Below are 136,515 nucleotides of genomic sequence, written 5' to 3'. Positions count from 1 at the left end.
GTTTCATCTTCTTTCCCCACCAGGGGCAGTGGTGACAGCATCTGTTCCACTGTTATTTTAGTGGCGCCTTTCGTGCTGTTATAGTTAAGGGTCTGTCAGCATTTCCATTACACACACACACTCGCATTTCTTGAGGAAAGGAATGGCCTAAATCACCCTCCAGAAAAGAAGACAAAACAACAACAACAAGAAGACTGAATGCATTTGGGTTGACAATGGTATGTGTGTCAGAAGAACTAATTTGTTTGCTTGATTTCGTGGTATGATTCAAGAAAAAGAAATAGAGATATAAGAGTCTCCAAGTAATCTATTTTGCATTTAGCAATGGCAAATAATGGTGAAAGTTAATTTGGATTGTTCTATAATCCCAGAGAAAGCAACAATGTTGAAAAGAAGGCAAAGGAACAAAACCTAAACAAGGAAATTGTTCCCTACCAACACCTTCTCTTAGGTAATTAATTTAGATGATAGGATACTACTTTTAAAGCATCTCAGACAAGATTCAATGAACAAACCAGCAATTGTGGGTGACCAACTCTAAATACATAGCAGGAGCTTCAGGTCTCTAAGCTGAGAGAGGTAATCACAGAGTCATGGAATGGTTTGGGTTGGAAGGGACTCTACAAGACCATCTCATTCCAACCCTCCTGCCATGGGCAGGGACACCTTCCCCTAGACTAGGTTTCTCAGGAGCTCTGTCCAGCCTGATCTTGAACACTTACAGGCTCTGGGCAATCTGTTCCAGTTCCTCACCACCCTCACAGCAAAGAACTTCTTCCTATTATTTAATCTAAACCTATAGCCTTTCAGTTTGACTCCATTCCCCCATATCCTGTCACTACAGGCTCTTGTAAAAAGTCCTTCTCCATCTTTCCTGTAGGCTCCATCCAGGTACTGGAAGGCCACAGTTAGGTCACCCCAAAACCTTCTCTTCTCCAGAATGAGCAAACCAAATTCTCTCAGCCTTTGCTCATAGGAGAGGTGCTCCATCACTCTAATCAATTTGGTGGCCTCCTCTGGACTTGCTCCAACAGATCCACATCTTTCTTGCACTGAGAACCCCAGAGCTGAACTCAGTACTCCAGTGGGGTCTCATCAGAGTGGAGTAAAGGGACAGAATGAGAACATGCTTTTTGCAGGCAGTAAAGAACACCAAGAGGTAAAGAACATCTCCCACTGCCAAGAGTGGTTTGAGAACCCATAGGTGGGTGTTCCCATCCTCTCTAATATGTGTGAGATATAAAGGGTAACACTCTCTGCAGTCTGCAAGACACAGGCTCATCCCACTGGTGCTTTGTGGGAGCTGTTGCCCACACATACATGTGACTCATGAGCATTCCTTTCTATCCACAATAGGAACAGAAAAAAAACAAGTGATGGGGCAATTAGAGAACAAGTCATCTTATTTCAGCAAAGAAAACCCTCTGGAAGTAAGAGGCATGAGGTTAAACTACTTAGGGCTTCTTCATGGACCCCACAGGTGATTTCTCTCCTCAAGCTATGCCAGACTTTCCACATGAGATTATTGTACATGTGCAGGTTTCCACCTAATCCAAGAGAACTTTGAGCTAGCAGAACTTATCTGAATTCTCAAATAAACCCCCTCTTCTTTGGCATGCTTCACTACTGCAGGCAGGTATGACTTCTGCAACAGAAGGTAGGAATTATGTTTTTCCAGAGATCTCTCCTTACGGAGATAAATTAACAGAAAATTTAGAAGGTCAACACAGGTCTTTCCTAGCACTAGAGTAGTCACTATAGGATTGATATAATCTGTAATGCCAGATGTGAGTCTCCCCCTAGTCCAACCACCACCCTATCATTGAGAGCACTTTCTGCAAATCTCTCCAGCATTTTGAAGTAATAGTGATGATTTGTCTTGCAAACTACACAGACAAAATAGATTTAGAGTTAACTGGGGATTTTCAGACTCACAGCATACTAGGAGAGTAAAAAACAACAGTTAAGCAATTAATTTGGCGGCAAGGCTCTGAAGCAACACAGATTTCTTTAATCACAATCATGGTAAGCACAGTCTAGTCTCTGTGATTCAAAATGGATTAATAACATGATGTTTCTTTTTCAAGTTACATTATCAAATACCTAGGTGTCCTTTGTCACATCACTTAACTGCTCTGCATTTCAGCATCCTCATCTGTGAAATGGAATAGGTAATTAAACACTCATGAATGCTTTGGGACTCTTTGGTGGAAAGAATTATTATGGTGTCTTATTACTATGAGACAACATGCAATTGTCTCAGGTCTCTGTAACAGCTGAGCCTAAACAGAAAAGGAAGAAAAATTTAAAAGCTCCACTGAGATCTTGTGCCCTATCCTCTACAAGAGGCAACTACTACTTCAGTCCATTTTCCATGCTGAAGAAATTGCTCTGAGGTTGATCACACTGTGAAAATATTATCATGTTGCAGGACTTTCAAAACTAGTCTGAGAAAGGATAAAAGAAATAACATGTCTCCCAGAAGTATTGCATCCATGGATGGTAGGAATTATTTAAGAGATGACTGAAAAGAAGAAACTCAAAAGAAGAGCACAAGATATAAAGCTCTCCCTTCAGAGAAAAAAAAAAAAAAAAAAAAAAAAAAAAAAAAAAAAAAAAAAAACCCTAAAAGCAGCAGAAACCCACTCCCCACTGTACAGACAATTTCCCAAAAGCTCACAGCAATGAAAAACATTTTATATTGCCCCAAATCATGCCAGCAGAGAGATCTGGGTGGCTACTGCCCACCTCACAGCACGGAACAAGCAAGCACCCAGTGGGTATCATTCTCCATTATCTCTCAAACCTTTGCCACCAGTGTACAGATAGAAGCGGCGGAAAAATGAAAAGTGTGTATATTGTAAGCGTTGGTTAAACAACCCCACAGTAATTCTTATTTGCTGGAGGTTTTAGAGAGCAGATGTAGGATTGGCAGGAGCTGGGAGCTGGCTATATTGTTCTAGCACATTTAGAGCCAACATGGAAAGAACACGGAAAGCTGCATTTTTTTGTGTGTATGCATGTAAATGTCTGTGTGTACGTGCATGTGTGTGTGTTTGCCTTTTGCCATCAGCTCATCTAAGGTTTCTTGGATTCACACTGACACATAACAAAAAAAAAAAAAAAAGCTAGGTTGGTTCTCTTCCAAAAGAAATATGACTTATATCAGCTGCTGCATGAGAGTCTCTCAATTGCCACTACTAAGCTCCTATTTTGCAGTAGCAAGTGGCCATGTGCTGTAACACACTGATTGCCTGCTTTGGTGGTATCGGTTGCTAGAATAAGGGCAAACAAATGGGGAACCAAATATAAAAAGCAGCCAGCAGCACTGAAGAAGCATTACAGCTGCCAGGCAATAACTTAGATAGTTACAGCTGCCATCACCTAGTTCACGCAAGCTTTTTAATATCTTTTGGCAGCGCTTGGTGTCACAGCACAAAAGGAAAGTTGGCACTTCCTAGCATACTTTGTTTGACATAACTGTGGGCAGAACCCAGCTGATACCTTCATCAATGTGTGTGTGTTTACTCTTAAGGTACATTTTAGCAGATCAAACATTGTTTTTCTCTTTCTGTTGCACACACCACGGTTAAATCATAGGTTGGGAACCACACCAGATAAATGGGAAAGAGCTCACTAAGCTGCAGCACACGGCCAGTCCCAGCAGCACCTCAGATAAGGAACACAAAAAACCCTAAAATAAAAGAAAAATACAGTACAGCAGGAGGGGCTGTGGAGGGAGGTTTAAAAAAAATAAATATACTGCTTTGCCAAAATGTTCTCCTGCCTCGCCAGTAGCAGCAGCAGCCTCAGAGCCAGGCCAGATTCTCTTCTCCATTTACCGTACTTATAAAAAACCCACAAGCACAAACACATAGACCATCACATACACATAATTAAAGCATCGACGTCCCTTACTGTGATTTACAATCCACACCAGCAGAAGTACACAGGCGCTCCCAGGATTTCATCAATGTCTCATCTGGTGCTCTTGGCAAACCCAACCTCTTCCTTAGACACAGCGCATGCTGCACCTCGTTCTCTCAGAAATGGGGATGCAGAGCTCTTCCCCTTATGTGAACTAGGGAAGACAAGCACTAAATGTGTCAGCACTGGGTGATTTGCTACTGTGGGACCTCATTTTGTAGGAGATTAATAAAAGACTAGCCTGCAGCATTGACTCTTGAGACTGCTTTCTATCATCACAAGCCTTCTATGTGGCCCACGAATTTGGGTTACAATATTGTACAAGGAACTAGACAGCCTCTGCATAATGATATTATTTTACAGCTCTTAAAAACAAATATACAGAGGAAGAAAATTCTGCGCCCAGGAGCTTCCATTGGCCATGAACAAAACAAGCCCATAAGCCTCTACCTGAAATCAGCCCAGGGTTCTAATAATGTATTGAGTTAGTTTATTTGTAATTCATCCCATTAAATAAATGCACTGATCTTTTTGGCCTCTGGCACCTGAACAGCATCAAAAAGCTGCAGTATTGAAATGAACAGCTTTACAAGAATTTTCAGGTGTAACATCACCATGAAGAGCAGCAATTAAGCAAACAGGAGGGGAAAAAAGGAGAGAGCAAGTATCAAATATCAATGTCTCAGTTTGAAAATTAGGAAACTAAGGCACATGGATGTGAGATGACTGGTCCAATCCTGACCTAGACAAGAGGGACAGAATGCTGATCATCCTGATTTCACATTCAACACTTCAGCCCCACAAGCCAATTGCACCCCTGAACAACAGTGTGAAATGGGCTTTCCTTCAGGAAGAAGTGGTGTCCTGTCCCAGTCTGTCTGCAGCTCCATGGATGCTGGGGGCTTTCTCTGAATCCAACCCCAGAAACACCAAAGGGACATAAGGAAATGCTGGCATGTTTTCCTAAGACTTAATATATAGTGGACATTCTTTGGGTAAGCCAGATATTGACAATTAAATGTAACAGTATGTCAAGAATTGCACGAATCTGAACTATTTATTTGAAGCTGATCTAGAGCAAACTGTTTTAAAAACAACATACAGGAGAAGTGAACTGACTGTGGCTAGGTATGGATAAAATGCATATGGTTGCCCATGGGAAGGACAAGAAGTTTTTCATTAGGACCTCAGGTGATCCTTTTGTGGTAGCAGAAAAGGAAAGCCGATCCATAAAACATGCACTTGTCTCCCCAGAATGGTCCAGGCTATGAATATATTTTGGAAGCTCCTAATATGCTGCATAAAGAAACAATCATTCATGTACACGCACATGAAAGGACAGTCCCAGATTTACAGCCACCCACCAAGGTAGAACAGGTGGCTGTAATGTAGTAAAAATGTATTGCAAGGAACTTGTCATGAATTTTAAAAACAAAGACGCCTACAGACACAATAAAATTGATGTGACATTCACTTAAAGCTAAAGCTTTCACCTATCTTAATAAAATGACAATGCAGGAGAATTCAGGGAAAGGGAGCATTCCCATCAGCCTTCACAGAACAAGGTGTTTCATTCCATTTGTGCAAATAATGTCATTGATCTCATCGATGGCATGGCTTACACCTGCTACGTGGGTAGGAAATCAGGACCAAAGACACCCAACAAAATCACCCTAGACAATTGCTGTAGAAAAGAAATGCCTCTAAGGTCCTGGCAAAGAAAAGCCAAGTCCTTTCCTTCCTCTACCACAGGATATTGCATCTTCTTTTCCTTGATTATTTTAAACATTTCAGGGGAGCTGACTCCAGCTGTTAGCCAAGAATTGCTTCCTCTTTTCCTTGATTGTGTTTTCAGTGGCAACACATGAATTTGGGAATACTGGAAATCTAAGCTGCTTCTCAACAGCTTGGGCACAATAAACTGACAGATTCCCCTGAGAACCCCAAAAAGTAAAGTGGAAAAAGAAAGAAAACCTGACCTAAATTTTGCAGACAGGGTATATTCATCTCTATTTAGATGCAGATCAACCAGTTAGCCAGTCTGATAGCAGGTTATCATATCTTTTAACTGGGGGAAAAAAACACAGTCAGATACCATGGGATAGAGAACAGAAAGAGACTGGGATAAAGAATGAGACAAGGGTAACCAATTATGATAAACTGGTTTCCTTGGTAACTATATTTATAACTCTAATGATGTTGCTATTCTTTCAGTAATGAACGGAAAGGTTTGGTACAAAGTTATATAATTCAGGCATACAAACCAGCATCTGTTCCATTGGTAAAGCTGAATCCATGCCTTAACACAAGACAATGAACATCAAAAGATTTGTACATGCTTTAAGTGGCTTCCAAATGTTTATAAACTTTCTCCTAAGGACAGGTGAGATCATAGTGCTCAGTCTCTATCCCCACATCTGGGCCTGGCTGTGTGTAATTACCTCATGATTTTTGTGCCTAGATTAACACTCCAGCTCGAGAGACAGCAGGCAAAGGAGGGAAAGAGGGAAAAAAATGAAAAAACCTTGGGAATGATATTTGAGGTTTTGAGCAGTTCAGTGCTTGTGACCTTTACCAAATGTTGCCATACTTGTATATGGCATCCTGACCGCTTCCAAGTATTATGTTGGTAAACAGCCCCTTCATATTGAAAATGTACTTGAATTTCCTCGACTGTCATCTGAACATGAGGTCTACTGATACATCTCACTGCCATTTTAACCATTTTGAGAAGTCTGTTGAAATTCCAGTATAAATTACACCTGTCCTATTAAGGGTCCCCACAAGGACTCACTTTAAAAAAGTAACAGGGGGCAGCACCTAAATGAAGGCTGTGGGCACCCTGTCATTATGAATCTGTGATCCTGAGGGCAGGTCAGGTACAGGAACTGGCTTTCTCTTCCACCTGTTCCCGGCTTTTCCCACAGTGATTTCCAGGGTTGGAGGACAAGCATAGTTGATGCTCAGTTTGCACTTGGAAAGAAATAATCCTCCTGATGAACTACAGTCTGAGATGGGGGCTGCCTGTGTGCCTGCATGTGTGAAATGCAAGCCTTCCTTGCCTGACTGAAAGCAGGCTTTTCAGTTGGTGCTCAGCACAGACTAATGGAAGCACTACAGCTCTAGCATTATAATGCTCACAAATTTTACCCTCTGCTGTCTCTTTAGGCCATTGCCCCAAAGGCTTTCATGTTCCTAAAGCTGTCATTTGAAACATTTGTGAATCAGGATGTGTGGACAATAGAAGAAGCTGGTAGAGCCAGGGAGTGCAGATGTGAAATAATTTAATCAACAGCAATTTTTCCATTTACTTCAATGGGCTTTGGATCACCCGCCTCATGAGTGGAACATGTATTGAGGAGGAAGCAACCCGAGCCAGATAAAGAGCCAAGATACCAAAGTAACAGAGTTCCACCAAACAAGAGAGTCCACAGCAGCTGCAGCTTGAGATGTATGATGTAAACATAGATCTAGACTCAGCTAGCAGAGTGGGAAAAGGACTGAAGAGAAAAAAGAAAATAAGCAAAGATTTAGCCATCAAAGAACAGAGCTATATGAGTTATTAAGATTTTTTTTTTGTGGTAGAGAATGTTACATAAAGTACGAGCAGTATTCAAAGAGCTTTACAGAATTTATCTGACAAGGAAATGAAGGCACAAAGAAACAAAGTGAAAACCTCAGAATACAGATTTTTTTGCCAAATCAGAAAGAAAAAAAAAAAAAAAAAAGCTGAAGCTTTTTATTCCCGATATGACATAAGTATCAGGCTATGATACTCATTGTAATAGTTATATCACACTGTGGTAAGAGATCATTGTGTGCTAGTTGACAATGCTTGCCCTAATTGGTGCCATTAAGTAATAAAATAATAATTGTACCTCAGATCATTGGCACTTCAGAAATGGCCATTTCCAAGCACAAACGGTGGTGTGTCCCTGTGCACAGTTCAGTGCTGAAATGGTTAACACCATGTATTATGTGTCAGTAATGAAAACTAGCACTCAAGCAAGGAAATTCAAAGCTAAGGCTGACACATCATCGTTAACGCAGCCCTTTGTGCTTAGCTACCACAGGAGTCTTGGAGCAGCACATGGTGTTGTACCCCACACAATATGTGCTACTACAATACCGCATTCACAACACAATGAATTGAGGTCAAGTGAGTGACCTTAAAAAGAGCTTTCTTTTATTTCTTTAAAGAAACACCCCATGATATGTAGGAGCCCATTAAACAAAGCTGCAAGAAGATACAGTAAACTTTAATTAGCAGTGAAGGCAATAACCTCACTTTATACTTCATAATTTCTCCCACCATGTTTTATTACATGGAACAGTCATTTTAGTACCTTTGTACCTAAGGCAGCATCCATGTGGTGTGGAAAGGGATGTGTTGTTGGATATTTATTGTAATGGGGCTTCATGTGGTTGGAGGTCAAAGTGTAGGACTTTCATTTGTACATCACTGCTCTACTATCTGCTCATGTCTCTGGGTAACCTGATGTTCAAACCTTTTGTAAGGCAATTGCTGAGGAGGTTGTTCTTATTGTTACAAGAACTTGGGGAAAGGATGCTGGGCCCTGGCTTCAGCACAAGCCCACTGTGTGACATAGGGGACTCCGCCAAAATTTTTTCTCACACTGATCTCAGAATCTTCCATTTTTAGGGGACTCAGGTGCAGCTCCTAGGGTCTGATCTCAGAAAGCCTGGAAATCAGTAGCTCCTATTGGCTTCTCAGGACCATTCTGTACCAAGTTTGGAAAAATCACAAATTCATCTCCTTGCAAATTACCTACAATTTTGAAATGTTGCCTTTATCCTCTCTGCCCAGCAAAACAACCACATCAAGCTGGAATTATATTTTCCTAGCAAGTTGCAGTCTGAAAGGGATACTGTTAAACTTTTCTTTGCTCTTTATATGTTAACTATTTATCTGATAATAGGGCACAATAACTGAACTCCTTGGGGAGATAAAGACACTTTCTGCAATTTAGTGGTAGAAAACTCAATGCTTCTGGACCAGACCCACAACAGTGCTTGGAAAGATATAACCCATCTGCATGGCAAAGATATAAGCCTCAAAACACCCAGAAGTCTTTTGGCACATCAATCAATTGCATTACATTTTGCCCAGTATCCACAATTTTGTTTCTATGCATGGCTAGAAAATGCTGTCTTGAAAAGTCCCCGTCACTCAATGGGGATCAAGTCCTTTTGCCCCAGCAGGCATCCACGCATTTCCATCTACCTCAGAAGATCAGCCTGCTCTTATAGTACCTTTGGAACATCTGCTGGAAGGGCCTTCCATATAAAACCATCTCAGTAGAACTCTCCATTTTCTGGAGGGCTACCAGAAAATGCTACACCAGGGCTACAGGAGGAAGGCACACCCAGCAGTAATAGCAGCATTGGATTCCTATTATATGTTTCACAGTCTTTGATATACAACCTTCCTTTCCTAAGTACATGTGCTAACTAATGTGCTAAGAGTTAGGCTATCCTCACATCCTTTTTCTAACCCCATTAATCCTGAATTTTACTACAAGAATTGTTTTAAGAAGAGACATGAAGTATCTTCTCCTCTCATCCTAGCTTGATGTGTAGGATCTAATCCTACCAGAAAAGAGCTGAAGGAATTAAGGCAGGAGCAAGGAACATGAATCCCGATGTTTTGGATGAATGTACAAACCAGTAAAGTATCAGACATATTACTGCTGTCACCTTGTTGGTTCTTGAGAGAAAAGCCAGACACTGAGCTAATCCTGGGTACAGGGTGACAGTGCCAATTAAAGAGTCTGTGCCTGGAGGGCAGCACCTTGCAATGGTCTCTCCCTGGGCAGCTCCAGAACTCCATCTAGATGTTCTAACAGACCTGCACACCTACCTTTAGGCTGCCAATCTCACTGTGGGCACTGCACCACTGAAGAAAGGTGTTGTGACACTTGCTACCGTGGCACTCAGTGTTGTGGGGCCAAAAGACTTGCCAGAACTAGTACAGAAAATGAAAATATTCTGGAGGGATAAAATATATCAACCCAAATGTCCCAGTGTCATAGCCGAGACTTAAATACTGGATGAAGCTTTTCTTCTTGGAGCTTATTCATTTTTCTTGTACACACAGTTGCAAACAAAATTCTGCTATTAAGGACAGGACAATCTTCTCTAATACAATCTTCTTTAACAAGCCAGCCTTTTGATGGACTAGTTCCTAGTCTGCTCAGCGCTTTCACAACAAAGAGAATAGCCTACTTAAGGACAAGGAGAGTTGGAAGCCATAATACCTAGAAGTTACTGGGAAGCTTAAGAAGCAGGTCTAGGAGCTGAAGCTGTTGTAATTCACTTGTTTATACAGATTTCAAGCTGACTGTGCCATTTGACATCCATTTCTGGGTTTAAGAAAAATATTCCACTTAAAGACAAAATGTCCATATTGCTGCTTCTTCAGAATATACATGTTTCATCTATTCAGAAGTAAAAGGTCTACCCATTTTCTTCTGTCTGAAAATGTCTGGTAACAGTAACATATGAAGTAACATACCAGTAATCAATGTCAAATAATGTACAATAAGGCCTGATTCTCTTTCCCCACCTTTATCCACGTTGTTTAGAATCCTATTCCAGGAAGGTATGACACAAAAAGGCTCATTTGCTGAGAGGGACTAAGGACATAAAAGGCAGACAGGTACATACACCCTTTATTTCAGTTTGCTGAGATGCTTTGCCCTGGCAGAAAAGAACTAATTTTGTCCACGTTCATAACAATCAGGCACAACTCTCTTGTGGGTCTGAAACTGCATTCACAGTAGGCTTGACCCTTAGGACAAGTTTAGAAGACTATGGCCCACATGAAATAACAGGATATGGATATACTCATGCACTACATGCTACCCATGATCATCTTTCCCAATAGCTTTATCAGCACCAGCTGAAGGCCACAATTATCAGAGCTAAAGCAGGGACATGTGGTTCTACAGGGGAGCACATCAGGAGCTTCAGCCAGGTGGTAGCTGTGCACAGAAACACACACAAGGCCTGCAGAATATCCAGAGGTATGATGTAGGTGGCTGGGAATGGGACACACAGGTTTCTGGATTTAGAGTGCTTCTGAAGATTGCTCTAAGCAGAGCTTACATACCTAATCCCCTCACAGGTCTGCCCTGGCATGGAAGCTTGGGTGATACCTTGTAATCACAGGTATCCGGATGCCTTCAAAATAAAATGTTTAGGACAATTTTATGATGTGTAAGGAAAGAAGAAAGACACATAATAATGTGTTCTCCATCACTCCAGTTGGTGTTACTTAGCACAAATACTGCTAACTAGCATACCACAAACTGTGATATATCTCCACCAGTGCTGCAGAGAATAATGCCTCCCAGGGCTCTGTAATTACTTAAATGAAAGGCACAGTCAGCATTCTAAAAAGGAGTCTTGAGGTTTGGGAAAAAACAAGAAACGTAACCTGTAGATGATAAATGTTTACATTTCTTACTTTTCATCTAAAAAGTTCATTTGTGGAACTCCTCAAATCTTTCTGCTGCCAGAAGAGTAAGGGAGGAGAAATTAAGGAAATAAATATGATGCCCCTTTCCTCTTTTTCATTCCTCCTGACAAAACACAGCTGAAACCCTCAGTCGTAATAATGGGCGAGATTATTAATAGTCTTTTTTTTCTGTTCTGGCAATGATAGAGCTGCAGTGCTGTTTGGTTCTACATGACAGGTGCTGCAATCAGCACCTAGAATAAAACTGGAGGATTTATACAATTTCTCTTAACACAGTCCTTCAAGAGGTGAGGCATCTTCACCTCCCTCTAGCTTAGAAAAACAGCACTCCTGAGCATCTGGAAGGCTACACACCACAATGAGTATGTCAGCAGCACGTAGACCTACCTTAGCAGCAGGAGAGAACAGAGGTGCTGCACACTCCCAGCAGCACATCCTCTGTGAATGCTGGGCTGGATGCTCAGATCCAGCACAGGCTTCTCAATTGCCTGCAAAAGTAGCTTTGTCTGAGCACATTACAGCAGCCTACCTACATGGTGACAAACACACAGGACACTGACACAGCTTTATGACACAGGAAAGAGCAAAATCTGGACAACCCAACAGAGAGACAAGAGGCGTGTTCATATGGAAGCAAAGGAGAAAACTCAGTAGAATTAACATAAGATGTGTTAGCACTTCTTTCATAGGTTAGGAAGAGGGGCAATAACAATTAATTTATCTGGCTAATTTTTCCCATTTTATGAAAGACACCACTGGGTGCCATGTGAAAGTCCTCTTGGGATAAAGCTTTTAAATCTGTGTTGTGTACCTAAATCTTTGTTGGAATCCCAGCAGGCCAGACCTTATTGTCATCTTGCTCTACAAAAAACCATAGAACTCTGCAAGATTTCCAAGAACACCAAATTCCACTATAAAATAATATCATCAATAACTCCCTTCCACACAACATCTTTATTCCTAGAAATTATCAAAATATACTTGTTTACATTCACCCTTGATGCAACACTACCAAATCTGTCTGCCACAAAATTATATCAGGTGTGATTTTGGCCCCAGGGCAACATTAAGAAAATTTCAGTACATTGAGCCTTAAATGCACCAAGAGGACAAACAACCAATCAGCTCCAGACATTCCAGGGATGCTTTCATCTCTGTGTTTTCCCTGGTTTTTTATAGAATTTTATTACGTATGAGTTACAAATGTGGGAAACATTAAAGTTGAGCCAACTACAAAATAAGCTAATATCTTGTGTTTTCTAAAAAATGCAAGCCTAATTAGAGTTTAGGTAATTAAAGCTTTCACAGTTATAAAAAATACAATACATTCATTTATGCAAATCTGCCACTGAGTTGATTTCGGTAAAATACCATGTAATGCGCATAACGTCACAATTTTGCTTACAATTGAAACGTCTGCAAAGCAAGTTCTCTTCCTAAATTTCAGGCACATGCACTGTAATTCTCTCACATTATGGATTTAAAACTCAGATTGCTTTGTCTTCATTTAAAAATGATTAGCAGTTTACATCGGATTTATGTGCTGGCATAGCCTTTGTATCATTGAACAACTACAAGCTGATTTACAAAAGCCCAGATACACTATGTGTATATCTATGTAACTACAAAGTAATATGTGATGGCAGGCATAACCAGCAGACATAATTTATAATTAAGTGATTAGCAATATAAGCCACTATTATTAATTAATGTGTAATGCTGACATTGTGCTTGGGGCTGTATAAACTACAAGTGTAAGGCAATCTCTGCCTTGGAGTGGCAAGAGGCTAAAATGACAGGCGACGTCTCCCAGTCCCACAGCTTCTGGATAGCTGGGAGAAGGCAGGACCCAGCAGGAGTCCTGAAGCCAGTTGGGCACATCTGGAGTGGCTCAGCCACACACAGGCCACTGCAGGCTGCCACAGCCACCAACACCTCTGAAATTACTGCAGTGCCAAAAGCTGAGTCCTTTTCTCTAGTCTGAAAGCAATCAAGAGCAACACCAAATGCATAAAGGCTCCCTAGCATTTATAACCCTGGAAAAAATGCAGTAAAAATCCAGAGAAAGGCAGACCTGGTGTCTTTGCCTATTGCTTGCTGGGGAGCAAGTGGGGAAAGTCTCTCTGGGACCTGCACTGATGACATTTTTCTCCACTCTCTCACTCAACAGAGTTGAGATTAGCTCTTGAAAGCAAAAACTTCCATGCTTCTTAAAAGGTCAAGAAGGATTCACAGCACATAAGGTCCCTCCAAAACCACAACAGTCAATTCTCATGAAAAGGCACCTAATGCACATCTGCACAGAAAAATAGAAGTGAGAAAGGTGGTTCAGAAACACGCTCTGAAAAGTGAGGTGCCACAACCAGAGAAATCAATCAGGATATGTAGGAGCACAAGAACAGTCACCAAATATTTGAGAGAAACACGATTTTCCAGTCAGAACTCATATTTGGGTTTGATTCTTTCTTTCAATTTAGATCGAGGTTTTAACAGAAGCAGCATATAAGACAGCTATTTCTAGTTCACAACACTCACAATATTACTCTGGAAGTAGTCACAATTCCTTTAATTCAGAAGGCCGAAAGATATGAAACTACTTGCCACAAATCAGTACAACTCCAACAATGGTAAGCAACCAGGAAGGAGTAAATATCCCTTTCCATGTAAAGAAGGGTTGAGAGAGAATTTAATACCTGCCCTACAAATTAGCCAGGGGAAGTTTGCAGTAACTAAAATTGAGGTTAACATTTTTGGGGGGTAATTAGACTTTGAAAAACAGGTCTAACAGATACTGTCATTAGTTTTGAAAATCCTCTGCTTCTTTCATGCTCAGCAATCTAAATGGGAAAAAGTCCAACTTGGAAGTGTCCTTCATCATTATTTACATAGAGCCTTACCTGCTCTTTTGTTGATAAATCGAAAAGCTGTATTTGCAGCAAAATAATGATAATATACAGCTGCATGGGCAGATTACGAAGAACCAAGCAACCGGACAATTATTTACTGTGCCACTATAAGACAGGCACTAACTTTCTTCACATCAACAAGTTTTAGAACTGTCACACAGCTTTTAATTGCCATTAATAAGGTAGAGATAAAGCCCTCTGGGTCTTAATCCCATCATCGTGGTGTCGCAAGTTAATGATATGTTAGCCAGTGCTTTGTATCACCAGCCTACAGAAGGGTCAGGGGGAACATTTCATCCTAGGCCATCAAGACTGTATTCCATGGGTAACCTCTAACCTGTTGGGGCTGTCAATCAATGAGCACTGTGCATGAGCACCATGCTCCTGGTAAATCTCCTTTCACACCTAAAGGTTTTGTCAGTCATCATCCATCATTAACAGCTCTTTCAGTTGCTACACCTAGACTTCAGTTGCCAGATCTCTTTAGGATAGCAGAGGGTGATGGGCTATTGATCTTATCTCAGAGAATTAGGGATCTACTCATGGGTTTGGCTAGCTGATGGCACTGTGGAAGGTAGAAGATTGTTTGGCTTGCTTTGAAGGACCTCAGAAGGTTACAAGGACATGAGAACTGTAAGAATCCTGTAAAATATTGAAGGGGCTATCAAGGAAACAGCTTCATATGAATTTAGCTAAAAGATGAACTGGGATCATAAAAGTCAGGTCATGGAAAGTAGCTGGGCCCCAGTAATGAGCAGGACCTCTAAAAGGTATTGTCACACAGATAATAGAGATCTGCATCCAACCTACGACAAGATTCATTGGCACTTTGATCAGATCTATGTCTCCTCTATAGACAAGGGCAAACAAAGAATCCAAAGGAAAGGCCATTTTCCCTAGCTTGCTATTGAAGTCTTTTTACAGGAAAAAATACTCTGGAGACCAGGGGCTCTGTTGAATAGTTTTACATAGGAAATAGGACTGGAAGAGTCCTCCCAGGTCATCCCCTGCTACGTCTGACACATCATATCTCATTGATATCACAACATCACAATCTCATTGATAAATTTCTCAAGTTTTTTCTTGAAACCAGGTAGTTTTCTTGCCCCTGTGACTCCTATTGGAAAGCAGCTCCAAAACTACGCATTATTAAAACCTTCATCTCTTTTCCAAAGAACATTTATTCAGTTGGCTCCTATCAATTGTTCCTATGGAATTCAATACACCCTTAATTTAACCAGTTCTCCCTCACCACTTACCCTGATAATATATTTATAGGAAGAAATATACCTCTACTCAGTTTTAGTTTTGCTAAACTAAAGACACAGTCCATTATCCCCCACTTCCTATCTCAATTTAATTTCCCTCCTTCTGGAGTCTGTCTTTTTTTGGATGTCCCCAGTGCCTTGTACAAAAGTAGTCAGGAATCCCACATGTTTCCTGGATATGCTTCCCCTGATGCAACATCCAGGAGAACATCTCAGGGAATACTTCCCTTCCCTGCTGTTGTAGAGCCGCAGCATTTGTCAATCATTGGGACATTCAGCAAAACACTTTTCTCTTACTTCCAACTGATGAGCCTCCTGCTCAGAGCAAAAAACATCTGCATGACCTTGTGGTTTATTAGTACTTCATTTTATCCGTTTTCTATTTCTCCTGTTGTCAGGGTCAGTCCTTCTCTGAACTGCCAAGGCCTCTCAGCTCTCTGTCTCTTTATAGACGTTGTATTTGCACAGATTTTCTGCTGTGACTACAAATAAAAATGTTCAAATAGGTCAAGATACTGATAATTAATAAACTTTGCTAGTTACTGTTCTTGTCACTTGGCAGTTCTTTGAGCTCAGTTTTAAGCAATCTTTCCTTAGCTGTTTCTTTACATGTATTGTGCCATATCTTCTCCAGCCCAAATTGTTTTCTTCTGTATACCACTGTATTAAACATTTTATAGAAATCTTGATGAACTAGAACTACTGTATTTCTCTTGATCACAACTCAGAGAAATCTATCATAGCAATGTAGCATAATTTATCTTCAGTAGGTATCTACTGCTATTTCATTTGTTAATTAATCTTTCTTCCAATAGATCTACACAAAGTTCAGTGTCCATGTATAGTAATGCCAAAAAAAGGTCAGCTGCCCCTAATCTCACTCTGCTAGATACAAAGAGCTTAAAAATTCAGTGACGTTACTTCATGTCATGCATTTGATGACATTATTTCATTTTTAATGGAAAAAAAAGATATAAGAACAGACCAGCCTTGGAATATGAGCCACTATATAGATCCATAACAATAAGATCATTTATAGAGATTTAAAAAATTGCCATCTTAAAATTATGACACTATTTATCTAGAATCAAAATAAGTTGAAATGTCCCACCAGCCTTTGATAGGTTTTGAAGCTTGTGGCAGGAGGTATCATTAGTCACTGTTGTTGAGCTAAAAAAACACAATTTAGCTGTATACAGCTACTTGCCATCGGGTGTGCAAGAAGCTATAGCAAAACTTACTGTGTTGTCCTAAATCCTCTTTAACTTTCCCTCAGCAAATCCCAGGTGGCAGCCCCTCTCTAGTTATGACCTTGTGTTCTGCAGGACAGTAACTTCAAAATTACAGACATGCACTGGGTGCATGCTGCTATGGGCAGTCTGCTATTTTCAGTCTGCTAGTCATGATGTTAATGGAAGCATAATAATATGGACAACTTGCTGAAAATGACATTCCTTTGTGAACTCCACTGTCTCACCAGGTCAATTTAATTATTCAGACAAGATTAACAAAGAGAGGAAAAAGTCCCATCACTAGACCCGAAACCATGTACCAACCACATCCTTCTGTCAGGAGAGAGGATGACTTTGACTAAGACAGAGCAGAGAGACTTACAGTGGGACTCTGAATGTCCTTCATGACATTGGGTAAGTCATTTGAGTGCTTTGTGCCTTAGTTTCCCCACCTGTAAAGTGTCCATCATGATAATACACACAATCACAGACTCATTCTGAGACTCTTAGATCCTTAGGTGGGAGTTGCTAGAAACTGTTATTCACTCAGTAAATATGTTAAGAAACAACAATTCTGATTTTCAGCTGAGTCAATAAGGCTGCCCCTCACATAAAGCTCTCAGCACAATTCCTGAATTCCCAAGGGTTCCCACAGTTCCTAAGGGTTTAAAGAGCCTGAGTTACAGCCTTGTTGAGGTAGCTTGGAAAAACAACAGCAATGTATACAAAACAGTGTTGACACACTTGTCACTGGAAGCCAGTAGATTTAGGTGAACATGAAGGTGACAGCAGACAGATACCCGAAACCTTGACAGAACTTAGTGATAGGAAAGGTTTCAGTAAAGATCTGGCATTTGCCTACAGGCCCAACACTGTGGAATGCAGAGTACCATTTCTATGACAGGCATTCACCTAACCCTCAGTACTGATTCACTCAAAGCCGCCTGAACAGCTTAAAACATTATCCTTACAGCTAAACAATTTCTTTATTAAATTTCTCAGTCCTGGGCTCATATGAAATCCAAAAGAAGTCACCAAAAACTTGGCATGTAACCTGCAGACGTGTGCAATATGTTTGGCTGTCTTCCTGCTAGGCGTGCATAACTCCTGTTGTCCAGTCTTCTCTAGAGAAAGAGGGCAAGAGGAAAGTTCACTGTTTCCTCAACAATTTGCAAGAATATCTGAATCAAAAAATGAAGTTTTGTCATTTGCATGGCAAAGAGAGCAGGGAAAGAGAGGAAGTATTGTTAGGTATTGGTAATGTAAAAACATAAGTATGCTGTTATTTATGTAATTAGTTATTGCTTTCATTATGGGTGCAGTCTTAATGGTTATAGTATTTATGTATAATTACCTTAATATTCACTGAAATTTCCAAGTAGCTCCCTAATTAACTGTCTCAAATATATAATTACATTGCATCTTTACGCAAGACTTGCCTAATTAATGTAGTTACACCACTTCTTTGTGAATGTGCATTATTAAATGCTCTTCGCATCATTCTTCTGACTTCTTGTAATTCACTCTTTACAAAAATTAAGACCTGAATTAGAAACCTTCATGAGCAACCAGCTCCAAAAGCAAGCGCCAGATGATCTTTTCTTAACAAAAAACAAATCTTACTAAGCCTCATTACCACTCCTTTTAACAAAAGCTTTCCATCTGGATCTGAAAGAAGTCCCAGGTACCATTGTCTTTTAAGAGGGCATAGAAAACATGTTATACATATATTTAAAGAGAAGAAGACTTTGCTGCCATCAAGGGTCCAAACTCCTGGACTTCCTAACTCATCCAACAAGCCCATCTAGCAAAGGGATTAGGTGACTGTTTGATAGCACCCCACTTGACAGTGTCAGGTGGCATTTTCAAATGTTACAAAAAGGTAACAAGAGATTTTGGGAGACTGCCATTATCCTCCAAAACTATGTGTGACACAGTTCAAATCAAGAAGTTTGAAACTCTTTTTCTCAGGTGTTCCACCTCTGTGCTTGGCACATGGCAAGCCACTCTGAATTGCCTTGCATGTCACAAGTTACCAGTGTCTCACATCTTGAGGGCTCTTCGCTTGAATTCAGCTCCCAGCTCCATGGGCAAAAGACTGAATGTCACCATCGACCAACAATGCATGTGAAGGGAAAGTTTCTGCTGTGAAGAATTTAATTGCATTTATAGATTGAATTCCTCTGATCCTCTGCATCCTGGGCAGCCCATGTAGCAACCAGAGGAGATGATTAAGAAGAAATTCTGAGATCTTTTTCTGTGGCAAGGTTTTTCTCAAGAGTCATTTATGCCCATATTCAGTTGAGGACATTACAAAGCTAGTGAAGTGACCAAGAGGTTAGGCCAGACACAGTTTCTCTAACCAGGAGTAGATGCAATGGGAAGTAGCAGAGCCATGGGTCAAAATCTGGATTTACTGCACACAGAGAATCTAGTTGGCAATAAGAACATGACAAGCCTTGCAATGTCCTGCAGTAGCAATAGGCTCGACCTTGTTCAGCTTGTTCAAAGGCAACACATTTTTCACAACCTGGGTCTTTTGAAGAACAATAGGGTATTCACCACATTTTTCAAGTATGTATGTACTAGTTAAAGTGTTACTTCAACAGTTGGGATTTGGAGAAATCTTCCCAAGTGTACTTGTAGACACAAGTGCTTCAGCAAGTGACATCCACCCGTAAAGTGAGTGAGGTGGGGGAAGAAATGTGCTTCAAGGACATTTACTCAGAAAATGTTCACTTGCAGAACTGAGGGGAAGGCTGACAGAACTATGACAAAGATAGTTGCTGTCAGTTCCAAATAACCTGGGTTTTACATTAGTTATCCCTTTCCAATGTGAAATTTGACTTGACACATATTCATGGCAATTAAATCTCAGAGGTAAACTGGCAAAACCTCTGGAGCTTAGGGCCCAGGCTCATATGTGCTTACCTTTGCAGAGTTTTCAGCAACAGGCTGTCAAATACAAGCATTACAGGTATGTAAAACTAAGCAGCTCACCCCATTTCAGCTCCAGGCACAGTCACTACATACTAGCACCAGGATATACCACATATAAACTATGCCATACAGGAAGAGAACTTGACTCTGATAAATCTGCTTCGATATAGATATAATCACTTTGGTAAGGAAAGAGTTGGCATGACTGAGCTTTACAAGGCAGGCTGATATTTTCAAATGTAGAAATACATAATTAGTAACCTTAATAGATAAGCTGACTTTCAGAAGTTAGAATAAGAGCTGCTGTGTGTATCTTCAGATATCCTGCCCTATGCCTGTATATTTTGGCCATTTAATAAGTAAATCTTGTTTTTCCATAGAAGTCTATAGTCCTAAACTACCTATATCAAACAAACCTGTGCCTAAACAGGTTCAAGCATTGAACAAATATTAAATACATCATTGCCGGCAAATCCTGGTTATTTAAAAAGAGCCTTTTGCTTTTCAGAATAGCAGATGCCAACTCATACCCTGAATGGATACAATAATTAAGCCCTTTGTAAAGCAGTATTTTAGATAGATGTTTAACGTATCAGTCGAACATGTTTCAGCCAGCGTGTGACATGCGCATGGAAAATGTGCTATCATTCCAGTGTGGGGTTTTTCCACTTGCCTTTTTTTTTTTTTCAGTTCTGTAGTACACAAAGAGTTACTGAAATAGCCAGCCATACAACATCTGGGAGAAAAAAAACACACACAGGAAAATGCAGCAGAAAGGCAAGATTCATGAAAACAGGAAACATTAAGAGGAGAGTGAAAATATGTCAAAACAAAGGAGGCAATAGACTATCAAAACGAATGAGTTCACCAATCGGCAGAAGTTCCTCAAGAGCCTTCAGAGACCAGCCAGGTGACGTCTGCCACTCCTGACACAACAGGACAGCAACCTTTTTAACCTCCATTTTGCACACATACGAAGAATGGTGGTCTGTCTATAGACATGCTCATTCCACACAAAGATCCATTTTCTAAGCCTGTGCCTCTGATAGGAAACAGTAGCATTTAAAGAGTACTGCTAAGAGCAGATTCAAATGGTCACAAGTGCCCAGCATAGGTGTTTAGACCTAGTTAAAGCACCATTTACAACATGCACATTGCAGAGGCCTTTTGCTTCCGAATGCATCTGTACCATTTTTACTAGTGTTGGCACAAATAGCCTTCTATTTGCCCAAAGTTTTGCCAGTGCTTCTTGCCTTCCAGGCACACAAGAGTACCAATTTGCATCCTTCATATTTCCTCCTGTTTCCATTCAGAACAGTTTAGTCACTCACTCAGATGCTATCGATAGTACTCTGTGCATTGGGAGAGTTTCACAACAGAATAAAAAGTGGTAAATACCCAAAGTGAGCAGCCCTCACTCAGACTGAGCACTGTTCACCCAAGCTCAGGCAATGTTTCATTGACAAATACAAGTGTAGAAATCAGGACATGGTGCAACATGAGGAGCTGTGAAAGCAGAGGCCGTTCTGGAAGAGATTACACAGACTCTAAAGCCTGTCAAAGGAAATCTCCCCCCGCCTTTCTGAGGGGACCCTTGGATAGAGGGAGCCTTTGTAAGACATCATCAGCTCTTGAATCTCTATAACTTTAGACAGAAAAGCAGACAGGTATCATCTGTACAAAGACAAGTTCCTTGTGTGGATTTTCTCAGTCTTCTTATCACAAAACTATCTAGGAGGATTTTGACTGAGGAGATGAGGTATCTCAATGCTTTGTAACAAACCAATTCCTAGCCTGTGAGAAATGAAGGATGTAAAAGCAATTTAAAAAACAAAAAAAGACCAGAAAAAACCCCACAAAAAACAGTTCAGTGTAGCCTCACCCACTGGCTTTCTTTATCACTTGCAACAGATATGTGGGCTCTACCCATTTCACAGTATTTCCCTCACACACAAAGGCCATTTAGATGGTAACTCCTGTTGACTTTCAAAAGAGAATAAGCACTTAAATGCAATTGTGCCTTCAAAAATCTCCCCCTAGTGACACAGCAGTAAAATTAAGCCTTAAGACTTGCAATAAAATGTGTTCACTGATGCCCTATGAAACATCCCAAATAAAAACCACACTTGATCATGGGAATGAAAGCAGTGCATGGAACAGAGCATTACTTTTGCTTTTCCAGCATAACTAACCCTCTGTCTTCACTGATAGGAAGGGGAAATGATCCTGGCACAGGATCTGCTCTGCCCAGGACAAGGAGCACCATCGTTTGGGCCTCACTTCCCCCCAGGGGCATGGTTCTCCTTCCCTTCAGGCACAGGGGGACGAGTGGGGAATCCTTGGGACCAAAGCCACAGTGAGCCATGGGCACTTTTGGGGAGGCTGAGGAGAGGCAAGGAGGACAAGATGGACACTGGCAGTTATGCAACAGAGGTTCTGGCCTAAGAATTTCATCAGCTTCTGTCCCAAAATTGCCATCTGAAGGGTTCACCATCTCCATGAACCTCTATCAAGACATGGTCTCTAAAAAGACTACAGGAGATAGATTCTTAAGCTGCCCCCCCAGGGGCAATGCAAGCCATTGTGAGATGACAGCCTTGGCAACAAGTATGTCTCCAGTTTATCTCCTTGGAAATTTTAAGCTTGAGCTCTCTCTCCAGCATTGCAACTACGCTGCCATTGCCATGGGTGTTTCATTTTACTTTGAAAAATGTTGAAGACTTTCACAATCTCCAATTTTGGCTTCAAAAGTACCCAAAAATCCTGTGTTGTACATTCAAGACATAAACATTGCAGAATAAAGTATCATTCCTGGGCATCTGTCAGTTTGCAGCAGATGTTGGGCCAAAAGATAAATGACTACAGACCCTGAAAGTTCATCATAATCCAGGACCATGTCATATTACATAAAGACCTGCCCCTCTCTAGCCACAGATCCCCACAATTATCAGGCAAACAAGGGATACCCCAACTGCCCCAGATGAAAGACCAATAGCAGCTGCCAAGGCTGCCCTACAAATGCACAGAGAGCAGCACACACACTTCAGGCCCAGCCATCAGGAGGGCGTGTGACCCCACTCCAGCCCCTGCGAGTGAGCAGTACTGTGGTACAGCACCATGCCCAGCAGGGCACTGGGAAGTGAATCCCTAACCACACATCTCATTTTTACAAAGTTAATGTTAACCATTACCTGAAAGACAACTCTTCCACAAAGTGCTATCAATCACAACAATGAATTCAGGAAACATACAGGGTGTTAGGGGGAAGAAAAAAAAAAAAAAAAAAAAAAAAAAAAAAGGAAAAAAAGCCTCTTAATTACATACAGTGCTGCATGACTTCACAGAGCAAAGCTTTTCTTTAAGATCTTAAGACCACCCACAAGCATAACACATGGCCTGGAACCTGAAGAGAATATCTGAACAGGGGTCTCAGCATAAGGATGGGAGGGGGGTAGTTTTGCTTGGGCATATGCAAATGTTTGCTTCTATGGGATCAAATAAAAATTAACTATTTGTTGTGTCTGGTTATCATTTGTCAGAGCTGGGAGCTGCTTGGTAAAATGGGGAGAAATAAACCTTTAAAACCTGTGACACAGGAGGATTATTTGTCTGTGCAAGGCTTTAGTCACGGGTTTTGGTGTTTTATGTATGGATGTTGTGCGGGAACAGGACAACAAGGGCTTTGTTCAACTTGATCATCTCATCAAACAAGGCTAAAAGAATAAAAGTTGGGATGCAAGACTAAATGGATATGATCTGAATGCATATTTGTGTTACATCTAATACAACTAGCATCATAGATGAACAAGATCAAATAAATGTTAAAACCTGACAAAGAGAAGAATAGATGGTGTGTGGAGCCATCTGTTTTGGAGGACACCCAAATCTGTCTGAATCAGGAAGGCCAAACTACCAGCTATTCTAAGATCCTCCATTCCAAGAGTGGCCTAATACGCAACTACACAATCAGCTTCTCTCACCATCACTTTGGCTGCAACTTTTTTGTGCAATTAAGTAATTTATTCCTTTCTTCATCCTCCTGATTCTAATGAATCCAAGCCACAAACAAGCCCCAGTTGCTCCTATTCAAGGAGTCTGATTGCATCTGGCAGTAATTGCTGAAAATCCTGAAGAGGAAACAGGGAAGGAAAGCATATTGTTTGTGGGGGTAATAGGTGAAGACCTGCCTCTCTTGACCTATAATACATTAGTGTCAGTGAACATTTGGCAGCCTTCAGATGATTAGCAATGAAGATGAATCAAGCAAAAAAAGAGGTAGAAATCTGCCTCATCTGAATCGCCAGAACTGCATAAATTTGCATGTTGATTAGCTGTTCTTTTGTCTGTGTTCCTAATTATTATGACACATTATGTCTTCATCATGCAAGATTCTGATCTGTCTTGTTCAAAATGCATGTAGAAAAAAGTGCTGTTTATTGATTCAACATGTAACTTTAATTTTTATGTTTGCTTTAATTAAATACATATTTGATTGCCTTTGACTGGTGTCTCTGATTTTTTTAACTCTTATTTACTCCATCCTGTTGACAAACAAACAGGTAACCTTTCTTTATTGTCAGATCACTTGCTGATTGAAAACCTCCCCGCCCCCACCCTTGTCTTCACTCACAACAACCTTTGCTTCCTTGTTTGAGCAAAGACTACCAAAAAAACTCCATAGGTGGTGAAGTGTGATATCTACAGCACTGAGCAGGATTGCAAGGACCTTAAAAGCGCTGCAATAGGAAAGAAGTGCACACACTACAGGGTCAAGGTAATTTTCTTATACCACGGATTCATTAGCAAGAAGCCCAGGAAAGTACCTCAGTCTGCAGACTTTCTGATTCCCAAGATTAGCTACAACGGGACAGACCCTGCACACATATTTTTCCACTGACTTTCACGGTAGCCAGCTTAAACTGCAGAGCTCCTGAGCCCAGAGAAATTGAAGTCCCCACCATTCCATTGGCTCTCCTACCTAGTTCCAATACGTCAGAACGTTTTACCTGTTTCTGGGAATTGGGAAACTTGAAATTAACATTTCTTCCTTCAAGCTTTGTTCAAGGGGTTAGAAGCAGCCAAATCTAATCAAAGCCAAATCAAAATATAATTTTATTCACTCAAAATAGTTTAATTTATATTTAATCTCTTTCATTTTATTTTTTTTTTAATAAACTGGAAGCAATTTTGAAAATTAGGTAACAAATGTAGTTGTGGAATCAAAGTATTTCATTGTAGAACATATTGGAATATTTAGAAATGCTGAAATGAAACAGGATTTTTGGCCTTTTTTTTACTTTTTTTCCCCAAATTGAAACAATTCCCTGCAAGCAGGAAAAAATTCATTACTCTCTTTGTTTGACAGAAAACTGCATGTTTTAACCAAGAAATCAGTTTCAGATCAAACATTTGACCCTCTCCTCTGCTGGCTAATATTAGTTTACCTTCATTACCTGTGTGCTTATTGTGAGCTCTGACCTGTTTGTAATGGGGCAAACAATACTTTGCCAGAATTTTTGTTTGTTAAATAAAAATAAACATAGTATTGTAATTTAGAAAACTAAATAGCTCACAGATCTTTTCAAATAATTCTTCAGATTTTGGATCAGATATGACGGCCACCAACATTGACTGACTTCCTCTAAATATAAACATTAGGTAATTTTTAAAAGAAAGTCCAAAATCTGCCTCTTGGAGAAAAATAGTGAACAACCTATTAAATTTGCTCTAATGGCAATCGGAAAATGCCAGTCAGTGTACAGATATTAATCAAACCTGTGCTGATAAAGATGCCTGAAGGTGAAAACCCTGCATATTCAAGCAATTGATTTAGCAGTTATTTTTTACCATCATACCCTTGCCAAACCAAATGAGATTTGAAACAACAGTGCCTGCCATTTTTCACTGTTAATGGCACAGGATTGGCTGCAAGTGTAATCAGTTGCTTGGTACCCACTAATCATCTTGAAACACAGGTAAATGTAAATCCACGTTTTAAAGGCTATAAGCACGTAATTAACACGTAGCTGCAGAAAAACTACTCAGACATAAAGACTTAAAGGTTTTGACAATGATCCATAAGGTAGGAAGGAAAAAGTCATTCCATATTCAGGCTCTTTGTGTTTATTTTTGTTCAGTGCCAAGTGCATTCAGTCCCAACCTGATGGTACACAGTAACCACCCCCACGGACCTCCATTCCAGGACCAACAGCCAGAAGAAACCAGGGAGCCAAAAGGAATCTTACCCATAGACACAAACAATCACAGGGAGCTCAAATGAGACAGCTAATAGACTTTCCCTTTGCTGTAATTCTCTTCTTGAGGCACTTTAGCAGCACTGATCTGCACAGTGGCACGACAGCTCTGGGCTTATCCAGCCTCCACAGCAACCAAGCAGAGCCAGAACAGCTCAGTGTGCTGCAAGCTGGGGCAAAGTGCAGCGGACCAGTGGGCATTCTTCTACATATGGCCAAAGTTATCTTCATTTTAAAATCCTGGAAAATGCTCTCACCCCTTTGATCCGAGGAAAAAGCATCTACCAGTGTGTTGACAGTATAGGGCTTTTGGGGGCAGCAACTACACCACAGAACTCATCCTTGTCCTGGATTTAACCCAGCAACGGTGTGTGGCTTCCTCATGCTGCCATCTGCCCCAGACTGATCCACAGCCCAACCTAGAAGGTCAAAGTCTTGAAAGAGAAGATGGGGAATTACTAACATGTTGGGAATTGACTGTCACCTAGCCTTGAGAAAAGGCTACCCTGTGGACATGTCTTCTTCCTCACCAATATCCAAGAGGGTCCTCAATTACCAGGAAATTTCCTATGGTTTCTAGCAAAAGGGCAGTTTGAACTAAACCTGCTAAAGGTGAATCTTTTAGTTCTGTCACAGTCTGTATAGAAGCCAGGACATGGAACAGGAGCTGTATAAGTGACATTGATGGATGACACCCTCCTGTTAGTGGAGAGAGGGCAGGCATCCATCCTCATCCTCCTTGACTTCAGCTTTTAGTATGAGATATTGCTGTCTCACCTGATGTGTGGCAGAAGTCCCGGGTAATGTACTAAAATTATTTTGAATCATTCCTTTTGGTACTCAACTCCTGGCCTATGAGGAAGTATTATCTCCAGCACTACACTCCTCTCTCCTGTGGACTACACAAAGCTGCTGAATGATATGGCACAGACTGAATTGCCAGAAATGGGCAGGTGAAATACAGCTATACCTAAATTTCTCTATATATAAACACATTGCTACCACCAACATGACAGTGAAAGAAAAACAGCTCGTTAAATCCAAGCAAAACAACGGTAATACAGACAGGAGACAGGAAAGATTCTCTAAGAGCTTGTCAATTGAGTGCACTATGCCTGGATGCATGGTGTATTTCCCCAGGTGATGTGTTGGTTTTGTAATTTAGGTGTGCTCTTGGATTTGCTACTGATGCTAAGTTTTCCCATGGCAGCCTTGCAAGAAACACTTCTTTTCCATTGGTTAGGAGGCTATGTGCCACCCTGGCAGGTGATGACCTTGTCTCTGTTATTCATGGCTATGTCACTTCTCAGCTGGACTGTAGTCATTTGAAATATGCAAACATGCAGCATTCATGCTTAGAAAACTTCATTTACTGCTGCAATGTATCTCTTCAGTGACAAAGGCATATCAACCTGGCATTGGGCCTGGCACCAGCTTCCTGTGGAATTCCTAATTGAGTTCATGGTCTTCATTCTTATCATCCTCATCACATCTAGCACTGCATGAAGCTGCGGTGAAGGAAACATTTGACAGATTAACTCCACTAGTCCTATGAGCTCTCTGCAGAAAGAATCACACACATCTGTCCAGAGCCCTCAGCTTGTAGATTGAGTACCTTCAGGGAATATAAACACTCACCAAACTTCCCCTCCATCACATGGCATATTTGACTTGCATATATAATAACATCAGAAACACAGAAACAAGATGCTTCGCTTGTTGGCAGAAACTTCTCTCTTGGCAGAAAGGTGGGAGAGGGAATCAGCGAGCAACTGATGAATGGGTACAAGGCTCACTGTATGGTGCAAGGAGCTGGCTGTTATGAGCATGACCCACATGAGCTCATTCCCCACCAGTACTACTGACCAACAACACTCTCTCCCTGTAAAATCTCCTTGTTGTGCTGCGAATAACTTTTCTACAATGCCTGTTCCCCATGAGAGACTCTCTCTCTGCAGGTAGCATCGGTCCCACCAGCCAAGCCAAAACTTGGTGCACATGTTACAGCTGGCTTGGCATGACCCAGGCATGTGCTAACCCTCACAGGGAAAGGTGGCCACTCAGGGGGAACGAGTGCGCAGGGCAGCACTCAGGTCAGGAGTCCCTGTTGGACCTGTCAAGCCTGGGATTTAGCTTGGATCTGACTGGAAAGAAACCAGATCTGTCTCACTCAAGTACATTCACTATTTCTACTTTTGTTGGAAATATTGTTCCAGTTCAAATAAGAAGTCTGCATTAATTCTATATTTTGCCAGTTCCTTGTTCCACGCTGAGATTTCTACCAATGTAGTGGTCAGTTAGATATATTTATTCTGCCAGTGTATTCAAACTTGTACAGTTCCTAATGTACACCAGAAGAGAGTATTTATACAGTACAAATGTACTTGTGTTGTAAGTAAGAAATCATTACCATGAAGCATCTTTCTATTGACTAAATTGCACTCAAACAATAGAGGTTGTTTTAATTTAATGATCCAAGACTGATTATGCATGCTTGCCCAAAGTCACTGCAGCTACCTGCTTGTGGTCTTCCTTGGGGAGAAGTTCCAGAGCATTTTCAACTATTCTTGTTAGAGTGACTTGCCCAAATTTCAAAATCAAAGGGGGTAGGGGGGGAAGATCAAAGGAGCTCTTCTCTCAAAGGTGAAGAGGCCTGTGTTGAAACTTTGGAAGACAGGAGTTGGCCAGAAAGTTTGCCAGATGTGATCTGCCCACTCAGCAGAAGACAACTCAGGGTCTGGGTTCTTCCTGACCTTCCCATAGGCCTGCATAAGGGCCTTACCTGGTTTTATCCACCGTTGTGCTGTCAGAATCCCGCCACCTCCTGCTCCACTCTTTTCCCAAAACCTCAAATAGAGCAAAGAGTGCATGGCTGTTTTGTCCTTCTTATACTCCTATTACTTTTTTTCCTGAGGTGAGACCTTCAAAAATCCACACCATAGTCCATGCCATGCCACCCCTGGCCCTGAGGCAGCTGGAGGGGCCCTTACCTCCATCGGGGGCCATGGCCCCACTGGGGTGGGGACAAGTCAACAGGCTCACCCAACCCCACCCTCCTTTTCTGAAGTTTTGGAAGGAAAGGGAAAAGCACAAACCTGAATCTGCTCAGGAGCTGATGAGAGCAATTGCCACAGGCAGCTGTGCAGGTGTTGCCTCTAGAGCCAGGGCAGTTAAACATTCTGAGGGAAAGAGTTACAGACAAAAACTTACATCAATAAGTGGTAGGCAAATTCCTTAAAAGTGAGGATTTGCAGGGCACTTCAGCTTCTCTGCTCTCATGGGCCCTGGGCAGCCCTGTAGGAAGGTCACCTCAGTGACCCACAGCCATGTCCCCAGGCAGGAAAGAGACAGTGACATGGCTTCTGCCATCAGCAGTGGTGAGAGAAACACTGCTTTGGGGTATGGATTATTGTTCCTCATATTCCTTTGTTTGCCATTGTAATCTCGGCAGTCATTCTCCTTGATAAACAAACAAGTGAAAAGATGCAATGAGGTGTAAGAATAGATTTGCACAGGGCAGACAACTGAACATTTAATTTATTTACCTCTCCTAACAGATACCTGGGGTGACATTTATTAATAAACGGCATTATCAGGTGTCTGATATGTAGCTCACAGAAATTAATTACCCAGCCCATGGTAAAACCATAACAAGCCTGCAGTGCTGTAACATTTGTGCTAATTGAAAATGAGATAAGTGCTGTGGGTGCAATTTGCATTCAATGCAGTGTATTAATTATCTTCAGTTCTCTTCATGATAAATGTACCTGACTGAACCACTCTGCTAATTTACTGGGTAATAGAGTCATAAGTGGATTCCCTTAGGTGACCAACTACAGGCATTGGGCTCTTTGGAACATCAAGGCCTTCCCCTTTCCTGAGCACTTATATGGGTTAGCAACCATGGATCATTTTCTTGCAGGCTGGGCTGGAAGTACATGGCACCAAACATTTCTTGTGATCACAGGGCCATTCAGTACAAAATCACGAAACAACACCCCTCACCCCGAAACTTCTGCCCTGAAGAGGAGGCAGCTTGCCTCTGTCAACAGCACACCGTGGTCTCTGATGGCAGCTCCATAAGAAAAGGATTTTCCCACCCTTGTCCTCACTCCCCCCCTCCTCATTTCACAGTCAGGTTATCATGGGATTTAATTACATTTTGTGTGAAATATAAATTAATTGACTCTTGTAATACCCATAATGATCAGGAAAATTCAGATTTAAAGATACTGTGTAGTTCCAGTAGATTAAGGCACTAATTGTTTCGCTCTCACCAACTATGATTTATGTGGGGATCAGGTTACAAAACCAATATGTGCTCAAGTTAAAGCTCTGTGGTACCATACAATTAGGGCTAAAGCTTTTTGTAAATGGGCCCAATAATGCAAAAAAGCTCTTTGCTAATCCTGGTCTTTTAATTCAGAGGTCACGCATTGTCTAAGGCAACCGCTTATACAGTACACAACCACCGTCCTTTATTCACCCTCCCCGTGTAGCTTGGGTATCTGAATTTGCCACTAACCTTGGACGTACTGTTACTAATTTCAGGGTAGGTGATGGCAATGCAAGAAGATCAGGGCCAGCGCTTTGCTGCGCTGCCCCCGGAGCAGCCTGGGCACGTTGTGACTGAGAGGTGATATCTGCCTCCCCCAGCTCCCCTTCCGTGCTCAGGCTGCGGGTGGGGTCAGCTCTTGGGCTCTGCTGTCAGGCAGGCAGACGTCCGGGGCAGCAGACGGATGGAGGTGACAGTCACTCTCGCAGCTGAAGGGGGCAGGAGGTGGTGCAGGCAAGGAGAAGGGGCAGCAAGCGAGGAGGGGGCACAGGCCCTGCTCCCCTTCAACCCGCCTACCCCACAGCCAGCAGCACTTTGTTGTCTTCATGCAGACGAGTGCTTTTCCATCATTTTGTCCTTGTCCCTGGGGTGCTAAAATTCAGCTTAGTTTTCCCTGCTGAGCATTACTAGGACAGCTCTCCACCACTATCCGTCAAGGGCTGGATACCCGTGTAGTGAACGTGTGCTCACGGGGCAGGAGGTGGCATGGGACGAGCACGTGGTCAGTGTGCCAGAGGAATTAAAAGGTGAGAAAGATCAATTCAGTGCCAGAAGAATCTGTTTGCTTTTTCAAAAGATTATCTAAGTATGAGCAAAAGAACTGGAGGGAAGCCAAAGGCAAGTTCACATGTTCCTGTTTCAGACAGAGAAAGCACTCTCAGCTCTTACTCTGTCCATTTCTAAACACAAAAACAAACACAAGTTACTTCCCCAAAACATTTTGTGTGGCTGCCCAAATACTCCTTCCTTCTTGAGTTTAGTCAATTTAATATGAAAGGAGCACTGTAACATTTTGAAACTATTTTTAAGGTGCTGATATTATCTACGCCAGAGACCTTAGCAGTGACATCTAGAAAGGAGGCATCAATTATATCTCCTCATCCCTTTCTCATTCTTTAGTAAGGAATTCTTTGGAAAGATACAGTCAAAGAAATATTATTTCTTAGAAAACTCTGTGTGTTAGGTTAGCAGTATCACTTGGTTCAAATGATAGCCCAAAACCAGATTTCTTATTTTTCCCATCAGTGGGTAGAGAAAAGGAAAACCTGGTGGAGTACTGGTTCTCTCAATCCAAAGCTTTCATATTTATCTCACTACAAGGACAAGGGATGAAGAGGGATCTTGTAAGGGTGGAGAACTGGGGTAGTCCCCAACCCAGAGCAAGGGCAGGGTTATCCCACTGTCAGCAGCGCTGTCTGACATCACTGACTTGTGGAAACAAGCAGGCATAGGACAACAGTAGTTGCAGCCACCCTTGTTTACCATCCACTCCTTATTATCACCCAGGTCCAAGCTAAATTCTTCTCAGCTGTAACTCCTCATGTGGATTATACATTCTTTTTCTGGAGAGGAGAAAAATGCTCAGAGGGGAATGAGAACCACAGCAAATCTGCACTGCCCAAGGACCCCCAACACAGATGTCTGAGCTGGCATCCCTTCGTAAAATGTGCTGCAACACCTGCCTCTCTCAGCACCAAGCAGCCCACCTGCATCTTTACCTCCATGGAGTCCACTAGCAGCATCAGCAGTGTCACAGCCCCTCCTGGGGCGAGCAGGATGGCTGCTGTGCTATGCTGGAGGGTGTCAGCATCCTCACCCCTTGGGCAAACAGGACACAGCAGAGTGCAGGCACACGGCTTGCCCAGGGGTGCTCAGAAGGCTGCACCATGGCTCAGGCAATGCCCTGCCCTGCTTCGTCCTTGTTTTGTTCTCAGCATGCCAGGCCTCACTGCCTTTGCACAGGTGCAGTGGATAAAACACTTTCCTGCTCTTTCAGGCAAGCCAGCACTGCACAAAATAGGACATGAGATGCAATCAAAATCATGGCAGGGAAAACATGAACAAAAGAAGTCTTAACTTTTAGTGTGAAGCACACATTTGCTAAATAGAATCCTAATGGCATTATTGTAGCTAAAAACAGAGACTTGAAAATGCTGTATACATGATTATGTTCATTATCTACCAACTGCAAGAATGCTGTACTAAAACTAACTCAAAACACCTCAGGTAAGGTAATTGCTACTAATGGATTTGAAGTGTGCAAAATTGAGCATTATTACATAGACATCACATTCTCAACTTGGTGAAGCCGTTGGATATTGCAGCTACCAGCTCACTCATCTCTCGATCAGGGAGAGATTTGAGGAAAAGGGCAAGCTCTCTTTCATTCGGCACTGGAAGGAAAATTCAACAACCTGATATTGCAGCAGCCTGTTTTTACCTCTGTGGTTAAGAGGGGGTCAGTGCTTGCTTTCTGAATCAAGGCTTCAGAAAAACATCTACAAAAATTTGCTCCAGGATTCAATATCTTAGGAAAGACCTGAAAGTAGATTTTGCATTTATAAACTTCTGCAACTTGTAGGTCAAAATAAAAGAATGGAAGAGGAGCCTGAAAAATCATGAGGGGATCCGTAAGTCCTGTGTCACATTCTGACGCAAATTAAGGGCTGGGTCTTCCAGCTATTCCAAGATATCCCAAGCCACTATAAAGCCTTCCTACCTAAAGAGAGAAAACAATTTTAATTGATTCCCTCCTACGCTGGGATATGTTAGTGGGTCAATCACAGCAAATCTAAACTTCAGCAGAGTCCAGGTGTGTTTGAAACAAGATATTTGATTTATCTGCTGGAAATGTTAGATATAATAATATAATTAATACATTTAGTTTGTTTGATATCTTGGCTTTCAGGGAGGGTAGGATTAATTTTTTAAATTAGTGACTCTGCATAAAAATCCATGATTCCAATTTAACTGTTTGTAGCTACGTCAGTAGTCCCCAGGTTATCCTCAAAATGAGCCTCCCAGGAGTTTTGCTCTCTTTCATGAAAACAAAAATTGAACTCTACCACAGCAGATGCTTTTCTAATCTTTGAGAAGTTAAGTTACTCTCTTATAAATTATTTTATAATTTTATAATAATTTATAAACAATTTAATAATTATATGTGAATTGATGTTTGGACAAAATTATGTAAACCGTTGTAATTTCAGTTAATATGTAGAAAAAATATGTGGCCAGGACCTAGTAAGTTTCAATTCCTTCTGATTATGTTGAAGAAAAGAAATTAAAAAGGCCATGTATGTTGAAGATTAAAGCAGTCTCTATCCGAGTACAGACAGCACAAAGAAATTTGAACTCACAGCTGCAACCGAAGGCAATGGGAGCTGTGCTTTGAACAGATAACAAACTAAGTCCTCTGAAAAATCAGACCGTGCATCTCAGATGGGGAACTTAAAATTAGTGAATACTTTTGTACTTAATCTCTTTCTGCCTCAGTTCTTCATCATGAAATGGGGATAATACTACCACCCAATGCCTCACTGCAGTGCAGTGAAAATAAGTTCATTAATGTTTATGAAACATTCAGTTACCATAGTGATGAGTTCTATAGAAAAGCCCATGTGGAAATTAATATTTCTGTCTTCAGAGCAGGGTTTGAATAGAACACATTTAGTAAGGCCTGGGGCCACACAATGGGAGAAAAGTAAACAGTAAATAACTTGCCATTGAAAGATAAAAACAATAATCAAATCAAAATGGCCTGTTAAACAAAATATTTTTTTAAGAAAAAAATTATTTCTATAAAGTAAAATTTTATTTTACAAATTATTACCAGTTTCGTGGTAAAAAATCCAAATTGTTTTGCTTTTAAATTTTATCGCTCTAGTTTTCTGCTTTTGTCTTCCTAGCCTGGGATAGAGAGTTTTTTAAAGGAGATAATTTAACCACTGTCTTCTACTTTTCACAGCTCAAAACTTTTACCAATTTGCTTTGACAAAATATCTGAAAAATTAGTGACATTGGTGGCCTCAAGATTGCCAAGATGGGTTCTTGAACAGTCCTGACCCATTCAATCCAGGAATTCTTCTCACTAAGTCAGTCTGCAAAATGGGGGCTATTTGGTTTATATTTTGAACCATAAACCCAGGTACTTGGTTTGAGTTGGTTGCTGACATATCAGGTGCTGATTGGGATTGTGATACTATCATGGCAGTCAACTATCAACAACTATCTCTGAATTTGAGTCATCAATGTCTTGGTGATAAGTGTATCACAAACAAGTACAAACTGACTCTATATAACCTGTACAGATAAATATGGAGATGAGAAAATACCCCATTTTAAGAAAGAGAGTTGGCTCTGTCAAGTGAGTTTTATCAAGCAACTGCCCCCATGGCCAATGGCAAGTTCCTATGAGAGGTGCTGGGCAACCCACAGGAAGCACAGATCAGGGCTAAGTTTGTCCAGGAGTACATTTCATACTATTTCATGAGCTGCTTTTGAAACTAGATCCCCGTTTTTCCCTTCAAGCTGTTTTGCAGTCAAAGGCATTGTCTTTCCTTAATAGGAGCACATTTGCCAAAAAGCAAAGAAGAAAAACTGAATACCTTTCATTGAAATCAATTATTCAAGTCTTTCTCCCACTTGTGTGCTTTAGTCATTGCCTCCTCACACAGTTCTGCCATTGTGTCCAATAGAATTGCAGATTGCTTTGGGTCAGAAGGGGCCTTTGAAGGTCATCTGATCCAACAGCAATACGCAGGGACCTCTTCAGCCAGACCAGGTTACTCAGAGCCCCATCCAATGGCATCTGGAATGTTTCCCGGGATGGGACACCCACCACTTCTCCAGGCAATGTGTTCCACCACTCTCGTAAAAAAGTCTTCTTCCAGCTAATCTGAAGCTTAGTTTAAAACGTCTACCCCTTGATCTATCACTACCTGTCTTTTCAGAAAGTTTGTCCCCAGTTCTCTTGTAGCCCCTTTAGGTACTGTTAGGTGATATAAATTCTCCCCAGAGCCTTCTCTTCTCCAGGCTGAACCCAACTCTCTCAGCCTGTCTGCACAGCAGAGGTGTTCCAGCACCGTGAAAATTTTCAGGACCCTCCTCTGGACCTCCTCCAAGAGTTCCATGTTTTTCCTGTGCTGAATATAGTGGTAGAGCCTTCTGCAACAGCTTTATTTTCATTTAGCAACAATGCTTTTTTCTCAAAAATGAAGTTTCAAAATGTTGTAGAGCAACAAGATCGAGGCAGGGATAATAAACTGCTGCAATTATTTATTGTGCTCATTTATTGAATTTGATACCAAGCAGGGTTGCTCACCTGCTTTTTTTCTTTCTTATGAGTAACACTGTTGTCCTGTTAATTACCAGTTATTTTAAAGCTATGATTAATGGGTTTTAAATATATAATAATAGAATTAATAGAATATATTTCTCATGTTCCTACGTAGGAAGCAAAGGAACCTGTTCACTCATGCAGAACTTCCACAAAGCCAAAACTCCAAAGTGTGGCTGCAACTGCTCTGAAACCCTTATTGTCCTTAGCTGTGCTGGGAGGTGCTTCTGCCCCCTTCATTAGCACAGGGTGACTCCCCTACCACACAGGACTTGCTGTGGAGCTGAGCCTGGGAGGCAGTGCTCCAGGCAAAAGGCAGAATTTTTAATAAAGCACGGCATCAAATGGGCTTCTGCAAACCACAGTCACAAAATCCTCCTAAAACCAGGACATTAATGAGATTTTAAAAACAATAAATAAATATTTAAAACCCAATAAATTTTAACAACAGTTCAAGCAGATCTAGTTAAAGCTGTTCAAGTAAACAAAGGCAAGACGGGTATAATCTTTTACATTTCAAAGCGAAGTCTGAAACTAATTGGACTTTGCAGGGAACTCTATCTACAAGAAAGTTATGTCACAGTTCTTTATCATAGAGATGCAATTCTCAGGGAGCGCTAGTGCTGAAAAAGAGCCAAGAGAAGGCACTCAGGGCAGTGAGTACTGATTTTATTTCAGAATGCCTGTGTTTCTATGTGGCACCTCAAACTGGGGATGCCGCAGCATCTCTGGTGCTGCGTGTTTGCTGGGACGTGCAGGGGGAGAAAGAGCTGCTGTGCCTGGAGCCTCCAGTATCCTGTTACACTTCACAGGCAAGGACCAAACCAGCCCACTGTTATGAACTTGGACATAACACTGTTATGACTGTTATGTCCCTCTGCGACAGAGAATCATGCTCTCCTTTTTCATATACTTTAGGGAGCTACACCGGGATTACAGAAGCTTTCAGGTTTCCTTTAGGAAAAGCTCTTTTAAACCAAGGTAGCCTAATTATGAGACCTGAGTCTGCTACACAGAGCTCTCCTACCAGAAATGATGTGAGGGCCAATTGCCAGGACTAAACATTTACTGCATCAACAGGTGTTACATGTTATGCATCAATGGGGTGTACATCACCGAAACATAAAGACCCAGCAAGCCAACAGCACAGCTATCAACCAAAACAACACAGCTATAAAATCCTAATTAGCCTCATACACGTGTTATGGACATTTTTATTTATTGACATGGTCAAATTAACAGGCAGCAGCATTTATTTTTAATGATAGCCTTGAAATCAGCCCAGGAAGAAAGTTACCATTAATGTTCAGAATACTGCATGCCATCTACATTTTTTCAGATGAAGGTATATTTTAAAATAATAACTAAATATTGTCACCCTAATTAAGTTACCTTGAGCAGGCGAGAGAAATCCAGTTGTCAGTCAATGCAAATCTTGTTTGCCCTATTCTCAAGCTGTACAGGAAAACTACCCAGCAGGAGAAACTCAGCAAGCTCCATGGTTTTAAGTGTGCACTTAATTTAGTTGAATGATAAGCTGTGTCTGTAAAGATTTGTGTTGGTCATCACGGAGTGGAAGATTCCTGTGAAGCAGACAAGATGTAATTACCAGGAAATATCAGTGCTAGCTTGGCCACACAACGGTTACAAAGCAGGAGGGAATATCTTGGTGGATTTATTATTACAGTGGGGAATTTTGACAGTCACCCTTATCGCTCTTTGAGGCAGGTAAAGAGAAAGGAACTGGGCAGCAGCACAGTTATCAGCTGAGTTGGAGAAAACACACAGAGCAAGGGAGAATGAAGAGCATTTCACAAGGTATTTTAAACAGGTTTACATCTGGATGAAGATATTAGGAGTTTTTGGAAATTAGGTATTTGTGGAAATCAAATCACTGCTTTTCATTTAAAATTTACTCGCTAGAAGTAAATTTTAATTTACACAAACCAGACTGCTCACTTTAAAACTTCTGATTTACCCACCTTAAAAAAGAATATTCCATAAATTGCAAAGAAAGACTGGGAAATGATCTGTGTGTAATAGCTGAACCAAGCAATTTGCATATTTTCATGAATTACTGTAATGTGCTCTGCTTTTTGGTAATTTCACTTGTATACAAAGGATCACCGTTGCAAAAAGTACCAACATCTCCTGTTCAAAAGTGATTTAGGAGTCTAATTTCATAGTCCAAATTGCTGAGACACTTAAAAATCAGAAGTTGAAATAATTGTTCTCTTCATTGCACTAGAAAGTTTTGCACTAAAACCTGCTCAGTGGCTTAGATATGGGCTGAAAATTGCAGGAAGAAGAAAGCACTATTAGAGGCTCCTTGGTTCTTTTGACTTGGCATTCACACACGTGCATGCAGACAAACCCGTCTCAATCTATTTAAATTTAAAAAAAAGAAAAATCCAAGACCAAAACAAAATAACTAGAAAAAATTAATTTTCACCGAAAGATTCTGGGGTTTTTTCAGGGAAGAAAAGGTCTGTAAGATTACCTAAGAAAAAGTTTCCACAGCAATTTTATTTAAAAAAAAAAATAGTAGTGATAAACAACCCACAGTGAAGGTGGGAGAAGGATCCAATTTCTGCCCACAAGGGAGAAGAGTGAGGGCATGGTGGACATCTCAGGCAGCAAGAGCAGGCACAGAACAGGCCACAGGCACCGAGGGCAGGCGCCTGTGTCTCCTGGCCAGTCTCAGCCTCTCAGTGATCTCTGAGAGGGGCTGAATTATTAAGGAGCACCCCCATCCCGGCCAAGTCAGGATACATTTTTATAGCCTTTCTTCAAGTGATAGAAATATGGGGGGGAAAGGCAAAAAAGAAAATAGGGGATGGGGGAAAGGGAGACATTTTCCAGTATTTGTCATTATTATAGGTTATATATACAGGAAGAAAGTTAATTAAGCTTTAAAAAATCCATCACACATCAATGGGTGCATTTTAATGAGTACAAAAAGTTGAGATGTTTACTGCCAATTAAAGTGGTTTTTAAATAAGCATTAATTAACACGGAAATTCAGAAGAAAGTTATACCTTGTCAAAGAAAGGCCAGTGCAGTCTATGCCCACTTCTGCTCCCATTCATACTCAGATAGTAATTACTACCAACCCTATATTTTCCATAATAATGAGGAGAGGCTGTCATGGCTGTCAAACAAAAACAAAACAAAACAAAAAAAAAAGGTGCTGCACAAAAATACCCTCAATCTGAAGTAAACTTTTTTTTAGTGCCAAAGCCACAGGAGACGGCAGTGTGGAGCAAGGCAGCGAGGGGGGCAGTCAGGCAGCCACTCCAGGGGCAGCTGCACACACGTGGCTCCTTCCCAGGAAGCAGAGACTTTGGAGCATAGGAGGAAGCCTCCCCAGCTGGTCCAGCTGAAGAAAGACTGAAGGAAAGAACAAGCAGTTGTTTTATCCCTACCATTGTAACTCGTGGAGGAGCTGATTCCCCTGTGAAAGCCAGAGGAGTTGGCTTTTTCCACAAACAAGTGCCAACAGACCCACTCCATGCTTCCCAAGGTCAGGTCAAAGCAACCACTGCATAGAAGTTCAGTTTGCATGTGCACTTCCAGCTGGAGCCACGGGTGACATGGAAAATAGTATGACAGTCAATTCTGTCACTTTTCCATTCTTAAAGGATTTCTTAGTAATTGGCAGGAGTTTCAACTCTACTTCAGCTAGTGTCAAATCCTGAGCAGAGAGCAAAGGAAGTGAATTCTCCCACTGTTAGTCAGGTGAACATTTAAATACATTAGGAAAATCTTCCCTCCCTCAAATGCATCTTAGGTACCAAGTAAGATTTTCAAACTGCCTTACTGAGAATGGCTTCTCTCCTCACTTCCCCAGCTGCACAGAGATAAAAACCCCACTGCCTTTTCAGCCAACAGAAGAAGCAGGTCCCATTCACAGTAGCCTAACAAATTTTGGAGAAGTCTTTAGTGTAGTGTTTTTAAAGTTAGTTTAAAAACACACACACAAAAATAAAAAAACCCCACCCAAAAAAACCCAACAAAACACAGAAAAGAAGTCTGTAGATATGCACAGACTCTTGTTCCTGACCCTTGGCATGTCACTCACTCAGTGTGCAGCCTCTTTGTCGAGGACATAACTTGTGTCTATCGGGGAGTATCTGAGAGTCTTTTCCCTACTCCATGTCCACAGGCAATATCTGCAGAGAAATAAAAAAGGAGAGCATTAAAGGCCATGGAAGTTTTGTTGAATTTACCTAGACAGGGCCTTCAGATCTTGCACTAATCTTTCTAACATATCTGATGGCACTACAGAGGAATATTTTATTGCTAGGAATAGTTGAGCGATTACTTCAGAGAAAGGACGGACGTAACACAAAAGAGTTTCCAAGTGCCGACAGGAAGGAGTGTTGCTCATGCAAAATTCCACATTAGGTGTTACAAAAATAATAAAAAAAAACCGGCCCTTGTGAAGTCTGAACTCCCTGACACTGATATATGGACAGGGGAACAGAGGAGGAAAAAGACAGGGAGAGAAAGCAAATACACTGGGATGCTTACGAGCAGAATACAGGAGCCAAGTGTCACAAGTTGACCCTCTGTGTTCGCACTGAAATTTGACTGCTGCAGACAAAATTACTTTAGTGGTTTTTACCTGGTTTGAGTTCAGTTGATAATGGCTATTTCTTAGAGTATTGTGACATTAATGCTGTGGAATCAAGACTTCAGAGAAGGAGTTACAACTTTAATTCCTACAAAAACCATTGTAAGACTTCTATGTTTTCCTTAGAGGGATTTGGCCCAGCTCTGATTAAGGGCTGGAATAAATAAGCATTGTGCATAGAGTGGCACACCAGGAACACGACTTGCTTTGTAACAAGTGAGCTGCACACGTCTAAGGAAAAAGCTCTCTCCATGATGACTGCAGAAAAAAATTAATTTAAATTGTTGTATTCCATGCTAGAAAATTAATTCTGACCTCCTGCAGCAGAGCTGCCTAGTGCTCAGGGTGGATGTGCTGAACATCTTCTGGGACTCCCATGGCAGCAACACCTGGACACCAGAACATGGGGTGTTCATCATTCAGGAGCAAGGAAAACAAGTGAGAAAGTTGTGGTGGATATAAATCATCTACAACTTTCTTATTAGGGTGATTATGGCACTGTGGGCTGGGGAGCATCTGGAAAATATCAGGCACCCAATGAGAGACTGAAGAGCTCAGTCCTTGCTCCTGCTGGTACCAAACATGGTGGCTTTAGCCCCATTTTTTTCCACGTCATTCTGATGTGAGGCCATTTGAACAGTCAGTTCTCTGGGGCTGAGAATGTTACCTCCTTCAGGCTTCCACTTGGGTTGTATGTGACCACAGCATAAAGACAGAATAGTGCTACCCCACTGAACACAGAAAAGGATTTTTCCTCTTATCCATCAGACTTTTGGGTTGGTGTCCTTCTCCAGCTGGTCCAATTCTCACTTAGTTGGGATGGGGGCTATACCAGCTCCACTACTGGTAGGAATTCTTAGTGCTTTAGGTTTTGCATAATAAAAAAATCAGCCTCCAGCCAAAAATCCTGGTCAAAAAGAAAAGTGGGAACAACAGTCATACTATCAACAGCAGGGTCAAAAGGTGGAAACTTGAAGAAACCTGATCTGCTTTCAGTCATTTTCTGGAAGCTGTACTGACCCAGCTCTGAAGGTGGACTCTGAATTCAACTGACTGTTTCAGAGCTCTGCAGTTAGTCTCTCAAAATGATGAAAGACGAAGGGCAGAAAGAAACCTTTTGTTTAAAAAGGCCTCTAGTTGAAGGCTGACTTATGCTCTAAGCCAAAAGTGCTTCTAATTCATCCAAAGCTCCTAATATAGTATTGGTATTGGGATATTTTTAATATTTCTCATTCATCTAGAAATATTGTAATAGCCACATAAACTTGTACAGCTCTTGGGCCTCAACATACAACCTAGAAGGATGTACTAAACATAAGGGAATACGCTTTTAAAATGTTAGAATGGGATGAAAGCCAACATTTCTGCAGCAAACCACCCTTTTGGTGGCTAGGAGACAAGTCAGGACCAAGTCCATCTAGAAAAAGACTGAAAAATAAATGAAAGTCAAAACTGCTGTCATGTGAATGATAAAAGCATTCAATTAATAACTTGGTTGTAAATGGAACTCCTTCAGGAAGCACATTTATGGAGAAAGGAGGAGGAGGAATTCCCTTGGAAGTAATGTAGGAGCTGTCCAGGCTCCTAAGGCTTCGAGTGAGGGGGTCTGGTCTAGCAAATAAGAAAAGCTGTGCCATACTCCTAAGGCTGTATTTTATGCTGGGGTTTTTTAGTTAAATCAATGAAAAAAAAAAAAACCAAAAACCCTACCTGTACTCTCTGAAATCAGTGGAAACCTGATTTCTGCACATGCTGATCTCTGCAGCCTCATCAGACACAGCTTACCAAGTAAAGAGTCCTTTCGCAGGGCACAAGCATCATGATGCAAGTGTAAATCTAAATAGAACCAATGTCTTGCACCAACACCAGGACTTGAAGAAATTAAAACGTCAGACAATGTTGGCTTTGCCTGTACTTGCCAGGAAGCTGATAAACAGTCTCAAAACCAGCAGCACCACCAGGTTCCAGCTCTGTAAATAGTTACAGCCATAGGACAGACAACTTGCCTGTGCCAACCACTTCAAGCATGCACAGCTTTATTTGGGATCCTAAAAGAAATGCACATCTCCTTCACTGCCACATAAACATACAGTGACCCATCGCTCTAAAAACCAACTTGACAGTTTTACATTTTTTGTACAACTGTATAATAGGTTCTCATTTCAAAAGAGAAGAGGCCTTCTCTTTTGGTCACCACTCAAGAATACACCTTTTGATTAGAAAATCACACACCAGAAACTTTTTGAAAGGACTAAAGAGATGCCACACTGCAAAGAGGGTCCAAAAAAAATCTCAAAAAACGTCTCTTTTTTTTCCCCATTGACTGTGTGTCAGGAGCCCTGATTTACACCTCTCTACCTTGTTTAAGTGGCAAAGGTCAACAGAAAATTTCCAAAACGGAAACAAATCTTTAATTTTAGATACTACATTTCCAGAGATGAGGCCAACAATGTGACAAGATAGTATGCTGGTATGAAGGTGGATATTATTGTGAAATGGGAGGGAGGTCAAAAAGCTATGGACAGGAGGTGACCAGTAGCACAGGTTCCATATCCCTGTGCCAGAAAAGCCAAACCAAAACACAAATCCTCACGTGCCTTTGCACACGTGCTGCAAACCAAGGCGTGGGACTACTAAAGAGGCCGTGCCAGTGCTGGTGTCACATCGCAGACAGGACCTAAGGTCTGCCAAGAGAGCTGCTACCTCCATTGTAAAGACAGCTTGCCAGACTTTTTTTAATTTGAAAACTAAATATTATACACTTTCTAGAGAAAAGAAAAATTTTTAAAAAGGGGAAAAAAAAGAGAAAAATCTAATTGACATTTTAAAAAATAGACTACTGCTTTACCAAGAGGATGTAAATACAAAAACACCCTGAAAACCTCATGTGAAACAGCTCTGAGCATTTAGAGGTTTCTCATGCATTGTATTGTAAAACAGCAGCTCATTCTTTTCAGAGCAGCAGAGGTAAGAGCACACAAATGATTAAACAAGCAGGTTTAACTATCTTGCACTGACGAGGAATTTGTCAACATGGGCTCGGTATTTATGCAGCTCTGCAGCAAATACTGTATGGCTGCAGGAGTCAAACAGCTGTCTGTCAATAAAGCTATTCTCCTCTCTGGAACATAATAGCACAGACTCAACATGACCCTCAGAGGCCTCTTTAAGCTGCCTGGCTGTCTCCTCCTTCCCCATCCCTCCAGAGTCCTTCACCAGCAAGCTCTGAATTAAAAGGGAGAGGAAAAAAAAAAAAAAAAAAAAAAAAAAAGAAAGAAAGAAAAAAAGTATTAAGAGTCTTTTCTATCCATCTTAATATTAAAAGTGACTTAACCCTGGGCAAGTCAGTCTACACTCACAAGCCTGAGCTAAAGCAAAGTTAGGGAAAGACAGCTTTGATTCACCGCACGTGAAGGGCTACTGACAATCCCTTTTAATAGAGCTTGCAACATTAATGTAGCCAGAGCCACATGTGACACCCATTAGGGCCAGGGAGAGCTCCCACGCATATATTTCAAGGAAGGAGTAGATTCCCCAGTCCCAGAAGCTGTCTTCATTACAAAAGTCTAATGCATTTTTTATTATTCAGCCTTCAGTGGAAATGTCACCTTTCTAAAGCAAGCTGTTATCGTGTGTTTCCCATGCCAAACACATGGCCTCAAAGGAGAGGGTTTTATCTCTACATTTTTAGTGATTTGTATTTCTCTTTCAAGGAGCTCCATGCCTTAAGGCACCTGAAACGCTCACAGCACAAGAAGGTGAGGTTACACGGGATGCTGCCGACGAGGACAAAAACACACCCAGGGCCGAGAGCCGGCACAGCTTCCAGCAGTAGCCGCCCTCGCCGACAATTCACCTCCTTCCGCAGATTTAATTATTATCCCTGCTCTTGGTTGGGACCACATCCTCAAAGAAGCAGGGCGCCCACCCAGCGCCGCCACCGCCGCCTGACAGCGCAGCCAGCACCACTGCCCGGCGCCTGCCAACCAGCCAGATGCTGCCACATATTGGCATCTGGGGCCTGGAAAAGCAACTGCGGGCTCCGGTTGGCGGCGAATCCTGACCCCGACAACTGAAGGAGACAAAAGGAAGATAGACGGGAGGAGGGGGCGGAAATCTCTCCTGACAATTTCACTGGTAAAGATTGAGACAAAAACCTATTGTTTCATTGCTCTCCAAATGAGTAAGTTTCGGAGAGGAGAAGAAAAAAAAAACAACACCCACCCGGCATATTCTAAATGCTGTCAGAGTCCAGGGTGCAAGGACAAGGGATTATTTATGAAAAGAAATAATGAGGAAAGCAGATGCCTGCCTTTCTCAGCCCTGTGCACTCCAGTCACCCTAACGGGGCATGTGCAACCCTGCTCATCAAAGCCTTCTCATCCTTAAAACACTGGGCAGGCTCTCACTAACTCTTCCCATCTCTGCCACCATGAAAATGCCCTCCCCGTTTTGTAGGGAGGCCCCCACAGTAAATCAGAGGCACAGCAAAGGCTGAGGGAAGACTAGCAGACCTCACCCCAGCCAGGGTGAGTAACTGAACAGCCAGATTAACTGCACCCACCAGAATAACAAATAAACCTAAACAACATTTTAAAAAACCAACCAACCAAACAACAACAACAACAAAAAAAAAAAAAACCCACGCTTATTTCACTAACACCAGGACTGAAACTACATGGATATGCTTAAGTAGGAAAGCAAACAAGCTTTCTATACCTGTTTCTATGAAATTGGCTTCTCTCTGTAACTGAAGGGTAAGCTCCTGACCCCAGAAAAGTCAATGGGAAAACTCCCAGAGATGTTAATGGGGCTGGGACTTCACACTGTGCAGCTGCTTTACCCTGGAAAGGTGATTAACTCAGGACTCTGCAGTATCCCGGAGCGCCTGTCGAGGGGCCTGCAAGGAGCCGGAGCAGCCAGGATCCTTCCCAGGGGAGGTCCCCTCTCACCTCACCCTGTTGTGTTTGCTGGGCCTGGCAGAGGCTGGTCACAGGAGAGTTCTCCGAGGCCAAAGAAGACATGAGGCTGGAAAGGACAGAGACCAAGGCAGCAGAGTAGCAAATTTTAAAATCTGGAGAAAGGGTTTGTGCCACTTGGCTCATGATCCATGCTGTTGAAGTAGCTCTTCTCCATGCCTGGTTTGTAAAGGAAGATTATGAGCTGGCAAATGTCAGACCACAGAGCATAAGCAAGACCCCAAATGGAGCATAGCTGGCCAGAGCCATGCTGCAAATCATGGCACACAACCAGTCCCTCTCATGGAGGCTCCTTCCTCGTTACCCCACCACTGCACGAGGGGCTATAAAACTCTTGTTAATCACACACGGCTGGGGAAACCAATTTCCTAATGCTTTAACAATCCCTGAACTTTCATATTGTGGGAACAACCCTCTCTCTTTGCTTCACCAGTATATGGGGATAATAGCTGCATTTAATAATCTGCTCCTGTGTCCCAGCATTTTGGGGCAGCATTTCAGAATCAAGGGGACAGAGAGGGCAAGAAAATCTGTGACCAAGGCTGGAAGATGTAACATAGGACATGGATGGAGAGAGCTGAGCAAACCTAGAAAATACCCTAGAAATAAATGGCTCCGCTCACAGAAGGGGATGGGAGAATCTGGCACAAGTGAGGTTTTATCAAGGCAAAATGTCTCCTCTTCAAGGCAAAGCAAAAAGAGGTTGGCAAGGCTCTGCTAAGGAAGACCTCTGACCTCAACAACTGCTCATTCCTTGTCTGATCCATCTTTATCCATCTCCACCACTTGGCAACAGCCTAGTCTAGCTTATTACCCCCAGAGGAATTCTCTCACACTTGCCATGTTTAGGATCTCAACAGCAAAGCATCAAGGTGACCACCCACACCCTACCCAAGACGACACCAGTACCCCACTGCCCAGAGCTGCACATGTCCCCAGCTCTCCTGTGCATCACAGAGCCACTGCAGTCCTCTGGCAGCAGCACTAATCCCTCCTGATGGGTCTCTGGGCCAAGAAGATGGAGACAGAGCAGCCTTTGGAGAAGGAGAGCCTCTGATCTGCCAAGAGACAGTGAGGTCCTGTTGGGGCAGCACATCAAGCTGTCACCCACTGCCAGGAGTCTGGAGCATCCTCTCTGCTGTAGCCTGATTAGCCTCCTGTGCCCCACAGCAGGCATGCTGGAGATCTCACTGCACAGCACTAGCAGGCGGTGGGATCACTTCCACAGTTTTGCCACTCACAAGTTGGGATTTTCTTGAGGACACAACAACCTTTGGGCCAGGGCTCCCCAGCTCTGCTCACGCAGATGGCTCAGGCAGCAACCAGCCCTCCACCAGCCCCGCGGCGCAGCAGCCAGCCCTGCGCTGCCAGTCTCAACCCCTGCTGCCAGCAGCAGCTGCTCGGCACCTTTAAAGCAAGTCCCATTCCCCCTCTGGGAGTTGGCTCTGCCACCCCTTCCCAAATGGCAGCTGGAGCCACACGAGGCACCCTGTTCCGGGGGCTGCCAGCAGCCCTGCTGCTGCTTGGCCCAGTCCCTCGCTCCCCCCTCGCCCCCAGACTCATTCCCCAGAGCAGGAGCTACGCCCCAGCCTGGTGACCTTCCACAGCCCTGGTGCCCGTGCAGTGCCATGGTGTGACACCCACAGAGCCCAGCCCTGCAGGCACAACCACATGGAACATCCTCAGGCCCCAGGGCGGCCAAAGCCCCAGATCTGGTCCTCACTACACCCCAACCCACCCTTTGTTGGCGGGCACATGCCAAACAGGCACCATTAATGCACGTGGTGCCCGAACCACAGCAGAGCAGAGCCCACGAGAGGCTGCTGTGCCGGAGCATGGCTGAGGGAAACAACAGGCCTGGCCACAGGAGGGGCCTCTCCAGCAGCATCCCCAGGACACCACACAGCACACCTCAGGGAACAAGCCACTTGAGGGGAGGGGATGGGCAACATTCAATCCTGCACACCAAACTTCTTGGGGCCCGCAAAAGGCTGTGGAATGCTCAGAGCTGAGGGCCGGCTGCCAGAGGTGCTGCTGACTGGAGGACATTGGGATGCCCAGACACAGGATGGCACGTGCCAGGGCCCAGGAAAAGGCTCCTCACATGGAGCACAGGACCAGGCAGCAGCCACGAGCCACAGCACTCAGCTCACAAGCACAGCCCTCACAGAAAGCACAAACGCAAAGAAACTAACAACTGTACTTTTTCATTTTATTGCTAAAATCCCGACCATAAATCTCATCACATAGAAAGTTTCTGTTTCTCCAGCTTCCTACTCAGTGTCCTTGAGAAAACAAATGACACCACGTAAAAAAAAAAAAAAAAAAAAAAAAAAAGGTCCCACGGTGGTTTACTTTGCGCTTCTCTGTACCTTGTTATGCTGAGTGCTTCGTTTAGAGAGGGCTGACCTCCCCATCCTTCTTCATCCCAGTGCCCTTCGCTGCGGGGACACACCAAGGAACAGGTTAGCACTGGAGAGAGGAGCCGGGTGGATGTTCCTGCATGGGTAACCCTGCCGACTCAGCATCCCAAAGGTGCGCCGAGAGTCAGCATGGCAGTGACTGCTGTCTGTGAGGTGATTTTCACAGGAGACACAAGAGCCGTGCTACAAGAACAGAAGCTGTGAATACAGCCATTCAAAGTTATGCCTCTTGTATTTCATGAGATGCAGTTTCTCCTGTAGGTTTGGGCAGGGGCCCAGGCTCACTCACAGCAATTCTACCCAGGGCAAGCCTTCAAACATTTTGTATCCTAGTTTTTCTTAGTAGGACACAAAGAATATTACAGGGAGGTTCAACAGGGTGCAATGAATTACCACTTTGAGATGCCCCAAGTGTGTAATCTGCTGTACCTGAACACCCACAGGAGAACAGGAACATCTATAGGTTTATTTTACTGTGTTTTACATAGACTGTTGCTAATTCCTGTGGAAAATAAAAGGTACTGATTTGTTTTGCTGTTAGCTATTAGGTGTAACTGAAGGAAGTGGGAATAAACAGTCATCCAAATGGAGATGTGCATCACAGGGCTTTCTAACAGGCACCAAAAAGAAGGTATCTAGAGCATTTCAACTTATTAAAGCAAAGGACAAAAAGCACTGATCAGGTAAGGTCAGTCATCAAGAACTACATGAGAAGTTCACAAAGGCGAGGCCTGAATTAGGTTTGAAAGGTTTTGTTTATTAAAGGAATACATGTAAACACCAATACAACATAATACATGTCCAAGGAAAAAAAATAAAGATAGAAGCAGGATTGGTTCTGTGCAATTAACTCCAGACCATGCTTCCCTTGACAAAACAATTATCTGAGTCAATGGTAATGTTACAAATACTTGTAGCATCTCAAAGGCTCATTTCTGGCAAGTCATACTGCCATTCCTTCTACTCTCCAAGATCTAGATTTCCTTACTAATAACATACTTGAAAAAAAATATTTTGGTGTCATTAACTAAACCGAATGCTTTGCAGCAAGAGTGACTGATCATCTGGTTTCTGTCAGAATAGGGTTTTCCCTTCTGCTGATCAGAGAAACCAGCTTGTGCTCCCCTGCTATCTTATCCTGCCCTTGCTTACAGCCAGCACACGGGCACAACCTGAATACAGCAGCATTTCAAAGTAACATGGAAAATACCTTTTGGTACAGTTATCACAGGCAAATGCAATGGGACACATCAACACAGGCAGTGGCATTATCTGGTGGCTGGGCTAGAGAGCCCCAGGGAGGGAATCAGGTGGCCGAGGGGAGGGAGGCTTTCCTTGAGCGAGGAGCCCTCTCCAAAGTCACAGCCAGGGCAGTGCTGGAAGGAAGCTCGGGATCAGCTTGGTCTCTGCATTAGAGATTTCCGACCCGCTCGGCACAGGAAGTTGTTCCTGTGGCTCACCTGAGGGAGTTCCTGTTATGAAGCCAGAGGGTGGCGGGTTGAAACGCAGTTTCTAGAAGTGATGTAATCTTGGACGGCAGCGGTAGGCAGTGATACTAGTGACCTGGTTACAACCTGCAGTGTTGTGACAGCCCCTCTGCTGGCCTGGCGATCACAAGAAAGGGAAAAAAAAAAAAAAAAAAAAAAAAAAAAAAAAAAAAAAAAAAAAAAAAAAAAAAGAGGGGAGTGGAATAATTTTAAAAGGAAAAAAAAAAAGTTTCCAGATTTCCTTTGTTTAAGTGAAGCATTTTCCTTTTCCACTTTATTTGAATACATCGACCTGGTGTCTAACAGATGGAGACTGTACAGATGCACTTTTGGGAGTGCCCATAAAATACACTGCTAAAGTACAAATGGAAGGATACTTTTTTTTTTTTTGAGTTGTAAATTCAATAATCGTTCCTGTCACCTCACTTTCCCAAAGGAATTTGCCCTTTGTTCTCCGGATAAAGCTGGGTAGAAGAAGAAAAGGGAGGGATAAAAGAGTGGAAGCAAAGGGACTATTTAGGAAAAAAACCATGGATCCATAATCTGTACATTGCAGTGTACAGCTTTAGTACATCAGGAACCTATACAGGCATGGCTGGTTAGCAGCACTCAGCAAAATATTCTGTATGTCTTATATTCTACTCCCATTCTCCAGACATTTCTAGCAAACAAACAGGTCAGCTAATTGGCTCCTGCCCAAGTCTTACCCACTAGGGTTTGCTCAGAGATGTCACTTAGTCATTTGGCATGAGCAAATCCCAGGCTTCTTCCTGTTCAAGCAGCAGAGTGGGTGAAGGCTTTCTTTGATTTATTAAGACTATTAACAAACAAACAGGGGAGTTCAGAAGCTTCCTTAAGTACAAGAACACGAGCAGAAAGGCCTTTTTTCCTGAAGTAGCAGCTAAAAATAGGACACTTAGAGGAAGTAAAATTCATTAAGTGATAAAGCAGTAGCTGCAGCGATGAGAGAAGAGTTTTTCCTTTTTTATCTATATATTTATTTAGTGTTATGTGTTCTTGCTCCTTATTAGAGTGCTAAAGCAGTGTTTATCCAGCTGAGGAAAAGAAGATTTCCCTTTCTGTAGTGACTTTAACATGTAGCTCATCAAGTACAACAGAGTCAAAAGTTTTAAACAGACATTTCCAGTCAACAAAGTACAACATTTGACAGCATTATTTGCCTTTTATATGCTCTTTCCAGAATGGGAAATGATATGCTATTTTCAAGACACATTCCACAGTATTATGCAACAGCTTTCTTAATTTTTAATGGATATATTATTTTTAATGTGTCAACTTTTGCATAAAGCATTTTAGTATTTTATTTAGTATTTTCTTTAGCATATACCATTAATAAATTATTTGCTTTTTCCTTTCCTACCCCCCCCCCCAAGAGCTGCACTTAGCATAGGGAAATGGTCCATTGACACAATAAAAAAATACTTTCAACTGGCACAGTCTGTAGACATTTCCATCACCAGACAAAGCACCAGGAGGACATTCCTGCTCCTGCTTATCTGGAAAGCTGGCAGTGCCAAACATGGTGCCCAGGAGTTGCCTCACAAACCTTCCTTTGAAGAAAGGACTCACACACACATAGCAACCAGCTGTGGTAAAAATAAGCCAGCACCCTGTACAACCAGTGATTCCTGTTAAAAGTGTTCACTTTTGGCTCCATTGCTCCAGCATCCTTCAGCCATTATGTCCAAGTGGTTTGAGACATCCAAAGGAAGCGAGTCAGGGTGCTCCTGTGCCAGAGAAACTTGTCCAGTTGACCTGAGTTTGTTCAAAGGGCACGTGTCTCTCATCTCTGCAGATCTGCCCATTCTATAAGGGCAAAAAATGGATGAGATTTGATGTCTTCAACACCAGCAACGCCAGCACCAAGACGCTCCGCAGGATTAAACTGCAAAAGCTTGACATAAAAGAAAAATACACATGATTCAGTGAGTAAGAACAAAAACAACCGCTTAAAAGTTCCAGAAAGGTCTAAGGTAAGGGACATCCTACCGTTTTCCTGCTCTATGAATTACTTTCAAGAGTGCAAAAGCATACTTGAAATTCCTAAAATCCAGTAAATGGAAGAAGACTCTCCTTTCCTTGAGTCTCAGTCTTACAGTCTTCAGAGACTACTGATCACAGCATGCAATTCCCTGAAGCACTGCACACTGGGACTACATTTTAAGTGTAACCTCATTTTAAAAAGAGACAGCAGCAGCCAGAGCCTGCATCAGTAGAACTCTGGACGCTGCATTTGCTTCATGTTAACCTTTGCTCATACCACTGTGTTATGGCTACATCAGGGATAGTGGTCTGTAACTTTCCGTTTCATAAATTTTGAGTTGTTCCTAAAAAATATCAGGATAACATAGCCAGCTCTCCATTTCCTAAAAAAAAAAAAAAAAAAAAAAAAAAAAAAAAGTTTTAAAGAGTCCTACAAATGGCCTAAAACTGAAAAATCAAAACCCCAGTGAAAGAAACAAAACAGCCTAATGGCTTCATGGAAATTTCCTAAAATTCAGCACCTCATTTGCTTTTTAGTTGTACTTCACATGCTGAATTCATGTGAAAAGGAAATCACAATATTTACATCTGTTTAAAGATACCAATCCATATAAAAGGGAATGCGAAGGTAAACTCCAAAGAGACTAATAAAGACACACAAACATATTTTGCAGTTTTCAAGAATTGTTTATACCCTATTCAATTACAGCCAGTACAAAGGCATGATCTCATGCTTGCTTTTTCTGCAACAGCTAATAGGATAACTTCTCCCAGTTGTCACTTGGAAAACTGTGTATTCATATCTTGATGCAGTCAACATCTAAGTGAGCCTACATCCATAAACATATGAATTTACACATTTTAAGATGGCTCTGCTATTTGCAGTCATAGTGTCACACAGTAGATGTAACTTGCTGACAGTGAATACTGCTGCTCTGGTATCTCCCACAAGCCACAGATGCAGCCAGGGTGTCTCTGGCTTCCCTGGAAATACAGGAAGGAACCAGTACAGGGAAATCACAGATGGTCACTTATTTTCTGGAGTTTGTCCTTCCAGAATAACTTTAATCTCAGAAAACAAATGTAAACTGAAACACACACCTATTGAAAAGTCACATTGCATATTTTGTTGGTAGAAGAACTTGAAGGTTCCTGAAAAAAAACCCTGATTGCAAAATACCAAACCAACATCAAAAAGCAACTTTATCTCTCAGCAGAAATAAACAGAACTGTTTTTTCAATGCTGGCTAAATGAAGAAGATGTTTACAACGAAGTCACCTGGACTGGAAGCCACAGCAGGAGACAACGCCTGACACAATTTCTCCATAGCTGAACACTGATCCCAGAGAGTTACTCTGTGATGTTTTGACCTGTTTACCCTTGGCAGTGGGGGGAAGGAAAGTCGCAATGACAAATTGCTATCCATGCCAAGAGAGCTCTCTTCCTTTTCCTGACAAGGCTTCCTCAACAATGAATGGCAGCTTCCTTGGATAGTCACACAACAAAAATGTGATTTACTGCTTCATATAGACAAACCTCCACCAGATATGTCACCACCCTACACTAGACAGCTTGACCTAACAGGCATTGGGGAGACTGTTCTCTGAACAGACATGGCCTTGTAACACAGCTGTGAGTGGCAGAAATACACTTGCCACTTAAACTCACCAGAGGAAAGAGAGACATTCTTTGTCATATGTGAAAATAGGCAATACATTAGTCTACACCAAAAAACAATCCTGCACTGGCAGGGACACATGGACTGGATTACTTAATTTGTCTTCCAGTCTTAATGGGAAGAATTCCCTTCATTAAATGTGATTCTGCTTTCCCTCAGTTATTTGTCTCTTACAGCATCTGTGGGTGAGGATAAAAATTTGCTACCATCCAACTACATAAGTGCAGATTATATAAAAATGGGATTTTTCTTCAGTCATTTCCTTTTCTACCTTTGCCAGAAATACATAGATGTGTACTTTCACCTTCAGTGACTTCACATCACTTAGTCAAAATAGGTGGTGTCCAAATATACAGTTCCATTTCCACTAATCATTTCACACTAACAGCACAGAAATTAATCTATCCCTGGGTCTTTTCACTCACTGAATTTTCAATATGTTTCCTTTGTTTTCTTCAAGAAATACTTTGTCCACTCTGCTCTATTCAAAACTATATCTAAGTCCTGCCATTATTTATACATCTACTAGCAAGATCCTCTTCAAAGCTGAACAGCACAATTCACATATATCACTTATTTTTCTCAAGTGGAACAGGTCAGATCTAGGCACCACTTCCACAGTTATGTCAAAATTAACTAGAAGGAAGATTGCATTAACTGAATTTCAAGACCCTCTGCTGTAAGTTTAGCTGTGACTACCTAAAGCTATGAGTAAACTAAAACCATCCAACAGTACTATTCTCATTAATTTAAAAATGGTGTATCAGTTTGGAAGCTTGTCTGTATTTTACAGTTTTGCCTTTTGTCCAACCTACCACTTTTCTGACTACAAAAGACATTGGATGCACCATTTAAAGTACTTTTATTAACAAATGGCATCCAGAAGGTTTCCTGGAGGAGAAGTACAGACTTTCAACCACAGCGAGGTCATAACTTCTCATCAGTGTGCTACAGGTTTCATAGTACTTTGAGCTATCTTGCTGAATTGGCATCAGAATTTTTTACTTCAGTTCATTACAAGTGTTTCCACAAACATTTAGGGCAGAATTCCTAAAATCTTCATGCATCACCAGCAGGTATTTCTAAAGCATTTGCCAAACTTGTACTCTGAAGGAATGGCAAAGCACTCCAGTTTTCTACAGACCCAGCCGACAGCAGAAGTCAAAGTTTGCAAACGCAGCAAGACAACTGGGCAGAATTCATCAGTGCTGACAAAAGAGCCATCCACATTCCTATCAGCAGCTTTCTGGCTTTACATTTACTTCACCAGAACAAGTTTGGTGAGTAAGTATTTATCCCATCCACACATGTACATAGAGAAAACAACTTCTCCCCTCACCAACCTGCTGAATCAGTGATCTGGCCTCCTTCGATACATGGTCTGGTATACTCAAAGAAGTGTGAGTGTTTATTCCTGATGGATGGCACTCAGCCAGAGACTGGAAGAGAAAAAGAAAAAGGGAAAAAGTAAATCAAAGCAGGAAGCCATATTTATTCATTTCAAAATTGCACTGTTGGATTACCTCCTAATATCCATGCAAATTTAACACACAAAACCAAAATTCAGTGCTTCCTAGTATGAAATACTGGTTCTGGGAGGAATGTCTACAGGTGTTGATGAGCTCCCTGAGATAGAGCTTTAGGACATTTACATCTTAAAGCTTCTGTTCTGTTGCTCAAATTTGAAGAGCCTGGGAATTTGGTGGACTTTGCTTTCTTCATGCAGAGTGGTCAACCAATCACCAGTTTGATTTGGCCAAGAACTCCTTGTTCCAAAATACTGAATGAATGTGTAACAGCAACATAGGGCTTCTACACAGTATCAGGAAATAATACTAGAAGTATTGGGGCAAAAGTTTTGTACATGTACAGAGAGAATGTTAGAGAACTTGGACTTCACTGTAGCTAAGAGGGCAGCATAGTTTTGATTTTTAGTCCTTAGTTTGGTACAGCTCTATTAAGTTGCTCTGCTGAAGGCTGAGCATGTTTTGTTTCTCTGGTCCCATGCAGACTAAGCAAATTGAGAGTGCTCAGGTTGACAAAGCTCATCTGAGAAGGACAATCAAGGGAATCACACTTGGGCACACCACTGGTGAGTAACTACTGGCCAAGAAGTCACTTTATCAAGTCACTTTCCCCCAGCCCTACCTTCCCAGTGAGGAGTTCAAAAAGAATGGCACCCAAGCTCCACCAGTCACAGGCTTCTGTCTCTTCTAGGATAGCACCAACCTCTAAACATGAGACATTTCAATTAATATTAAAAAGGTCAGTTACACCTTCAAAATTAACATATATTTACAAGGTGACTGTTTAATGCTGACAGAACATATACTAAATACCACAGAGCTTTCATTATGCTTGCAATTTAGTTAGCCCTTTAGCCACCTACAGATTGCATTGTTCAAGCACAGCAACACCATACATTTCATGCATAATTTGCTTTTCCATGCACACATTAGGCACTTTTGAGACTTGTAGACTTTACAGTTATGATTTTTCTACACTGGACAAAACTGGACAATGACAGACAGTAAAGCAAAGTGTATTTAGAGAATTTACCCTGGCCAGAAGAGCAGGACAGAATGGTCTAAAACATCCAGAAAAGCAGCCAAAGGGAGAGTGCAGTCTACTGCATTCCTCAGTTTTGTCTTAGAAGGCAGGACTTGTCTCATGGCTAACACACATCCTTAATTGGGAATACCATGGGAGGCTTTTCACAATGGTCTCACAGAGAGGTATCAAATCTACTTCCCACAGCATAACCACAGCCAGTAACTGTGTATTGCTCCAGCCCAGCCCAAACTATACACTGGGATGAAAATTTGTTTCCCCTTGCATCCAATCCATCACTGGTATTGCTACACAGGCACAAGAGACAGCAGGGAGGGGAGATGGGGGTGACAGTCCCTGACCATACACACACGTATTCAGCAGCATGATGCAGGCAGAAAACTTGGCCTTCACTGACTCAGGCTTTAAACTACAAAAATTATTAAATACAAACAGACCACGCTGTCTGCTCTGAAACAGGCAGAAAACCAGATTGCAATGAAGATGAAATCTTCATTTTCACTGTCAAAAAAATGCAGAAGCCGCACTAAAATAGCTTTGATGGCAAAAGCCACACCAGCTCCCCAGCAGAGGACAACAATTAGCATACAGTCACATAGCTGTTGCTGTGAAAAGCAGTGCAGCATGGGCGGAAAAATCCTGCTCATCATTTTATGGAGCTTAGCATGAGCGTGGTCCAGGAGAGCTCCAGATGAGTCCCAGCCCAGGGTCAGGGAGAGCAAGGCGTCACCCCAGTGCTCCCCAGAGGCAGGGAAGCCCAGCCACACTGAGCTCAGGGATGTGCAGAGGCACAGGCAGCTCAGGCAGCTGCCACACAAGCTGGAAGAGGCTCTGCACCTCACAGAACTAAGCTCAGGCTGCTGTTGCAAGAGCAACAAGGAAGGATTGCTCAGACATCGTTTCTTGAGGTAGTACATCCCTCACATTGAAAAGCTTACTACACTTTATGGCCTCAGAATGACCGATACACCACTATATATTCTGATGTGTGATGCCACGCATCAGAATTTATTCCACTCCTTACACATTAATATCCCCATCAGCACCAAGAAACTTTTACAAAGATGTAACAGCAACTACATGAGGAGCTCTGTCAGGATAATTACATGCATTTTTAAAATGTTTTAAGATCCCATGCGAGCACCCAGATGAAGCTGAAATTAGAGTAAATTGGAAGAATTTGTGTAAAAATCAAAATTTGTCCCTGCAATTTAATTTTAAAGCCCTTCAGAAAGGCAGACCTTCTAGGTAACTATCCTTTAAAAAAAGAAGAAAAAAAAAAAAAAAAACAAAGTTGGGCCTTTCCACACAAGCCAGCTGGTGAAAGGTTTTCACAGCATTTCTCAGTGAAACCTACTAAATGGAAAGGCCTTTCCAGTTCAAGGGGAGCTTTCTTCCCAACAAGTAAAGATTTTATTTTTAAATTAAATTACACACTTATTACAGAATAAGGACAGCAAGGCCAAGAATTAATATGATTGACTACTACATTCTCAGTTCCATTAACTATCTCATATTGACACACCTTAAATTTTAGAATAATGCCACAGAAGGAAATAATCCATTTTTCCCAAAGGCATTCAGTGGGAATGGGCCTCATGAATTACAACCCCCCCCCAAAAAAAACCAAACCAAAAATCTAAATGTGAAAAAAATTCATCATTCACAGCACAGGGAAAATAAATTCTAGCAAAAAAATTTTTTGCTCAGTTTTGGTGTTATTTCCCTTTATGTTGGCAATCAGAGACGGTGATTCAATTCCCAAAAGAACCAAAGTTACACTGTCTTCTTTCACAGAACTGTTCATTACAGGAGGTAGTGCTGATGAAGACAATGGACATATATAGAATAAGAGGCAAAAAGCAAACCAGAGTCCACTTCCTCAAAATCCAAGCTCATATTTTCAACTGGAAGAACACTTTCAATATATGCCAAGCCAAAACAAATGTTACTGCAGTTCTCTGACAAGAGCAGCACTGAACTCTTCCACTCACTTTTGGCCACAACCAAAACTACACGAGTGGAATAAATTAAGAACAGGCAAGTAACACAGATTTCTCCCAGGGCTGAAGGGCTCTGCCTGGGTTCTCATGCACAAGCAGAAGCTGCATGACAAGTCATCTGAACCAATGCAGAGCAGAAAATGGAAAACTCAGCTGAGGGCAACACCTGAGTCCTCTTTTTTACAAAAACTATAATTTAGCTCAGCTTTTTTCCTATTATGCAATGTCTGTCTTCTGGCTGCTTTCCCTAGGTTCCAAAGTTTCCTGATTTCAGGTTTAAATAAATGTCTTCCTTTTAAAAAAAAATTACTGTGTCTACTACAAATAAACATATGTTGTTTACATTTCCTTACTTTGAACAGGTCACGTGACTTCTGATGCAATACTAATCATAATAAGTCCAGGATACCACATCAATATTACTGCATTTTATTTTGACTAAACATCATGGGAAAATTTAGAAACTGTAGATTATGAAGTGCTTTTGAGGGACACAGAGTAGCTGGCTAATGTAATATACCACACAGGGCATATGCTTTTTTTAAAGCTTCAATATTGCAATAAATCTGAACTACAATATCTGCCTTCACTAAGAAAACATTTTCATCTCAATCCATCAGCAAAGTAATTTAGACAATAAATGGTAGTGACACATAAGCTTAAGTGAATAACATGGGGATATTTGTGCCAAATCTTTCCTTCATGAACCTTGAAATCAAGGACCTTACCCGGATTTGTACAAAAATAAACACGTGTACACACGTACATAGTGTTGGTGCCTTTAGGACTGGCAGAACAACATTTGCAGAAAACAACATTCACATCATCCTCAAACAGAAAATCAGAGAAATAATAAGGTAGGGTGAAAAAAAGTCAATAGCTCTTCCAACTTTACTGCAATTTCATTAAAGAGAGAGCTTTCCTCTTTCCCCCTTCCCGAAGCATGGCCATGACATCCAGCTCTAAGGAGCACAAGTCAATGCTAAATTCCAGCACAAAGCAATTCCAACAGCAGCCGCTGGGATAACTGAAGGGAAGGAGATTTGTAAAATGCTATCAGGTTTAGACAGAGACAGATGGTGTGGGTAAACACCTTCACTACCCTACACTATCCTCCTTCCAGAGCAGCTGGTCTCAACCGAAAGGCCATTTCTTTACGGTTTCCATACTTATCTCAATATTTGCATTATACACAGCAATACCTTACTTCCTGATAAGGGAGACATAGCTGATAACACACTGTATTTTAAACAGAGGTCCTAGTTCCAAAGAAAAAGCAGAATTTCCCCTCTCCTGAACACACATTCTCAATAAAGCTATCGATGGCAAATCAAGGCTTATTTTCTCATTATTCACACAGCACCTTAACTTGAAATATATACCCTTCTTGCTTAAGGATTTCAAAGGCTTTTAGTACCATACTTGTCACATTTTCTTCCAAAAACAGTTTCCTCCAGGGCTGACAATAATGCCTCATGACCAGTACACACAAACACTAGTTAACATGGAAGAAGCCAGGCTTACAGGAGACCTTAGACATTCACTGTGTAACTCAGGCCAGATGGCTTGTGAATCACCAAGAACAAAAACTTAATCAAAAATTTTGTTGGACAAACTGTAATACCAAAAAAAAAAAAAAAAAAAAAAAAAAAAATAAAAATAATAAAAAAAAATGCATCTCCAGCCAGGTCACAGGAAAACTGGCTTAGGTGGATTCAGTGCTTCCCCAGACACCTAGGAGTCAGGAGAAGCTTTGCACTGAGATGTTCTTCTTGGAATTAGTAAGGGCAGATTGATATGAATTTCAAAACCTGAGAAGTCATTTCCCTTACCCCACCACTCCAAGCAGAAACAGCATACTCTCAAGTATTATTTCTGCACTGATAATAAAATAAAGAGATGCATCTGAACAACCATCATGTGTCTGAAACTTTCATGAGGAAATGGACTTGTTCAACATCCTGAAAAGAAATACAATGTTTTCCCCCCTCTGTGGCCATTAAGATAAACATTGCATGAAAAACCATTAGAGACACTGGAAATTCTGTTTACCTTACACTCACTTAATTTTAAAAGATTACTGTTTTATCATATTTTGATATCTATATATATAAAAAAACATTTGCAGAGAATCAAATAAAGTAACTCCAACCTAATTCACTCTCATCAGACTCAGTCAGCCAAGATACCATAAGATACAGTCACTAAATAAAGCATCCCACAAGCAATCTGGCAATAATGCTTTGCCTAAAATGCTTCAGCAATTTATAAAGCACAGTATTGAACCATCTATATTTAAGTATTGGAAGTTTATCATGGTCTTTAAACAATAAAGTAGTGAGGCAAGTCCAATGAACATTTGCTAAGATCAAATGGAGTATGAAAATAGGAAGTTTCATTTAAAAGTTATTCAAAAACATATGAGCATCTACATTTCTCTTTGGAGAAAAAAGAAAAAAAAAAAAAAAAAAAAAGAGGGAACTATGTTCTTTTTCTTCTAGCAGCCCAAGATGGAATCAAAACTTTCTCTAAAATAATCATGTGACAAAAGAGACAAAGTTTTATTACTGTTCTGTTATCAAAACAGAGCAAACATTAATTAACCTCATAGCTAGCTCCATTTATTTTCACAAGGCATCTTGTATACTATCCTCAAGGTTTAGTCCCATCTGTAATAATAATACTAATAATAGTAATAGACATAAACAAACACAGGTAAAGTACAGTTTCTTCTGGAGTTAACAACTGGCTTTTATGACAGCCAGACTAAAACATCAGATTTTTCCAAATCAACAGCTTGGGTACATATTATTGATTATTCTAGCTACAGAGACTAAGAAAAACCACAAGACCGTGTACTTTGCCTGAAAAACATAGTGACTTACAACAAGCCTGAGATCAGATTTTTATTCAGAAAGTATCTGATGCTCTCCCCAAACCTATGCTTTCAATTACCAGCCCCAAGTTCATGACATTTTGCTCTTTTGGGAGCCATCAGTTGTCATTGTTTTCTGTGGGACACTCTGGGGTCTTTACAGAGCTGTTCCACTGCAAATGGTTGTTGTAAAACTGCTACTCCCAGCCTCACAGGAATCAGTACTTTTTCTGCACCTCCAGATCTTATTCACACTAGCCAGGTATTTTTCATGCTAATATCTGATCCTGTTTCCTATTGCCAGGGCTTTTCAAATCAAGCTAGCCCATCCCTCTGATTTTGATGTCCAAAGCTCCTTCACCTATCCAGATTTTTTCTTTTCTCTTTAGGATAATCCTAAGACATTAATGTCACACAAAAATCTAGGACAGAGCCGGAGATAAAAAGCAGGAAGTCCAGTCTTACACTATAACCACGAGACCAGCCCACCCCTCGACACCTCTCAGGGTCAATGGCACTTTAATCTACCACAGTTATTTTGCTTCTTAAACAATCTACTCAAATTAAATTACTATAATACAGAATAGCAGATTTAATGAGTGCCTGCAAACTCCTACTGAAAAACACATACACAAATAATATGCAGGTTTTCCTGCATCAAATGTCTATTTGGTAAACAGAGCAAAATAATCTTTTTCCTTATTCTGTAAATAAAAATTATAGCATGCAGGCTAATAATATCAACTAGCAATTTTTATTTTCATGCCATATATTTTAGGTGACCAGCTGCACTTTGCATCTGTATTTTCAATTGTTTAAGAGGAAAAGTGACATCTTCATTTGGGAGTACAAAAATCAGGTTGCACATTGAAACATTTTTGTCTTTTTTTTGGCACAAAATCCTTTACACACAAAGCATTCTTTTTGCTTGGTTTTTGCACTGTGCACAAGTAACAGCAGGTTACATAAAACCAAATTTACCATATATTTATGTGTAGGCTTCTGTGAATGCTAGTTTGTGTAAATAAGGCTTGATTATAGCACACAGCTTATGAAAGCATCAGAATAATACGATGCATTACTGATGGCCAGTTTCCTACTTACATTTTCTATGAAGCTAAGCTCCCTTTGGCTTTGGGATCTCAAGCAGCAAATCTCCAGTTTTCAGTAAACACAGTCTGGTGAAAACTTGTTGTTTAAACAAGAAAGAAAAAAGACTCTAAAGGCAGCCCAGTTCTGAGACCTTGTCCTCCAAAAACACTACAGGGATGCAACAGAAAGCATCCCCGCTGCTGGAACAAGAACTCAGGGAGTGTAAATAAAACATCTCATTCACACATCATATTTACACAAGATGTCAGACCAGCAAGCTGCTTCTACAACATGACACTTCACAGGTTAGACTGAAAAAGTACCTTAAAGATTTCTCTTCATGAGAAAATCCTCAACTTAAATCTGTTTTACCCTTGACTAGGCAATGGCTGTAGACAATTCTGTCTTTCTCACAGGTATTAAGCATACTGAAAAGGGTTTTTTTTTTTTAAAAAAAGTTACCTTTTTTTTTTTTTTTTTTTTTTTTTTAAATTACAACTGTCAGGAATGGAATACAATTATTATTGTACTTAAAAGTTAACTACTCTTTATATTTAAGATCACAATGTTGGCAAAGCCAATACTTAAAATAACAGAAGGTGATAATTTGCATTTCAAAATTCATCTATCTTGCTTTTCTCTCAATTAGACCAAAACATGTTGATTCACAGGTTTGTGTGTGTGTGTGTGTGTTTCTTTTTTAAACTTATTTATAGAGCAGAATAATGGCCCCCCTGCTAGGCTGGCATTTGCTCAAGTTTCTGTCCATGTAAATTGAATCTGTTACTGGAATTTTCCCCCCTTCAGAATACCAAGGCACATTAACCAAGAGATAAAGAGATACATTGCTGATACTATCAGCCACCAGGCAGGTGGATAAAGCAAGGGATTTTTTTTTGTTAGTTTTTGTGGGGATTTTTTGGACAAATATGTGATAAGAGTTCTCAGGGGGCATGGAGAGCAAAGGGCTGTTTAAACAGAAGTGAATCATTCTCATCAGATCTGCTAATAACTTTGTATTCCAGACATCAGCTGCTCAGCACACTTTAAAACGTTCAGAAAACAGAACTACTATAAAGAGGAGGAAAGTTAAAGGAAACAAAACTCATAAACCTCACAATAGTCACCTTAGCCATATTAACACAGGAGAAATTCTCAGTTACAAATGTTTAACTTCTTTAAAAGCAAATAGGTTGTTCTTGGCGAAACCCCCCACAGTTTTACTTGGTGTTGAGTTTATATGGTATGATTTATAATCCAACCTTTCTCTTGTGAATTAAAGAAACAACATTTGACTCATAGGTTAAGAGCAAAGATTTTGTTTGGCCATTAATCAAAGTATGGCACAAGCACTACTTTTAAGCATCTGCAGACAGCTTTGTTGGTGCCAGAGTTGGTTCAGGAACTTTTGGGTTTTTTTAAAACTGAGTAGAACTATAGAGCAGCAAAGAGTTACCCAGCCATACCAACAGCACGGTAACACACCACGAGCTTGTGAGCACAATTCCTGATGTGCAAATCATCACAAACGAGCCGCATCTTCCGTCTCCAATTCTTAGGAGAAGTTAAGCAAATGAGGGCAGGCAGCGCGACAGCAACATCCATTAATGGTACAATGCCACCTCCCGTCGGCAGCCGGGAAGTGCCGCTCCTGCAACAGATGCAGCCCTGCTCGTAACTTATGCACGATGTAAAACGACAATTGCTGTTGCATACAAAACTAATTACGCTGCTCGCTGGGAGCGGGATGCAGCTTTTTTAAGCCATTCCCTTCCCTCGTCTTTTTTGACACTTCTGCATTTATAATCGTTGCAGTTGTTCCCTTATTTTATATATGCACTGCATAATGTCTTTTTGACAGATGCAGCCAAACTGCCTCTCCACGTTTCGTAGGACATGAGCTGAAAAGTCCCTGCACTTCACCAGGGCAGGGATCTGATCACTGTTGCTGTACCAACACTGCCTCGCTTTACCTTAATGCAAGGTTACACTCTGGTGTACAGAAAGCCTTAAACACAAAATCCTACACCCCACAGGCAAGTTCCACACAGGTGGACCTCTGTTCTCCCTTGGTTCAAAAAGCTTCCACACTAATTCATTACTATCCCCAGCCCAACCAGTAATTAGTTTTCAATATATAAATTGTAGAATTTAGATTTCATGTTTTTCTTCAACAGAGAAAACAACTTTTAATTTAAACACATCTTCATGCACTTCACTGCATATCACTTTATAACTTACACTGTAGAAAAACATCTGAAACCTTAACAACTGAAAAGACACAACTGTTTCAAATACATGTTTAAAATTTTTATATAACTGCACTACAATTTCCTACCTATTTTAAGCTGAACCTATCCTGCTATGTGTTTAAATTTCCTATTCATCCTCCCTGTTTTCTGCCTCCAAAATTTGCTCCTCAAAAAATCAATGCAGAAAAAGAACGGCAGCCCTAAGCTCATTATCTGTTCTTGCTCTCTGAGACCAGACCCTAAAAAGCAATGTTTATTGATAAACACCTTCCGTTTCTTGCCTACATTGAAAGAGGGCAGTAAATTGCCGAAATAAGGTAGCATACAAATTATCATATACAAATCTATTCTATCTCAAACTCTATCAAAAACACACAGCAAGCTAAACACAAAATTTTTACAAGCCAAGTTCCACTGCATCCTTCAGCCAGGAGAGAAAAGGAGAAGGAAGGCTGACCACCCAGAGGCAGGGCAACACAGCACATAATCCTGAAAACGCCAGGAAAATTCAAAACAAGACTCACTTTGAGTCACTTATTTTAGACACTGTGTTTTATTATGGTAAGAAATCATAAGACCTGATAAAATTTTGTGAAGGTAATTGTTCACCTCTACAAAACTGCATCATTTCCCTCAGCAGGAAAACAAAACAAAACAAAAAACCACACCCAAGTTGTGAGAAACTTATATTAAAAAGAAATTAAAAAATATATTAAAAACCTCAAAACTTGTTCCTAGTGTACTGAACTGAAGCACAAGTATCATTTCAAAATCCTTATTCCAAGCAGTTTGAGGAGGAATGCTTTCATGATAAAAGGGGTTCCAGGGACATGGTATACTCAAAATGAAAAAAAAACATCATCCAAATGTAGCTTTTTTCCCCCCCCCCCGTAATACTGGAACCTGGAGAAAGCTTATTAACGTGATTATTTTTTTAACACTGGTCAAAAGTTCTAAAGCAACATTTACCAGCAGCAGTAGCCCTAAGAAAGCTGCTGTGGACTCAGCTACACACCATTACTGAACCATTCATCATAAGAGAATGGCACTTGACTCCAAAATGTATTTTGTGCTGCTAGTTATACCAAGTATCACTCTCCTACAAAAAATTAAGACATAACAGCTACACTGAAGTGCAAGCATGCTTCACAGAGATAACATTAAGATCAAGAAATATGAAAGGCAAGGATCATGGAGCAGTACCAACTCATCCATCTTTAATATATGTAATACTTGCATTTGCAAATCTTCACCTTGCAGCTCACCAGTTGCAGACACACAAAGCAAATGCAGCCTGGGGTAGGGCAGAGAGGGCAGAGAGGAGAGGGCAACTTCAGCAAAAGAAGCCCGGGTGGGTACCACACCTGTGCTGTGAGGTGGAAATAATGACAGTGTGGAAAACTTTATTCTTGCATTCAGGGACTTCTAAATATTATTTCAACTGCTCCCTAAACACTTAATTACTGCAGGAGTTGACTGGTTGGGGCTTAGGGGGCAAAAAAAGCCTCTCTTTGGATCCTCATTAAAGTACAGAAAAATTAAGCTTTGACTTTCACAGCTCATTAATGATGACAGGGTGGGAAAAGGCTGCACTTCCATCTTTGCTAGAACTCAACTGGGGAGTGCTTTATTCGAGGCTGGCTTAGGGAGGCAGGAAAACACCTCTCTCTAACAGGTTGTCACACATGTTGGCAACCAGGACAACCATCTATTTAACAAACACAGTAATTGCTGGGATTCCCCAATTATCTTGTTCTTGAATGAAAGTGGCATGAGGGTAGAACAAAGGTGTTGGATTTACTTTGATAGGTGAAAAGAATTATTTTCTGTAATACTTGCCCTTTTGACTTGCATAGGAAAGATTTTTTTTTATTTATCTCAAGAAGCTGACATTCAAAGTTTGTTGAGACCCTACCACCTTTATTCACAGAGGCAGTTCCTTGCTGCATTTCACTTGCACAACAAAAACACAGAAGAAAACACCTGATGCCAAACTAAATTCAGAACTTCCATGGCTGGTAACTCTTATTCTTTAATTTTCTAAGCACATTTGCAGACTTTGAGCTTGAGGACTACCTGTATGCCAAGTTGCAATGCCTGGCCAGACCATGCACTCAGCAGAAAGTTATGCTGGCATTTCAAAGTCGGAATAAAAACATAGTAATTTCAACTCTAAATGTAGTTTTCGTAAGTTAACTATGAAATTTTTAAAATATGAAGCTGTACGTGAAACACCTGAATTTTGGCTGTCACTGCTAAAAATCACAGACCACTATATTAGCAGAAAATAAATTGGATAAAGGAAAAGAGGGAGGGCTCAATTTCAAGTGCCATCCTTGCTATAAAAACTCAAGAGATATTGATTTTATCACCCTCATGATTGATGAAAGTGGTTCTAAGGAAAGAGCTCTCTAAACTATTTCAAAGCCCACTGTAGCTCATCAAAAATGTCAGAGGCATCTCTGAGCCTATTAGGGCTGCATTTTTCAAACCTCTGTGGTTCTTCCCCCACCACCTATGTCCTTTGCATGTATAAATTTTTGTATTTTAAGGGTCTTAGTGCCATCTTTTCTGTCGCATCTGGTCTTTTCATTTACCAAGACGTACTCGCACAGAGGAAATAACTGGAAGAAAACAGAACATTCCTAACCTGCTTAAACAAGACATTCAGTACAATTACACGTTATGGAAATGACATAACAAACACCACCACAGTTCAACAATAAAGCAGTTATGAGCCCTGTAGCTTTTTAAAACATTAAGGAAAAGAAGCAAAGAAAGCTCAGATATTGCATGATCTCAAGCTGTATGCTACAGAGACTATATGAGAAAATGAAAGCTGCTAATCTACTTTCCAAGTGAAACACTGTAGGTGATTGCTCTAACCTGGGGCACAGTACATTCTCTCTATGGCATCGTTGTCACAGGAATCTTCAACCTCTCTCCACCTGCTAAAATACGTTAGCTGAATGTGTCCTAAAAACAAAACGACAGGAGAAATCAAAACATTTTTCCCTTCCATTTTCTGCAGAAGTGAACTGTAATTACTCCTTTTGTAGCTAAAAACAGTATCATTAAGAATAATGGCATCATTAAGTACTAGAAGCTATTACTGGGGGTGAATTTGCTGCACTGATAATGAAGCTCTAGACAGGAAATGAAGATACTAATTACAAGATAAAACGCCTACTCAGTTAATTGGAAGCAACAGCGAATAAAAAGAAATGCATTTGCAAAAGTTCCTGACCTCTATCATTCAATAAGATGTTGTTTGGGTTCAAATCGCGGCACACAATTCCTTCTCTATGTAAAGCATCAAGGGCTACCACCATTTCAGCTGCCCATCTTTGAATGCAATCCTCTGGGATGTTAAACCTGGAGGTTAGCGCTAATCTTTCGTCGAGGTCCTGAAAAATTTGATGTATTTCCTTCTGCCCTGCTCCTGCTATTTTGTCTTCCTTCTTTGGTGCAGTCTTTTTACTTTCAGCTGCTGGTGACGCAGCCCAGTCTGTCTCCTGTTTCCCGCTGTCCTCAGCTTGACTGGAAAACAGCGGCACTCCTTCCTTCCTTAGCTCGTCTGCGTCCAAGCTAACCTCATGAGCACCTGAGAGCAGATTGGAAACACATGAACTTTCCTCTTTGCTCATCATGTTTGAGGAGCAGGCCTCAAGCTCTTGGAACAGAGCCCCGTCTTCTGAAGCACCTACCTCTTGGTCAGAGGTAAAGAGGGCCCCAAGAGCTCCCTGAGTGACACTGCTTTGCTCATTTGCTTCCTTGTATGCAGGATCACCCACTGCTGGTGCCACGTGATTTGGCTCTTGATCAAATGCTTCGCATGGCTCTGCAGAATTATTTAATTGCAAGACATCAGGTGTTTCTAACAACTTAACTTCTGACATGTCCCTATCAGATTTTATAAACTTGGTCGGCCTTGACACGGCTGGCTCCTCTGTTTCATCAGACATGCCTGGTAAGTTTATTAGGAGATCAGGCCTCCCTTCATCAATGCTATTCACATCATCAAGAGCAGCATCCTTAAAGGAGATAACTGGCACAGAGTCATTTGAACCCCTGCTCACGGTGTCATGAGCTTTCACACCCATTTTGCTCTCCAGGGCATCCAAGCTTCTGTCATGATCTGGGACAGAAAACAATGGCTTTAAAGGCTCTGATTTCAGGTTATGTAATTTTTCTCCAAACTCAAGCCCTAGAAGCTCACTGGTGCTATCTTTGCTGTCTATCCTGAAGAGCTCCATGGGGCTGTTCTTGGATCTAGTTAACGAGTCCAATATCCTAGTAGGGCTGGCTATTTCCGGCTCAGTATCGTCAATGAACAGCTTTCGTTCCTGAGGTGCAACCTGGGAGGTGAAGCTGTCACTGCCAACAACACTGCACTTCTGCAAGGAACTCCTCTCTTTGGTATGCAGCCCTTCACTCTCTGCTTTAGCCACTGGTTCCTCATTTAGGGAGCCAGAGTCAATTTTTTCCTGCCCATATTCATTGCACAACGTTAAATAACTAGTGGTACACTCTTCTTCTGAGCTGGATGCCGAGTCCATCCACTTGGAACTCTCCTGACCATCTTCCTGGATACTGCTGTCATCCTGAGAGCTTGGTGTCAGGCTGCTCCTCAGTGGGACCACCTTCAGCATGCTCTCCCCATAGCTTTCTCTGGAATCAGCGCTGCTACCAGTTTCTTTAGGACTAGGTGTTGGTTGCTCCAGGTAAATTTTAGTTGAACTGGATGTTCTGGATTCAGGAATTTCAAAGCTCTCTTCAGGACTTCTGTTTAGGAACTTACTGACATAAGACCACAGTTTCCCTCCTGAAAAAAAAAAAAAAAAAAAAGAAAAAAGGGAGGGGATCTCTTAGTTTCACTCATAATAGAATTTTTTTTTATGAAATAGGAAAATATCCTCACTGTCACTATAAACTCTACCCTTATGCCCACAGAGTTATTTGGATCTTCTACCTCAGCAGGAACTAATTACAGGGACCATACTTGCCTTTCATGTAGATTTGTATTATTACATAAATATTTAAAGAGCTGCATCTGAGATTAAGCTGTTGCTTGTTTTTAAACTTCAGTAAAGTCTCATTTCAGAGTGTGTCTCAAGTTGCACAGTGGTCACTACTCTCCACCTGCTACCTCAAAAGAAGCAAACACTAGCGAAGATCAAATTGTTTAGTGCCCATCACCACTTCTGCCTACACTGAGTAATTCTGTATCACAGCTCTAAGCTCATCAGCAACATTAGTGGAAATGGACTGAAAACTAAACAGCAAGTTCAGTCAGGGAAATGACCATATTAGCAGGATATTTATTTTAAGGGTCTGTGTATGTCTTTGAAGAAGTTGAGGGTTTTATTTAAATATTGGTATATTTCTTCCATTAACTTTAGGATTCAAAAAAAGCTTTTTATGCTTTGCTTCACCACACAAGGATTTATCAAAACTTTAAGTTATACAGGCAAACAGCTTCTTCACAGCATCTAAGAAAACTCTATCTCCAAAAATAAGTTACATTTATAAAATACAAACCAGGACTCTTCATGTTTCCAAATGCTGCACATATTAAAAAAAGCTCACAGATTTCAAAACACGATTTTAGCAAAATAAATCAAGAAGTTACTGCACCTTTTACATGTGCTAAAGAATTTGGCTTAAAGCCAGAAAGTCTCCTTTGATAACTTAGGGAGAAATGCAATGTCAAGACATTTCAACTTAAAAGACTGTACAGAAACTCTGGAAAATGCAGGAGTTTGAACAAAATCTTTGTAAAAGAAAAAATAAGTATCCATCCCACTGGGCATCTGCAAAGTTGGTGGGTCTTTTGTTGTTGTTTTTTTGGGTTTGTTTTTTTTTTCCACTTATTTGGATAAAACAGAGTTTTATACTTTTCCAAAATACATTCTTTATTAGTTTGGGGTTTTTTTACTCTCTTTATCGGGTAAAATTCCTTTAAAAAGTACAATAAAAGAGGAAACTATTTATCATTGCCTAGGAACAGATTTTCTATACTCCCAGGTATTTCAAATAAAACTTATCAAAGACAGAAAAACCTTGACACTTTAAAAAATTAATTTGAATAATATAATGTGCAGTTTTCCTGCCCTCCATCCCCCTGGCTAAGACAAGACTTGTTTTTCAAGGGGAAAAAATATCTCACTGGTTGTGGTGTAAGTAAGTATTAAAAACACTAAGAGATAATTCTAACAGCTTGAGTCCAACGGTAAAAATGAAAATTTAGGTCTGTTAATCCACATGGTTTCTGCCATAAGTACAAAGAGAGTTAGCACCAGGTGAGGGTAACCCTCGCCACCTTCCAGAATGTGATGAGAAAGGATGCTGGGTAAACCAACACGAGCAAAGGGAAACAATGCTCCCAGAGATAGGAACAAGAACTGCTATACTGGCCACTGTACAGCATAATCACTTTAACTTCTTACCCTGAGGTGCACTCAAAACATGCACCCCAACGTGTGCCCTGCCACAGCAGCAAGGCACAGCCCCTGTGTGAGGGTCCCTCCCAGCAAAGCAGCAGCCCCTCAGCCCAGCGAGGCAGGGCAGGGACTGACTCTGAGCCTGCCTGGGCACAGGTGACCCCAGGCCCTGTGTTGGTGACACCAAAGTCCCTGCCCTGCCAGAGCTGCCTCAGGAGCAGGATTTCGCCCCTGTGAGAAGCAGGGAGTCCCTGCAGGCTCTTCAGGTAGGGCCACTTGCTTTAAACACAACACGTCACACAGCGGCGTAGCAGGGCAGAGACACCCTGCCCTCGGAGCCCTGCAGCTTGCACAGCACTTCAGGATTACTGGTCTGCAGCTGATTTGGTGAAAATAAAAGTTGTCCATCCCATAATCACCAGCTGTTCTTTCCTAATGTTATACTTCAACATTTATTCATATTTTTGCACTAAAACGGCAGGGAGATAAAAAAGAGAACGAGAACATACATAATTTTACATATGTATGAAAGAGGTTATTCTATTTTTCACACTTCTATCCATAACAATTAATTTCCTTTAAAAATTCAATTAAATTACTTCAAGTACTATAATAAAATAACCTCGCCCAATTTATTAACTAGGCATGGAATTATTCAGGTCCATTTCATACCAAACAATAAAATCTGAGAACCACGCCCTTACTACATTTAATAAGACACATGATTTAATAAAAAAACTATATTGTCTCCTCATCCCACTTGCATTAAGATTACTTAGTACAAGCTAAATATTTTCATCTACATATTATTAGTGTTTATTACCTGTGCTCCACAAACTTCTTATGAAAACGTGAATCTCAAAGCATGTTCAGAGGCCATGACCTGTGAAGACTCACATAAGATTTCTGGAGCTTTGGGAAGCGCCTGGCACAACACCAGCTCAGCCTCCAGGCATGGCTTTAATGCAAGTATAAGCACCATCAGTGTTTCCTCTGACGGAAGTTGTAAGGAAAGGTCTTTCTCACAGAGGCCTGCCTTGAGCTTTGACCCAGGGAGGCAGAAAGCTCAAAACCTTCTTCCTGTGATCTTTTGTCACATCTTTTTTCCCTGTGCCATTACTGGATACCAGGTGTGCTTTCACATGTGACACCTGAAGAGCTCTCACTGACCCAAATGTTTTGTACCCCTACACTAAGAAAAGAAAGGGGCCGGGCTGTCCAGCAATATGAAAAATTCAAGAATTATCCTTGCACAACTTAAGTTTTTCACCTACTGACACGTCAAGCTGCTCTCAGGACAACTCCTGTCTTCTGCTCCCTCCACCTCACTTCATGCAAGATTTCATGCAGCCTCCACTAGATTTGGGCTTCTATTTGGTTTACTGCAGCTTAAGAAAGGAGACCCAAGAAAGATTAAGGAAAGAAAAAGAGACATGTCGGGATCAATACTTCAAAAATCCACAGAAAAATTACTGGCAGATTTGAGAGGTTCAGTAAACATAAAGTTGGAAAAGACAAAAAAAAAAGAAATTCTTCCAGTGTTCAGGAATTCACCACTGTCCACTTGTGAAAACAGGGAGAATTACAACAACTAATTTGTTTTTGCAAATCTATTATCTTAGGTTTTCAAAAAGAAGTTATTCATTATTAATCACTTGTATTTAAAAACCACAGTGGAAATGACTACTTACTGCGCCTTCAACGTAAGAGTTAAACACAAGTAAACAAAACAAAAAAATTATGTCCAAATATGTTAACATACAAATATTTCAAGACTGGCCTCCTGGTCAAGTGGAAATACGTAAATAAATGCCATGCAATAATTGTGTTCTATAGTGAAAAACAACAATTTTATTCCTTTTTGAAAATGTCCAATCCAGGGTCAAACAAAAGTCATATTTGTATCTGCGTATGTAATTATGCCTTTATGAATGACACACTAATAATCTTTCCCCCTCTCCCCATGTGTTGTGTAAGATCAAGAAAACCCATTAGCAAGCCACACTAATATAGTATCAGGAATCTATAAAAACTAAAATTACAGAAATCAATCCAAACAAGTAAGCTTCAGTCACTGTCAAATAGCCCAACAGACTAAATAACTATAAAAGTTACAGTATTAAGCTAAAGTTTATTAGTGTTTAATACAATTATTAACATGATTAATTATTAAGTTTGTTTTCTTCTACCATCAATTGATTCTTCAGCCAGCCTAGTTCAATCTTTCTGGTTTTATAAGCACATGAAAATCATCAAGTTCGATATTCTTCTGCAGTTATTCAGTGAAAACTTCTTATTAGCAGTTTTGCTAATAAGAAGTTGACCACATTCTAGAGTTTATACCTCTGCTTCTAGAGGCAGAATCTAAAAAGTTAGTGTCCAAAACAATCAACGGGAAATTTATCATAAGGTCACCAAGTGATGAAGCAGACTAAGAATCTTTTGTTCTTTCAATCATTTCTGCAGCTTTTTTATTAATAGCACTTGATGTAGAAACACCAAAAAGAAAACACAGAGACTATATATAGTATATATGACAGCATAAAATGAAAGCTAACAGATCAGCAAATTTAGTCTCCTAAGCATATTTTTGTTCCAGCTGACAAGAAAAATTTACGACCAGCTGGATTCTTCCTCAGCCAGTGCTCAGACACTTCCCATTTCAGCTTTACATCCTGAAAGACTGGCTGACTAAGGAGACATATTCCAAAATAAATCAATGGCGTTTGCTAGCTTGGCCCATGAGATTATTCCCAAAGATGAAGTACAGCAATTCTTGCAGAACTGGAATGCAGCTAAGAATGCAGAAGTCACTGTATTTAGGAAATCCCAAAGTCAAAGTGAACAACCCAGGCTTCCAAATAACTCTGTTTGACAGAGAAGAAAAAGAGAGTACTGAAAGACATATACTTGAATTATTGTCCAAAACTGGGCCCAACTCTCTACATCACTGCATAAGAATTTGAGTAGAGCCAGGACTTCCAATCCTAAACCATGCTCTTGCTGGAAAAGGAACAATTTCCCAGTTTTCAAAGAATCACTGTTCTCCTTTTGAGCAAAGACATGCCTACTGGTAAACTTCACAGTGTCAACACAGTGGCTACAAAAAAATGAGGCTTGCACAGTTTCTAGGCCAAAAGCAAAGCAGACACACAGGCACTGCCATGGTAGAACAACAATATTCCACAGCATCCCAACAGCAGTCACAGTGGAGTTGCAGCTCCATGTGAACGGGAAGCTGACCTCTGCCTAATCTCTAACATGACAGTAGTTACAAGCACCAGAGTCCTGTATCTGCAGTCCTGTATTTCCAGTGCTGCTGGTGAACCTCTGCTGCAAAGTTTGCTAGTTTAGGCAAAGCTCCCACTTCCCACTTCCCAATGCACTTGGAGCAAAAGCTGTTATTCCAAAGCAACCTCCTGAAAAAGTCACTTGCCAAGGAGCGTATCACCTTCCCTACATTTTCTGATTGCTGTCAAATATTTACAGCTAGCATTATCTCCTCTCCTAACAACAAATCCCCAGCTTTGCAAGCCAGAGTGCTACCGTGGTGGTGTCTATCAATTGCTGCATGCAGCAAGCCTCTTCAGCAGGAAGTTTCTTGAGTGCTCTCCAGATTGATAGGAACTCCAGCTTGTTTATGCTTAAAGAGATTTGACAGCTTCTAACAGCCACTTAAACTTTGATGTCCCATGGAAGCCCCCCAGCCTATTTTTGAAGCATCTGTTTCTAAAATTTCTGTAGGTAGTAGAGCCAGGAAGAAGTGAGGCCTTATTAACATCAGATTGGCTCTCTTCCACACTAGAACTTGCCAAGTGCTTTCCAACAAGGCTACAAGATAACTTTTTGCACTTTTGTGCTTCTGATGCATCCTTGAAGCCTCTCACTATGGCCAGGAGAAAAATCTCTAAGAGAACCTAAGACCTCCCTCACTGATTGGCATGTGATTATGATTTACCGAGACAAACAACCAACCAACCAAAGTCTTCTTCTTGAGTCTGTGGTCAAGCTTGCAGAATTCCATACAAAACCCAAGCGTGCTGCACTTAACAGCACAGTTAAAATCTACTATGAACATGAAACAGTGAGCAGCTTAGCTCAATGAACATACATTGTTCATTCATAACATTAGAACATACATTGTTCATTCATAACATTAGAACCTCTGAATTTGCTACAATACAAGCCACTGCCTATTTAAATTAATATTTTACCTTCCAACTCACAGTGGTGTAGCTAACATACCTAACATCACAAATCAGCATCACCTAAAAATTTGACTGCAACAATCTTTCTTTCTTATTGGAATACAATTACTTGGAGTATGAATATTCTCCAAGAGCATCCATCAGTCATGAAATAAATTTTAAAAGAACTTCTTAAAAAGTACTGTCTTAGAAATTTTTATCCTTTTCCAAAATCAACTACAAGCACCTTCTCTATTAATACCTGGTCTGAGATGGTTAAAATTTTAAGATCGGTTTGTCTATAGGAATTCTTGGTATTATTATCCTTCTAATATAAAGAATAACTACTACTAGCATAAGACTGATCTGATCAAGACCATTGTCACTGGGTTGAGCAAGCCTAGTCTGTATACAGTGCAGCATAACTTTAGCCCTATTTTTATTTATCCTTTATTCACATAGATTTAGCAACATTTCTCTGGAATCACTTTTCAGCATCAGTCTCACAGTGGGGTGAGGTGGTGGAGCCATTGCCCCAGCTCAGGATTTGGGATCATGCCCTACATCTGCACTACACTTATTGAGTACGTTCTCCAGCAATTTACTCATCACTCTATACCCCAGCTACCCTTCTCTACAACAGAATATATCACTCTTCCTCTCCCTTTGAGTGTTCTGAGCCCAGATAGTAGGTTCATGAAAATGAGAGAGCTCTGATTGTACAATGTCTCTATTTTTCTCACTGTTATCACAATAAAATTAACACTTCCAGAAGACTGTCTTTGTCAACTGCTCACATTAGGCCTTCCATAAAATTTTTGTTCTTACATTTGACCACTACTGCCATGAAATTCCACTACACTCCACTCACTTTTCCATCCATCTCAAGGAAGAACATTCTTCCTAAAGAGAAGAGCAAAACCGTAGGACTTCAGAAACTGCAGAAATATTAGAAAGAGATTTTTAAATTTTTTAATTATTCTAGCCTTAAGGGGAACTGGTAACTGACAAGGGTTGTGGGGTTTTTTGTTTCATTTGGAGTTTCTTTGCTTGTGGGTTTTCAAAAATACTTTTCCTTACAACAAAATGTAACAGCTTATGTGGAGATTGCAGCTCAGGTGAGAACTTATTATATACATACCTCAAGAAAAAGTGCTGCACTGTACAGAGCAGCACTGTGAACTCCCAAGATCACCATCAGGCAGTACTGTAATGTGAGGCTTTTCTTCCTGCATCAGTGCTCATGACAAAACCAAGTCACACATAGCAGAAACATTAATTTCTATTGCAAAGCTAACTTGAACTGGCCTCATATGACAAATTGTTCATGAAAAAGCCAAAATCTAAGTTATTAAGGGAAAAAAAGAAATAATATTCCATGTAATAAAACTATCTTCTCTATCAGTCAGCTTAGTTCCTTCACATCATCCATTCTGAGTTATTAACATTTCTGAAAAAAAAGAACTATTAGCAATCCTAAAATTCATATTCTGCACTCATTCTAAACAAATATGGGTAATTACATTTAGGGAATATTTAAATCCAGGTGTTAGACAAAAAAATCAAAATGTAATTATTTTGTGCCACCTGTTCCCTGTACATTTAACAGGAATTTTATAAATAGTTTGAAGGCACAACTCTGTGGTTCTGCTTTGAACTCCTGTGTGATGCCACTAGCTATTTTCTTAAAAATCCAGATCAGTGCGATATTAACCAACAGGAAAATATTCTTGGTTTTTCGCAGAGCTATTAAATTCTTGTGCAAATACTTGTCATTTTAACTAGAAGATGCTAAAAGGATTTACTAGTCAAAGTTTACAAAAGTAGCCAAAGACTTTATCTCTGAGAGATAACTGTAAATAATGCAGAGAGTTGTTGCAGTCAAAGCACTCCCTCTCCTGTAGAAAATAAACAGTTGGAAGCCTTCAATACTGCTACAGTTCAAGTAACCCATCAGGATTTGAGGCCATTTGAAGCAGGAATCAGACCCACCACAGAATGAGAGGGGAAAAGGGGGAGGGACAGAGGAGCAGAGTGGGGTGTCTTACACGACATCTCTCTGGCGCACTAAAAATATTTTAACTGGACGTACGAGAGATTAATTTGACAACAAAGTGCACCATTGATTCAAACAGAAAACCTTTGACTCTTTTCAACAATATGCTTAAAGGAGAGACAAACCTTCTGCGTGCTGCAGCACGAGGAAGACAGACTCCTCAGAGATGATGTACTTGTGCAGACACACCATGTTGGGCACGCAGCGGGGGATGATGGTCGTTCTGCTCCTGCTGCACTCACTACTTTTCCTTAGACCCTGACAGAGAACAAAAAGGTCAGTTGTACCCTCAGTTGCCTTTGGAGCCTGCTGTGCTCTGTGTTTATCAACCAAACTAATCTATCCGAGTTACTCTGGGCTTCAGAGAAACCACTCATCTGCTGCTCTATGCCCCTCGGTCCCCCGAGGCTGTGCTGATGGCATCTGGCGCGTTTCCAGAGAACAGAAGATGGCACAAAGCTGCCATTAAAATCAATTACATGGGTCAATGTTTTTATTAGAATCTCTCTCAAACTAAGTCATCAGGATGACACTCACTTATTTCCCTGTGACCCTTTTTTAAAATTTTATTTTTGCGTGTGACCAAAAGACACTATTAAAAAAATTCAATTCAAGTCTTAAAGACAAAAGAATGCCTTAGCCTCACAGGTAATCGTCACATTTCCATTTTACTTTACTAAAAACAGCAACCACCTCAATAAAAAGGAAAGGAAAGGATTAGTCTCCTTGAGAGGCAATGATTTTTGGGAGGTAGCGCAGGGATGAAGTTGCCAGAAGTGAAAAAATTGATGTGGGAGGGTGGAAGGGAGGGGAGAGAAAGAGAAAAAAAATTATGTCAATAGTGTGACCTATTACAATATTGATAAACATAGGCAGTTACATGGGAAATTCAATGTTACCCTATCTGCCAGTAGATAATGTGAGGTTCTAATACACAATATTCACAAATGAACCTTTATGAGAAACAAACAAGTTTCTGTATCCTGCACATACAATTTCAAAGGCCAACGCACAAAGTTAAGGTGGGTTGTAAGCCTGATCTGAAGCAAAGTTACAAAACGTTAACAAGTAATTAAAGCTTCATGTTTGAGACACAGCTTTTTTTTCCATCTTTCCTGCCACTAGCAGTGGAACTCATGCCAAGGGGAGCCTGAAGTAAATGGCCACAAAAACAGTACTCATAACTAAACCGATTCACAGCATCACAGATGCTCTAAGCATACTGGGGGGGGTGGGTCTTGATCTGAACCCTTTCTGAAACATAAAAGAGTAATGCAAAAAATTTTATTCTGACCAAATAGCTGTTCATAAATGTTATGGGTTAGTAACATTAAACTCAGTTATCTCAGACTATTGATGTAAAACATAAGGAAGCAAATTTGAAGAAGGCCAGTTGTGCATTTCATCCAGAACTCACTTTGGCCAGCAGGATATTCCTTAGCTAAAGAAGACTAAACACAAAGTGCAGTGGATGTGCTCAGATTAAGGAGAGTTTTCACCTTTGTCAGAAGTCCTGAGCCACCAGGGCTTTATAGATGTTTTAAGCAGCCCATTAAATGTGTGATTCTTTACCAAAGCCCACAAAGGTGTTTGCCTCAATAACCAGAGGCACCTCGGGTGACTAAACCAGCACATCTGAGAATTAGGGATTTTAGAGAGAAAGGAACGCAACCAAACACCGACAGAAAGAACTCCAGGGCACTTAATACATATTATCAAATAACAATATGTTGCAGGGATACCTCTATAAATTACATACAAATTGATCTTTGTGTGGTGGTGTAATTTAGGAGGTCAAACAATAAAAGATTATTAACAAATAATAAAATATTTTACTCACCTTCAATATAAAAGTCTGCTGTGTTCTAGTGTCCATTACAAGCAAAACCTAAGCAAAAACAATCAGAGTTTATTTAAGATTTACACAAGTAAGCCAACAAAACATAAAAAAATGTTGAATATTTTTACGAAGAAAGTGATATAATCAACTGAAAAATTAAACCCCTGCAGTATACAGACTTGACAACCAGTCTCTTTTAGCAATGAAATGACTGAGGATATAGATCTCTAAAATTAGGGTAACAACGAAAAGAAAGAGGGAAAAGTGTGGATGGGTTTGCTGCAGAGAGAACACCTACAACTGCAAAGAGCAGCTCTGTTATCAGTGCATCACCTCTACTGAAAGCACTTTAAACACAGCAATGAGAGAAGCACTAAATAGTAACTACAGTCTTAGCAAGCTCCATTTGTTTATGTGTTGAAAACAAAACAAAGCAAACAAAAATACGTATGTGTATATACTTTTAGGAAACGGCATCTTTAGAAAGCTGGAACCCTCCACCTTTAAGTCACCCTGCTCAGGAATTAAGTGTTTCCAAACTAAGAACACAGATGTGCTTGAAAAGCACCAGCTGCAAGACAGCCACATGAGCAGCACAAGCTCAACCCTCCTCCAGGAACAAGAGTGTGCCCTCACTGTTTATTTACAGCAGACATTGTAAGCTTCCAGTATAAATATTCCCATACAGTTACATCAAAATATTTAGGCTGCAAAATCAAACTCCTAAAGGGCTTCTTTCCCATGCCAGCACTGGGGTTACCTAACACTGGGTTTAACAGACAAGATGCAGCAACTCCGAGTACAGACAAGGTGCAGTGAAGATCAAGTCAGCTTGCATCCAAAAAGACTTCTTGCAGAAGAATGACACATCAGAAGCAACAGGGCTTCATCAGGTGGCAGAAGGAGACCATCACACAGCCTCTCTCAGCTCCCTGCTGTGAGGGGCAGCAATGCAGCCATGCTCTGCTGACTCTGGATGGCAGCATTCAAAACCTACTTCTCTCCCCACTGCATCTCAAACCCGGGAAGGAGAACTGAAGTCCTTCCTAATCATTTCTCTCTCACCACATTTCACCAAAATAAATGAAGTCAAAGACTCTTCCCCATTTCAAAGACCTCTTCTTTTTTGCTAGGGTTGCAGACAATTTTAAAACCTTTCCTGTATCTTTGAGGAGGAAATCAACAGAAGTTGGTACTACTGAGATTATTTTGACAAAGGAATGACACACAGTTTCCATGTCAAGGGCATGGTAAGGAAAGGCAAATATTGCCAGACTACAGAGTTTGCCAAACAACTTTTTGGCCTCTTACATAAGGCTTCCAGAAACAGTGGAAATCAACTCAATAAATAACAAGTGTAAAACTGGTTTTGTTATCCTTGCTTAACCAAAAGATGTAAAGTTAAGATTAAAGAAAAATCCAAAACCACACCCATCAACCTAAGAAAATCAATAGAACAAGAAAAAAATTAAAGCCACTTTACAGGAGGTGCCAAAATAAGATAAAAGTGGTTTGGAAACATCTATGTGTTTACAATCACTCTCCTTCCTCTCCTCCCAAGTTTGTTTGCAACTAGACACTGTTCACATTGAGGCAATAAATACGAGAACATATGTGATTTTTTTTTTAAATGTGCCCTTTGACTGTCAATATCTCCCAAACAGGTGTTGGCTAAATGATTATAAATTGGCCTCTGGATACACCTCTTCAACTGAGCCGTACAGGACTGGCGATAATATAATTAGACCTAAAAACATCAGGCTGGTGAATGCTTTCCATCTGTTTGGCAATAATGTTTAGTTAACAATAGTCTTTAAAAGAAGCACCTTCAACTTCAGTTCTTAAAGTTATTTATAGGGCCATTCTTAACACACCAGCACTCTTGCTAACAAGAGCTTTAGCCACTTGGAAATTATTAGCCATACGGCTGTATACAAAAAGGAATGGCAGCACTTAACATCTGCATCTCTCCAGATTTACCAGCATCAACCTCATTTAAAGTCACTTCTTAATGAACAGTTCCGTGGTCTGTATTAATATTATAGTTGCATGCACAAAGATCATAAGGAGCCAAACATTTTTTTAATACCAACAGTAGGCCAATCAGTAATGAAGCTGTCAGTATAAAGGACAGAATAATAGCTTCTTTAACCCTCAAACAGGATTTGTTCATTTGTAGAGTAGAAGACACCAATTTAAAAACTGCTCATGGGTTTGCTCACCTTTATAAAGACAAAAATCTAATTTGGTACTAATTTGATACAATTGTCTTTCCAATAAAAGGCTCCTAAAGCCATCTTTTATTCCATGATAAAACAACTGCTATAACTAAAACTGTCATGAAATAATTACCTTTGATAGCATACCTTATTGCACAAATACAATTAATGTATTCCTCCCTTTCATTTTTCACACTTGCTTATCAGCACTGTATTAGCATATGGTGCAACAGAAGAGATTTCTGAGCCCTCTCCCCATTAGCTGAGGTATGGAACCACGACCACTAACGCCAATAAAGCAGGCAGAGGGTCCCTGTGGGGTAACTTCATCTGCTCTTATACTGCAGCATCAACATGAAAGCAGCAGCTACAGTTTTACACCTGCAATAACAACAACTAATATCCCTGTGCTTTTGAGGTTAACTACCTTACATGGACAACCCAATCCAACTAACCAGCTCCTCTCTTTTTGCTTCCCTTCAAGCCTCATACCTTCCCCAAGTGATTAACATCTCATTTACAGCTCCACTTCATTTCAGGGACAATTATTTCTTTGTTGATTCAGTACCAGCCTTTTGGAAAGACAGTTTACTTCAAAAGGGACTCCAAGAAGCCCAGGAAGAGCCTTGCAAGTAACTTCAGAAACTGGTGTACTGATGGTCCATTTGGCCCTGGCAGACTGCAGACTTTACATGGGCCAACCATATCAAAAACTTGTTTCAAGGGAAAGCAGCCTGCATGCATTATTACAAAGATGTAGTTTAACTGGATTCTCCCAAATAATTAAAGGACATCATGAATGGGTAAGTCACTATCAGAAAGCCATTTCAGGAAGGGATAAGTCCAGGAAAGAGAGGTTCACAAGTATATTTGCTTGATTTTTTTTATCATTCATGCAGAGCAGAGGAAGGGCAGCAGCTCTTGGATGCATTACAACACTGCTGCAGAAGGGCACAACTGACCCAGGTGCCAACTTACTCTTCTCATCTCATGCTTTATAGCCAACTTATAGGCGGCAGTGCACCAAGTCTCCTGTTTGCATCCCTTCACACTTCTCTCCCGCGGCAAAAGTGTTTTTGTAATTCTAAGATTCCTCTTTTTAAAATGCAAAGTGACAAGCCCTCACCCTAAAGGCACAATGGGACAAAACAGGATTCCATAGAGCATGCCCTAGGACAGAACTCTGCTATTCTCTGGAGTAGATCACACAGAGACGCTGGCATTAGCCTAGGCTGGTTCTAGCTCACATGAGCTGACAGAACCTCTTCCACCCTGTAAGCTGTAATAGTTAACATCTCCTAACAATGAGCTGTCCACTGGAACATTCAGCATCCTGTCTCAGAGAGGAGGGAGAAGAAGGCACAGCAAGGCACTCCTGGGCACTGAGCAACTAGACTCTGACACAAAAGCAGACAAGGCAAAATCCTGTTTGTGACCCTGATGGACCAACAGAGCCAAGGTCCACGTACCACGCTGGCTCTTACGGCTCTGTTGCTTACTCCTTCTTTCTCTATTTTTTTGCACTGATGACAACCTCAACACGGCCAAAAACACTGACACGCAAATAGCGATTACCACAAATAAATGTCAATAAGTGCCTTCAGCAGCACAGATATCCTAATTTTGTACAAGCACTGGAGCTCTCAGGAGCATCCCAAAAAACAAGTGAATGCAGCAGCACTGCATGGCAGAGTCTCAGTGAAGTGCAGATAGCAATACTCCTCCATGATGCCAAACAGGATTTCTTACTTGTGAACTCTTTTTTTTCTTTTCCTAAGTCAAGGGTTAATTCCGATGCTGACAGCAGCTACTTAAAAAAAATTAGCTTCTTAGATTTGATTTACAGTGTATCCAGCAGCTTAGAGGAAAATAAATTAAATTCAATTCAATATAGTTGGCACAATTAATTGGAGAAAAATAAAATAAAACCTGCTTGGTAAATAACCATACTCTAGCTTTAAGAAAACAGTTAATTTTAAGATCCTTTAAATGCACAGGAATTAGCAAATGTTTCGGTATGCTAATTTTTTTTAATTAGAAGATATTTCTGCAGTAAAAGCTCTTTCATATGCACTACTGATTCTTCATCAAACGTTAAGTTTCCAACTTAACACCAGTATAGCCGGTGGCAGCCTGAAGGTTTACCATCTGCTGCCACCCAAAGTCACGGTGGCCACCTTCAGAACATATGCATCAAAGCCCTGAGATAAGAGACTGAAAGAATACTGCAGAAGTCAGCATAAAGGGGAGCACAGACCCAGGGGCAGGCAACAGGCAAGTCACCAGGAAAAAAGAACATGGTGAACCAGCAGCCACCCCACGGAGCAGCCAGCCAAGGTCACGGGGGACAGCTCTGGGAGAAGTGAGGGCTGCTCTGAACCACGCTGCTCTCCTGCGGGCGCCTGTAACACCAACACAGATCCTGCCACACTGCAGACATTTGCTTCCACAGCTCCCCTTCCTTTTCTGGGATTAGTGTCCCTCCTCCCTTCTCCCCTACCCAGCATCTCAATACTGATTTTTTCCCTAGTTTCTGTTCTTTCAGGACATAGCACAGAATGTACCTGTGTTTTTATTTACTAAAGCAGCTTTTAACACTAATCAAAACAAACACGTCAACACATTTGCTTACAAAAATGTGACTTTAAGTTCACTAACACAAGTGAAAAATAGCTCGCGCCTGATCAAAGAAAATGGAATAAGATCTCTTACTGCATTACCAGACAGCAAAAGGTTTCCAAGACAAACCACAGCTAAGGGATTACTTCAAAACCAGCTCCATTTTGTTATTAAATTGCTACTTTACACTGAAAATAAATCATGTATATATTGTCACCAGTGGGCCACCTATCAACTCTGCTCCTTATCTGCTCAACAAATGTACCCTTATCATAGGACAGATACCACAGCAAAAGTCCTACAAACTTGAGTATGTATCAGATTTCTTTTCTTGTGTTTACCCCACCAGCTGGAAAATGCTGCAGTGACAGATGACAAGGAACAAGACAAGTCGTCCACCTGATCCCTGGCACAACTATTTGGGACTGCAAGAAAACCTGAGCTGGGGCTGGAGCTCAGCTGGGTGCTGCACTCAGGACATGCTGTGTTGATGGGCAGGAGCAGAGGTGCAATTCCTCCTGCTCCCCTCAGCTGTGCAGGCTGTCACAAGGCTACCAGGATTAAAAGATCTACTTAGCACAGATTTATTCTTGTCACTTTTCAGATTACACCACCCGGACTCTCACTCATCTCCCTCTGTCGTTACAGAAAGAGATTACATTTGGCTAATATGTATGAAAAATGTGATTATTCCTTATCCTTGTACCTGTGCAATATGAATTATCTTCAGTTTGCAATTATTCCTCCTTTCAAACCATTATTCTAAGGAACTTACAGCCTGTATATTCTATGACTTGGAATGATAGTGTACTTAGAAGACAAACAGGGCAGCTTTAAATAATGAAAATGCTAAGAAAGCAGCATAAATTCAAATTCAAATTTTTAAATACTCTGAGTTGGTTTGTAACAGAGAGGAAAGTCCATTTTCTTAAAGTAAAGTAAAAACTGGCCAGTAAATTACAAATGGTGAAATATTAACCCAGAAAATATATCTGGCAGGTTTTACTAGTGAAAGCATTTTACAATATGAAATGCCACTGGCATCCCAGAGTAATTGCCTGGCACAAATTATGTCCTAAGCAACTTAGTTAGGAAGACAAACTTTAATAATTTTGGCTTGAAAGAAAATACAGCAATAATTTATTTCTTTCTGAAGGCCAGAAGACAGTAAAGCCTGCAGAAGAACATTCAACAATATAATTTCTCTTTTCTAAAGGCAAGGGCAAAATCTGCATTGCTCTACCACATTTCACTTAAGTCAAAAGAAATTTCAGTGAAACAAACAAGAAAGAAGCTAGACAGAATCTAAGGGTTACAATAACAAACACGCAGAAATGTTCAGATTTGCGTTAATGGGAAGACTTCAGGAAAACAAGTGGCAGGTGTCTGGGGACAGGGAAGAAGGGACAGGACTCTTTCTAGCTGGCAGAGAGACTAAGTTTTAAAGCTGAGCAAGCTTTGTTACTTGGGGCTTGAAACATGACAGTAGCTTAGGAATAATCCCACAGCAGTAGCGAAAGGAAGGTAGTGAGCCAAGAAATCAGTTTCAACAATAACTCTGTAGTTGGTTTGATTTTGTAGGAAGCCACTTAAGAAACTAAAAGGTTATCAAAATGTAAAACCAACTCTTAAAAGTTTATTTGTATGAATAGTTACTATTATTACTCAGTTTTAGATTTTCAACGTTTTTCCACTTCTATTCTCCATTCTGCCTCGTTCGTATGTACATTCCAGCTCCTTTTCCCTCTCCCCTTTCTTAGGCACACAGCCACTCATCCAAATCTGTAAGATGATCTATAGATGCTCAAGAGAGCGCACCTGAGAGCCAAGGGAGAGAAAACATCTGCTACACTCAACTTGGTTTCACAGCTGCAACAGTCTTTAATCTCACCTCACAATAAAAGGCTGAATATTTAAGTTCCTAACAAATACTAACAGGACACAGTTAGCTGTGTCTGTTTTTCATGCACAACAACACACATGCTGCCATAAGAAGGGCCTATTCCTCCTACGCCTCTGATTAAATTTCATTAGAACAAGCCATAACCTGTTTGAATTCAACTCTGGGTCTGCAGATTATGCATGTGAAGTTGACGTATACTCCACATATTTCTGCTTTTTGGCACTTTCCCTCATTAAGCAGACAACTAGTAATCATACTTTATAAATAATGAGTAATATTAATTTGGTTCTCCTGTCTATTTTTAAAGTCGCTTCACCAAAATGTAAAGCCACCAGAGTTAGGACTTCTCAGGACAGCATGGGAGACACAAAACCCCCCTGCATTCACAATCAACAGAATTGTTTCTATTTTCTAAAAAAAAAAAGCTATCTATCTCAGAAACTCCACAAATAATTTTACCACAAGGCCCTGATGAGAGTATGTGATTTTATTAGGTTTCATACTAAAGTTTAACAAACAAAAAAAGGCATGGACAGCTGTGGAAGAACTGAACACAGCCAGTGCCAGTACTGAGAGTGTGCCTTGATGGGGGACCAGGGGAGGGGACAGAAGAGACATAAAAGACAGCCATTGGTTACAGAGGCATAGTTATTACTTAATGCACTCTGCTTTCAAGATGAATCTTTAAACTGAATGAATCTAAATAACAGAAGGTTCTAAAGAATAAGAAATTGGGTTTGAAATAGCATTGTGAAGGTATCCAGCAGCACCATAACAAAGTCGTTTCTTTAGGGGCTGGTTGTAGCTTCAAAGGAAAGATTTGCCTAGGGCAGAAACTCAGCATAGAACCTGCAACCTTGATTTTTAATTAGGCAAATTTTGAAAGCAAAACTCTTCCCTATTGCAACCGAAAAAAAAAAAAGTTTTCTACTTTAAGGTACATGAGCTGATAAAATAATTGATCATTTGTAGCTGATGATAACAACAGCTACAATATTTAGGTATTTGTTTTCAATGCAGTACCTCTGGTAACATTAATGAGAGCTTTGCTGCCCAAACACCAGCACCTGACATTCCACAACGTTTGCAAGACAAAAGCCACTTTTACAATTAGATTACACCTCTATTTTCAGAAACATACTCACAGGCAGGCTCTTCACATATTAAACATGTAAAATACCACCTCATTAACTTTTGACACCATAAAGTGGACAAACACACCGGCAGACCCCCCACCCCCCCCCCCAAAAAAAAAAAAAGGCTTCCTCAAGAAAACCCTAAGTCTCCTTTGGCCTACTAAGATTGTCAGATCTATACTACAGCCTTTGCATGAGAGAAAAAGCAGAAGGATGGGAAGCAAGGCAGATACAGGCATTCTTCCCTGAATTTTCACAATAATTTCAGGAGTTTAGTAACTTAAATTAGTAGTAATTTAGTAATGCTAAGATCTCTAACTCTCTCAGATTTAGCAGAAAAGGGTCAAGGCAACAAAAATTATTGAGGTGACAAGGAAGGTGAAAGGGCAGACAGGGAAAGAAAGACTGCACATTGGGAATAAACTATGCTAAAATTAAATATGTAATCATGCTGCCTAGTCTAAAATAGTTTGAAAAACCCAGAGTTTCAGGTAGCAACAAGCATTTTGTCCGTGAAAATGAAGCCAATTCAAAACACTTGAAGAGGCTTCAAAAGAAGAACAAAGAGTGACATTACTCCAAGGGAAAGCACTGAACCTTTCAGCATTTGAATGAGGGAAGGTTAACAGCTGGTTTTCTCGAGGCAGCACTGTAGCAGGCAGACACCACTCTGGGCTTCAGCAGTGGGAGAACGAGTCTGCAAACCAACCAACACCATTTTTAAATCAGTGTGTTTAAGCCAGCCTTGCACCGGGTTAGTCAAGCCAGCAGCTACAATGCCAGTGGCTCATTACTACCCACACACCCATTTTCTGCTGAAATCAAAAGCAGCTACCTTAGGGTTAGAATGGAAGATTATTTTCAGGCAAAACTCTGCATGGTGCTGAATCAGTTACAGCCTTGTGCCAAAAGCATAGCATCTTCAATGCTGGCCCTGAAAACCAAAATCCATTTTCAGGAACAAGCAAGCTTTGTCATGTACTTGGCTGCATCAAGGATACTTACACATTGATTGGATTTCTCCATGATGTGAGCTTTAGGGCATATGGAAGCAGAGAAGGAGGGAAATGACAGTGATGGTGAGGAAGGAAGGGAGATGATGCTTTAAACTAAAGGTAGAGACATCATCTCCAGCCCACAGATACATCTGCACACTTTTGTTTCATATTCACGTGCGTTTTGTATATGCGTCACAAGACCAAATAAAATATTGTCTGGGCTTAGAGCAGGTGTTCATTTCCCTCACAACTTTACAAACACCCAGACATACATGCTAAAAAAGCAGCATGCTCAGAATGAGGCTAAGATTGTGATGAGAGAATCTGGAAGTAGGAACACAGAGTATAAAGGCACCTGAAGGAAGCCGGCTCTCTTTTCTACACAATAATTAAACATGACCTCTGAGCCCTATGTTTACACAGGAGCATTCTGGCTGTATGAACAGGCCTGCTACTCCTTGCATGCATCTCCAACTCTGAGAATCTTGTATTTTTGTCATCATTAGAACCCTGATTTTCCACAGCTATGCTTCAAAGATTTGGACACATTCAGCTCACACCCAGGACACTTACTGAAAGTGCTCACAGAAAGCTAAGGAGGTCTGGTACCACCAAGGACTGCAAAAGCTTCATTCTAATCAAGCATCTTTTCCAGTAGCTGTTCATCAGCATTACCCAACAGTGGAGATACTGAGAAAGTCTTTCTTGATCCATTTCCAACATTTCTGCAGGCTCACTCTGTCTCAGGCTCACTCAGAAAAACTCACAAAATCCATGCACATTGCATCCATTGAGTGGCTACTAATTTAGTTAGCACCTACTAACATGTGCTACAGACAGGTGGTCTGTCCAACATATCTCTCTGATATGTATACAGAGTGGAATACAGGCTAAATTTTGTACTTACAACTGAGGAAAGAAGATACAATGAATATGAAGTCAGAGCTTAGAAAACCTTCCGTGCTATAAAAACAACCATACCTAATGCATACAGCCCTCTAAGGAGAAGTTATCAACTTACGCACACAATTACAACAAAACAAAGAAAAACAAAAACCAGTCCCGACAGCTAGGTTCAGTCCAACAAGAAAAAGAAACCAAGAAATACAGACCTCAAGGGATGAGCCACAGGTTTTTGATGCACGTTACAAATGCATAAATTGACCATGCATCAGTGGCTCATGCACAAACCAGGGACTACATAAGGAACTATCAAAAGGCACAAGGGATTTGGCACAGCAAAAAGGAAACGAGCCGTTACAGGCTGCATTAGCCACTGTCACACTGCTGAATAATGCATCATCTTAAAAGTATTTGGTAAGGTGGTACCTAATCAGCATTATCAAAACAACCCAACAATTCTTCTGGTCTCTTAATTAGGCTTGCAGAAAAATCCGTATGGTCCTTTACTGTTTACAGACGGGTATTACCCTGGGATTTTGGAAGACATTATTTGCATGACTCAAAAATAAGCTTGGCTTCATTGAATCTCTGTCTTGGCAAGGGATTTCAATTCTGAATTCTCAGGGAAGGAGAACAGTCATGTGTGTCCCCAGTTCCCATTTCAAGTAAGAGTTCAAAAGTAAGAATTTCTAACCTTCTATTTTTCCAATACCCATCAAATTGTTCAACTGAGAACACATCAGCTTGTCCTTACCCCAGAACAGCAACCATGATTTCATTTTTGAAAAACAGGCCTCATCCTATTGAATACTACCAAACATGTACCTTATTCTTTAGCTCAAATACATTTTGCATGACCTTACATGAATTGCTTAGATAAAAGCCTTTTTTTCTTCTACTTTTGTTATTTTAAAGTGCAGATGCATTTGAGTCATTTTCCCCTTTTGTTTCATATCCTTAAGATCCACAGCTTCAAAGACAAAATGTCAGCATGCAGTCGATTTATGACTGAATTCTTGAAGAGACACTGAAGAATTACCTTGTCAATCACCCCAAGGACTCTGAAGGTCTTCAGTTCCTCGGCAGGGCTCCTTAGGTTCCAAGAGGGCCTTGAACTTAGTGATCCTGGAGGCTAATGGAAGATATCAAAGATTATACATCAATCAGGGTGGTACTTGAAGGAAGACTGCCTGCTGAAGCAAATGCCAGGCCGAAGGAAACTAAATTTATCATAAATCAGAGAGACTGAAGATGAAAGGAGAAGTTTTCTGTTTGTCCTTAGCGGGGGGAAAAAAACCAACTTGCAAGTAAATAAAAGTCAAGATAACACTGAAAACAAAAATTTAAAAAAGAAAAAAGCAATGAATTTTTATTCTTTCTATGCTTAATGGAACCCAGCGATTGATTACTTAGTTCTTACCACATAATAATAATCAATCAAAGCCTTACAGGTATTCTGGGTACAAAATAATTCAAAGATCACTGAGGAGGAGAAAGCAAATTAGAGGCTTTTTAAGTCTGAAGAACATAAAATATAGAATTATAAATAGGCTTCTCTTGCTCTCTGGTGGGCTTTATGAAATCCTTTTAATAATAAGGTGCACAACAGAAATAATTCCTGAAGCCGCCTTAGAAAAAAGTAGCTAGCTACATAGCATTAATCTAGAAATTAACACCACAGCAAGAAAATTGCTAACTAGTCAAGCAGTTAATATGATAATATACATACATGTTTGTCCATGCTATGTTTCATAGTTTCTCAGAGCAAACTCGAAGTTTCAATGTCAGAGGGGGGAACAATGTTTCAACTGGAAGCCTTTTGGGACAAAGATCAACCTTTTAAGCAACTCAGATACCTCTGGCACCTGAACAAATATTTTCAGCAGTTTCTAGTTGCCAACTGAGAGAATTCATTAGATCTTCCTCCAAAAATCCAACATGTAGCTTCTAGCAGAACCACAGACCTGTATTTCTTCCTCACAAATAAGGTAGCTTCATTTGCAGAGCTGCTGAATGCCAAACACCTTTAAAGCATAACCTGGCCTCCCCAAGTAGATTTCTATCACATAAAGGTGCAAAGGCAGAGGGAGGTCAGCATTCTGAGGCAACATATAACAGCTATGCCACAAAGGAAAATGGTTGGCAAGCAAATTTGCTGTGTATGAAATCCTTAACTATCAGGAAAAATCAAAATTTTTTTCCCTTGTGATGAGGAACTCCAAGATCCTGAACTAGGCAGAGCAATCTCCTGCCCCCCTATTTTTTCCCCGAGGCATCCTTCCTGTGCTATCCTCAAAGGCCAAAGCAACTCCTTGAAGCCTTCCCCAAAACTGGGCCTGTTCACTCAACAACATTCCCTCCTTCCAAATTCCTTCCTAAAAATCAGTACTTCTTTAAGTACTAATTGCAGACAAAATCCAAAAGAAAAGGCCATAAATACATGTCCAGAAAGCTTCGAGAAAAGTGTGCTTTTCTGGGCCCAATGTTTGGAGTTTACTAGTTATCTTCATTTTTTTTGTATGGATCTGATAACTGTTTTGTCATATAAACTCTGCCAAGCAGGAATACCAACAGCAGTTATGAGAAAATAGCCCACATTCTACAATCTAAAACTAAAGGCTTTAACAGGAAGAAGAATTTTATAAAAAGGAAACTCTACATGAACTTCTTTCTCCAAACCTCATTTCGGTTCCACATTCCAGCAAGCTGTTGAAAGTATTGCAATTTTTCTGCAATAATTAAATACTTCCTTTGAAACAAAGAGTTGTGCTAACACAGTTTATTCATGACAAGATTTCAAAAGCATTCTAAAGAATACATTTAAAGGAAGAGAACATTTCCTAATCCTCTAGACTACTATAAAAGATTTTCACTTCTATCTGCTTGCTATTACATTTTATAATCATTCCTCAATAATCACGCTTTTAAAACGTTCTCTTATGAATAACATTTCAACCATGAATTCAGTTCATACATCTATACAGAAGTTAATAGTTGTCTAATAATGCTATACAATCAGATTTCTGCACCCATCCTGTCCAAAGAGCCAAAAAACCCCCAGTATATATCTTTTAGGTCCCTCTGTAAAATGTGACCAGTGGCAGCACAGTTGGTAATACTGTGTATACACACTGGTTTTTATATGTGTGCTCTACAGTCACTTCTCACCTTAACAGGATTTACAATCGCATCCACAGCTCCCAGCAGGCTCTCCATTTTTATCAGTTTTGCTCTTTACAGTACTTTGGTTTCACTGTTTCAAAGTCTAATAGAAGAGCCCAGTGATGGGGAGGCATCACATTCTGTTGTGAAGCAGGCTGGAAGCAAACTCTAAATTCCCAGAACAATTCCCAAAACTACAGCAATTAAGCACTCTATGAAACAGCCTGCTCCTCTGAATAGGGTAAAAATCCAAGCTCAGCATCTAGGCAACAATAAGAAAAATAACTAAAAACCCTCGCTCTCATCAAAAAACAGAGGAATAAAAAAAATACAGGAAGGAGGATAACAAAAAAAAAAAATCAAAAGCTTCATTTGTCTTTAGAAATGAGACAAATATTCTGAACAAAGTGTCAGGCTACCTCTGCCTGCAGAAGGCCTTCAACAGCCTGTCCAAATGCTCAGCATGCTGCTCAGCTATCCCAGGATCTTCTCTGTTGTGGTCAGGCCCTCTCTATTTCCAGACTACACTCTGAGCTGCACAGCTGGATTTATCCAGAGTTAGTATAGGCATCATCAGTTCCTTTCCCACATCACCTTTTACCATGTGTAAATTTCAATTAGAAAAGGCTGATGCTGATTGTGATGCTCCTGCAAAGCCCCAGCAGCCTGTGACCTCTGCTTGCCTTTGGAAAGCTCTGGTTTTGCAAGCTACACAAGGAATATGGCAATAGCCCTTGCCTCAGCTTTGGCATCCCGGCCAGGCAGGGAGAAGAGCAGAGGGAGACACAGGAGTACTCCATCAGTCAGGTAAGAGAAAGGGCATTTCATATTAACCTCATTTAAGGCAAGAGCACTATCCCTAGCCCAGTGACACAAATACCATTTGATGGGAAATCATAGAATATCCTGAGTTGGAAGGGACGCACAAGGATCCAGCTCCTGGCCTCACACAGGGAAACCCCAAAAACCACACTGTGTGTACATCTCAGGCTGGGGGCACCTCAGCATCTGTGCTGGGGGTTCCTTGCACCCCTTTACTTCCTGGGATGCAGTGAAACATGAAGAATTGTGGAGTTCTGGCCCTTTCTTGGTTGCTCAAAGCAGTCCATGTGCTCAAGAATTGATGCCCCTCACACTGGTCTCTCAAAGCTTTCCCAGCACAACTGCTATTTTCCCTGGATTTCCCTCTAATTAAATATTTGATCTTTTCTTTCCCCTCTTCATTCTTTCCCCCAGAAAGCTCTGCTAATATAACTGCTAATGTTGCCACCTTTGACATCAGTCACCACAGATCCTCAGGATAAGAGAAGAGAATTTTCATGAACACCAGTGCAGATGTGCACATCAAAATGACATTTCCCCTTGCCACTCAGAGGTCTGAGTCTGATGATTTCAGTAACTGTCTACCTGCAGCATAGCCAGAGCTTCACTTGCAGCAAGGAGGTACCTTGTTTTGATGCAGCTACACTGCATCATGGTATGTGCTGGTATGGGTGTGACTGTGCTTACAGCCCTCCTGGTCTGGCAAACATCCTGGCTCCTTCCTCTCTCTGCACTAGGAGAAAACCATGTTGATTTCTGCCTGCATCTGAACCAGACAGAACTACAGTGTGCTTTAGAAGGCCCTCAGTGAGCCCCAGCTGGGGAATGCACCTTTCCTGGAGCTGGGACACACCTTGGATGTGATCCTAGAAGTTGAGTGAATCTCTTATTTTATGTTAAATTTATCTCTCACAGAACTGCAGCAGTGCATTTTATTTATACTTCATGTAATTTTCATGCACATTTAATGAGAATTTTAGGAAGATATCTTATGGAAACCACAAAGACTGCTTCTTGTGTTTGGGCATCAGGCTTGCATGTACCTCTTGTTACTAAATTACTTTGAAAATCAAAAATAATTGACATTTTAAAAGACAACCGCTTTCATAATGGTGCAAAAAGAAACAACTCTGAATATATGAAGTTAGGTGTAGTAAGTAGAATCAGAACTAATTTCAAAGAAGGAAAAAATATGCTTTATAAAAACTACCAAAGTTAAGACAGCCCCACAGCCTGTACAAGCAGCTGTGCTGGGCTTTGCAGCTGATAGCTATGCAAGACTCCAGTCTTCTGATGGTCAAGCCAGCGTGAGGCTGTTGCTGCAGCTTCCACTCAGGCTTGGAGGTGGCTCCCCAGAGACGCTACAGAGGAGAAAATGCAGCTTATGAATCTGCAAAATGACCCAGTGCTGCTCATACACAGAGGTCTGCAGTGCTCATCCAAGACACAGTCCTCAAGGCTGCTGTGCTACAGCAAAGGAATGAGAAAAGGGCAGCATTTGCTGCAGTTCATTTTTTCAGAAGGTCCACATGCCTGTTTAAAAGCTCCAGAAGGCTGTCTCCACATCTCCTACTCTTATGAGTCACTGCAAGGCTTTCCTCAATGTTTACAAGACACTCAGATGAGTTCCCAGCCCAAGGTCACAGCTATGTCAATTCCCTATGTTTCTTTTAAGCCCTCTCCTCAAAACTTTTCTTTAACCATGCCAAGGATTCTCCAACCATCACCTTCTTGTGCTACTCTCTTCACTGCCTGCAATTGAAACCAACAGGGTGGTTGCTAAGGATGCTATCCTTGAGCACTACACTGCTGAAAAGTCACAAAGTAGTTGTTCTTTATTTGGTTTCCATGACATCAAAGACGATTTTGCTTCTCAGCTCTCAAACACCAGACTTTTGCCTCTTCAGGGAAATTTAGTCTTGGAGTAGGTGAACGCCTGGCACGTCCAGCCATGAAAGAATGGCTCACTTCATCCTGCCCAGGGCCCCAGAGAAAAGCCAGCCTCTGTGCTTTACCTTCACATGGTGTTCAGATGGCAAAGGGGCAGCTTGGGGCACATTTAGTGGGCACAGTCTTTCAAGACTGCTGCAGGTGGCTCAGCACATGGCTGGCACCCCAAGTCTTTGCGAGATCCGGCAGGCTGAGAAGAGCAGGACAATATCTGAACTTGCACTCCTGAGCTTCCCTTGGTGGACAGTTCTCTGGCCTGGTGGAGAAGAAGGAAGTAAAATTCCATGTGGAAGAAGGACAGATCAGTCTAGTTCTGATGCTGCTGCCCATGACTGCTCCTTTTAAGGTTACAATAGGAAACACAAAGCCACCTACAGCAGACAGGGGCGACAAAGCTGTTCTGCCCTGTGACACCAGGCCATGAACAAGAAAGAGCACTTGGCCTTAAATGCCCACGCCACTTAGAAGCCAGACCTCTTCCTCCAAGGTGCAAATGGTCTCAGCACCACCACTGTCCATGACATTCCCTGTATTGAACCAGGTTTTCCATAACAAACCTGCACTCTGCCAGTCCTAACAGGGGCTCAGGTACTGCACTAACCCTGCCCATCATGGACTTAATATCTTTAGAAGGACATAAAGTATCTGCAAGCTGCCACTGGTATCTCCCAAGAATCACACTGTATATAGATCTATATATTCTTTCAGTGCACTTATCACTGTCCATATGGGGTGGGATAATTCATGCAAATTCCAATATAAACTATCTTGGGCTGCAAAAATAATAAGCAGTAATTAAGGTGCAAGAATTCAGGTCTGCTTAGCAGCCCACATGCAGGAACAGTCACATTCCTCATTTTCCTGAATACATTACGCAAAAGCACAGATATGCCAATTCCTTGTTGTCCCTACCACTACCCTCACAATAATTTTGGGAGTTAAGTCCTTCTCCCAGGTAACTTTCAGCTATGAACAAGACACAAGCTGTTCCACAACCATCATGACCCATAAGCACCATCTACCCTCGATATCAGCAAGTTCCAAAGTTCTAAGATAAAAGTAAAATTTATGCATTATGAAGAGCAGCAAATAAAGAACATTAAAATACATGTACAAATTTAGAAAAAAAAAAAAAAAGGCTATATCATGGCTGCATGGCCGTTTTTTGTAAACAGGAGAATCAGTCAGGTGCAATACTTTGTACAAAACAAGATTTGCCATAATTGGTCAATTTTGAGTTGGAAGGAAACACAAGGAAAATGCTTTTTAATTCTGCTTTTTTTTTCTTTGTCTTATCCCAATTAAATCTGCTTTTCCTTGGATCAGCAAAGAAGGCATGTCTTATTCAGTACAGGATAAAAGAGGAAATACTTTACCTCTCAAGTTCACACAGAAAAATGCAACCTATTTCTTCCTCCTTCCCAACCACAGTTAGTTTTTAAACTTATAAAAAGGCAAAAATAGGTTGTTCATGGATTTTTTTTTCTCTTGTTCTTCAGTTTCCAAACACACTGAGGATTCAATTCAATATAGCTTCTTCCCCATTTTCAGGGGTGTTTGACCCAAAGAAAGAATACCTAGTAGGAGTTCGTATCTGTCCAAAATATTAAATTGTTCAAAGTACAGTTCATAGCAACAGCAAGACTCCAAACCTCACAAAATATATCCCATTTGGAACATCCTCAAAATTGTACTTGTGGGCTCTCAACATGAAAAAATCTACCCTTAAAAAATCACTGTCTTTGCTTTTTAAAATTACTTATTAGATAGAAAGCTTTTAGAAGGCTTCCAATTTTTGCAGCAGTTGTCTCCTTAAAGCATTTTTAGATCTGTGCAAAGTAAGAAGCAATAATCTTCTATCCCTTTTGTTATCCCTTGATATTAGAGAGTCAGGAAGTTTGCAGCTTTTATACTCACTGCAATAGGGCAGTCATTGACAATAACACGGTTTAACAAGACTGCAGTAAAAGTCTAAAGGAGAAACAGATAAATCCCAAAGGAACTGTTTAAGGAAGGGCAAGTTAGGTATTTATTGAGGGTATCTTAGAACAAGCTTTGTTTGTCTTTTGTAGAAGCACAGAAAAGGGTATTCTGCTCAACAAAGTGGAAATCAACACAGAAACTTCTCAAAAAATCAAGAAGGACCTGATCCCACAGGCATATCCAAGAGAGACATTTGGAAGGATCAGGAAGAACCTTTGCTAAGACACTTGTTCTGTGGAAAATTCATCTGATACCCTCTACTCTGTGATGACTCATTTGTGATACATCACTATGTGCTAGGCTAAAGAAACCAACAGGTTTCTCACTCCCTACAACATTCTCAAGGAAAAGTCAAATGAAATGTTACATTCTAGGGTGCTTTTTGGCTTTTACCTTTAGATTCTTCACCATGATGAAAAATGTCTACATCATCAACCACGAGCAGTAGGAAAGCATGTGAAAAGCAGTCCTGTCTCAAACTAAGCACTCCTCATAACATGATGAAGAATCAGAAAGAATGGCAACTTCACAGAAACACAACATCAAAATACTCTACGGGCCTCCCAAAAGAGACATTCTAGACAGCTTTTGAACCTTAAGCTTGAATATGCTTTGCTACTTAATTATACCAAATTCTGCAAAAATTTAATTCAGAAAAATATTAATTAAAGCTTACCATAGAAACAGAGGCATCTTCAGAGGTTTTATGGTAGAGACTGGAAATTTTTTCAGCACGCATAAGGTATTCTGCAGTCTTCCTTTTCACTGCTTCTCGACGAGTTGGACTTGATTCACCTCAACGGAGAAAAAAAAGAATTATGTTTTCTATAAAGAGAGAGGTACTAAGTAATCAAAGCACATGACTACTTTGATTCTACCTTTTTGATTTCCTTTGGGTTATTCATAATCAAACCTAAAGATATGCATCTTCTAAAAATCCAGTACCTCAGAGCTCTACAAAAATAACAAATTAAGCCTTGCTATAGACTAAGGCAAATAAAAAGCCCTTCCTAACACTTCTGTGATTTGGTATATGTTCCTATGGTAACATAAATAAGAACTGAGACAAACCACTGATCCAAACCTTGTATTCCAAAAAGCAAAATCAATTAGGAAAGACAGAATAAAATATTTACAACAAAACAACAAACTTATTTTTTCCTCAGGTTTTCAGTATGGATTCTCCTAATTACACATGAAGTCTAGAAATGCTATTAAAATCAAGAAGGCAACTGAGGAGAGACACTAAGAACTCTGCTCACAGCTTTTCAGTGCTAGACATTCCTAGCCTGTTGTCTTGGGGTAACATGGAAAGAAAGCAGTAAGCACTTGCACCAACTACTTCACTTCCCAGATGGCAAAACAGCCATTGTATTACTTCTGATCTACCCAAACTCTTGGTGAGAACCACATGATACCACACAAGCTCTGAATGCACTCTGAAGTTTTCAGTTTGGTTTAGCCATTCACATCCTGAGCAATGAGAACATGTATTCTTGTAATAGACTCAACTTGTGATGGCAACACCCAACCAAGTCAACTACCAAGCAAAGATACAAGACTGTGAGACACCTGTTAATAACAGAAATGAGATTATTATGCTAAAAAAAGGACAGAGACAACTGTCCCAGAAGAAGACTGAAGGATAGCAAAGACTTGATATGGCCCTGACAGTCTCTCCCAGCCCTAACCGAGGCCATCCAAGGCTTGCAGAAACAAAGACTTGACTGTGACAGGCTCTGCCCTGCCAGGTGCCAGCCAGCACCTCTCAAACCGATGCTCAAAGAGGGCAAGGAACCGCAAGGATATCTGCCCAACAGCTACTCCACATGAAAGACAAGGCAAGGAACAGGAGAGGCAATAAATTAAACACACAAATACACAAGCCCAAACCAACGGCAGATAACAGACATTAACAAAGACTGGAACTCGTAAGACACAGATCACCGGGCCATGAAAGGAACCCGAATGTAACCTTGAAGGAGTTCAACCAGAAACTTTGTAACTGATAAGGAAAAAAACAGGATTACTGTGGGTTATCAAGAATGAGTCTCATAAAAAAAGGGCAAGCTTATTATGGAATTTCTGATAGAGAACTTACTGTGAATGCTTGCATTCAGAAATTACTGTGGGAGCTTTTCAGGGGGCAATTGTGGCAATGTGTAAGACGTGAGATTTTCAAGGGCAGAATTTAAAGTAGGGGTCAAGGTGGATTGTTTTAATACAGAGACTCCCATTCCTTTCATACCATGACTAGAGACTACTCAAACACACAACCATCACACCCAGACTCCATCAAAAGTAAGCAGAAGAGACTTTGGGTCTATGCCAAGTTCTGTAAGTGATCTCCTGTAAATTTTACTATCCACCTCACAGCAGGAGGGAAAAGTGATTGTCCCCTCCTCCGAAATAAACACAAGACTGCTCAGCAAAACTCTTTGTCTACATTTGGTTTGACACAGACAGAAATTCAGTGCACTTTCAGCATACAATATTATGGATATTTATCAATACCTCAGTAATTTCTCTCATTCTAAAGATGTAGGGGAATCTTTGTAAAAAGATCCCTTGATAAGACTGCCAGTCTTACTCCCATCTAGGATAAAAAAAATAACATCACTCAACTCTTTGAAGTTGAAGTTGGCATTATCAAAAGACAGTAGATACACAGTATTTTTTCTTTTTTAACAAGTGTGTGTTGCAATTTCCTAAAACACCGCTAACTCTTGCTTTCATCTCTGCAGGTAGTGTTAAAGCACAACGAAATTTCCTCATGCCAATGCACTGGTGAGCACCCACGTTCCCTCAGACACACCAAGTGGCAGCCACCCAGGGAAAACAAGACATCTGCACCGCAACAATAAACTCTGCAGCCAGCATTTCCTTCAAGCAGGCTGCTAGAAAACTGCTAGGTTAGTTAAGCTTACTGCTTAATTGTTAGTAAGCTTAACTAACTTAGGCTAAGGCTATCATAAAAGTCAAGCTTACTGCTTAATTGTTAGTTATGTGTATTTAGTTTGGATGTTTCTTGGTTTTTTCCAATGCTTCAGTAATTTTATCGTAATTAACAAAAACCATCTAGGATGTCCCCTTAGAGCTGTCTTTGCTCTCCCTGCTTTCACAAGACATTAATTTCAGTTTTCCTTCTACTTCTCCTTCCTGAGTAATTTGTTAAAAAACCTTTGCAAGCTGTTCCCCTCATTAAAATCTTCAGCCATAAAAAAGGGTGTGGAGTCACAAAATAACATTTATTCAAGTTTTTGCATCACATTTGTGGATAAGATCATTAACAGTTCAGTCTCTGAATACTTTAACAGGTGGATGACTGAAAATTAGGTTTACAGAAATAGGATTGACTTTTTTTTCCATTAGTTTAACCAAGAAAATGTAAAAAACTACATTGCAATACAAATTCCCATTTAAACAGCCAATATCTCACAAAAATCTGTAAATAAATACAGGATATAAATTTAATAAACAAATAAATGCTACTTTAAAAGCCTCAAACACAGAGAGTAACAATAAAGACTCCATTAAGCTAAAAATAATCTTTAACATTTATGCCAAATTCGAGGTCATAGAATAGTTCACTTAAAACCAAATAAATCACTAAAATGTAGTACTAGAACAAATCCTCATATCTGACAGATGTCAAAGCTGTGATTCAGACTTCATGGATTTTTTTAAATGCAATGTTACATTTTGCCATTGGTTTAAGTAAGCCAAAATGTTTCTTTTCAAAGGCATCAATTTTATTTTATAATAAATTAGGAATAATCATTTATTCCTAGATAAGAACTTTTGATTTAAATATTGTGTGAGCATATTGAGCTCCTATTTCCATTCTGCAGTTAGCCCACAATAATCTAAAGAGGTATCTCTCTAATTACAATTTAAACTTGAAAGGCATTTTTCTTTAAATGGCAGCAAACAGGAAATGTTTAAACTGTGTCAAAGCCTTTGATGAATCTTTACAACTGCTCATAAAAGATCATCCTGCTTAAAATAATATTGATTTTTCATTTATTTTCCTAGATACTAGAAGATTTATGTTGCATCTGATCAGGATCAAAGCTTCTCCCCCCTCCTGATCACCGGGATTAAATCAGCAATGTCATTTTACACTTTTAAAAACTACGCTGCTAAAGCAAGATATAAAAGTGCAGCAAGGCTGATCATAGAGACCTCAGAATAAAAACCCCTCAAGATTCCCCATCTCTCTTTCTCCCTCTGCATTTGCTACAGAGCAGCTGTGCCTCACACAGATTCACATGAATGAAAATATTAAGGCGAGAAACCACCCACTTAGTTTATTTTCCATATGACTTTCCTGTAATTATTTTGTAAACTGTTCACACAACAATATATAAAAACATCTGCAAAAACAGGTAATTAATGTGTCAAGCCAAACTAATGCATTTTTTATGGTGTCCATGCTTCGTCAACTGTAATTATAACTCTTTTTAAGCAAATGATGATGTGTTTGTTGCAATGTGCAAGTGGTTATTTTAGATGCTCTGTTTACTATTACTGCAAACAGAATATAAAAACTCTAGAGCTACTTTGTCGCACATATAAGCCTTGATCCACACACACAAACATAAGCAGGCTGCTCCCTCATTTTCCAAAGGCTTTGCCTATTTCAAAAGAAATAAAAAATATCTCAAAAAATTAAAATTGGCTTTGGAAAGGCTGACCAGGCCACCCGCTGACCAAAGTAACAGTAAGCCAGGACATTAGGACAGCAGCCAATGATTTAGAATTTGTTCTTTAATTTATTTTTCTAAAGACAGCTCAGCTACAATATATTTACAAAGATGGATATTCCTAACAACATTAAAATGATTTTGAGGAGTTGATAAAGGAAAACTACAAATATCAGAGTAATTGTGCCATTGAATTCTGTCACTTGTCTGATTGTCTGCCCACAGTGCACTGATTTGCATGAAAAACACAAAGAAGGAGCACTTCCACAACACAGCAGTGGCATCTGGAAGACTAGCAATATTTTTGTTTGTCTTCTACTCAGAGTCTTCACTCACACTTCACAGTACCTCAGAAGAGGACACACCGTTGAGAGATCAGCTAACTCAATGCTGAAGTTCAGCTCAGTTAACTGCTTATTCACACATCAAGTCTTCTCCAATTCTATCACATAGGAAAATTACTTATGCTTAGGTAGTAACAACAAAAAACTATTGAAAGGGGGTCATATTCAACAAACCTAGACAAATAAAATAAATTTGGTCAGTACAGACCATGGACAGAAATCCATCCTTTTTCCTCAAATAATCTGGGATACTACAAAGAGAACGCATCTCAGATGCATAGAAGTGCTGTCAAACTGGTTCTGGCGTGTAACCACTGTCCTCCAAGAATCCAGGATGAAGTTATGGTGAAGCTCTGTTTCTGTCTGGATGATAAAGATAGCTCTAGTTGCCACTTGCTACTAAAATATTAAAAAAATCCCAAACCAACAACCACCACAAGACCAAAACCACACCAAAATAATCAGTAAATCATGACATGTAGCACCTACCCAGAAATTCTTGATATTCCTTCCTTTGTTTGTGCCTGACCAGCTCCAAACCATCACCCTTAAGGTGTAAGAGGTTTTTGTCAGCAAGTGTTAATCTGTCAGGGCAACAGAGGTGCACTCCCTACCTGAGTAGGTGCTGGGCCAGGACAGGGATATTTTCACAGAAAAAGTAAGGCCATAAACTTAGTATTACTTGTCCCAATCCTTTGTGACCTCCTCTTCCTGCTTTTCTCTCAGACTTACTAAAAATATATGTGGGCTGCCTTCCTTTAAAGAAGATATCAGAAGAGATTTGTTCCAGGAAGGAATATCCTCTTGCAGAACAAGCTATAAGGAACTTGTGCGAGACTGCCTGTTGTGCCAGCCCCAAACTCCACGTTCTTAACAATTTAAACAGTAAAACTTTCTCTAAATACTGAAATCTTCAATGAAACATTTATAATTGCCAAATCTAACAGCTATAATACCATTTTTTATTTTTAAAAGTTTCTTTATCTTCTTCACAGTCTTCCTGCACATATCACCCAGCTGGATTGCTGAATTTTTCAAAGAATTGCTCTCTATAAAAATGCAAGGGAGTAAGCCTTAAAAGATTTATTTCTTCTCACAATGAAAAGAGGTTTAGCAGCACCTTCCTTATTAGTGGGTAGCCCAGCTGTTATTTTTGCCTAATTGGTTCAAGAGGACCTCTGTTCTTCTTAGGGCAAACACTTCTTACATCATGTGAAGCAGACTCCTTTGTCCATATTAGCCAAACAAAAGCTCAGGCACACCGTAAGTGACAATGCACTCATAATCCAGCACAGGTTTGTGATGACTTTGGAGACTGTTTTATAACCCCAAAATTTATTTCAGGAAGGGGAAAAGCTGCTGATTTTGGAACGAGTCTCCACCAACTTTCACAGGAGGGTGGGTAACCTTTAATTTTCAAACAATTACTTAAGTGAAATGTGGCAGGTGCTGGGGTAGACAGATCCTGCAGCATTAAGGAAAGAGCTATAGATTTTAGCAGCAGGTGGGGGTTTGGAATTGTGAAATAAGACCACCGCCTCATCAGCTCTAGTATGCTTTACATTATATTAACAGCGAGTTACTTTGAGGTGCTGATCAAACTCTGCAGCTGAAAAAAACCTGTAAATATTAAAAAAATAAGACAAAGGTTAAGCCCGTTATGACAAGATAGCCTGAAGTGATCTTTTTCCCTCTTTTTTTTTTTTCTTAACATTCTGAGAGAGCTGAAATTTATTAAGATGCAACACATGTGTCAGAACCATTCTTTCTTGCTTTTCTGAAGATTCAGGACAGTACTGCACTCTATCAACCAAGAAGAAACGCCACTTAGAAGTTAAGCCTACAAATTCTTCTTCCAACTTTCCAGCATGCTGGTAACTATTATGTCCACATGTTACATACATCATCTTCACTGCAGGCTGCCTGAGACCCTTAGAAATCTACATTTCCTATGAAGTTGCCAGTTCTGCATCCTGTAGAAAACCTATGGCTACACACCTGTCATGCAAATGTCTAGGTAAACATCTCTCTAGGGAAAATACCAAAATGTTGGCATATTTGCCAAAGTTAAGATTACACTGAAGAATGGTGTGGGTGAAATGTGCTTGAGTGACCAGTAAAACAGGAGTCAATAACTGAAGGTAAGAAAAGTAACTTGCCAGAAATGCTAACCAACAAACATCTGCTTCTAGAGAAACTCTCACGTTAAATACACAAGGTGGTGGTAGCTTTTCATGTGCACGTGCAACTACCTGGAAAAAAAAGGAAATGAATGGTCACAGCCCCCAGCATTTCAGGGAGGAAAGTCTTAACTTCCCATCTATCTGCCAATACTTGTAAGTCTTAACTGTAAGGTATTTCACCAAAGTAAGACTTAATATCACAAATATTCTTGAACATCCTTCTGTTGAACTACTTCAGAAGGCAGTAAACCCTACAAGTGCTTCAAGATAGAAGGACAAGCAGTGACATTCCAGCACAGAGGAGGGAACAAAATGGTGACAGCAGCAGCAAGTCCTCAAACACAAGCACCATGGGAACAGGGGAAGAGCACGGAGAGTCAGAGGAAGGAAAGAAGTTATACAGACCACCAGCACAGGAGCGAGGAAACTTCCAAGCTCTCTGCACTCTTGACTAACTCTCTTCACTTCTTGACTAAAATGACAAGTTTAAACTAGAATTAGCATCCACAAACATCCCTTGCTTCAGAGCAGAGGGAACCCAGGCACACAGACCCCTACCCCTTTCAAATAAGAACAGTTTGAAGTGAAGTACTGCAGGAGAAAAAAAAGAAAAAGGCAGATTTAAAAAACCCAATTATGAGATTCATAAATTCTGACAGTCTAATACTACTCATATTTATGTATTAAATGCAATTTATATGTACTTTTATACACTACTATGGGAAATGGTATTTTTCCCTAAGCAATCACAAAAATCTCTAAAACAGAAGAGCCAGCAGCAGGCCTTGTAGCGATCAAACCTACACTATTCCTTCTACAGAGCTCTGAAGCTAAAAAGGCTATTTTAAGATACTGGAAGAGTTAGGAGGGAAAAGAGGACAGGAAAAGAGAAAAGGAGGATGTGAAAAGAGAGAAGCTGTACATGCAGGAACTGTTTGGGAGAGAATGAGAGCACTGATTATCATGCAGCTTCATGCCCTTAAACCTATCTGTGCAGTTTTTCTATCCCAGCTACTAATTTGCCTCAATTCACCTACAGTGCCTAAGGCATTGAATTCTGCAGCCAGGGACTTCAAATTTCTCACCTGCGGACAGCAGCAGCACTGTAACCTAGATCAGTCTGCCCCGTCTACCCTGCATGCTGCCAGAAGTGTGGCAGCCCTACTGGGTCTTCTGATGGGAGGCAGAAACCCCACACAGCTACAGTCAAAAGAAGATTCCTGCACTTTGCAGCTGAGTGTTGTGGCTAACAACAGCTGAGATAAAAGGCAGTGCAGGCTGGAAAGAGGTGTCTGTCAAAGAGGCCAGGCGCAGGCAGCAACCTGGCAAGGAACTGCTATGAGGAAAGACTCAAATCTTGGAAAGGTCAGAACACCACCAAGTCAATGGAGCTAGCTGTGTCCCAAGAGGGAAAAAAAAAGAGATTTCTAAGGCTGACCTGGTCACATATTTATTAATTATTTAACAGCCACATGCTAAGTAACCACATTCAGAGTCAACTCTGCATCCCACCCTACACACTGGCTTGCGGGTATTGCTACAATTCACTTCCACATGTATTACGAGGCTCTAAGCGCTGCAGCATGTACTAAACCTCAGACCTTTATCAGCCTCCTGGTGCAGAGAAATCTTACAGTTTGAATGGAACTTTGCCTTGAGTGCTTCTTTACATAGCTGAATCTGGCTCTATTTATACAGTAACCAGCTTCTGGCAGTAACTCTATACATTAACCACACTTTACTGGCACACGCGGTATTTTACTGCTTTACCACAATGAGGTGTCTAAACCCAGCACTTTCACATAGGGAATGGCATCACTCAGGGCAGTCCATCCAGCATCTACCACACAGTGAAGGATCCTTTAGCACCAATCTGCTCTGAAGCTCCATATGGTCTGCAATGGGCTTGGAAGACAACACATTCAAATTATGAACAGTTCATAGTCTATACTAGCATGTGTTTCAGCATCACTGGCAACATGGTGAGATATGATCTTTTTTTCCTAACCAACCACAGTATTGCCAACATCCATTCTTAATCCAGCTGCTGATCAACAGACAAGTCCTGTTACACACTTTTCTTCTGAAGCAGCAGCTGATTTCAAGGTTGTATGAAACACTAGGAGAGAGGGAATACTTTGTATCATTGTTCAGAAAGCTCAGTCCAAACAGTTCTACACCATCTTCACAGTCCAAGAGCAGGAAATAGAAATGTTTTTAGGCTCCTTTGGTAGGAACCAGGCCAGGAAGTTTTTGCCTTGACTGGTTCCAGTCTTAGTTGAAGTATAACACTACAACAGCAAATGGGCTGAGTGATAATACACCACAGGAAGACAGAAGCCTAAGATCAGAATTACAGTTCCATCAGTCATCCCATCACCAACTCTGTGGAGTCCAGCAAAACTCTGAGGGTTTCCCTACAGACATCAGCTCATACCCCGATCAGCTTCTCAGAAAACAGGTGTGTTGTTTCCTTAAAGACATTGCCACAACCAGACACATCTGCTAGATAGCTCAGAAACTGTTAACATCAATGAGGAACATTACTCAGAGACCTTCATGGGTGAAAGGAATTTAAAATAGCTACTGTGTGGTAACAGAAGTTGTCTTCATAAGTGCCATTCAACAAACAAGCAAAGGAAGCCAGAAATACGCTGGTGGAACGCCATGGCTGTTTCCCTTTTCATAAAGTACTGTCTTCTTGGCATTCTGTCAAGCATGCTCCTGTTTGCATCCCTGGCTCCATCACAAGTTCAAATCATAGCCCATCATAATCCCAGTAATTAGACACAAGTTGGTTTGTTTTCAGTATATCCAAAAATATCATCTAGTTGTCCAAAGTATTCCCAGCATTTCATTGTATGTGCATTTCTGGGTTAAAAGCCAAAGTCATTTTAGCAAGGTTCCAGTAATTTGTGTAATTTTTGTTCTAGCTCTGTTTACTGGATAAACATTAGTAGAGCACGGAGCAGTGCAAAACTGACATTCGCAGCCTGCTTTCAAAGACACCAGCAGCTTATTCAGAACTTGTAGACCCCTAAAACAAAACAGAGATACCTGGAAAACAGTTTGTGGCTGCTGACACCCCAGAGGCATCACATACTTCATGAAACAAGGTTCATGCTGGCTAAACTAAATCAATATTCACTCTGTCCAGCCACAGCTCTTACATGTGTGAAAATAAACATCCCAAAACTCCAACAAAGTAAATGGATCATCTCCCTTCAGATGTTAACATGCAACATGGACAGACAAGCAATGAACATATTTGGTTCCTAAAACACATGGAAGAGATCCTGTACTTTTCCACATGAATTAGGCTGGCCATGTTGTGCAGCATTCTTGCTTCTTCACATGTCTAAAGTTATTGAAACACAGAAATAAGCAGCAGCATTAACTCTGTTTATCACACACCTCAGACCGCCCAGATCCATAATGGATGTAACTAAAGAATGGCTGCAGTTGTAAAAAGAGAAGCAGTTTATACAAACAGGACTCCCTTCTTTATCACAAAAAACCTCTCCATAATTTCAACCTCATGATCTGCTTGTTCCTAACATAAATGATGCCCTGTACCAAAGTCAGGGAATGCACTACTTTGCATAAAACAGAGTTAACTTCCAGCTAGAAGTTGCTGGCTTGCTATTGATTAGTGCATTTTTTTCCATCACTAGGCCTGAAGCAATGCACTGACCTCAAAGTGCTCTGACATGCTAACAAAACAAAGGAACAGCTATAATTGTGAGCCAAACTTTCTCTTAGTTAGCATACTGAGTATGCTTAAAAAGGCAGAAAACCTTGAATTCTAGGTTTCAGCTCCTAGAGAATCATAAAAGCATCCTGCACAACCATTATAGACCTGTCTTCCAAAAGTTTCTAAACCCACCATGCAGCAATGCCCAGAAAAGACAAGAGAAGCAGCAGAATTGGTACATATTCAGAAGAAAAATGAAATTATGGCAGCTACTCCCTGTCATTGCAAGCAAGGCAGCTCTGGTATAAATGAAACAGGAAGACACAAAAGGTGCAGTCCAAGGGCTACACTGCAAGTCCAATATTTCATTCTTCTTCCCACTGACAATTGGTTAATATTAATTATGTGTATGGAGCAGGAGAAGCCAAAACATGTAAAAGGAGCAGATGCCCAGAGTCCAAGGTATGCACCAGTCTCTGAGCACACAGGCAGCAGTCATTCCCCAAAGGACACAAATTGGTAGTCTCTTGGACTACCAATAGGACATGAAAGGACTTAGCAGTAAACTCTGCAAGAGACTAGCAAAGAAAATACATATGCACCTTGCCTGGATAATTATCACCACTGTACATCTGAGAGCATGTGCACACAGCTGAAAACAAAGTCAAAATAGCATTTCTCAAACATACAACACCCAGCCTCGCCTAACACTAGTGCCAGCAGCTCAGAGAGCTGATCAGGAATATAACAGGCTCAAGTGTGCTCGACGGCCTTTAGGGAAGCCACCTACTTCAAACCCACCAGCACGGGTCTATAAAAACCTGCAGCACTGAACTTTCTTGGCCATGGTTTTGATGAGCCTTGAGCAGCAGATCTAGTGCTGAGCCCAGAGGAGCGACTAGTACCAGACCCACCCAAGCAGCTCACAGAGGCGCTGCAGCCGAGGAAGTGCAGCGTCTCAAATGCCAGGCTGGAAGCACAGAGGATGGGTGGCATTCCTTCCCCCATCTCCGTGCGCTGCTGCTACAACCGCCCGATTCCAAGTCTCGGGTGGCAATTCCTATTTCCTTGCCGCCACCTCGTGGCCAAAGCCTGCATTCCCGTATTCACGGTATTTTCCCGGGATAAAGCCACCTGCGGCCCGTTCCGGAGGCCACGCGTTCTGCAGGGGCTGTGCACAGAGACAGGGGCACTGCACAGGCGTGTATGGATCGATGAACACTGTTTCACTCTCAGCTGTTACCGAGTCTTATTTACACTGAATAGGTGCAAAAGAATCAGTGGCAGAAGACCAGAAGCGTTTTGTAATAATTGCACCACCCTTATCTTTGAAAGGAGTATGTTATTATCCATGTGAAATACATAACTAGAGGTGTTTAAATAACTGAAGTGATTATGGAGAAGATTTGTGGGTTTTTACTGCAATGAACATTAAATGTTCACATATTAACACTAAACACACTACCTCCATAAAGCAGCCACATTAAAATTTTTTGTTTGGGTGTGGGGGTTTTTTGTTTGTTGTTGTTTTGTTTGAATGTTTGGTTGTTTTGTGTTTTGGGGGGGTTGTGGGGGTGGGTTTTTTTGTTGTTTTTTTCTTTTTTTACTGTCCCCATAGATCATGAGATGTCACATTTTTAGGAAGACATTTGGACCAGCCCTGTCATCATGAAGAGGGCAACAGTGTCTCTTTGCCAGCTTTCAGAAGCTTCAAGGACAATCAGACACAAAATGAGCTGGATCTACCCAAATCTAGGGTGAAAGCCCAGAAGAGAATGAATATTCCTTCACAACCAAGCAGAGTAACAGAAAGAAATGAAAAAAGAGCTGACTGCTAGGAACCACCCTGTGTACAATTATCCCAAGGGATAAGATGCCACCCGAAATGCAGCTCATCCCATTACTCCCTCTTGTGTGCTATATAGCTGCAATGTCAGGGACTGCAAAGAAAAAGGTGCCAGTGCTGGTCACCTGTTTCTTTGTCCACCAGGAACGTTGACACACACCACACAAGTACCATCACTAAAAATTTATTACTAGTTCCCACTGCACTGAGTGGCATCAAGAAAACCAGGCAGAATATCACAATTTTCTAAGAAATTCCTTTAATTTCTTCCTAGCCTGAAAAGCAGGGATAAGTGGGTGAGAGAAAAGGATTAACAGCTATCTCAGGCAGCTGGAAGAGTGGCTAGTCAACAGCAAAAAAGAAAAAAATCCTTGGAGGAAATTCTGGCAAATATAAGAAGTTGAACCCACTCTGGTTTAACAAGCTCATATGCATGAATTGAGCAAGTCATCTACATGCAATAAAAGTCTTTCGCAACTTTAAAGCAAATGTATTACCCTAAGGATTACCATGAATTCAAAGCCAACATGTTTAACCACTGCCATAACTCAAGTATACACAATCATTACTACAGCAAAACTGATGTGCAATAGACTGACTTGTTTTCATGCCTTAACAGTTTGAAACTATTTAATAAAGAAAGCTTTTGAAGTTTAAGTTTGAACTGTCAGCTCAAAACAGCATCATGGCAGCCTTGCATCATGGCTGGCAGACCGAAGTATTTATGACAAAATAGGATATCCTTCAGAAGATCACAACTAAATGGCCCACAGGCCTATGAAAAAGTGTGCTTGCAAAGAAAGAATAGCTGAGCTCTCCAACAGAAAACTGCCAGTATATTCAACACTAGGAATGAAAAACATTTTGACAACACAGGCAAGGAAAGGTAGGATGCTATTGAAAAGCCGCAACAAGCAGCAAAGCAGCAACCCTACTGACATCACTGAGACTTGAAAAGAGGTGGATTTACTTTTGCCAAAAGGTGTAAGACGTTTTAAGCAAAGGCTACACACATATCTTGGCTCACACCTCCAGTTCTCATCAGTAACCTACCCATTATTTTTTGCCAGGTCCCATTAAATCAGCTCAGCAGATAACTTCCATTGCTAGAGCTGTTCAGAAGCGCTGGACCCCTGCTGTGCATCCCACTGGGATTCAGCAAAGGCTTCTTGCTTGTGTGTGTTTGGTACATTCATGTCCAAGTCCAGATCTGGAGCAGCAGAATGCACCTGTGCTGTACACTGTCAAACAAAGGCACAATTCTAATCTCACTCATTTCATCTGTGTGGGACAGAAGCACAATACACAGATCCTGAATTCACTCCGGGGAAGAACAAATCTTCCCCTGTACTTCATAGTTTTAAGCCACTGATGGATAAAATGCAAATTATATGAGGTAGGAAAGGGAATGAGCTAGAGAAGGGAAGAAATTTTCTCCCTTACTGACAAGGTGCAAGGAGGCAGAAATTCACATGTAGTCGCACCCAGTCTATTAACAACAGCTTTTGCAGATATTAATTGACAGACCAAAGTCTTTTGAAAAGGAAAAAAATACCTGTTCTTCTCTAGCAATGCAAGCATGTAAGTTTCTATGCATCCTTTAGCTAGAAAAGGAGAATAGTTTAGTGGAAGAAGCCAGAGGCTGTGAGACAAGAGCAGTTCTAATCCTGTTGTGATTAGGAAGTCAACCTGAGTCTGCCTCTCCCCATGCGTAAAATGGGGATAATTAATCCTCACTTAACCATGTAAATTAAATAATGTTTCAACAGTGCTGCAAGTGCCACATATTAATTAATGGCTAGGCAATAAAAAGGAAAGAGGCAAAAGTGGAGCACTTTGCTACTTACCTGCAAGTTGAAGGTTGTGCTGCAATTTTAACAGAGGAGATATTGGGCACTTGGAAGACAAGACCCTAAATTATCATTCAGTGTTAGAGAGAAAGGCTTTGCTCTTTCACATGCACACAGCTATTAAGTACATGAAAGCCAAGCACGTGTAATTCTGCATTTCAGATAACTTCTTTGCACTGCAGTAAGCTGATACTAACCATGGAAATGCTATAAACAAACACACATCACCAAGGAGAAAACAAACATCATGGGAAGATCCATACCTTGAACACCCTCCAGAAGCAGATCAACCCCCTTTCTATAAAAGCTTAAGGCAGTTTCATAATCTTCCTCCTCCTCCTTCTTCAAGGCTAGTTTTATTAACTCGCCTGCTTTCTCCAAGTAATCTTGTTTGCCTGGCTTGGATTTAAAGCTTTCAGTAAAGCCATGGCTTTCCTTTTCTCCTTCGGGTTTGCTCCACTCCTGCTCAGATGCCAGCGTGCTTCGGACTGGAGGTTCAGAAGTAGCACAAAGGCCAGCAGCTCTACTGGGAGAACTTTGGTTGGATGCCATTCCATCATCTACCTCGGCAAGAGAATCTACATCAACTGTCAGAGAGATCAGGTCACTGTCACTGGAGAAGCCTGGAAGTCAGAAAGACATCCATTACTCTAGACTGCTCATTTACCTTAGGAGCCTTCAAAATTCCTCATCCCATTCAAAGATTTAGCTCTTTTCACTTACGCAGTTTCCTCAATGCCCACAGAAACTCCCTGATTGCAATCTCCCTCTAAAAATTTTAGTACCTATATAAACATACTTTTTAAAATTAACTACAAACTCTGCAGAACAAACTGGTCTTCATTTCAGTACTGGGAATGAAGAGACCAACACCTAACATCCAACTTAAAACTTCCAAAGCAGCTCACCATTGGGCTCCAGGAAATTACAAAACTAAACCTGTGTGAGTGCTATAAGAAAATTCAACCAGTAGGAGCCAAATTCCTGTTGCAAGAAAACCCAACATACTGTTCAAAATCAAAACAGTAAATCAGGAGTTTGAATTAACACAGAGTTACTGTCATCTTATGCATCATGCAGCACTCAGCTCACATGTAACACATATAATCTTCCTTCATTGCTAACACGTGGTAAAATAAATTACTTAACACCTCTTGCATCATTCAAATCTGACCTAACACATTTTATTTTACATTTGCCATAAGCCACTATACCCTTACTGCAAGCTGCCTTCGGTAACTAAACCACAGGAACTTTACATGGTTATTTGGGAATAAAATGGCAACAAAGGTATTTTAAATATATATACTATTTCATTCCATGACAATTATCATCCACAAAAGGCTTTCACTCAGTTATGATTTTCTAATGATTCAATTTCTGCAAATGTAATGGAAACAACTTCTAGATCTCACCTCCACATTCTGACTGGCTCGTAAGTGTCACATCATCAAGCCCACTTAAATCCCTTCGAACTGAAAAGGAGAAGAAGGACAAAAATGTTTCTGACATCTATGTGTACAACAAATTACAAGTTCCCTTGCCATCAGAATGAAAGAACATGACCCTCCTACAGGTAAAAGTATATAATATGAAACTGCTCTTTGACTGGCTATCAGATATGTCCATTTGTTACTACTGCATTCAACTTGGGACAGTGGAATTAGGTTTGCCATTTCTCAATGCTTCTAAGATTTAAAAACAAATTATCACACTCCAATCCACCTAATCTCAACAGCAGCAAGACTACAGAGATAGTCTCTATCTCTCTCTGCTCTGATGATTTCTGGCTAGGGAGACTTAAAACAGGAAAGTTTTCAAAGCTGGGATCTACACACCAAGGGAAAAAAACAAAGCCAGCTTCCAGTCTCAAAAACGTCATTCCAGAATAGCACCCTGCACGAGACATATGGAGCAAGCCACAAATTTGGCAGTGCCACCTGGATATCAAGTAGCAGTTTGTTTTATCACCTTGGCACATGTACTCACTGAGGTAATAAAACAGGCAGTAAGGTCAAGACATTTAGCTGTTTGCATACACAGAGAAAGTAAATTCTGAGCTAAAACCTGGTATCTGCCTTCTCCTATACAATTGTCAGAGAGAAGAGTTTAACCACATTTCCAGGTAACATGTTCTGACTCATTCTCAAAAAGTATGTGGTAGCAGCAAGAAGCTGAAACAAAGGCAACTAGCTCAAACTTTCTTTTACATTTTGCAGCTGTAGAGTTATAGGAGTTTACAATTTATGGAAGAGGAGTAAGAAGGCACTGTAGAAACAGTGCTCTTGTAAAAGCCAGCAGTGAGAGGAAAAAGACATGAAGGAGAGCAAATTACTAGCCAGCCTTTGTCTGAAAAGCAAGAGACAGTGATACTTATGACCTAGACTACTTGAGAAGAAGGGACAGGGTGCACAGAAGACAATGCTCCTGATCTTCTCATGGAAGAGACATAAAGTGAAGTGTTCATGCAAAGAAGAAAACTGCCTGTATCCCCCAATCCTGAAAGAAAGAAGGAAAACTCACAACAGAAAAGCTGGAGGAAGACAGAGGATTCATTAACTAGCATAATAATAACAGGCCATTCCGCTGCTCAATTTAGAGGCAGCTATATCAAATTTGGGAATGGAGAACTGAGCATTTATTAAATACCATTTAGAGGTATCAGGTGGTGGAAGCGGACCTGATAGAAGGACAAAAGGTGCAGAAAGAAAGCATGAATGGAAAGCTGGGGGTTTTGGAAGAGTGTTCTGGTCACCCAGATGAGATGAATCAGAGCCCATCCACACAGCAGACTTCACACAGATTCAAGTTCCCCTCCCTACAGGCCAAACAAAACCAGGTTTGCTCTTGTCTTGTAGCCAACTGGACCAAAAGCTGTATGAACACAGCTAGCATGGCACAGAGCCTGAGCTAATAAACTTTTCTTTAGGTTAGGTTTAGAGCCCAGAGCTGGCACCACACAACAACAGTCATGGGGTTTCCAGTCAGCTTATAGGGTAGGAAGTGCATCTCAAGTGCACAAGGCTTATTTCTGGGAAGATAATGTGTACATGGAAAAACAGAAAGAGAGACGAAAAAAAGAGAATGAAAAAAAAATTACTTCCTGATGAAGTTCTCTAAAGAATCAGGTAAGGTAATCGATATAGAAACACTTATGAAGAGAAAGCTGGACATCTGAACATCATCCCATGTACTCAGAAAAGACAACAAAGTGACTGTCAGGAATACAAGATGAGAATAATGATGCTGAAATTGAACAGAAATCTCTGTACTTGTCTCTGCCTTGTGCAATTTCACCAGGTATCTAAACACAGTTTCCAAAAATTGGTGGAAAGCCTGGGTAACCTGGCCTCCTGAAAAGCAGATTCCTATGAAAGCATGAACTGTCAAACTCCTTTTACAAGCAAGATATTTGTTGCTTATTTTGGTACAAAAACATTTCTACTACTGTCAGTTTGCATCTTCCACCATTAATGTGCACAACCTTCTGCAAAATGAACTTTGTCTGGAAAGAAAAGATGAAAGTGAGAAAACACAACCCACCCTCAAAAGCAAACAACAGCACCTGCTGAGGGATGGATTTGCTACTTCTCAGAACAACAGTCTGAAGGAGCAGTGCCCAGGTGGAGGCCCTTGGATGCCCACAGAAAGAAACACAGTGAACCAGCCACAGTTAACTGCCATAATCAGACTGGGAAAAATCAGATGCAGGCAGGAGGATGTGAGGAGAGCCAGGGAGAGTATTGCCACTGCCATCTAGAGGTTTTAAAGACAGATGTTTCCTTCTGTCCATAGCCTCCCCCCCACCAAAATCTGATTTCAAACATAAGAAGATATGAGCTAGAAGACACATAGGATTTTAGAAAATATAACTCCATAAAATTCACATTCAGCATCTCCAAATCCTATGCTCACAGGTTCCAAGTATCTGGTAAAAGCCCTCCAGCCGATTCAGAAGGCTATCAAAGAATTTTTCTACTTTACAGCGTTTTTTCTTTTCAGTATTTTATCTGACATAAAGGAAGTGGTTTTCTTCTGCTAAAAATGAGGCCCTTGTGAATAATGAATAGAAACGTTCACATTAAGCACTTTTAGAAGCACTCTTTATTTTATAGGGCACAGTGTAAAGTGACTGCATTGTCAGAATCTGAAATGTTAAATTTCACAGAAATCATTAAAACCTTTTAAAACTAGTTAGTGCTATTTATCGTAACTGTCCTCTTCAACCAAAAAACTACATATAAACATATATGTTATATATATATAAAAACAACTTGTGTACCTTTCCCTTCACAGAACAAAATACTGTGGGGACATTAATTCATTAACATCATAGAAGGTCCTACAAAATAAAACTTAAAGCTCCCTTCCTATTTAGAATATATTGTACAACTAAACACGAAGTTGTTGACATAGAGAGATGCCAGTGACAAGTCATACAACCTCAAGAAAAAACAATTAACCTGTTAGAAGAGAAAACCCATTTTTTGTTATGCAAGGATTGTTTTATCAAAGCAAATTCTATGCCAGAAAGATCAGATCCCTTCCTAAATCTGAGAATTCCTAAATAAGCTTAATAAGTGTTTGTATAATAATGTGGATTTATACATGAGTGGCAAGCAATTCTAAAGGAAAACTTAAAAAGTTGGAAAAGAATTTCCTAGAAATCACAAGGACCAAGCATAACTCAGAAATACATAAATATCTAGAAGATTGCACGGTTCACAGAAATGCTTAAGCTGATTCAGCCTAGAGGCAGGCAAGAAGCTCTACTACAGTATTTATTTGGGTTGGCTGACCTTCCTTAGAGCTATACTATTATTTAGTGCAAGTGGAATGCCACTAAAAGTGCCACTAAAATTACACTACATGTGGTATCCAGGCCAACACGTATACCTTTAGAAGAAAACTTCCAGAAGTGCAGACAGCTCTGCTGAGCCAAATTTCTCTCTTGCCAAATCTCAGCTCAGCATTTTTGCCACAACAAGCAAACAGAAACTGGAGGGCAATGCTCCATGAAGAAATCTGTCACTTTTCATTTACTAGCTGCTTAAGAACAGATCATGCTATGAGGTGGGAAGAGAAAGCAAACCTTCAGAGCTGCAGTCAGACAGATTATCAGTCAGAGAGTCAGACAGAGGCTCAACAGGACCAATCAATTCAGAGCCATCATGCACCTCTGCACCCTGAAAAAAAAAGAAGGAAAGGAATTACTCAGCTGCTGTGCTCTATGGAAATTCTCATTGTACAGAAGTGATACCCAAAATGATATTTCCTAATTGGTGAGTGCTCTATTACCTTAATGAATTGAATAAAACCATATAAGCCTGCAAAATTAAACAAGGACTTTTGGTTAAGCCATGTTTGGCTGCCACAGACTGACTAGATATCTAAATATTTAGCCTACTGCAGCTTCAGAATTTTGAACCACACAGACCTGCACACCCAAGCCTAACAGGGAGAGAACAATAATGCTCCTGATCTCTTGTGTCACATACAGTCTGTGCCCTTTAGTGGTGCTCCCAAGCACAGGACTGTTTGTCCATCAGACTCATGTAATGACCCACAATCTTGAGTTCAGTCATAGCTGAGACTTAAAGATACACTGAGGATATTCCTCCCCAGGCCTGAAAGGAATCAAAGCTAAGACAAGTAACAATAGCAGTGGAAACCACCCAAATATTTTTGGTGTTTTTTCCATTTCTGCTTCACAACTCAGGTGCACACTTTCCATGCCACTTTAACAGAAAGTGCACCTCTTTCAAGGCCGTGTTACAGCCATTCCTAATCTGTCTTGAACCAGCCCAGCACATTTTCACACAAGCCAGCTCATTCTTCTGGAGTTTATAACACAGATGCAGAGAATACTCCCTTCAGATGTTTCTAAGAATTCATTGTCCAAGTCTCTCTCTCCATGCCTATTTGCACAAAAATCTGAAAAGGAACAAAACCACTCATGGGCAGAGCTAAAAGAACACAGGCTGAGCTGGTGACAAAACAAACCTAAGGCTCTCTTACAGGAAAGCATGACACCACATCAGCTAACAAATGAGTCTAAATTATTGCATTTGCATAACCCCCCTTGAAGACATAATTTGTCCTAAAAAAAAAAAATCAGTTTTCTGGTTTTATTCATTTCCCTACAAAGCTAAAAAAGGTCCATTGGGAGACTAAAACTAATACTTTTATTAAGCAAAGGAGGGAAAGAGATGTCTGAAAAAGTACCCAAAATCACAGAAGTATTTCCAAAGAACTGAAAAAATGGAAATGTAAATAAACCAAAAAGTAGAGCAGTCCAACTCGGTCTTCCCACACATTTTTTGACACCAGAGCGTAAAGAAAATTATTTTCAGTATTTTAAAGAAGACTGCAGTAACTTTATCATGAAAACAAGTGAAGAATTTTAAGCTTTGATAAAATTTTGCTCTTGCATATATATGCACATATATCAGTAAAATATACTAAACACATTAATATGCTTAAGTCCCATCTCAGCCAGATGAACATTTCCTTAATTTCAGAGAGTTACTATCATGGGTACATGTAAATTTATGCTTATGAGTTTGCAGAACATTAGACTAACTACTGAAAATAAAGAGGTTTCAAGGAACTATTGAAAAGAAACTTCTTCAGCTATAATAAAGAAGTCCATATCAATGTACTGTCCTAAAATTTGTTATGGAGCCTGGTTCTTACAACACTGTACAAGCAGCACATTGGACTAGTTGAATGCCAAATTGGTTGCTGTGGACCTGAGTCCACAAAAGACCATATGAAAAGTGTAAACAGTCCTTGCTCCTTTGGTTTGAAACTATAAACACCTACTGAAAATACAGGAACAATGATAGTATTTTTATTACTTCCCACTGGAATTTATCATCACAAGTTTTGCTCATTACTCAATTAAAAAAAAAAATTCAAATCCCTTCACCTGAAGTTCCTGGAAAACTTTCTGCCTTGCAGAGGTGTGGCATGGGGTTCTTTTTAAAGCCACACTTATAGAGTGAGCGGAAAACTCCTATCCCTCCACAAAGCATGTCAGACCAGCTCACTGTCCTTCCGTGGTTTATAAAGTACAGCAGAATCAGCACTACACTTCAGTTGTGTCGGTAAGAAGCAAATAATTCTGCAAATACTAACCAACCTTAAAAAATTCTTCCAGCTGTTTGCTGTTATAGAGAGCAGGGATATTGGCAGAAAACTGCAAGAGATCTTCAGCACATTGCCTTCTTTCTTCAATCACAGTTTCATCAAATCGCCCTGGAACAGACACGTAGATTGACAGTTTTAGGAATAACTACACATTTATTTAGCAACAATAACTACAACGAAAGAAAACGAACGAGACAAAAGTAACCTTCTGGAGACAATGCCCTGAGTCTATGAAAGTCACTCCAACGCTTCAGGAGAACATAGCAAATCTTCAAACTTCCTATTCTCAATTCTCCCTAGAGTCCCGTCTTCTGCAATCCGCTCGGATGATGAAAGCTGGCAGCTACGACAAGAATCCTTCGCCCTCTCATCGTAAGAATATGTGAGGCAACACTCTTGATTAGCCAAGAGACGCTAACGGATGTCCAGTGTTATCTGACAATAAATGATACATGCACAATTTGACAATATGCCAGTCAGTGTCAGCCTTGATTATGGCCCAAATCCTGTAAGGAGCTGAGCAATCTTCACGTATTCTCAAGAACAATGCACAATATGAGCAGGTAGTAAACAAAGTATTGCTAAAAGCCCCCAAACAGATCTTCAATTCCAAGGTGCCATTTATGGAGGAGACAAAGTGTAGGGGAGATGGTGAAGCCCTGCTACCAGGCACTGAAGCTTTCCTCTGAAGTAGCTCCATGCAGACAGGGTCTCATCGCCTTCTGGATTCAAGAGGTAAACAGAGCTGGGAAGCAGCTCATTTACTAAAATGTATAAACCTTCCTTTTTCTCTACTCAGCACCCAAAACATTCCAATTAGAAAAAACATACTTAAAAAACAATCCCACAGTTCACCTGAAGAGATTTGCTTCTCAGGAGAAAACCCTTGGATTGCTACCTTAAATTCACATCCTTCACAATTGCACGCAACTTATTTTAGCTTTTTATATCAACATCACTTTGTTGTTGAAATAGTTACAAGTTTACAAAAGAAAAAGGGCAGAGGTTAACAGTAATAATTGGAGGAGAATGGAACAGATATTGCAACAGCTATACAGAGGGGAAAAAAGGACTGGGAAGACAAGTTCAAGAAACAGTACTGCTATAACAGCATGACCAGAAAAATAAGAACCACCTGTGACAGCTCTGTGGCATTACCCTTTGAAGAGGACAAAAGAAACATTGAATACAAAAGCAAAATTCATTTATACTTAGAGCAAGCAAAAAAATAATCCCAGAAGAAAGTATCAAAGCAGGATTCTTTCCAGAAATTCTTCAAGTAAATAGCTCCTGCCCATGCGGTATCAGAAAAAAGAAAATAAAACTAAAAAGACACACACATACTCATATGATCACAAACAAAGCTTTTGGGGCTTATTTTTCCCGTGAAAGAAAAGAAAAGACATCATTGGGCTAATTTTCAGCTGGACTGGTTCCGTGCCTTGCTCACCCTGCCGTTTCAGCTGTACAAACAGGAGCAGCTGTACAAAGGAGTGAGCAACAAGCAAGCAGAAAGAAGGCAAAAGCAATGCTGCCACGGCGAGTGGTCACATTGAAATCAGGCCCTATTAAACTGCTCACCAAACTTCCTAAGTCTTCAGAGCAACACTGGGGGTGCACTAGGGCTCCTGGTTCATTCCATGCAAAACTGGACATCATGGAAAGAAAACGACTTCCCTCAGCAAAGCACAGCAGCATGGGCCAGCTAAATGGATCTACACCAAGCACTGTTACAATGCAATAGAAAATCAATTGTGAAGAAGCAAACACCTAACAATACCAGAAACAGAAAAATTTTGCAAGAAAGAAATTCAGTAAGATTTTTTTTTCCTCCTCATTTCTCAAGAATCTCTCCCTGTTTCATTTCATCAAACTCAAAAAAAAACTTATTTTCCTTATCCACATCTTCTCAGTAACTCCATTGGGCACCAGATAGGACACATCAGGACCAGCCCTGCCAGGCTGACCAGTGTGCATTCACTGATTGCCAGGCAGCTGCAAACCTCACAGCTATGAGCAGAGCCCACCTGGCCCCCAGCAGCACCAAAACACCTGCTCTCTTCTTAGTCAGCTGCCATTTCACAGACTTTGCTAAAGTATAATTACATTTGTAACCACCTTCACTCTCAAATTTAGCTGGTATTAGACACCTCAGTAAGGGGTTCGACTTTCTAACGGCACAAGCCATAGTTTCTTAGGAAGCTGAGGTAAAAAAAAAAAAAAAAAAACATGTTTGAACAGAGCTGTTGAAACATTAGTCACTGTGGCATTTTCCAGCCCATTAGCATCATGATACACTATCAGGAAAACTGCTTCTAGAACTAGAGGGCTTTAGGGGAAGGAAGAACATTACTCAGTACTGGTTCAGTTCACAGACCTCCCGGCATCTTGCTGGCAGTTTAATTCCCAGGCAACCCTGACTAACTCCTTCCTCCTTTTCCCTTTTTCGTACTTTCAAGCAATGTTGTATTGCTCAACACTTTCCTTTATACTCTTCTCAAGGAAATGTTTAAAAGTGCTTACACAGCCTGCTGACTCTTCAAACATTTCTATCCAGGATGTCATTCTGCATCTAAATCAACATTATTTCTTTACAATTCTCAGATATATACAAACTTAATTATAGGGACCACGTCTTTCTGGTATTTTTAAGAAGTGTCAACTACAACTTCAGCATATAACAGAGTTGTTACTCCTCCAGAAATGATATATTCAAAATTTCCTATTAATATAAAAACCAAATATAAATTCCTGTAAAAAGAATCCACAATTAACTTTGTAGAGCAGACCTGAACAACTAAACACCCAACAAAATGCGTATTCATGTTTCAGTTAGTTTCTCACAAGACTTCCTACTGCACACGACACGAAATTCATAAATACATTACTTCATTCAGTGTCTTTAAATACAAAGAGCATCCTTATGTGAGCTTTATTATGTAAATCATCTTTCTGACTCACTGCTAGCAAGTTACCAGTATCCGGGCGGGGGGATTGTTTCTTTTTTGGTGGGTTGGAGGGGTGTAGTATTTTTTATACTAGAGTACATTTCTGCAGTTGCTAGATACAATAGATTTACCTATATTTTGGGTATTATGCAAATTTACCCCCATTTTGGTAAAATGCCATGGATGGTCAAGATACACAAATACTTACAAGTGTCCAACACAACAACAAAAAAGAAGTAGCTTGCAAGTACTGAAGAAAATTATGTTGATGCATACTAGGATAGCAGAGTAATCATATCCCAGATATAGGTATCATAACTATAGCAGCTGGATATGTTAGGGCATTTTAGATTTCCATGATCAAGGTCACTGAGGTTTTTCTTATAAAGCAAATAGAAAATGCCCAAGTGAAGTACAGAGAAAGTCAGATGATTTCTTTTTCCCATCCACAGCAAGTTTTCTGCTTTGATACAAGCAGCTGTACTGCAACAGCATAAAAATACACGCACTTTGTGACAAGTCTTAGTTGCATGAAAAGTGGAAGCATAGCACAACACGTTTGTTTTTAAATACATCTCATTTCTTCACACCATCTCCTGAAACTCTGAATGATGAACTGGAGATGCTCCTCAGGTTTAACACTTCTACTACAACTAAGTTCAATTGAACCACCAATGCTCATTTTGCAAACTGCACCCTCTGCAATAGGTACAGAGATTATTTAAAGCACAGGTATCCAAAAAAATTAAAATAAAATAAAAAACCCACCAGTTGCCAGCAATTCTACTCACAGTGTAATTAGAAACTAGTCGAAAAGCTCCAACAATTGTAACATCACCACAGGGAAGCAATGCTGCAGAAATGGTTCATCAAAGCAGCATGGAAACAAAAGATCTTGAGAGAGATGGACCTTGCAGGTCATCACTAACAGAATGAGACTGAAAATGAGTTTGTATCTTGTTATCTACTAAGACTGTATTTTTCCTCTAGTACAAAAAAATAGTATTTTTATTTTAAATTAAAATTAATTTTATGGCAGTTACTATGTGTAGAATTGCAGTGGAAGGATACACAGTAAAATTCTATGTCCTAAATACAAAAATAATTCTTAAATTGGAGACTCAGATAAGGCTGTTCCTTTCAGCTATGCACCAATCATTTAAAATTCGTTTTTACATTACAGAAAAGTGGAGGTATTCTTCTGTATCTCAGTTTCATTTAAATGTAGTGGGGTTTGTTTTCGTTCAGTTTTAATTTCAAAGCGCTTTTAAATAAATAACTGCATCAAATGTTTCTGTGGATTTCCTTCTCTCACAATGTATATTTCAGTCACTTTTGTTCACTAAATACAATAGAAGAAGGATTTTTTTCAGAAGGGATTTCACTCAATTCTTCCCTTGCTTACAGAGCTAGTGTAAAAACAGTCAATTTGCATTTATGGCAATTTTAAATTATTTAGGATATTAGACACCTATACACTCTTCCACCCTGATTTTCTTTTACCTCTCTCTTTTCTCCCCTATGAATAGCTACCATATCTTCTACCTGAAATTAAATTAAGCTTTGCAAATACCAACTTTGTAAATAATTTGTCCAGTGAGAACTCTACTCTGTAAATCAGATTTAAAATAATCTCAGAATGAAACTAATAGTACATGCTTTATTTTAACCATCATTGTCCATGCTCTGGCATAGCACCAAAACTTACCCCACTTCCAACTTCATCAATAGGCAAAAATAAGATTACATAAAACTTGGGTACAATTTGGCGGATGTGAAATACAATTTAAAGCAGGAATTTCAACCATCTCTGTGCAGAGAACCACAAAATCAACATCAGAATTCAGCTTCAGAGATGCAAGCCAACAAACATGAAACATACTGGATGCTAAAACGTACCAATCTGAGACACACAGAAAAAGTGGGAAAATAGCCTCTAGATGACTGCCCAACACTGCTAAAAAATGCCACACAAAGAAAACCTGCAAAAATCAGCACCAGATGTGCACCAAAAGCCACCAAATACTGTCTGGGTGATAAAACACCCAGATGTACAACATATCCAAACCATGCAAAAACATATATGGCAACAAAAAAAATAGACACAACACATGGAAACTGTAAATACACATAAAGCACACAGTAGAGATGTGGCAAAAAATACCAAACAAGCTCAATCCTAAAAATGCTAAAAATAGGGGGGAGGGGAAAGAAAAAAAGGATGTGGTAGCAGGATGCAAAAGGAAAAAAAAAAAAAGGCTAATCCATGCTGAAGTTTAAAAAGCCACCAAAACATATTTGAAACATATGGCAATAAACAACACTGCAGCAATGCCTAAGAAACAAAAAGTGTTTTTTAAGAAGTGAAAAAAGCTTAGCAAAAAAAAGAGTACATCAGAAATTCATGCCAAAAGGTGCCAAAACATACTGGACACCCAAAATACCACAGCAATAATTTCAAACATATTGAGACAACACTGTAAGAACCAAAACCCACACCAAAAAACACATGGAAAACCCAGACCAGAAACAAGAGCACAGACAAATGCACTTAAAAGATGCAAAACATCCTGGACACGAAACCCATATAACGTGCACAGAGAAACCATAAACACAAACTGAATGCAAATTAAAAAAAAATTATATATAACCACCGAAGTAAACCAACTTGTAACACCGTCAAAAGGCTTTAATAACCCCAAAAGGCCTTAGGCTCTGACAAGCCTGCCCAAAAACACTTCAGAAACTAAAAACCTTGCCAAAAAAGCACAAGGGAAAAAAAAAAGGATCTTGCAGGCACATGCCAAAAAAAAAAAAAAAATCCCAAATTCTCAAAGATTAAAAACCATTAAAATCCCAATGATAAACTGCACATGGTAAATTCATGCTAAAGAGGCCCAGCAAATATACTGGATACACAAAATATTCCACTGGATAACTCATAAAATAACAAAAAATCATACTGTGTACGTATGCAAAAAAACCCACTAAAGAAATCCTGGACAGAAATAACACCACAGCCATGCCCTAGGGACCAAAACCACACCTAAAAACAGTCCAAATCCACACTGGAAACCTTGCCAAAAAAAAAGAGCATGAGCCAAAAAACACCAAACATGCTGGACACTAAACATCACACAAAGTTCGTACAAAAGCAACACAGTCTGGATGCTTATGAAAAAAATAACCCCAAACCAACTTGTAAAATCCATGGAAACAACTTAGTAACCTGAAAAACACCTGACAAACCAACAAGTCCAACAAAAATGCCTTAGAAGCCAAAAAGCCTGACAAAAAGCACACCAAAAACACTATGTGGTAAAACCATCCCAATAAAACTCCGAACACATTGGATACTTAAAACCTGTTAACATTCCCAGTAATTCTCTCTGGTAGATGCACACAAAAAAAACCCAAATTCATGCTGGACACTAAAAAAAAACTATCAAAGGACAGCTCCTAAAACCCAACAAAAAAGCACCACCAAAAACATTCCACAGGGTTAGAAATGCCTCAGAAACACATGCAAAGCACACAGCAAGTGCATGTCAAAAAAACGTCAGGCATGCTGGACTCACTAAAAAAATGCTAAAAACTGCTTAACAACCTGCAGTATACGCATGAAAAAGAAAAAAGCTACACCTAAGAAATGCTGGATCCAGTAAAATAATCCCACATTAAAATACTGCAGCAATGCATTAGGAATCAAACACCCTGCCAAAAGAGCAAAGAATTCACACCAAAAACCTTGCCAAAGACGTGAGTACATGATAGATGTTTACCAAAAAATACCCAACATGCTAGATGCTCACAGCTATGCAAAAAAGCCCAGAACAAAACCAACACGCTACAACCACCACAGACTGGGTGCTTCAGAAAACACAATACACTAAAACAATTAGTAAGTGCCATGGAAATGCCTTAGTAACCCCAAAGCACTTTACAAACCAAAATACTCATCCTAAACCAAACCAAACCAAATGCGCTTGATAGATGCAAGTAAACAAATTTCAAACACTTGTTGGATACTTCAAAAAGAACAACTTTAAAATTCTTGGGGAAAAGGCTAAAAAATTGTTGAAAAATGCTTAAAAATACAGTGCATATTGTGTGATATATATGTACAACAAAAACATAGCACCAGTTTGTGTTGAACACGAAGAACACACACTAAAAAAAGGTGATTTCATAAACAGAACACTGTAAAAAAGGTGTGGTAGGTGGAATTCTATACAGTCACACCACTTCACTGGAAGTCCACCAACACCTCACTCATGAGGACATACACACGAGGATGAAGTTAAGACTTGTAAGAGCTAATTCCTTTTTGTCACATGTTTCTCCTCTAGAGTCACAACTCTCTTGCAGTTATTTGGTGAAATATGTAAAACTGATCTCAAAAGCCTAGCTAGATAAAACTGACAACTGTGATCAAATTCCCATAATAATTTTTTTTCTATAACAGCTATTTAATACTTTAATACAGCTCATCACTAACAATCAGACTGCTCATATGTAAAATATTTGTTTGCTGTTCAAGTGCTGTTCAAAAAGCTAATATACACTTTATACTCCTGAAAAGAGGGAATGTATGTTGCAAAGATACAGAACATATATGTGAATAAATATCTCAGCTACTAGGTGTAACATGGAGACAAGGACATAAATAACTCTTAAGTATCACAAAAATAAAGAAACATACCAAATTATGATACCAGCACACCTACAAGTTAAGTAGTAAAAGCACAGGGACAATTTTCCATCCAGCTACAAAACAAGATGTGTTTATAGATATTGAGTTACCAAAGAATTTCAGTAGGTCAGGAGGAAATTATGCTTACCAAACACTATTGCTTTGGCAAAAGGTGGAAAGAGCTCTGTGTGTCGGCATAGGTTTCTATGAATTTGCCAAAGATCTTTGTGCAGTTTCTTAAAGTCACTGTATCTCTTCCAAACGACTATCTGAAGCAGAGAAACCAGAGAGGGAAGTATTAGTGAGGTTCATTGTTCACATTACATCACACCACAAATCCACCCGTTTCATCACATCAGACCATTAACTCCGGCAAATTTGTTTAATAGAAACATACAATCTGAACTGCCAACTGTAACAAGCATAAAATAATGGTCATTATCTGTCCCCAATCCACATTTTGGTTAACACTACAGTGCATAGAGAAAACTAAATAAAAGCTGGAAGGGGGGCAAAGGCAGCACTGCTCCAGTCACTCTGAGATCCAGACCTACACAGGGAGCCAGTAAGAGAGGAAAAAACGCTGAACAGGAGTGTTGCAGTATCCAACAATCAACAGCACACTGTGCCTGGTATTGTTAAAGAACTGTGCAGCGCAGGTGTGGGGAAGAGACACAACAGCAAAACAGAAAACCAGGGAAGACAAATCAATACAAGCAAGGGATTTTTACGGATGTACATTAAGCACCCAGGACTACAAAACAGCTCCTAAGCTGTGTGTGCAAAGTGTTGATCACATGGAAAGGCAAGCCCCCACCTTAAATGGGTTTTGTAACAAACAAACAAACAAACGTATATTCCTTTTGCAATCTAGACAAAAACTCCATCTTAGGAATATAAAGATGTTATTGCTTCATTTTACCAGCTATTCCTGATCAATCCTTTCCAGAAAGTAGTCATCTCCCAGTCAGGTATCTACCTCATCCTTCCTCCATCCGATTCTTTCCATCCAAGAAAGAAGGAGAACCCAGCAGAAAAATCAAACCAATGAAAGAAGTAAACACTAAAATTTACACTTGACTGCTACTGGATTTGTTATCAGGATGAAAAGATATTAACAAAGATTTTTTTATATCCTGACCTCATTTTTGGTTAGACTCACTAAGCCATCACAATAAACCTCAACACTAATGTAAAGTGATTAAAGTAGAACAGTAGGGAAAAAAAACCAAGGTGAGAGAGTGCATGCATTCAGCAGTGGATTCCATAGGTAAATCAGCCAAATGTCTCAATTAACTTAATACAACTAACCATAACTTTAAGTATTCCACATATTTCTGAATTATTTACCGGGTTGCCTTCTCATGAGCAATCGTAATTGAAAAGACTGAATTGTTTTCTCAAGCAAACCAGATTTAGATCTAAGCAAAAGGTTTAGATTTAGAGCCTTTTTGTGTTTGTGGGTTTGTTTTTTTAATACTGCAATCAGAGGCCTTCTAAGTTTCAGCAGATGCAAGTCCTACCTACAGAACGATGGAGATACAAGGTAAGAGGATTGCTAACACTGGATATGCAAAGCTTTAGTGTGGCAACACTCTACCCACCTACAAATTTAGGCACAGATATTCATAACTTCATTACAGCTGGTACTCAGTGAACTGTAACACACAAGTGAGGAATCTCAAGAAGGCAAACTAGTCATTTTGCTATCAGAAATAATAATTTTTCAATGCTATACTTCTATCTAATCCAATAGCCAGAGAGTAGATGATAAGCACTTCTTGAGCAGTGTGCATATAGAACACAAAATTGCTTAAGATGGTGAATTCTTTAAACATTGAGTTACTGTACTGTCAGTACTTGGAGACAACATGAAAAGCTGCCAGAAAATAAGAGCATGAGATTTCATTCCAGTAAAAAAGCATCATTTTTCACTGCTACAAGTGATCACTCAATAGTCAAGAGGAAAAAAAATAAATACCTCTAAGTAACTTGCATAGCAAAAGCAGTCAAGGTGATCCTAGAACCTTTCAGAAGCTCATGGAAAACATGCCTTTGCATGCATGTGGCCCAGCCAAGGTAGCAAAGTTCCACCTCTAACATTCTCATTAGAAATTAGATTTGGAGGAAGGACACACTGTACTTTGAGGCCCAACGAAGCACAGCAAGTGTATCATAAAACATATGTTAGACTGGTAATGCAATAAGGTGCTTGTCATGGCGAGAGCCAGTAGATCTCTATTAACTCATGCAACTCATCTGTTCCACGATGAATAAGCCCATCTCCGAAATGAAAAGGAAAAATCCCACAGGACTACCCTAGATGCAATTCTCTTACACACCACATTGCCACCATCAGTCCCCAGAAGTAAGGACACTAAAGTTGGGTCCACTGGCCTTTCTGTATCTACTATCTCCACACAAAACTTCACATTGATTTATTTCATTCTTTTGAGAGGGAAGCCTTTACAAGGTTCTCTTCCTCCCTGCCCCAGCAACAACAGCTGGGACTACATTGAGTTCTAGCTGGCTGCAGTGGGAGAGGTGCTGTAGTGAAGACTTGTATCCCAAAGGGCAGCCAAAAGACGGGACAGAAAACTGGCAAGAGGAGTTGAGGTCACAGCACACAGCCTCCTGAGCAGTTGTACATATGTAAAGAATGTACTAACATCACAGCGGTGGCATTAAGAGACACCTGGAAAGGAGGCAGGCACAGATAAGTGGTCCTACATGGATGTGGGAAGCAGGTCACATGAGACAGATCCTAAAGCAACAGGGTAGCTGTGTGCACAAAATTTCTCATTGAATTCCTCATTGAGCATTCTGGAAAACTGAGGTAAATTTATTTTCACTGGGAGCATGTGAGGGGCATATTCTTTTTCTTTCAAAGGCTCCCCACAGTTCTTTTTACTGTAAGAAGCCCTGTAACAGAAAAGCTCTCAGTGTATGGGGGTTTCTGACTACAATTCCCCCTTATGGCAACTACCATCTAGGATATTCCTCGTAATAACCAACTATTCTCAGATAATGCTTATAACAGAATCACCCTGCACCTAACATGCACAATAATTAATATGGTACAATGCAGGGTGGATAAGGGCAACTATCAAGAAGTTCATCTCATATTTATATCCTTTTATTGTCTAGAGCACGTGAAACTCTGCATGGGTAACCTACAGCCACAAATTAAAGCAACAACTAAAAGATATGGTTTTGCTATCGTGTCAAAGCTACTTAACATATATTCATGCAATGCTCTAGCTGAACGACACTTACAATAGCTTTTTCTGATGAATGGACACATCAACAGCTCTTATAAAGTGCTTTTCCTCACAAATGAAGACTAAGGTAATGGCAGAATGTGCTCACGGATAGGTTCAATTCAGGAGTCTCCCTGGAAAAGGTGAACATCAAGCTACAAACTACAGTAATGCAGTTCTAAACTAGATCCATTATGATCTCTGATTCTGATAGATTATTTTAATCTCCTAGAGATTAAAAAAAAAATGCAAAAAACACAAATGCTCATGCTTGCCTGATTCTCAAGATTTCAAAGAAGGATGCAGTAAAGGAGTGTTAGATGAACTGGCCAATTCTCACCTCTGCCAAGCCAGTAATCAGTAGCCCATGTTTGACCACACAAAGATGCAACTGAATTCAGTTACGAGCTCTTCTTTCATCAACTATGCAAGTTCTCCTCAACTGTTGTAAGAGACTGCGCCAGAAACTGAACATATGCATGTATTACACAATGTCTGAAAAGCCATAAGGTTGTGCTTTTAAGGAAAGATTTTGCAGCTACATAGTATAGCAGTAACCACGTCAAGTCATTAGTCCAGAAAAAAAAATCAAGGAGGGGGGGAAAGGTTTCTTAATTTAAAAAATCCACAACGCATGCACACGTGGTGTATTTTTCTCTCTCAAGAAATGACTCCTGTGACAGACCTCTGAAGTATTTAAGAGGCACAAGAATTACTCATAGACTTAGTCATAGACTCCTCAGAAGAAGCAAAGAATAAGTAATTTTAAAATTTATATCACTGGAAAATACTAAGGGAGCCCCAGATAAATAGGCATAATATATATGACTTATAGTGTAATCTCTCTCAATGACTCCTAAACTTCTCCAGTCTCCCTCTTCACTAACAGACAGTAATGGTGTAGACTTTGCAGCGAAGTATTGGTTAAAGAGGAAAGGGTACCTACAGCTGAGAATTAAGACTTGAATTGTGGACTGATCTCTAATTTTACCAGTAGGAGTTAAGTAACCATCAATTTGCCAATTCCAGCCCCGAGAAAAGAGCTTGTAAAGTTATCAAAGCAGTTTTGTCATCAAAAGACACTGTACTCCCTAAGACTTTGTTTCAAGTCACCATTCATCACTAAGGGATGAAATGCATCATGTTACACTAGCTACTGTTTTTAACTATGAAAGGTAAAGACAAATGGAAACATATGAAAATTGTTAGCTCATTTACAATGACAAAACACACAGAAACTGCTAAATTACATCAAAGATGCTTCAAAAGGTGTAGCGTGATACATAAAGACATTTGCACAAGTTTAAACTGTTACCTCCTGGACATCCTCTGGATTTTTTCTTGAAACAATCTGAAAAGCAAAACAAAAATGAAACCACATAAGTCTTTGGATTTTTCAGTTTGGAATTTAAAGAGTAACAAACAATGATTTGTTGCTGAAGAGAAAAATCTGGAAAAAGGCAAACAGCTGCATGGTCCTGTGCACTCGGAAAGTTTTTCATGTACTTTTAGAGAAGTGTCATACCCAAAGACAACACAGCGAGGGATTTCAGCAGCAGTCAGTTGTGATCACACATAAAGACAGTCGTACATTCTAGGATGAGCGGCACAAAAGCCATCTCTCAAAACAAAGCTACATAGAGCACATCTCCTATCATCTTTCCAGTCTCTTCCTATTAATTCATATTAGGGCCACATTATTCTCAATAAGAGGAGCACACTAAGGCTACTTGGCTTAATATAAGCTGCACACAATCCACACATTCAAAAGAATGTGAGGATTTGTATTTAGTAAGACACTATTTCCACTTTACTTACCATCACCAGAGCGCAGACACATCTGATTATCCTTGAGTGTTTGTTTCTCCTTAAAAACTCTTGGCCTAATTAATTATAAATGACTTTGTCCAGGGGAAAATTGCAGTGAAAATCAGGCTTGGCTGCACACCATAAAGAAGCCTGTATTTCGTCAAGATTTTTTTTTTCTTTAAATAAATATTGATCACAAAAGCCTTTGTAATCCAAGTTTTGTACTGGTCTTATAAAAGCAGTAAGAGCATATCCCCACAAACACACAAACCAAATAGACACATCTTTAATTCAGAACCGCAATTATCTTGTGCAAGTCAGTAAATCCTTCATCCTAAAAGCCGAGGCTGTTTAACAAAATAATTAGCCTATTGTTACCTAAAGCAAAATAGGGCATTCCTAATCCAACTGGGACTGTCCTCAGCGACACACCCCGGAATAATTGATGCCCTGAAGAGGTGATGCGTGTCAGGAAGCGCAGGGAGCCCTGAGTACTTTGCACCCCAGAGACACACACACCGTCCCGCCGCACCGCGAGCACCACGCAGCTGCTTCTCTGAGATGGGAGCCATCAAATCCACATTTCCCTCCTGCTGAGTGACAATAGCACAGCTCTCGCATTTCCCACAAACCTAGCTCTCTTCCTCCCTTCCACCTTGCAGGAATCCTTGCCAAAGCCTCCCAGATTTTGTACCATCCATTTACTGCAGCCCAGTCACTCATCTTCTCACACATTTTGGAGGAGATAAGATGGAAAAGAGAAGTGTTTCCTTCTCTAGCAATCTCCCAAAAGACCTGAAACATTTCCTTCACAGCTCTATGTTCTTTTTCTCACCTTGCATACCAAAGTCCTCTTCTTCCAGCGTAGTCTACATTGATAAAACCTTTCTCAACTTTTCCTCACTCTCGAGTAATATAACATTTGGCAACTTTACCAAATGTTAACCTTGGTGGCTGTTCCTCTTTCATTCACTACCAGTTTATAAGTACAATCGGTGAAATAATTCTAACCTCCTTTTCTAATAGCTGGCAAACTTGATGCAAGGAGTCTGTAGAGCTGGGGGAAGAAAATATCACAGGCATGGCTACACATCACAGAGAACACCAAAGGGCAGACACCAACTGCTCTGCTTTGCAGTTCACCTTTAGTTAAAGCCTTGCAACAGTTTTGGCAGCTAGGTAAATTACCAGATGGGCAGAAGGAGACCCAGAGAGATGAGTAATTACCCAGCCAGTTAGTAAGAATCTGGAATAAAACCCAGAGGCCCTGTTTCACACTTGTTCTTATGTTACACCGCCTTCTACATCTCCCAGCCATGCCAACTTTAAGTCAGTATGTAATAATTTATGTGCTGTCCTACTTTGTTCTTCACATCCTTTTCTGAAGGTCAACATCAGAAGAGGTCTGCCCCTTCCATCCAACCTATAGCCAACACAGAGACTTAGAAAGATGACCCAACCCAAAAGCAAATTTTCCATGTACTTTTTTTAATCCTTCCACAAAGATCAATGCAGTCAGCTCCTTCTGCAAATCTGTAACATAAGCAACATTAACCTATTCTCAAAAATATCGTTAGGATACCCACCAATGAGCTAAGCAGTGGGTAATTACTGCACTAGACTCTGAAAACAGAGATCCTACAAGGATGCTCAACATCGAGAAAAGTATTTCAGATCATCCCATTCTTCATCTGACCTGCAGATATCCAACATAATTCATTAGAATTTTAATTATCATTAATAATTGCAATCTTCTAAATTCTCTAAACTTTTATTAGTGGCCTATATTTTCAGGTATTGTTAAAGAACACTGCTCATATCACAACTAGCTAACACCTATCTGTTTCTTAGCACTTGGAAATGGGTATTAAAAAGCTAATATTCATTTAATCTTGCCTGCATTTACAACTATGTAACAGTTTACAAATAAATAACATATATATTCTCTGCTATACAAAAAAACTTTTAAGAAAAAAAGCTGCAATAATGACATACTCCCTTAGCACTCAGAAGAGACTGCATGGGTAGTTATGCCTTAGGCCAGATGTTTAGGACACACTAAACAAGTGCTTTCTTATCCATGATTATTTATCTACTTTACACTGAAACAGAAAGTTCCTTTAAGTTAATTTCACAAATATTCACTTTCAAACTGCACTAAGGAAGCACAAATCTCTACTAACATGAACTGACTACCCTAGATCTCAGCCAGAATGATATTCAACACAATGAGAAGGTCCACCTCACTTTTTCCCTGGCGGTCCCCCAAAGTTGCTGAGCTGATGCTCAGCAAATACAGCTGGAGTGCTCTGATATCAACAATGGAGCCAGATCACCACAGGAGCAGTAGGGAGGAATAAGAGGAAAGAAACAGAAAGGGTACCTGATATGCACAGTGAATCCTTTTAAAATCATTTTATTCAATTTCCCAAATCCTCACTTCAATTACTACACAACAGATTACCACACAGAGCTCTGCTGAAACAAAAGTTATTTATATTTCTGCACTTGTGAGTCCAAAGCATACTTTACTGCAAAAAAAAAAAAAAAAAAAGGAAAGTCACTTAGAGGATTTTAGCTATCAAAACACTGTAAAGAACAAATAATCCCTAGTTAGGCCAGTTGAATTTGGACAGCTCACAGACTGATCAACTCCTTGCTCTCTGCTAAATCAAGGGGACCACCTGATTCTGCACTGCCTCACGTGGAAAGGCACCAGAGCACCTACACTTTTATGGGACAAGGAAAGAGACTGGTAGCCCAAACTGGTTAGCCACAACTTGATTTTGAACAATTCTACGGAAACCAAAACATCACAGAGAAACGTAACTGGCTTTAGCCAATAAGAACAAAGCATCAGAGCAAAACAAGCAGCAGAGGTCTTGGTTCATTCCTATTAGTCCTTATTTCACTGACACAGCTCTTCAGTACACACACACTTGGGCCATCAAGAGCAACTGCAGAAAGATGTACTGTTTTCCTCTCTGCATCTATTTCAGGAAAGGCTTTTTAAATTGCAGCATCACAGGAAAAAGCAACCCTTTTTTTTTTCTCTTCACAAATACTAAGTTGTATTGGACTAAAAAAGCAGCTTAAACATATTTGTCCCATATTTGTGTTTGCTTTTACAAATCATACAAACTAATCATAGGCTAACAACCTGACATTATAATCTCTATATATATACAGAACGCTGTATTCTTTGAATTAAGAGGAGGGTTTTTATAAGCATACCTTGCTCTCACAGGCAGGGTGTCTACAGCTGCAGTAACTACGAGATCACGGTTCATTTAAAGAAACTCTGTCTCTCTGTGACACTTTCTGATGCTCTCCATATACCCCACCGTACCTGTGAGCTAAACTGCCACTCCTCTTGAACCTATCTCCACGTATTTACTTATTCGCCTCCCTTTTTTCGGTTTAATAGGAAAGTGGAAAAGAAAGCGTGGGATTTCCCTAGGAGAACAGACGGAGCTTTCATCACAACCAGCACTACAGCAGCTCTCCCAACATCTGCAGCAGCCTTCCTGCTTCTCGTGCTAGGCCTGGCCGGGCCGGGCGCCCGTGGGCAGGCTCCGGCTCGCTGCGGGCTCCGGCTCGGGGCGCTGCCGGCGTGGGCGGGCACAGCCCCCGCTCTCCGCTGCCACGGCTCCTCCCGAGCGCGCTGCTGCGCTGCCAGCGCCGCCGGCGACCCCACTGCAACCTACCCACCACAGCTGGGCCGAACAACGCGGGCAAAAAAGAGAAGGAGCTGTTTGTCTTTAAGCTACTCTCGCATGCCCTGCAACGCACAGCAAGGAAATTGAGAGTTAATTGCCAAGCGCGTCTGAGGCCATTACAACGTTGCGAGCCTACAAGTTTGCAGGAGGCGACCGGGGCTTGGCTCGGGAGTGGCCGCCGTGTTCCATCTCCCCCCCTCCCTCTCTCCCACCGGTGCCCCTCACAGTGGCTTCCACGTCGCGGCCGGGCACGGCAGCCGCGGGCGCTGTTCCGCTCCCGGCGGCGTTACAGCCCGAAGGCGGGGCAGGCCGGGCGCGGGGAGCCGCGGGGGCCAGGGGCTGGGCGGCGGCCGCCGACTCACCCGCGCCGTGACCTTGTAGACGGTGTGGCCGCGGGGGTGGCGGCGCGGCTCCGTCACGGTGTAGAAGCGGGCCAGGTCGGCGCCGCGCTCCCGCGGGCTCAGCATCCTGCCGCTGCCCCCGCCGCGCCGCCCGGCACAGGCGGAAGCGGCGCCCGGGAACGCCCCGCCCCGCCCGGGCGGTACCGGGGGCCCGGCCCGGGGAGCCCCGCCCGGCCGCCGCGGGATGCCCGGGCGCGGGGATCCCCGGCTCGCGGTCTTTCCCCGAGGCGGAAGGTCCCCGCCGCAGGGATGAGGCCGAGGTGTCACGGCCCAGCCCCGTTCCAGGTGTTCCGCAAGGGCACGGCCGTGGGGATTTACACTTGGCGGGGACTGACCGCCGAGCCCCTCGCTCGCACAGGCGCCCGTGGCCTCTACAAATCCGTGATGAGCCCCTGGAACACCGCTCCCGGCGTCTGTCGTGGGCTATTTTAAGCTATGCTGCCCTAAATCCACAGGCCTGTAACGCAGAAATGACTCACGGATTTTAAAGAGGAATGCTGCCAGAAAGGCAAGTTTGATGGTTATCGAGTCACCATGTCCCCTGTGTTGTGTCTCCTCCAGGTTCTTTAAGCTGCACTTGGACTTGTCCCTGCGGATGGGCTCTTGTGCGTGCACAGGTCTGCAGAACACTTCGGTGTTAGGAAAACCTCCAGGGGTTGAGGGGCATTGCTTCAGTTCAAAGGAGCATAAATTTGTGCCACAGGACATTGTCCTTTTGTAAGATTACCTTCAATTTCTCGTCTGTAGCAGGATCTGGGCCAATGAAGACCTCACACCTCAGATTGTATAAACTGTTTCGATTTTTATTTTTAAACACTATGTTTTCATTCATTTAATTGCAGATGTTAAAAAGCCAGCTTTTCCTTACCAGGTTATTAATATCTCTGCTCTCATGTAGGTTTTTGACATAAAGTATTTGACAATACTTAATTGCATGTCTTTGTGAAAGATGAGAGTCTCTTGTACTGAAGTTCATAGTAAGCAAATGCCTCTCCTTAGAGGAATATTTTCTTAAAGAAGAGGGAAGAAAGAGGATATTGGTTGTTAGAAGCTCGTTTGTCATTCTCACTTATCTTCTGAGAGGGGAAGAATATGTCTTCTATATCTTGTGCTGGTATATAGAACTTAATGGAAATTCTGTAAATTATCAAAAATTTGCAAATTCAAGTACTGGGGGGAGAGGGTCAGTGAGTAACTAAAGAGACAAACACATCAGGCTTAGGAAATGCATGGAACTGAAAACAGCAAGAGGCAGGGCGAGTGTTCATTTGAAGTTTGCCCAGCCCCTGCACATTTCTAGGCATCTGCTGCTAACCACGTTTAGAAAGCAGGAAACTGAGCTCAGTGGACCATTGATCTGAGCCACCGTGGCTGTTCTTATGTGCAGCGCAATCAATCAAAGCATCCCTCGGTGAGTCAGGAGCCTTCATTCACTAGGGAGTTTCAAAAGCTCAAATGACTCATAAAATAATTTGGCCTCTACTTCCAAACCAGGATTTGGAGATACCTTATTCTGCAAAATGTCTTTTCACGTGGTATAGCCAACAAAAAATAGTAATTTGACGGGAATAAAATAATCCACAATTAAGTGTTAACTGGCTTATTAAGACTTCTCTAAGTCAAGGCAGGAAAATCTAGCAACACTGAGATTATAATAGGTTTTTATAGGTTATTAACAGGATATTAATAGGTTAGTCTTTTTCTTCTGTTTTGTCTATTATACAACTTCCATGCTTTTCAGCACATCTTCATTTTCATTAAAACCCAAAGCTTCTGTGATTTCTTTTTTCCCAGCATCACTACTGAGATTACTACTATGTAAAAATCTTTGAAGTGACAGATCAATTTGGGTGTCTCTGTGCAGGTCAAAATACAGAAAATAACTGCATGTTACATGTAGATTCTGCTCCTAGAAATAACAGCAGTTGTTGTTGCTATAGCTATAGCTTACTGTCTTCTGTCCTAGAAATACATCTAAAAGACAAA

The 136,515-nt window shown here is 40.6% G+C and overlaps 1 protein-coding gene across 2 annotated transcripts; it reads right to left on the bottom strand.

Annotated features, from left to right (window-relative positions):
* Positions 1-48,476: 48,476 nt before the first annotated feature.
* RPS6KC1 (ribosomal protein S6 kinase C1) lies at positions 48,477-134,613 on the bottom strand. 2 transcript variants are annotated; one of them, XM_066316176.1, is made up of 16 exons: positions 134,491-134,613; positions 129,916-129,951; positions 125,489-125,609; positions 117,692-117,807; positions 115,640-115,733; positions 111,963-112,022; positions 110,811-111,170; positions 96,601-96,719; positions 89,047-89,139; positions 78,230-78,277; positions 76,515-76,647; positions 66,951-68,528; positions 66,590-66,679; positions 55,059-55,141; positions 54,254-54,349; positions 48,477-51,142 (listed from the first exon to the last, which is right to left on the bottom strand). In XM_066316176.1, the coding sequence occupies exons 1-16, from the start codon at positions 134,593-134,595 to the stop codon at positions 51,032-51,034; spliced, it is 3,243 nt and encodes a 1,080-aa protein (XP_066172273.1). In that variant the 5' UTR covers positions 134,596-134,613; the 3' UTR covers positions 48,477-51,031. The 2 variants fall into 2 exon arrangements, with proteins under 2 accessions (XP_066172273.1, XP_066172274.1); XM_066316177.1 differs by lacking the exon at positions 66,590-66,679.
* Positions 134,614-136,515: the final 1,902 nt, after the last annotated feature.

This window comes from Sylvia atricapilla, chromosome 3, assembly GCF_009819655.1.
Source record: "Sylvia atricapilla isolate bSylAtr1 chromosome 3, bSylAtr1.pri, whole genome shotgun sequence".
In the NCBI taxonomy this organism is placed as follows: Eukaryota; Metazoa; Chordata; class Aves; order Passeriformes; family Sylviidae; genus Sylvia; species Sylvia atricapilla.
Note: the sequence above shows the minus strand (reverse complement) of the source record. Positions and strands in the feature narration are given on the sequence as shown.

Coding starts and splice junctions, on each gene's coding strand:
- RPS6KC1 (XM_066316176.1), bottom strand. CDS start 134,595: ATGCTGAGCCCGCGGGAGCGCGGCGCCGACCTGGCCCGCTTCTACACC. Junction 112,023..115,639: donor GTCTGACTGCAGCTCTGAAG/GTTTGCTTTCTC, acceptor TCTCCTTTTCAG/TTCGAAGGGATTTAAGTGGG. Junction 54,350..55,058: donor TTGAACTCCTCACTGGGAAG/GTAGGGCTGGGG, acceptor TTTCTCTTCCAG/TCTCTGGCTGAGTGCCATCC.